The sequence below is a fragment of the Eurosta solidaginis genome, chromosome 1 (genome assembly GCF_040869045.1).
Source record: "Eurosta solidaginis isolate ZX-2024a chromosome 1, ASM4086904v1, whole genome shotgun sequence".
In the NCBI taxonomy this organism is placed as follows: Eukaryota; Metazoa; Arthropoda; class Insecta; order Diptera; family Tephritidae; genus Eurosta; species Eurosta solidaginis.
In genome coordinates this window covers 273,306,172-273,431,390 of record NC_090319.1, presented here as the reverse complement: position 1 = coordinate 273,431,390, position 125,219 = coordinate 273,306,172, and the positions used below count along the sequence as shown (strand labels likewise).

Sequence of the window (125,219 nt, the reverse complement as noted above, 5' to 3'; positions counted from 1 at the left end):
GAGCAAGCAAAACGCTATTCATTTGTTTTTACTCCGGGCATCTCTTTGCTTGGGTGGAGCACTATGGGGTTAACTGGGAAAAAATTTTCTCAAAATCAAATTTCCCTGTAATAACCCTAAAGCTTGTTTCTCTTTAAAATCAATCCCGTTATAAGTTTTAAGTTGCTGGAGTAGAATTTGTAAAAAAAAGTAAAGCTTACAAGAGAAACTTTCACTTCAAAGGTCGCCAAAGTACATGCTATTTCAGTGCATTTTTTACATATTCGTCATCTTAAAATCTATAAAATATTTGATTTTTCACAAAAAGATACGTTTAGACTTTCTCTTATAAGAAAAAAAGTTAGAAAAAGGCAAAATAAATTTGTATTAACGTTTTTCAATATCCGATTTTTTCACATCTGCAAAAGATTGGTCTTTCCAGCATATTTGATAAATCTAACCGTATCCGTTGCTGTAAAATTTGATTTGAGGCAACTTTTTCCAGTTTACCCCATAATGCGGCGGCAAATAATGACAAAGAGTTTTGAAGTTGATTGACAGCAATTATTTTATAATGTAAATGGATTTTAGTTCCATTGGCATTATTGCACATTACCTCAAACGTACAATAGTTTTTGGGTGAAAAAGTTTCAAAACCTGTCGATCTTATAAGCAAAAACTTAGTCCCATTTGAAATGAAAAAAAGTTTAATTTAACTTAAAAAAAGGTTTCATTTAACCTGAAAAAATTTCATTTAGTTAACCCTTCTATTACATTCCGGTCATTTCATGACCTTATTTTGTTGAATTTTATCATATCTGCTAATATTAACAACATTTCACAATTTCCTTTCATGACTTTGTGTACTGACATAAATCCAATAGAAAAAGCATAAAAAAAAAAGATTTTGATTTAATAAATAGGTGGTAACATCAAAACTTACGTGGGCGCACCTTCAGGTCATTCGGTGACCATCAGCTGTTTTACATATAAAGTGCATATTTCGCGCCTTTTTTGTGGTTAAGTTTTTGCGGCAAAAGCTTGTATTCGTTAAATTCTTATAAAATGGAAAGATTCCAAGCTTCTGTAAGTATTTTTATTATAATATTTAATTATTATTAATTATATTAATTATTATTGTTGTGTTTATTTATGAAAATTTGGTTTAGAGGCCAAATCGTCTGACTCAAAGCCAAATAGAATGCCTATGTATTATGGACAGAAATTAATCCTTCGTGGAATGCTGTAAAAACATATAGACATAGACATTTCCTCGAAAATCTTGGCCTAGACCTTGTTAGTGGGGAAATTGAACGCAGAAAAACGCTACCAAGAACTCAACCGTCAGCAGATATTGTACGCAATATGAGAGCGGACGCAGATCAAACTTCGGCAGGAACTGTTCCGAAAAAAAGAAAACCTAGTCAGCGAGCCACCTATGTAGTTTGCCCTAGCTCAATTCGTCGCAAAACGTACGAAAGCTGCACGGTTTGCAAAAAACCTGTGTGTCCACAACATCGTTCAACGGTTACGGTTTCAAAAACCTATTGTTTGGAGCATTCAAATTAAAAAAATGTATGTAATGTATTTACATATGTATATATAACAGCTTAATAGTCAATAAAAGTAATGAATTTTAAAAACTTCTATTAATATTATAAACTTGTATACTGATATCTAAGCAAAACACAGATAAGGTCATTTCGTGACCGGAATATCACATGTGTAAGTTTTTTTGAATATAACAGAAGGGTTAAAAAAAATTTTATTTGACTCTAAAAAATGCTCATTTGGTTAGAAAACATTTTAATTTGATTTGAAAAAAATTACATTTGATTTGAAAAGTGTTTTTTGATTTGGAAAATTATTAAGTTTTTTGAAAAAGTTCATTTGACCCGTATGTATGTATGTACTATATCTCAAAAATTGGCCTTAGAGCTTTGCTCCAGCGCACATTGTTTTGAGAAATTTGTGTAGAATTCGAATCTTATATGTATGTTGGCTCTTCGTACAACTTCAACCTCTTTAATGTAGATGCGTATCTATATGTGTTGTGAAAGTTAATTGAATATTTTCGGTGGAAGATGATTTGCACGCTAGTAATGAATTGTTAATCGTTTTTAAATAATCAAAATAAGCTAAATAATAATAAATTTTGTGTTACTTTTACAAGTAACTCACTAGATTTATAGACTGTCAAACCTCGAAATAATTTAGTTAGCTGTAATGAAACATCCTTATCGACTTGTGAGTGTAATATCATCTAGTTCGAAAACGTGCTATATCAGGGCCCGTATCGTGATATGCGATCACGTATCGAAAAGCAATTTCGCTCAAACAATAAATCAGAAACTGTCAAAAGATTCGTAAAAATGATAATAAGCTAGGGATCTAATGAGTACTAGTAGCCACCATTTCACATATTTCCCTAACACTATAATACATTTCAAAACAATTGCGAATTAAAAAACTGATTTCGATCACGGATCGTATAACGCGATACGAGCCCAGAATTTATTATAAAATGTATGATATATGTCTGCTTAAGATAAGTGAGTCCGCCAGCTATCTAGGGCTCACACTTGATAAGAAATTGAACTGGACGCAAAACACCACGGTACATGTCCGTAAGTTCACGGTTGCCTTCTACACATGTAAAGGGGCAATTGGACGGAAATGGTGTTTGTCCCCTATGATAATGCATTGGATATACATGACCAAGTTAGGCCAATATTGCCACACCCGCCCTGAATAAATCCTCGACGGTTCTTGTTCTTGAAAAAGATCTGCACTATTGTGCATAAGCGGAGCCATCCGCACAACGCCAACGGAAGCTTTGAATGTAATACTGAACCTACTACCCATAGATATAGTAGGCATAATACATGCAGCATTTGCAGCTTTTAGGCTGAGGAAACTGACCACATAATCTCACTACAACCATACTGGAACTCTCGACAGATCATGCATACCAGAATTTGGACAGATTTCTGCAAACCACATACCAACTTTAACAAGGGATACGAGATATTAATCGCTGAGAGCATTCAGATCTACACAGATGGATCTAAACTGGATAACAGGGTCGGAGCGATTAGATATACAAAGATCGTTTCGCCCTCCGGATCACTGTAGGTTATTTCAGGCCGAGCTTGTGACTATACAAGACGCTGTGGACTGCCTTAGGCAGAAGGTAATGAGATGGTAGATGAGCTTGCAAGAAAGGGTACCTCCCTTCTACTTCCGCCATCCTGGAAGAGGTTGGGCATGCCGCTTTCCACCTGCAAGCTCAAAATAAAGAGGCTCTACCGATAGAAGCGGGAGTTAGGTGGAAGCATCATGGTGAATGCCACACGGCAAAACTCACATGGCCCGAATGGGATGAGAAGGGATCGCGTGAGCTTCTCACCCTCCGTAAGAGGGATCTTTCCTTAGTTGTAGGTCTTCTCACTGGTCATGTTTGTATTTGACCGCATGCGGAAAGGATTGGCGCTCAATTTAATGATTATTGTAGGAGCTGCGGCAACGAAGAAGAGCCTGAAACTGATAGGCATCTACTCTGCGAATGTCCAGCGCTCGGCAGAAGAATTAAACATTTTATGGGCAAGATGTTTCTTGCAGATCTGACTGATATAGCTAAAGTCAATACACGATGCTTAGTTAGCTTCACAAATTCAACGAAGTGGTTTGATTAGGAGGGTGGGAACAAATCCGTGTGGTTTCACAATGGGCCTATAAAGGCCTAGGTGTGCCGCTCCGATGGTGGCAGCAGCCACTTGAACCTAACCTAACCTATACTCCTATCGTTCTTGAAAGATGTTGTGATAGGAGACGTTTTTCAAACGATTTTTAGGATAAGTGCTTTTTCAAAACGGCAACCATGATAAGGTGATCTTCGATGCAGTTGTTGGTATGTAAATGTAAGAATAGCTACAAACAACTGGAATATAAATTTGTTAAATCCCCTGAATTTTCGTTATATCGTGAGTATACTGCACATAAATTGCAAGATTAACACACAAAATTTATAACATCAATCAAATGACATGAACTCGCATTCTTCATAAAAATGTGATTGACGTGGTAACACAAATCTAAAAAAAAGAAGCAAGAAATTAACACTTCGAAATAAACAAATCCACTGGGTTATTAGTTTAAAGAAAATGTTGGGAAACTACGCCTACAAATAATAAGCAATAATGTAAAAAGATAACAGTATTTCAGATTTATAACTACTCATATCAAAATAAATTAGAAAGTCTATTTCAATAAATATAAATCAACGTATTTATGTAGATGCTTGAGTGATTTCAATTGATTGATGTGATTGCATAGTTAGTCGGTGGATTATGCGAATTATTTGCAAATAATGATAATACTTAAAATTATTAAGAGGAAATATGGAGTGTTAATTAGTAAAGGGGATTAATGTAATAATAACTTGAAGATACTTACTCAGTAACACAATTGTTGCATTGCTAGCGATGATCTCCCTTAATAGAAAGTATCACGCTGAAAGTAAAAAGCTGGTAAAATCAACCGAATGACAAGTACATTTAATCGAATTTCTGTCAATTGATATCCATCGCAAATAGCTTTTGAATCAACTTCGCACATATTGTTGGTTCTGAATTGACCGTTTCAACAGTCAAATCAACAAATAAAAATTTACCGAACGAAGCCATAGCCTGTTAACTTAACAATTATTACCAATGAAAACTTAAAATAACAGATTTCCGTCATCATTAGAATAACATTGAAGCCTGTTGATATGACAAGATTGCTGTTGCATCATGGTTATAAGAACAACAACTGAGCGCGGTGAGGGTAAGTTTCTCTTTAAAATGTGCACATGTAATAGCATAATATTTACAGTTGCTTACTGTTAAAATGACTAATGAAATCAGTTCTTTTAAAAGAAAAATTACTGGGATTGATTGATAATCTTTAACTTTCACCGAATATTGTTAGCATGACACCAATAGTTGCTCTTCTATTGATATAAAATAAATAATAAATGTAAGGCGCTTTTCTTGCAATTTGCGTCGTGCTTCTTTTAATTTTTCCTACAAATTTGCATATTTTATGCCAACTCTGAACAGCAGATGAGTTTTCACTTAGAAGCTTTTCAAGACGAAAATACACTCGTAGTGTTTACCAAACCACATCCGAGGGGCGACCCCGATTAGAAAACTTAGTTCATAATTGAAAAAGCTTGTTTCTAATTTTTTTATGCTACTTTGCTCGGAAGTGGAACCCAGGACCCTCAAATTTGTTCTCTTCACAGAAAAAATAAAAAAATAAATGTAAGGCACGATAACCTCCGAAGAGATCTAAGGCCGAGCGTCTCTTCCAATTTACGTCGTGCTCCTCTTGATTTTCCCTACAAATTGGCCGGACGGGACCTACATGATTTTATGCCGACTCCGAACGGCATCTGCAAGGCAGATGAGTTTTCACTTAGAGCTTTTCATGGCAGAAATACACCCGGAGCGCTTGCCAAACACTGCCGAGGGGCGACCCCGCTTAGAAAAATTTTCTTCTAATTGAAAAACCTTATTTCTAAAATTTTTGATGTTGCTTTGCCCGGGGTTTGAACCCAGGGCATCCGGTGTGGTAGGCGGAGCAATTAACCATGGCCGGTTCAATTAACCATCTTGTGGTAAATTTTGCCGAATGTCAGTTAATTCATGAATTTAACTAGCCTCATTTCTTTCCGTGTAGTTTCGTTAAAAGATGATGCATAAAGTAGAGATGATTTGAAGTTTCCGATTATGTACTATATTTAAAGCCGGAGTCATTGGTGCCGTATGTCGTATCGCTGTATCCGTAACCCTAACGTAATCAGCTGTTTATCGTTACGACGGTAAACTAAAACCCAATTGGTTGGCTACGATACGGTTACGACCTTAGCGGCACCAATAATCGATTGCATTGATTCTCATAAGATTGGTCGAATCAGATGTTATAAGGTTACCGATACGGTTACCGATAAAGCACCAATGTCTGCAGCTTAAAACTCACAGAATGTATTTCGAATCTGTTAAATATGTCTGTACCTTATCGATAACAAAGGTTAATGATGAGTTACCAATTACATCGTAAATCGGAGTGTTACCAATTTGATATCGTAGTGTTATCAACTTGGTATTGGTGTGTAATCAATTTGTAATCGATATGGTATCGACTTGTTATTAAAAAATTTTCTATTTGCTATCGAAAATTTGTGGATCTGTTGTCAATAAGTTATCGATTACTTATACGAAAATTATAGAAAATTTTTAACGACGACTCATCGGATTGTTATGAAACAGGTTCCGATAAAACTGCAATAGAGGTAAAAACTTCCTACAGTTATGCAGCTAAACCAAAGTTAGGGCAGAACAGCGTCTGCCGGATCTGCTAGAATATTATAATATTTTTTTTTAACGTAAAGATATAAACGAAAATGGCCCGAAAATATAATTTTCAGAAATATGTTGATGCCACTGTTCACTATTGGGTGGTCTTATCCCACAATGGTGTTAAATATACCTCGGCAATAAGGAAATCGTATGTAACACAATCCCATGAAAAAGACGTTGTTCATATCTCTCTAGGGTCAATATCAATATCCCCTAAAAAAAAGGATGATGTTGAAATACAACCGTGAATACCTTTCTTTTAGTATATATTTCTTGTATTAAGTGATACATCTAATCCATATTCTGGCCCATATCTCGTAAAAGGGTAGAGATATCTAAAAAATACTCACGTTTTTGATATAAAACTCATGAGCAGCTTTCATTTATATACATTTTGTGGGAACGCATTTGGAAGACACCCGATGTTTTGCGTCTCAGCACCTGCTGAAATACCTCAATACTATTCAGTGGTTTTTGAGTGATGCCAGTACAAGCATCAAGTCAGACAGACAAAAATTCTCAAAACTTTTGATTTGGTTTCGGGGGGTCTAATAGGGTCCCTTCCCATAAATTTACCTAAAATATCTTCAATGTAAAGACATGGACGCTGATGGATTGTCTGCGGAGCTTTTCGTATTCGGCGGCTTGGAGTTAGTAAGATGCATACATCAGCTTCTTTGTGTGTGTTCCTTCTTCAATCCACAAAAAAGGGGATCCTGCAAACTTCGCCAATTATCGCAGAATCAGCATTCTTAATATCGGTTATAAGGAATTGTAAAGTGTATCGTGCGAAAGATTGAAACCCATTGTGAATCCGCAGATTGAACCTTATCAGTGCAACTTCAGAACTGGTAAAACTAACCTCGAATAGATTTTCACAATGTCCAAAATCTTGGAAAAAACCCTCGAAAAAAGAATTTACACACCGTGAATTTTAAAGCCGCATTAGACAGCACGAAAAGGAGCTGCCTATATGCTGCTATGTCTGAATTTGGTTTCCCAGCAAAACTTATACGGCTGTGCAAAATAACGTTGAGTAACACCATCAGCTCGGTCGAAACTAAACCAGATTTCAAACAGGGTGACCCTCTATCGTGCGATTTCTTTTGATGCTGGAGAAGGTTATACTAGCCGCAGAACTTAACTTCTCTGGAACAATATTCTACAAAAGCATGCAATTACTGCCGTATGCTGATGACATTGATATCATCGGCCTGAAAAAGAAGTGGAAAAGATGGATTTTATGGTGAATGAGGACAAAACGGTAGGTACTTTGCTGTTGACAACTATAATTTCGAAATAGTAAAAGACTTCGTTTATTTGGGAACCAGCATTAACAACAACATCAGCTCTGAAACCCAATCACTCTTGCCAATAAATGCTACTTTGGACTAGGTAGGCAGGTACTGCTATATGGTGCACTGCTATATTGTGCATGGACCATGACAACATCAGCTCCGGGAGACATCAACATAATCAATTAAAACGCAGCGGCTAGGCCATGGTATGGGAATGAAAGATGATGCTCCGGCTTAGAAAGTATTTTTATCGGGAAGCAGAGGAGGAGAGCGGCCCCACTCCACTGGAAGGACGAGATGGAGAACGATTTGAATTCCCTTGGTGTGACCACCCGCCGCCAGTTAACTCAGCGAAGTAGAGACTGTCACATCTTGCTGGGCGGCCATAGTCGTTTAAGTGGTTAAGCGCCAGTTAAGTAATTAAGTAAGAGATGATTAAAACGCTTTTAAGTTAAAAAATATTTTTTTTAGTTTATTTACATATGTACAATAAAAGCTTAATTTTTCTAGAATCTGAGATACATATTTAGTAAAACAAAATTTTACTACACTCATATGTGTGGGTGTGTATGAGTTCTCCTTTTCCTTCAATACATACTTATGTGCATCAACCCAAAAACAATCTTGATGAAATTTTTGTTTAAAACTGTTGCCTTGCAAAATTTTAAGTTTCGAAAACGTTTTAGTTTAAAATTTTAATACAAATATGAGTTATAATAACCGTCAGTTTACTAAACATTTTAACACTAAATTCATAAATTAATTTTCCCAAACAGCTGTACATAGTACATTCTGTACTTTCCACCCAAATAAATGCTAATTAAGGAGGCGCACCAGTACATACTTAAAACAACCATATACAAATATATATGTCTGTACATGTAAGTTTGTATATATCGTCAACTATGGGGAAGAACACCTCATCCCGGCCTTAAGAAGCATTCGTAAATATAATTTTGAGTTTAAGGGTATTTGAAATAAAGTCCGAGCAGATAAATTAGGGGGTCTTCCACTGAGCCGACGATATGCATATTAGGGTGGAGTGATACCCTATGAATTTTTTATAATTTTTTTTTTGTAATGGCCTAGCAATGAACAGTTGTCGTTATAAGAGTTAACCAAACCACCAAATATTATTTTCGTAGGATGGCGCTTTGAGGTGGCCCCAGCCCCAAGAAATTGAGCAAAATAATCGCGATTTTACAAAGCTCATTATTTACATATTTATTTTATTTCTTTTTTAATATACATAATTTTAGTAAAATGACACATTATAACTAAAAACCAAATTTTAAATGGTGTTTTACAGTTTTTTGTTGATAATAGTATGTTTCTAATCAAGTGTATAAGTAAGAGGTTTATAGGCACATAGTAGGCCATGAAAATCAGTAAGCTTTGACATCAATGAGCACAATAACAACAAGCGAAAATAAATCAATGACAAAAAAAATTCTACCTACCGTCCTTTTCAAAGTTTAGTTGCGTTGGGCACCCGTAAACATACGATGAGTGAAACAAAAATTTTCAACCAAAAGCGATTTCGAAAAAAAATGAATTCACTCCACCCTAATGCATATACATAACCACTACCTCAACATTGGGTATGCACATTTTCTATACATATAAATTTAGTTCATAAACATATATATCAACTTCACTTCTTCACAACTGTACGCTCAGTTACTTCCGCTGTCTCTTGCTGACCGTCCGTATTACGTAGGCGTCGTCTTAAGCTATATTCACTACCAAAAGGTAACGATGTATGCAAACTGCTAAGAGTTGTTGATGATGATGTTGTTGTTGTTGGTATGTGATAACGAAGTTTGCGGCTTGTAATGATATTATCACCTACACCATTTAAACTATCCAAAAATGAACCACGCGAACTTTGTGCTCTTTGTCCTTTGCCCTGTGGTAGAGATTCACCAACATTTAAAGCAGTGAAAGGATTACGTAACGAAAAGTTAATCAAGCCAACATTTTCAAAATTATAGGGTTGTTGAGGTTTCACACCAGGATTCAAGCTATTGTATAGGTAATTGCCGAAACCAATAACATTTGCTTTATCCAAAGCATTTGTCTTGTACGGGTTGCTAAAGTAGGTGGAAGCTTTATTGATCGTTTGTAAATCGTAAGGTAAAACGACAGCGCCTTGCGATGGACCATGAATATTTTTCAATGGCAAACGTAACACACGATTATTAGGTTCATTACGATTGAGATTTTTCAAAAAGAATCGATGAAATTTAGATGAGATTGCATATACAACGCCTGGTTCATGTGGTGTTGTTGTCATGTCGGCAACAAATTGTAAACGATCACGATCGTAGGCAAGTACTTCTTGTTTATTACTATTCGGATTCCATGCAGCCAATGCAGTTTCAGTAAGTGGACTGAAGATGACGCTACCATCTATGGGCGAAACAGCGAGACCGATGCCTTGTGATGATTTCTTGCCCACTAATTTCACTTTGAGTATTTCATTTTGACCAAGCGGACCGGCGCGTAATACATCTTTGCTGACTGAGAATAGGCTATGAAATAGATTGAGTAGTGAATGATTCAGTTATTTTTGGTCTGAGATTATTAATTAATTTTATGTTTTATACCGATCAGTAGCCAATGGTTGGAAGTAAAGTATACCCAATGTGGAATCGAATGCCAAACCAACAATACCATCCATTAATATGAAGCTATCGTTGAGAATTTCTGATTGCGCAAAATCTGGATCTGGATACATAGCAGGATGTGAGACACGCCAGGTAACATCGCGGCCACTATCGTAAACGATAATGCCTGAAAAGAGAGAGAATTATTCATTTGAAAGGCTAACAGAAAAGCGCACAATTTAGATGATTTTTATACTCTGATGAGCAGAGCTCACAGAGTATATCAATTTTGTTCGCATAGCGGTACCCCGTAACGGCATAAACTACTCGAGATAGATATGGACTTCTATATATCAAAATGATCTTGGTGGATGATACCTCCCTCAAATTCTACTTCCAAAATATGGGTGGTATGTGACCAATTGGCGCCGGTTGGCGGAGCGAAGGACGGCCATAACCGTTTAGACGGTTAAGCGCCAATTTAAGTAAGTAAGTAAATGCGCACAAAATCTAAAGAAATTCTGTTAGTAACGTCCCGTTTGGACTATGATGTATTCGTCCTCGTTGAAACCTGGATAAATAGTGACTTTTTCGACGAAGAGTTTTTTGATCCTTGTCTTTTTCATACCTTTCGGAAAGACAGGGACTCTGTAAAGACTGGGCACCGGAAAGGAGGTGGAGTTCTTATCGCCATAAAAAGTAATCTACGCTACTCGGCTTATCAATTTTTACACAATGATTCGTTAATTGACCAACTCTGTGTTCGCATAATCGGCTCCGCTGGATCTACATTCATTTGTGTATCTTATATTCCACCAAATAGTGCGGAAAGCTTATATAACTCTCACATTGAAAAGATTGTTAATATTTGCGAAACTAACTGTGATGCTCATTTTTATATTCTCGGAAATTTTAGCCTCTCTGAAAGCATTTTTACCTTCTGGGAACCTGATAGGCATCTTGTCCCGCTCGTCATTACCCTTTTTAATATTGATTCCATTCCAATCTCTTCGGATTTAAATAACCATTCTTTTAATTTTCGGTCAACTGACTTTAGTGAACTAAATAATACTTTTTGTGATATACCCTGGGAAACTATTTTGCAGTCTAATGATGTTAGTGTCTGTTTCGAGATTTTCTTGGGGACGTTGGCTCAGGTTGTTTTTTTTGATAAGGTGCCTCGGCGAGTCCCCAAAATACATAAATTACCCTGGCTACTCTCAAAAAGTTGAAAAACAAACGCATTAAATATGGAAAATTGTACAAGGCTGATTCTTCGAATTCTGCTGTTAGAGATCAGTATTTAAACAGTGTGAAGGAGTTCAATGTCCTTGATAAATTTTTATATAATCGGTATATGAGTAAGGTAGAATCGGAGTTGAAAGAAAGTCCAAAAGCATTTTGGAATTTTATTCGGTCCAGGCGTGGTTCTTCCAATATTCCTATTTGCATGAAGTACAATGACAATTGCTCACAGTCTCTAAATGACACTGTTGAATTTTTTGCAGAATTTTTCAAATCTAATTTCGAAGATGAAGTTACTATTCAGGATACCCTCCACTCTAGCTCATACTTATTTGAACGTATAGATTTCGGTTCACTGTCATTATCTGTGCAGGATGTTAGTAAAGCTATGTGCATGTTAAAGCCTTCGCTAAAATATGATCCTGATGGACTTTACATTTGTTTTGAAGCATTGTAGCTCAACTTTATGCATTCCTTTTTGCTACATATTTAATTTGTCTCTATCTTCTGGCTTATTTATTGACAGGTGGAAGTCCGCATCAATCACGCCGATCTTTAAGTCTGGAAATAAGAATGATGTCTCTAATTACAGGCCCATTGCTAAGCTTCAGTTTGCTCTAAGCTTTTCGAAATAATTATTAAGGAACATTATAGATCCGCGCCAACATGGGTTTGTTTCTGGTCGCTCTACAGTCACTAATTTGGCATCTTTTTCGGACTTTTGCATATCAGCCTTTAAAGTCGGTTCGCAGGTGGATACCATATATACAGACTTTTCCAAGGCATTTGACAAGGTGTCTCATTAGCTACTACTGAAGAAATTGGAGTTCATTGGTTTCCACACAGTATTCTTGAGTTGGTTGAAGTCTTATCTGTCAAATAGATCCCTTTGTGTTGATATTGAGAATTGTAAGTCGCACACTTTTGTGGCAACTTCTGGGGTTCCTCAGGGTAGTATCCTGGGACCGCTCTTGTTCATTCTCTTTATCAATGACATCGGTGCTTGCTTTCAGTTTTCCAATTTTCTACTTTATGCTGATGACCTGAAGATCTTTCGTAGGATTGATAGTCCTTCAGAAGTTTTCCTTTTGCAGCGTGGCCTGGATAATCTAGTTGACTGGTGTAATACTAACATGCTCTACCTAAAAGTTAAAAAATGTTTTCACATGTCTATGAACTCCTGAGCTTAACACCGGCTTATAATAATTGAATTTCAATTATTATGTTTTCTAAGAGAAACTGAAAGGAAAGAAAGATTTACTGGCATATTGCGATGGACCCATTTCGAAAACCGCCAACGTAATCATCATCAGGCAATTTTGTAATGTTATCAAAGGTTTCACCGGGATTCGAACCGTGAATCACATGGTGAAACTGCAGTAGCCTTTAACCACTAGGCCATCCTGCTGGTATTTGTTTTCATGCTTAATTCAGTTTTTCTCATTTCTACACTAACAACACAATTGAGACATTTTGCCTCTATAAACGGAAGAACAAAGGTTCGCTGTGGCCGGAAAGTATTTTTGTTGAAATTTTTATTACGAATGTTATCGTATGGCTTCAAAACGCCCTTGCCTTGTATGGTATCCCTTAAAACATCAGCAGTATGTACGTGCCTTTACAAAGAGATTTGGAGGGTAGCGAAGCAACCCTCAGTAATTTTTTAAAGCCAGCCAAACCCAGCGAAGTCGGCTGGGCTAGGAACTTAGAGGAGTATGGATAGTTTTAAATGGGATTTGCAATGTGTTACTGATCGACGCCTTAATTAAGGCAGCGGCATCTCAAGTCGTCTTGGCATCGGGAATTGAGCCTCTGGAAAGAGTGTACATACTGGCAGTTTTATATCCGGCCTACAATTTATACTTATAGGCTTTTATAAGAAAGAATTAGAAAAGAGTGGAGCTCACTTGAGGATCAGTCAACTCAGTTTTTACTAACGGATGTAAAATGGCTTACGCAGTGGGTGGAAGAGTATTTGCAACATTACCGGTCACGCCCATAACTATCCGATTTTCGAACTAAGCGAGTTTTAATTCAAGATGTTAGGTATTCAGAAAACAAGAAAAGTATTCCTAGATACAAATAGTAGTGGTAAAACGGTAGCCATCTTCTCCGTGAGCCAGGCGACTTTCCGGCCTCCCGAGTCAGCCAAGATAACGAATGGACCATGATTTGGGAAAATCGACATGGTCTTTTCTGATTTGATGAGTTAGTACGACGGCTCTGGAGCGAAGAAGATCTTTGCACTCTTCAGCCTCATCAAAAGCCGCATCTCTCAGCACTGGCTTAGCGAATGTATAGAAGTTTGCACTTCAGAAGATTTTCTAGGAGCAAAAACGATCATCATCCATTATTGAGAAGAAAAAGAGGGATATTTTCAAATTAGTTGGAGACCCACAGCATAACGGTCGGACGATAATCACACCTTGGCTTTTAAGCATTCGTTTGGCCTCTTACAATATTTTTAATCGGTTTATTCACGAGTTGAGGTGTCAAAACGCTAACTGGAAGGAGACGGAAACCACCACACTAACCAACGAAGGGTACGCGAGTAAGCATCGGCCGCCCTTCAATGAAGATAGAAAGATTACCTGAGATATCACAATTATCTAGAATTATGATGTACCGTCTATTCGTTCTGTTAAGACATGTCCCAAACCAGCTTCTAGCAGAATTGGGTGCCATAGATAGTTGTGTGGGTTGAAGTCGCCGAGAATTGTAGTGTTAATTTTTAATAGTCTTAATTTCTCAAACAACAGGTGACGGGCGTTTACATATACCAGATATATATTTGCTAAGAGCAAAATATGTTCGAACGTCTGATGCCACCTCCAGTACCTACCTCACGGTCGTTTTCAGTTAAAACCGCCCCAAGTATGGAGAACCGACCTGGCACAAGGGTTTTTCTCTTGGATAGAAGTGTTGCGGATTTGTGCCCTATTCGTTGTCGGCTTTCTCTTTAAAGGGGAAGTCGACGTCATTTTGGGAGTCCGATACTGAGGCATATCCAGTGCAGCCTTGAAGTATGTAGTTAGCGTTGTTAGCTGATACCCCGGCGTAGATGAGTGAGTAAAGCTTACATGGACCGTTGCATAAGAGATGCTGTACTGTGTAAAAAGGGGGGGGGGGGGGGGGAGGAGGAAGATATTCAGGTCACAAAATGAAAAAAGGACTAGAAGTTCTTTAAACCATGAGGTCTAATCCGGATTTATGTAATATTTTTGTCCAAGGTTGGGTATCTAAGAGTAATCCAACGGTATAGTTGCTCCGAGGATAACAAGTTTGAAATTGGACGTGGTGACACATATCTGGAATTATAGATAACAGAATTTGGTCGCGGAAACCTCCCGTTTTTCCTGTGCGTAGAAATCCCTGTCGAGGTATTGACCAACATATTAAAGGTAGATAAGTTCCAAGTTTAACACAATCACATTTCTGCGATATCTATCCTCCCAGCGTTACCATCGAGTAGCATAAGACTGATTAGAGCTGGAAAATGTTCAAGACCACCTAATCTTGTCACTGCGACTGAAATACCGAATTAAATCACAACGACGAATTGGCGCAAATCGCCAAGGCTGTATGACTGCTACTAGTAGCAATGCAAATTTTATCGCTAGCAGATTCGCTGAATGGACGAACTCGCGCCTTCTGCTGCTATCTACTGCTAGATGTCGCAATAATCTGCTGGGCAGCGCATTTCATGTGACGAAAGCTGTAATTGAGCCTGCTTTTCTATCATAAATCATTCAGTCACGTATTAAAATTGGTACGACCGGAAAGACAGACACGCGGCAGCTGCCAATGCTCAGCCAAATACATGACACATTCACCGTTATCGCTATTTTTTATTTTCACACGAAAATATTCACAGTTTTTGTTCACCCTATTGCAGAGGGTGTTCGAGAAAGATTTCAACTTATCGACAACTCTTTGTTCGGGCGAAATGAATAGGGGGGGAAACCCAAATTTATTCACTTACTATTTTACAGGCGAACGAGAGAAAAACAAAATGTAAGTAATTTTTTGTTTTGAAATTTGATATTCTTATAATTATATGCAATTTTATTATTAGGAGTAAATCAATAAATAATGCACAATCGGAAATACTGCTTAACAAAATGATCGGAGAAAAGTGCCAGACTTCTGAAAGCAGCTTACTTTATGTTTAAATAGCCTTGGTCCACCTGTTAAAAGTGAAGCTGAGTGGAAAAAAGTAAAATTCCTTTATGCAATTACTGGCATATGCTGATGACATTGATATCATCGGCCTAAATACCCGCGCTGTTAGTTCTGCTTACTCCAAACTGGAAAAAGAAGCGGTAAAGATGGGTTTGGTGGTGAATGAGGATAAAACGAAGTACCTGCTGTCATCGAGCAAAGAGTCAGCGCATACACGCCTTGGCAGCCACGCTACTGTTGGCAGCCATAATTTCGAAATAGTAAAAGACTTCGTTTATTTGGGAACCAGCATCAACACTAGTAACAACATCAGCACTGAAATCCAGCGAAGAATCAATCCTGCCAATAAATGCTACTTTGGACTAGGTAGGCAATTGAAAAGTAAAGTCCTCTCTCGGCGAACGAAAATCCTACTCTACAAGTCACTTATCGTACCCGTCCTGCTATATGGGGCAGAAGCATGGACCATGACAACAGCAGATGAAGCGGCTTTGGGAGTGTTCGAGAGAAAAGTTCTTCGAAAGATTTATTGACCTCTACTCGTTGGCGATGGCGAGTACCGAAGAAGATTTAATAGTGAGCTGTACGAGCTATACGCAGACATCAACATAGTCCAGCGAATAAAAACGCAGCGGTTGCACTGGCTAGGCCATGTTATGCGAATGAATGATGATGCTCCGGCCAAGAAAGTGTTTCTATCGGAACCCGCCTATGGAAGCAGAGGTAGAGGGCGGCCCCCACTCCGTTGGAAGGACCAGGTGGAAAACGATTTAAACTCCCTTGGTGTGACCAATTGGCGCCGGTTGGCGGAGCGAAGGAGCGACTGGCGCGCCTTGTTGGACGGCCATAACCGTTTAGACGGTTAAGCGCCAATTAAGTAAGTTAGTATACGAAGGAGGACAGTGTTTGTTACTGCAAAGACATTGCGTCTATTCAAACAGTTTGGTGAACCATATGATCCAAAGAGTGGCAATTGTTCATAGACGGCAATAAATTAAGTTTAAAGGCCGTATTATTGCATATTGGCAACCAAAAGCCATCTATCCCGATCGGGCATGCAGTAAATACAAAGGAAACGTATGGGATAATGCAAAAAATTGATCAAATTAACCAAATACGAAGAACATGATTGGAAAATATGTGCCGATCTTAAAGTCGTTGGAATGCTATGTGGTCTACAAAGTGGATACACAAAATACTGTTGCTTTCTATGTAAATAGGATAGTGGAGCTCGTCAAGACCACTACATCATAAAGGATTGGCCAGAACGAATCGAGTTTCTAGTTGGGGTGGATAACATAAAATACTCCCCTGTTATAAAGGAAAAAGTAATTCTATCTCCGCTCCACATCAAACACGGCCTTATCAAAAACTTTGGAAAAAGAAGGCGAGGCTTTTCATCATTTGAAGACAATCTTTCCAGAGATTTCAGAAGCAAAAATAAAGGAAGGGATTTTTGTGGGACTGCAAATAAAGAAAATGATGACCAATAACCATTTCAAATAACTATTGTCACCAGTGGAGCGGCGTGGGATTCTTTTGAAAAGGTCGTTACTTCTTTTTTAGGCAAATACAAAAGTCCTAACTACGAGATAATAGTGAACAACTTAATCAAAAACTACGCGGAAATGGGTAAATAAAAAAACATATTTAAGACCGTTTTCTCAGTTAACTTTAAAACCTATCTGCTCAATAAACAAAAATTTGTATGAAAATTTTTAAATTTACATGAGAATATATATCCCTAAATCTAAATTTATTTATCCAGTTCCGAACAAACGAACGAGAAAAATGTAAACAAAACAAGTAAGGAAGGTTAAGTTCGGGTGTAACCGAACATTACATACTCAGTTGAGAGCTATGGTGACAACATAAGGGAAAATAAACATGTAGGAAAATGAACCTAGAGAAACCCTGGAATGTGTATCAAATGAAAGGCATTAAAGAGTATTTTATGAGGGAGTGGGCCATAGTTCTATAGGTGGACGCCATTTAGGGATATAGCCATAAAGGTGGATCAGGGTTGACTCTAGAATGCGTTTGTACGATATGGGTATCAAATGAAAGGTGTTAATGAGTATTTTAAAAGGGAGTAATCCTTAGTTCCATAGGTGGGCGCCGTTTCGAGATATCGCCCCAAAGGTGGACCAGGGGTGACCCTAGAATTTGTTTGTACAATATGGGCATCAAACGAATGGTGTTAATGAGTATTTTAAAAGGGAGTGGACCTTAGTTCTATAGGTGGATGCCGTTTCGAAATATCGCCATAAAGGTGGACCAGGGGTGACTTTAGAATGTGTTTGTACGATATGGGTATCAAATTAAAGGTATTAATGAGGGTTTTAAAAGGGAGTGGTGGTTGTTGTATAGGTGGTCGCCTTTTCGAGATATCGCCATAAAGGTGGACCAGGGGTGACTCTAGAATGCGTTTGTACTATATGGGTACCAAATGAAAGGTGTTAATGAGTATTTAAAAGGGAGTAATCCTTAGTTCCATAGGTGGACGCCGTTTCGAGATATCGCCATAAAGGTGGACCAGGGGTGACCCTAGAATTTGTTTGTACAATATGGGTATCAAAAGAAAGGTGTTAATGAGTATTTTAAAAGGGAGTAATCCTTAGTTCCATAGGTGGACGCCGTTTCGAGATATCGCCATAAAGGTGGACCAGGGGTGACCCTAGAATTTGTTTGTACAATATGGGTTTCAAAAGAAAGGTGTTAATGAGTATTTTAAAAGGGAGTAATCCTTAGTTCCATAGGTGGACGCCGTTTCGAGATATCGCCATAAAGGTGGAGCAGGGGTGACCCTAGAATTTGTTTGTACAATATGGGTATCAAAAGAAAGGTGTTAATGAGTATTTTAAAAGGGAGTAATCCTTAGTTCCATAGGTGGACGCCGTTTCGAGATATCGCCATAAAGGTGGGCCAGGGGTGACTCTAGAATTCGTTCGTGCAATATGGGTATCAAACGAAAGGAGTTAATGAGTATTTTAAAAGGGAGTGGTGTGAAGGCGTTTTCCAGATATCGACCAAAATGTGGGCCAGGGTGACCCAGAACATCATCTGTTGGATACCGCTAATTTATTTATATATGTAATACCTGCCAAGATTTTAAGGGTTTTTTATTTCGCCCTGCAGAATTTTTCATTTTCTTCTACTTAATATATGGTAGGTGTCACAACCATTTTATAAAGTTTTTTCTAAAGTTATATTTCGCGTCAATAAAACAATCCAGTTACCTTACCATGTTTCATCCCTTTTTTCGTATTTGGTATAGAATTATGGCATTTCTTCATTTTTCGCAATTTTCGATATCGAAAAAGTGGGCGTGGTCATAGTCGGATTTCGTTAATTTTTCATACCAAGATAAAGTGAGTTCAAGTAAGCACGTGAACTAAGTTCATTAAAGATATGTCGATTTTTGCTCAAGTTATCGTGTTAAAGGCCATGCGGAAGGATAGACGGACGACTGTGTATAAAAACTGAGCGTGGCATCAACCGATTTCGCCCATTTTCACAGAAAACAGTTAACGTCATAAAATCTATGCCCGTACCAAATTTCAAAAGGATTGGTTAATTTTTGTTCGACTTATGGCGTTAAAAGTATCCTAGACAAATTACATGAAAAAGGGCGGAGCCACGCCCATTTTGAAATTTTCTGTTATTTTTGTATTTTGTTGCACCATATCATTACTGGAGTTGAATGTTGACATAATTTACTTACATATATACTGTAAAGATATTAAATTTTTTGTTAAAATTTTACTTTAAAAATTTTTTTTTTTAAAAGTGGGCGTGGTCCTTCTCCGATTTTGCTAATTTTTATTAAGCGTACATATAGTAATAGGAGTAACGTTTTTGTCAAACTTCATCATGATATCTTCAACGACTGCCAAATTACAGCTTGCAAAAGTTTTAAATTACCTTCTTTTAAAAGTGGGCGATGCCATGCCCATTGTCCAAAATTTTACTAATTTTCTATTCTGCGTCATAAGTTCAACTCACCTACCAAGTTTCGTCGCTTTAGCTGTCTTTTGTAATGAATTATCGCACTTTTTCGGTTTTTCGAAATTTTCGATATCGAAAAAGTGGGCGTGGTTATAGTCCGATATCGTTCATTTTAAATAGCGATCTGAGATGAGTGCTCAGGAACCTACATACCAAATTTCATCAAGATACCTCAAACTTTACTCAAGTTATCGTGTTAACGGACGGACGGACGGACGGACAACGGACGGACATGGCTCAATCACATTTTTTTTCGATCCTGATTATTTTGATATATGGAAGTCTATATCTATCTCGATTCCTTTATATATGTACAACCAACCGTTATCCAATCAAACTTAATATACTCTGTGAGCTCTGCTCAACTGAGTATAAAAATTTGTTCTGAATTGAAACACAAATCAAGCCTAAGAAAATTATATACTAATGTGTCACTTATGTATTTATCTAATATACTTTTATATATATTTATCTAATATACTTCTTTCAGGAGTAAATATGTCTTTAAAAATTCATTTCTACACTCCCATTTAAATTTTTCCCGCAAAATCTTGGCGACGAAAGTGACGAGCATGGCGAAAGGTTTCACCAGTAAATGAAAATGATGGAAAGTCAATATCAAGGATTCTGGGATGTCGCTATGATGGGTGACTACTGTTGGTTTCTCATAAGGGAAACGATCCTAATCAAAATAAGCGCCAAACCACGACACATAACATTTTCAATTATAAAATAAGATCATAGAGTTAAGACAGAATCATGTGTACATATGCAATTATTTGTAGGGTACTTAAGTCTTACTATATGGATATATTTATTTGAATGCTTATAACTATTGTATTGGTTCATCGATTTTGTTGAGTGAAAGCTTATTTTTTTTTTTTTTTTTTTGTAATAAAACAGAGTCGATAATGCATTTTCATGCAATCTTGAAAATTACTTCAGATTGAAGTCGAAATATCGACGAAATAAATATATGAATATTAACATAGTGTTTTATTCAAAGCAAGGCTTCGAGCTCACAAAATCCTACATTTTTTATATAAACAAGGCCATCAAAAATTATAAAACAGGGCTTAGAGAGAGAAAAAAAAATTTGCAAAAAAATAAAAAGTTTTCGAAAACCTTCCTCGCAAAGTACAAATTTTTTTAAATCTTTACAAAAAAAATTGAAAAAAATCCGTAATTATTGTTCGTTATCTTTGAATCTGCAGGATCTAGCAAAAAGTGTTGTATGCACAGTTTATAGCAAATTGTATTACCTTTTAAAAGCTCAATTCGTCCTTGAGACATATATGATTAAGTGGATCCAATTTTTTTTTTTTTTTTTTTTTTTTTTTGGAAAAAACCGTTATTCGTAAATGTCTCAAAAACGTTACCATAGATTTAAAAATAATCAGGTGGTGATTTTACATAGGAATTTCATAGTGACGTCTCTGGTGCACTTTGGCTGTAAACCAGTGTAATTATATGTAATTTTATTATTAGAAGTAATAATGCACAATCGGAAATACTGCTTAACAATATGATCGGGGAAAAGTGCCGCACTTCTGGAAGCAGCTTACTTTATGTTTAAATAGCCTTGGTCCACCTGTTAAGAGCGAAGATGAGTGGAAAGAAGTAAAAATCCTTGATGGCTAAGTATTTAAATTCTATTTTTTATGACAACGTATATTTTCTTGTTATGGAATGACCAAAAAAGAAATGTATGAAAGGCGTCTAAAAATGCTATTTATGCGAAGGGGTAGGAGGCGGGCCTAACATCCTACAACTCCTAGTATTCCGTTGTATAAAAAGCGTGTGCAGTTTGACGTTGCTCTTTTAAAGTCGGCCAAGTTATCCATTGTGGACCAAGCAACGGTTCCAAAATATTCAGCACGTCTGAAAGTACCTCACTAATTCAAGATTGGCTAAGACCCACGTCATGGTCCTTTCCAACGCCTTCTTGAGTCCTCCCTCTGCGAAAAAACGAAGACATGCGCTCAACTATACAATTGTTGGCACTGGAAATCTTTGCTTCAATGGTGGCAAGGAGTTATTAAGAATATCTAACAAGTATTTAAATGCCGGCTTGTTTAGCATGTATTATTGCCGAAAACTCATTTCAAAAAAGTTAAATTTTTATTCAAAAGTGCTGAAAGTAACTTACAGTGGATCACTTAGCTGCAAAGGGTTAGAACAGTCCCTTAATTGCTGCCTCCGAATCGCTTTCACATTTATGTATATTCTCGCGCTCAATCAATACCAACCTAAGTGCAATACTAAACATTTTATACATTTTTAACTCTATTTTTGCTGTCATTTAAGGAAATATGTGCTTGTTTACAAAGTTTAAACAATTGCAAGTAAATTATTTGTTCACTGCTAATTCACAATAGAGCATCAGCTGTTTCGAAGCGAACTTTTGTTCGCCCGAAATTGCCGATATGCGGAAGAAGTTTACCCGAACAAAAAAGTGTAGGCGAACACTTTTCCGTGTGAACTTCGCGATAAGTGTGATTGTAAAGTGTACAGAAAGTCGCCAGCGAATCAAGTAGATGTAAATTGAGGGAAATAGTTTTTACATTAGGGCAGGATTTATTACTGTAACAACACATCTACCACTGCGGTGCAACAACAGCAACGGATGCATTGCTTAAACAGATATAAAGGAAGGATCAAGGAAAGTGCGCTGTTGCCGCTTATAAAGAAGTCTGGGGACATTGTTTACTGGTAACTCGATTCAAATAGGTCTTTACATCCACCAATTCTACCATTAACCTTATACGAGTGTTTTCCTACCACGTAAGTATACTAGGTATCTAATAGAGGCTTACAAGATCACTTATTCGGCGTCCGTACCATAATATACCTGTGGAAGCGTAAACCCAATAGATCGATAGCAAAATATAGGATAGTAAAATTTAATAAACCACTTACCGGGTTCCACCGTATCGGAAATATACGCAAAAACATCATCACAATTTCCCTGCTTCGCTGTAGTCTCATCGATAACCAAATTTGTGAACAAAGACTCGCCACGCAAAATTTCCCCAGGAAAATCAACACGACGTACCACTTGATCAGTATTCAAGTCAACAATTAAAATTTTAGGCGGACAAGTAACTTCGAAATCTTCAAGTGAGCGCGAAACGCCAGCATCCAAGAGCCATAAACGATTACACGAATCAATGCGCATGCGATAGACTGAAATCAAAACTAAATCGCTACAATTGAAATCTTTACGACCGGTTGTTGAGAATGACCAATCTGGATAGGCCTAAAAGATAAAACAAGCAAAGAAAATAAAACGAAGCATGGGTGTGTGTGATTTGTACGAAATAAATTGCGGTTTTTCCGCTTTACTAATTCATATTAAATATTCTAACCACGGGCACATACATATGTGGTGTGTGCTTACCTGCAACACGGGTGAATCACCAAATTCTGCCTTCGAAACGACATTCACGGTCGACGACACACCAGAGAATAATTTCGGTGTTGCTAAGAAAATGCGATCATAGGAAACTGCAATACCGGTTGCTAATATATTTGATGGATTATAGAAGTTCAAATCGTGTAACGGTGCATGAGGTAAAAAATTATAGGTGAACAGCTTCCATTGCTTGGCTGTTTGTAAGGTTGAGGACTCGGCCAACGCGTTTACGGTCCACCAGCTGGCAGCAGCGAAGATCAAGAACACTTGATTCGCTGTAAATCGCTTCATTGCGAATTAATTAATTAAGTGTTTACGACTTTTATGTCACGAAAATTACTGCAAAAATGAAAATAAATGCAAAATTGTTAAATATACATATATATGCAGATATTGTAAGTATGCGCATGCGCAAATGAGTTTTTATTGCATTTAACGTCAAATATTTTGATATTGTTTTGCTAAATGCAATTAGACAGCGATGCATGTGCGAGAATGTAGATAGTTTTATACCCAGCTGTACTTGTACACAGGGCATTATAACTTTGATTGGATAATGGTTGGTTGTACAGATATAAAGGAATCGAGATAGATAGTATCGACAAAAAATTTGATTGAGCCATGTCCGTCCGTCCGTCTGTCGTTAACACGATAACTTGAGTAAATATTGAGATATCGTCACCAAATTTGGTACACGAGCTTATCTGGACACAGAATATATTGGTATTGAAAATGAGTGAAATCGGATGATAGTCACGCCCACTTTTTATATATACATATATAACATTTTGGAAAACACAAAAACCTGATTATTTAGCAAATAATACACCTAGAATGTTGAAATTTGACGTGTGGGCTGATATTGAGACTCTTGATAAAAATTAAAAAAAAAATTTTTAATGGGCCTAGCACCACCCACTTGTGATAAAATCAATTTTACCAATATTACCTAATCTAATCTAATCTAATATCTAATCTAATATATATTATAAATGGCAAAGTTTGGATGTTTGGATGTTTTTCGAACATGGAAAGAGGGGTGGGGGTCCCACGACCCCTTCGAGCAATTTCTTTTTAGTAATTTTTACACATTATAACTTTACGTATACTGGCCTTCACCAATATCACAGACTCAAGGGGTCAAATAAGTCGAGGGCTTACAAAGTGAGCAGTGACACCCTCCCTCCCCCTTTATCACCCCCTCTGGTGTAAAATCAATAAATTGTTATAACTTAATATAAATTTTCTCATAAATCAGTAGTTTTTGGTATCTGGCACATACAGATCGAGATCTAGACAATTTTGGAAAACGATCAGTGATCCTCTCCTTCTCCTCCTTATATCCGCCCTCCACCAATTGCTTTTATTAGCACGCTTTTATTAGCTTTACCTATATGTTTCTATGTAACTCTTCATTCGCTCCAACGCGCCTGCTGCCTTATTAACACGGTTTTATAATTAGCTTCACCTTATTTGTAATCCCGCTAGGGTCATATCGAGACCCTTCCGGGGTAATTTCTGGATGGTTTTCGGGATCCGTCCACGATCCCGCCGGGGTCATTTCGGGACTTTTTCGGAACTATTCCGGGATTATTTTGGGACCCTTCCGGGATCATTTGTGTATAGTTTCCGGGATCCGTCCGGGATTCCGTCGGGATTACTTTGGGACATTTTCGGGACTATTCCGGGATCATTTCGGTACTATTTCGCGATCATTTGGGGACCCTTCCGGCATCATTTCTGGATGGTTTTCGGGATCCGTTCGGGATCCCTTCAGGGTCATTTTAGGACTTTTTCTCGACTAATACGGGTTCATTTGAGGTACCTTCCGGGATCCAATCAGGGTAATTTCGGGACTATTTCGGGATAATTTCGGGTACCTTCCGGCTTCATTTCTAGACGGTTTTCTGGATCCGTCCGGGATCCCGTCTGGGTAATTTCGGGACTTTTTCTCGACTAATACGGGATCATTTGGGGTAGCTTCCGGCATCATTGCTAGATGGTTTTCGGGATCCGTCCGGGATCCCGTCAGGGTCATTTCGGGACTATTTCGGGATCATTTGGGGTACCTTCCGGCTTCATTTCTAGATGGTTTCCTGGATCCGTCCGGGATCCCGTCGGAGTAATTTCGGGACTTTTTCTCGACTAATACGGGATCATTTGGGGTAGCTTCCGGCATCATTGCTAGATGGTTTTCGGGATCTGTTCGGGATCTCGTCAGGATCATTTCGGGACCATTTCGGGATCATTTGGGGTACCTTCCGGCTTCATTTCTAGATGGTTTTCGGGATCCGTCCGGGATCCCGTCAGGGTCATTTCGAGACTATTTCGGTATCATTTGGGGTACCTTCCGGCTTCATTTCTAGATGGTTTTCGGGATCCGTCCGGGATCCCGTCTTGGTCATTTCGGGACTTTTTCTCGACTTATACGGGATCATTTGGGGACCCTTTCGGCATCATATCTGGATGCTTTCCGGGATCCGTCCGGGATCCCGTCGGGGTCATTTCGGGAATTTTTCTCGACTAATACGGGATCATTTGGGGACGCTTTCGGCATAATTTCTGGATGGTTTTCGGGATCCGTCCGGTATCCCGTCGGGGTCATTTCGGGACTATTTCGGTATCATTTGGGGTACCTTCCGGCATCATTTCTGGATAGTTTCGGGATCCATCCGATATCCCGACGGGGTCAATTCAGGACTTTTTCTCAACTAATACGGGATGATTTGGGGACCCTTTCGGCATAATTTCTGGATGCTTTTCGGGATCCGTCAGGAATCCCGTCGGGGTCATTTCGGGACTTTTTCGGGACTAATGCGGGATAATTAGGGGAGCCTTTCGGCATCATTTCTGGATGGTTTTCGGGATCCGTACGGGATCCTGCCAGGGTCATTTCGGGACTATTTCAGGATCATTTGGGGTACCTTCCGGCATCATTTCTATAAGTTTTTGAGTATCCGTCCGGGATCCCGTCGGGGTTATTTCGGAACTTTTTATCGACTGGTATCGGATCATTTGGGGACCCTTTCGGCATAATTTCTGGATGGTTTTCGGGATCCGTCCGGGATCCCTTCGGGTTCATTTCTGAACTTTTCCGGGACTATTTCGGGATCATTTGGGGTATTTTCCGGCATCATTTCTGTATGGTATTCGGGATCATTTGGGGTCCCTTCCGGCATAATTTCTCGATGGTTTTCGGTCATTTCGGGACTATTAGGGGATCATTTGAGGACCTTCCGGCATCATTTCTGGATAGTTTTTGGAATCCGTGCGGGATCCCGTCGGGGTAATTTCTGGACTTTTCAGAGATTTCTGGATGGATGTCGAGATCTGTCCGGGATCCCGTCAGGGTCATTTAGGAGTCCGTTCGAGATCCCGTCAGGGTCATTTCGGGACTATTAGGGGATCATTTGAGGACCTTTCCGGCATCATTTCTGGATAGTTTTCGGGATACTTCGGGGTCCCGTCGGCGTCATTTCGGGACTTTTTCGGGACTAATACAGGATTATTTAGGGACTCTTAAAGCATCATTTCTGGATGGATTTCGATATCTGTACGGGAACCCATCAGGGTAATTTCGGGACTTTTTCGGGACTATTTCGGGATCAGTTTGGGACCCTTTAGGGGTAATTTTGTGACTTTTTCTGTATTATTTCGGGATCATTTGGGGACCCTTTCGGCATCAGTTCTTGATGGTTTGGCGGATCCGTCAGTGTCATTTCGGGAATATTTTGGGATCATTTGGGGACCCTTCCGAGATCATTTCTGGATCCGTCCGGGATGCCGTAGGAGTAATTTCGGAATTTTTTTGTTACCTTTTCGAAATCGTGCCGTTGCCATTTCTGGTTTTTTTTAGGACTATCCCGGGAACTTTTAGAGACCCTTCCGGAGCATTTCTGGATGGTTTTCGGGTACCGTCCGCGATAGCGTTGGGGTGATTTCGTGGCTTTTTCTGGATAACTTCGGGATCATTTGGGGATCCTATCAGGTTATCAGCTCATTTAGTTCTTTTTTTTTACTCAATTACAAAAGTAAAATGCGTTAGACAGAAAATTTTTTTAAACAGATAACTTGATAAGCAGGCTAACGTGAATAGCCCATATATTTCATTTTCTCCTTGCGGACTGGGCCGCGGGTAAAGGCTAGTCTAATATATATTATAAATGGGAAAGTTTGGATGTTAAGATGTTTGGATGTTTAGATGTTTGGATGTTTGGATGTTTGGATGTTTGGATGTTTGGATGTTTGTCCAGACGTTTGTCTTTGTGACTCAATAACGCAAGAACGGCTGGACCGATTTGGATGAAATTTTGCACACATATAGCCAATAGTCTAGAAGGATCTACTAGCTATATATTTTTCAAAAGGGGCGTGGTCCCCGCCCCCTAGGAACAGTTATAATTTAATTATTATATTTTTTCATCTTTGCGACTGAATCACGCCAGAATGGCTACACGGATTTTGATGAAATTTGGGACACTGACAGTAGTCTACTAGCGAAATTTTTTCGAACATGGAAAGAGGGGTTGGGGTCCCACGACCCTTCGAGAAATTATTTTTTATAATTTTTACACATTATAACTTTACGTATACTGGCCTTCACCAATATCACAGACTCAAGGGGTCAAATAAGTCGAGGGCTTACAAAGTAAGCAGTGACACCCTCCGCCCGCCCCCCTTTATCTCCCCCTCTGGTGTAAAATCCATAAATTGTTATAACTCAATCTAAATTTTCTCCTAAATCAATAGTTTTTGGTATCTGGTACATACAGAACGAGATCTAGACAATTTTGGAGGAACGATCAGTGGTCCTCTCCTCTACTCCCGCCATCCGCCCTCCATCAATTGTTTTTATTAGCACGCTTTTATTAGCTTTACCTGTATATTTCTATCTAACTTTTTATTCGCTCCAATGCGCCTGCTGCCTTATTAACATGGTTTTATAATTAGCTTCACCTTATTTGTAATCCCGTAAGGGTCATATCGAGACCCTTCCGAGATCATTTCTGGATGGTTTTCGGGATCGGTCCGGGATTACGCCGGGGTAATTTCGGGACTTTTTCGGGACTATTTCGGGATCATTTTGGGACCCTTCCGGGATCATTTCTGTATAGTTTACGGGATCCGTCCGGGATCCCGTCGGGGTTATTTTGGAACATTTTCAGGACTATTCCGGAATCATTTCGGGACTATTTCGCGATCATTTGGGGACCCTTCCGGCATCATTTCTGGATGGTTTTCGGGATCCGTACGGGATCTCGTCGGGGTCATATGGGGACTTTTTCTTGATCATTTGAGGGCTCTTCCGGCATCATTTCTGGATGGTTTTCGGGATCCGTCCGGGATATCGTCGGGGTCATTTGGGGACTTTTTCGGGATCATTTGGGGGCTCTTCCGGCATCATTTCTGGATGGTTTTCGGGATCCGTCCGGGATCTCGTCGGGGTCATTTGGGGACTTTTTCGGGATCATTTTGGGGCTCATCCGGCATCATTTCTGGATGGTTTTCGGTATCCGTCCGGGATCCCGTCGGGGTCATTTCGGGACTTTTTCGCGACTAATACGGGATCATTTGGGAACCCTTTCGGCATCATTTCTGGATGGTTTTCGGGATCCGTCCGGGATCCCGTCGGGGTCATTTCGGGACTTTTTCGCGACTAATACGGGATCATTTGGGAACCCTTTCGGCATCATTTCTGGATGGTTTTCGGGATCCGTCCGGGATCCCATTAGGGTAATTTCGGGACTATTAGGGGATCATTTGGGAACCTTTCCGGCATCATTTCTGGATAATTTTCGGGATCCGTCCGGGATGCCGACGAGGTCATTTCGGGACTATTTCGGGATCATTTGGGATACCTACCGGTATCATTTCTGGATGGTTTTTGGGATTCGTCCGGGATCCCGTCGTGGTCCTTTCGGGACTTTTTTCGACTAATACGGGATCATTTGCGGACCCTTTCGGTTGGTTTTCGGGATCCGTCCGGGATCTCGTCGGGGTCATTTGGGGACTTTTTCGGGATCATTTTGGGGCTCATCCGGCATCATTTCTGGATGGTTTTCGGGATCCGTCCGGGATCCCGTCGGGGTCATTTCGGGACTTTTTCGCGACTAATACGGGATCATTTGGGAACCCTTTCGGCATCATTTCTGGATGGTTTTCGGGATCCGTCCGGGATCCCGTCGGGGTCATTTCGGGACTTTTTCGCGACGAATACGGGATCATTTGGGAACCCTTTCGGCATCATTTCTGGATGGTTTTCGGGATCCGTCCGGGATCCCATTAGGGTAATTTCGGGACTATTAGGGGATCATTTGGGAACCTTTCCGGCATCATTTCTGGATAATTTTCGGGATCCGTCCGGGATGCCGACGAGGTCATTTCGGGACTATTTCGGGATCATTTGGGATACCTACCGGCATCATTTCTGGATGGTTTTTGGGATTCGTCCGGGATCCCGTCGTGGTCCTTTCGGGACTTTTTTCGACTAATACGGGATCATTTGCGGACCCTTTCGGTTGGTTTTCGGGATACGTCCGGGATCTCGTCGAGGTCATTTGGGGACTTTTTCGGGATCATTTTGGGGCTCATCCGGCATCATTTCTGGATGGTTTTCGGGATCCGTCCGGGATCCCGTCGGGGTCATTTCGGAACTTTTTCGCGACTAATACGGGATCATTTGGGAACCCTTTCGGCATCATTTCTGGATGGTTTTCGGGATCCGTCCGGGATCCCGTCGGGGTCATTTCGGGACTTTTTCGCGACTAATACGGGATCATTTGGGAACCCTTTCGGCATCATTTCTGGATGGTTTTCGGGATCCGTCCGGGATCCCATTAGGGTAATTTCGGGACTATTAGGGGATCATTTGGGAACCTTTCCGGCATCATTTCTGGATAATTTTCGGGATCCGTCCGGGATGCCGACGAGGTCATTTCGGGACTATTTCGGGATCATTTGGGATACCTACCGGCATCATTTCTGGATGGTTTTTGGGATTCGTCCGGGATCCCGTCGTGGTCCTTTCGGGACTTTTTTCACCTAATACGGGATCATTTGCGGACCCTTTCGGCATCATTTCTGGATAGTTGTCGGGATCCCGTCACGGTCATTTCGGGACTATTGGGGGATCATTTGAGGACCTTTCCGGCATCATTTCTGTATTGTTTTCGGAATCCTTTCGGGATCCCGTCAGGGTCATTTTGGGACTTTTTTGGGGCTAATACGGGATCATTTGGGGATCCTCTAGGGGTCGTTTCGTGACTTTTTCTGTTTTATTTCGGGATCATTTGGGGACCCTTCCGGCATAATTTCTTGATGGTTTGCCGGATCCATCAGGGTCATTTCGGGACCATTTTGGGATCATTTGGGGACCCTTCCGAGATCATTTCTGGATCCGTCCGGGATGCCGTAGGAGCCATTTCGGGATTTTTTGTTACTTTTCCGGGATAGCTTTTGGACCCTTCCGGGATCATTTCTGGATCTGTGCGGGATCCCATCTGGGTCATTTCCGGACTATTTCGGGATCATTTTGGGATCCTTCCGGAATCATTTCTGTATGGTTTTCGCGATCCGTCGTTGATTCCCTCGGAGCCATTTCGGAACCTTTTCTGGAGTATGTCGGGGTCATTTGGGGACTTTTTCGGGATCATTTGGGGCTCTTCCGGCATCATTTCTGGATGGTTTTCGGGATCCGTGCGGGATCTCGTCGGGGTCATTTGGGGACTTTTTCGGGATCATTTGGGGGCTCTTCCGGCATCATTTCTGGATGGTTTTCGGGATCCGTCCGGGATATCGTCGGAGTCATTTGGGGACTTTTTCGGGATCATTTGGGGGCTCTTCCGGCATCATTTCTGGATGGTTTTCGGGATCCGTCCGGGATCCCATCAGGGTAATTTCGGGACTATTAGGGGATCATTTGTGGACCTTTCCGGCATCATTTCTGGATAATTTTCGGTATCCGTCCGGGATGCCGACGAGGTCATTTCGGGATTATTTCGGGGATCATTTGGGATACCTACCGGCATCATTTCTGGATGGTTTTTGGGATTCGTCCGGGATCCCGTCGGGGTCATTTCGGGACTTTTTCTCGACTAATACGGGATCATTTGCGGACCCTTTCGGCATAATTTCTGGATAGTTGTCGGGATCCGTTTGGGATCCCGTCACGGTCATTTCGGAACTATTAGGGGATCATTTGAGGACCTTTCCGGCATCATTTCTGTATAGTTTTTGGAATCCTTTCGGGATCCCGTCAGGGTCATTTCGGGGCTTTTTCGGGATCATTTAAGGATGGCTTTCAGGATTTCGTCCGGGAACCCATCAGGGTAATTTCTGGACTTTTCCGAGACTATTTCGGGATCATTTTGGGACCTTCCCAAGATCATTTCTGGATGGATTTTCGGGATTTGTCCGGGATGCCCTCAGGGTCATTTTGGGACTATTAGGTGAGCATTTGAGGACCGTTCCGGCATCACTCTGGATGGTTTTCGGTATCCGTTCAGATTCCCGTCGGAATAATTGCGGGACTTTTTCGGGATCATTGGGGTCCCTTCCAAAATCATTTCTGGATGGTTTTTGGGATTCGTCCGGCATCCCGTCCGGGTCATTTCGGGACCTTTTTCTCGACTAATACGGATCATTTGCGGGCCCTTTCGGCATCATTTCTAGATAGTTGTCGGGATCCCGTCAGGGTCTTTTCGGAACTATTAGGTGATCATTTGAGGACATTTCCGGCATCATTTCTGGATAGTTTTCGGGATTCTTTCGGGGTCCAGTCAGGGTCATTTCGGGACTTTTTCGGGATCATTTAGAGATGGCTTTCAGGATTCGTCCGGGAACCCGTCAGGGTAATTTCTGAACTTTTCCGAGACTATTTCGGGATAATTTTGGGACCTTCCCAAGATCATTTCTGGATGGATTTCGGGATCTGTCCGGGATCCCGTCAGGGTCATTTAGGGGTGCGTTCGAGATCCCGTCAGGGTCATTTCGGGACTTCTTCGGGAATATATCGGGATCATTTCTGGATGGTTTATGGGATCCGTCCATGACCCCTTAAGGGTCATTTCGGGACTATTAGGTGATCATTTGAGGACCTTTCCGGCGTCACTTCTGGATGATTTTCGGTATCCGTTCGGGATCCCGTCGGAATCAATGCGGGACTTTTACGGAATCATTTGGGATTCCTTCCGGTATCATTTCTGGATGGTTTTCGGGATTTGTCCGGGATCCCGTCGGGGTTATTTCGGGACCTTTTCGGGGCTAATACGGGATCATTTGGGGATCCTCTAGGGGTCGTTTCGTGACTTTTTCTGTATTATTTCGGGATCATTTTGGGACCCTTTCGGCATAATTTCTTGATGGTTTGCCGGATCCATCAGGGTCATTTCGGGACCATTTTGGGATCATTTGGGGACCCTTCCGAGATCATTTCTGAATCCGTCCGGGATGCCGTAGGAGCCATTTCGGGATTTTTTGTTACTTTTCCGGGATAGTTTTTGCACCCTTCCGGGATCATTTCTGGATCTGTGCGGGATCCCATCTGGGTCAATTCCGGACTATTTCGGGATCATTTTGGAATCATTCCGGAATCATTTCTGTATGGTTTTCGCGATCCATCGTGGATCCCCTCGGAGCCATTTCGGAACTTTTTCTGGAGTTAGTCGGGATAATTTAGGGACCCTTCCTGGATATTTTCTGGATGGTTTCTGAGATCCGTCCGGGAGCCCGTCAGGGTAATTTCGGAACTTTTTCGGGACTATTTCGGGATCAGTTTGGTACCCTTCAGGCATCATTTCTGTGTGGTTATCTGGATAAGTCTAGAATCGTGTCGTTGTCATTTCGGGTTTTTTTGGGACTACTTCGGGAACTTTTGGAAACACTTCCGGGGCTTTTGTGGATGGTTTTCGGGATCCGTCCGCGATAGCGTCGGGGTCATTTCGTGGCTTTTTCTGGATAATTTCGTTATCATTTTGGGATCCTATCAGGTTATCAGCTCATAAAGTTCTTTTTTTTACTCAATTACAAAAATAAAATGCATTAGACAGAAAAAAATTTTAAACAGATAACTTTATAAGCAGGCTAACGTGAATAGCCCACATATTTCATTTTCTCCTTGCGCACGGGGCCGCGGGTAAAGGCTAGTATATTATAAATGGCAAAGTTTGGATGTTTGAATGTTTGGATGTTTGTCCAGACGTTTGTCTTTGTGACTCAATCACGCAAGAACGGCTGGAGCGATTTGGATGAAATTTTGCACACATATAGCCAATAGTCTAGAAGGATCTACTAGCTATATATTTTTCAAAAGGGGCGTGGTCCCCGCCCCCTAGGAACAGTTATAATTTAATTATGTTTTTTCGTCTTTGCGACTGAATCACGCCAGAATGGCTACACGGATTTTGATGAAATTTGGGACACAGACAATAGTCTACTAGCGAAATTTTTTTCGAACATGGAAAGAGGGGCGGGGGTCCCACGACCCCTTCGAGCAATTACTTTTTAATAATTTTTACACATTATAACTTTACGTATATTGGCCTTCACCAATATCACAGACTCAAGGGGTCAAATATGTCGAGGGCTTACAAAGTAAGCAGTGACACCTTCCGCCCCCCCCTCCCCTTTATCTCACCCTCTGGTGTAAAATCTATAAATTGTTATAACTCAATATAAATTTTCTCCTAAATCAATGGCTTTTGGTATCTGGCACATACAGATCGAGATCTAGACAATTTTAGAGGAACGATCAGTGGTCCTCTCCTTCTACTCCCGCCATCCAGGACGGATCCCGCGGGGTACTTTCGGGATCATTTGCGTACCTTCGAGAGATAAATTCTTTATGGTTTCCGGGATCATTACGGGACATTTTCGGGGTTATTTTGGGTCCCTTTAGGCATCATTTCTGGACGGTCTTCAGGATTCGTCCGGCATCCCGTCGGGGTCATTTCGGGACTTTTTCCCGACTAATACGGGATCATTTGGGGATCCTTTCGGCATCGTTTCTGGATGGTTTTCGGGATCCCTCCAGGATCCCATCAGGGTAATTTGGGGCCTTTTTCGGGATCATTTGGGGGCTCCTCCGGCATCATTTCTGGATGGTTTTCGGGATCCGTCCGGGATCTCGTCGGGGTCATTTGGGGACTTTTTCGGGATCATTTGGGGGCTCTTCCGGCATCATTTCTGGATGGTTTTCGGGATCCGTCCGGTATCCCGTCGGGGTCATTTCGGGACTTTTTCGCAACTAATACGGGATCATTTGGGAACCCTTTCGGCATCATTTCTGGATGGTTTCCGGGATCCGTCCGGGATCTCGTCGGGGTCATTTGGGGACTTTTTCGGGATCATTTGGGGACTCTTCCGACATCATTTCTGGATGGTTTTCGGGATCCGTCCGGGATCCCGTCGGGGTCATTTGGGAACTTTTTCGGGATCATTTGGGGGCTCTTCCGGCATCATTTCTGGTTGGTTTTCTGGATCCGCCTGGGATCCCTTCGGGGTCATTTCGGGACTTTTTCGCGGCTAATATGGGATCATTTGGGAACCATCTCGGCATCATTTCTGGATGGTGATCCGTCCGGGATCCCGTCGGGGTCATTTCGGGACTTTTTCGCGACTAATACGGGATCATTTGGGATCATTTCTGGATGTTTTTCGTGATCCGTCCGGGATCCCATGAGTGTAATTTCGGGACTATTAGGGGATCATTTGTGGACCTTTCCGGCATCATTTCTGTATAATTTTCAGGATCCGTCCGGGATGCCGACGAGGTCATTTCGGGACTATTTCGGGATCATTTGGGATAACTACCGGCATCATTTCTGGATGGTTTTTGGGATTCGTCCGGCATCCCGTCGGAGTCATTTAGGGACTTTTTGTCGACTAATAAGGGATCCCTTCGGGGCCCTTTCGGTATCATTTCTGGATAGTTTTCGGGGTCCCATCAGGGTCATTTCGGGACTTTTTCGGCATCATTTAAGATTGGTTTTCAGGATTCGTCCGGGATCCCGTCAGGGTAATTTCTGGACTTTTCCGAGACTATTTCGAGATCATCTTGGGACCTTCCCAAGATCATTTCTGGATGCATTTCGGGATCAATCCGGGATGCCGTCAGTGTCATTTTGGGACTATTAGGTGATCATTTGAGGACCTTTCCGGCATCACTTCTGGATGGTTTTCGGTATCCGTTCAGGATCCCGTCGGAAACATTACGAGACTTTTTCGGGATCATTTGGGATACCTACCGGCATCATTTCTGGATGGTTTTTGGGATTCGTCCGGCATCCCGTCGGGGTCATTTCGGGACTTTTTCTCGACTAATACGGGATCCCTTCGGGGCCCTTTCGGTATAATTTCTGGATAGTTGTCGGGATCCGTTCGGGATCCCGTCAGGGTCTTTTCGGAACTATTAGGAGATCATTTGAGGACCTTTCCGGTATCATTTCTGGATAGTTTTCGGGGTCCTTTCGGGGTACCATCAGGGTCATTTCGTGACTTTTTCGGCATCATTTAAGCATGGTTTTCAGGATTCGTCCGGGATCCCGTCAGGGTAATTTGTGGACTTTTCCGAAACTATTTCGGGATCATTTTGGGCCAAGATCATTCCTGGGTGGATTTGGGGATCTGTCCGGGATCCCGTCGGGTCAGTTAGGGATCCGTTTGAGATCGCGTCAGGGACATTTCGGGACTTCTTAGGGACTATTTCGGGATCCGTCCTGGATCCCGTCGGGGCCATTTCAGGACTTTTTCTCGACTAATACGGGATCATTTGGGGACCCTTTCGGCATCATTTCTGGATGGTTCTCGGGGTCCGTCCGGGATCCCGTCAGGGTCATGTCGGGGCTATTAGGGGATCATTTGAGGACCTTTCCGGCATCATTTCTGGATAGTTTTCGGGATCCGTCCGAAATCGCGACGGGGTCAATTCGGGATCATTTGGGGTACCTAGCGGCATCATTTCTGGATGGTTTTCGGTATCCGTCCGGGATCCAGTCGAGGTCATTTCGGTACTTTTTCGGAATCATTTGACGTCCCTTCCTCCATCATTTCTGGATGGCTTTCGTGATCCGTCCGGGATCCCGTCGGGGTCATTTCGGCACTTTTTCGGGATCATTTGGGTTCCCTTTCGGTATCGTTTCTGGATGGTTTTCGGGATTCGTCCGGGATCCCGTCGAGGTAATTTCGGAACTCTTTAGGTTTCATTTGGGGTGCCTTCCGCCTTCATTTATGTTTGGTTTTCGCGATTCCGTCGGGGTCATTTCGGGACTTTTTCGGGATTATTTGGGGTCCCTTCTGGCATCATTTCTGGATGATTTTCGGGATCCGTACGGGATCCCATCAGGGTCTTTTCAGGACTCTTTCGGATTATTTGGGTCCCTTCCGGCATCATTTCTGCATGGTTTTCGGGATCCGTAAGGGATCCCGTCGGTGTCATTTCGGGGACTATTTCGGTATCATTTGGTGTACCTTCCGACATCATTTCTAAATGGTTTCCGGGGTCCGTCCGGAATCCCTTTGGGTCATTATGGGACTTTTTCTCAGCTGATACGGAATCATTTGGGACCCCTTTCGGCATCATTTCTGGATGGTTTTCGGGATCCGTCCGAGATCCCGTCGGGGTCATTTCGGGACTTTTTCGGGATCATTTAAGCATGGTTTTCAGGATTCGTCCGGGATCCCGTCAGGGTAATTTGTGGATTTTTTCGAAACTATTTCGGGATCATTTTGGGCCAAGATCATTCCTGGATGGATTTCGTGATCTGCCCGTGATCCCGTCGGGGTAAGTTAGGAATCCGATTGAGATCGCGTCAGAGACATTTCGGGACATCTTCGGGACAATTTCGGGATGATTTCTGGATGGTTTTTCGGGATCCGTCCGGGTCATTTCGGGACTTTTTCGGGGCTAATACGGGATCATTTAGGGACCCTTCTGGCATCACTTCTGGATAGATTTTGGGATCTGTACGGGAACCCATCAGGGTAATTTGGGGACTTTTTCGGGACTATTTCTGGATCATTTGGGGACCGTTTAGGGGTCATTCCATGACTTTTTCTGTATTATCTCTGGATAAGTCTGGAATCGTTTCGTTGGCATTTCGGGCTTTTTGGGACTATTCCGGGAACTTTTGGAGACCCTTCGGGGCATTTCTGAACGGTTTTCGGTATCCGTCCGCGATAGCGTCTGGGTCACTACGTGGCTTTTTCTGTATAATTTCTGGATCATTTGAGGATCCTATCAGATTATCGGCTCATTTAGTTCTTTTTTTACTCAATTACAAAAATAAAATGCATTAGACAGAAAAAAATTTTTAACTTGATAATCAGGCTAACGTGAATAGGCCATATATTTCATTTTCTTCTTGCGAACGGGGCCGCGGGTAAAGGCTAGTCTAATATATATTATAAATGGGAAAGTTTGGATGTTTAGATGTTTGAATGTTTGGATGTTTGTCCAGACGTTTGTCTTTGTCACTCAATCACGCAAGAACGGCTGGTCCGATTTGGATGAAGTTTTGCACACATTATAGCCAATAGTCTAGAAGGATCTACTGGCTATATTTTTTTTGAAAAGGGTCCTATCCTTCTTCTCTCACCATCCGCCCTCCTTCAATTCCTTTTATTAGCACGCTTTTATTAGCTTTACCTGTATGTTTCTATGTAACTCTTCATTCGCTCCAACGCGCCTGCTGCCTTATTAACATGGTTAGGGTCATATCGAAACCCTTCCGGGATCATTTCTGGATGGTTTTCGGGATCCGTCCGGGATCCCGCCGGAGTCATTTCGGGACTATTTCGGGATCGTTTTGGGACCCTTCCGTGATCATTTCTGTATAGTTTTCGGGATCCGTCCGGGATCCCGTCGGGTTATTTTGGGACATTTTCGGGACGATTCCGGGATAATTACGGGACCAATTCGCGATCGTTTGGGGACCCTTCCGGCATCATTTCTGGATGGGTTTCGGGATCCGTCCGGCATCCCTTCGGGGTATTTTCGGGATCATTTGCGTACCTTTGAGAGATAAATTCTTGATGATTTCCGGGATCACTACGGGACCTTTCGGGGTCATTTTGGGTCCCTTCCGTAATCATTTCTGGATGGTTTTCGGGATCCGTCCGGGATCCCGTCGGGGTCATTTCGGGACTTTTTCTCGACTAATATGGGATCATTTGGGGACCCTTTCGGCATCATTTCTGGATGGTTCTCGGGGTTCGTCCGGGATCCCGTCAGGGTCATTTCGGGACTATTAGGGGATCATTTGAGGACCTTTCCGGCATCATTTCTGAATTGTTTTCGGCATCCGTCCGAGAACGCGACGTGGTCATTTCGGGATAATTTGGGGTACCTAGCGGCATCATTTCTAGATGGTTTTCGGTATCCGTCCGGGATCCCGTTGGGGTCATTTCGGGACTTTTTCGGGATCATTTGGGGTCCCTTTCGCCATCATTTCTGGACGGTTTTCGTGATCCGTCCGGGATCCCGTCGGGGTCATTTCGGGACTTTTTCGGGATCATGTGGGGTCCCTTTTTACATCATTTCTGGATGGTTTTCGGGATCCGTCCGGGATCCCGTAGGGGTCATTTCGGGACTTTTTCTCGACTAATATGGGATCATTTGGGGACCCTTTCGGCATCATTTCTGGATGGTTCTCGGGGTTCGTCCGGGATCCCGTCAGGGTCATTTCGGGACTATTAGGGATCATTGAGGACCTTTCCGGCATCATTTCTGAATTGTTTTCGGCATCCGTCCGAGAACGCGACGGGGTCATTTCGGGATCATTTGGGGTACCTTCCGGCATCATTTCTAGATGGTTTTCGGGATCCGTCCGGAATCCCGTCGAGGTTATTTCGGGACTTTTTCTCGACAAATACGGGATCATTTGGGGACCCTTTCGGCATCATTTCTGGATGGTTTTCGGGATCCGTCCGGGATCCCGTCAGGGTTATTTCGGGACTATTAGATGATCATTTGAGGACCTTTCCGGCATCATTTCTGGATGGTTGTCGGTATCCTTTCGGGATCCCGTCGGGGTTATTTCGGGACTTTTTCGGGATCATTTGAGATCCCTTCCGGCATCGTATCTGGTTGGTTTTCGGGATTCGTCCGGGATTCCGTCGGGGTCATTTCAGGACTTTTGCGGGATCATTTGGTGAACCTTCCGGCATCATTCTAGATGGTGTTCTGGATCCGTCCGGGATCCCGTCGGGGTCATTTCGAGACTTTTTCGCCACTAATACGGGATCTTTTGGGGACCCTGTCGCCATCATATCTGGATAGTTTTCGGGATCCGTCCGGGATCCCGTCAGGGTCATATCGGCACTATTTGGGGATCATTTGGGAACCTTTCCGGCATCGTTTCTGGATAGTTTCCGGGATCCGTCGGGGATCCCTTCAGGGCCATTTCGGGACTATTAAGGGATCATTTTAGGACCTTTCCGGCATCATTTCTGGATAATTTTCGGGATCAGTCCGGGATCCCGTCGGGGTCATATCGGAACTTTTTCGGGATCATTTGGGGTCCCTTCCGCCATCATTTCTGGATGGTTTTCGAGATTCCGTCGGGGTCATTTCGGGACTTTTTCGGGATCATTTGGGGTCCCTTCTGGCATCATTTCTGCATGGTTTTCGGGATCTGTAAAGGATCCCGTCGGTATAATTTCGGTACTATTTCGGGATCATTTGGTGTACCTTCCGGCATCGTTTCTATATGGTTTCCGGGATCCGTCCGGAATCCCGTTGGGGTCATTTCAGAGCTTTTTCGGAATCATTTTGGGTACCTTCCTTCATCATTTCGGGACTTTTTCGGGAGCATTTAAGCATGGTTTTCAGGATTCGTCCGGGATCCCGCCAGGGTAATTTGTGGACTTTTCCGAAACTATTTCGGGATCATTTTGGGCCAAGATCATTCCTGGATGAATTTCGTGATCTGTCCAGGATCCCGTCGGGGTCAGTTAGGGACCCATTTGAGATCCCGTCAGGGTATACGGGATCATTTGGGGACCCTTTCGGCATCATTTCTGGATGGTTCTCTGGTTCCGTCCGGGTTCATGTCGGGGCTATTAGGGAATCATTTGAAGGCCTTTGCGGCATCATTTCTGGATAGTTTTCGGGATCCGTCCGATATCGCGACGGGGTCATTTCGGGATCATTTGGGGTACCTAGCGGCATCATTTCTGGATGGTTTTCGGTATCCGTCCGGGATCCCGTCGGGGTCATTTCGGGACTGTTTCGGGATCATTTGGGGTCCCCTCCGCCATCATTTCTGGATTGTTTTCGTGATCCGTCCGGGATCCGTCGGGGTCATTTCGGGACTTTTTCGGGATCATACGGGGTCCCTTTTGGCATCATTTCTGGATGGTTTTCTGGATCCGTCCGAGATCCCGTCGGGGTCATTTCGGGACTTTTTCCCGACTAATATGGGATTATTTGGGGACCCTTCCGGCATAATTTCTGGATGGTTTTCGGGATCCGTCCGGATCCCGTCAGGGTTATTTCGGGACTATTAGGTGATCATTTGAGGACCTTTGCGGTATCATTTCTGGATGCTTTCGGTATCCGTTCGCTATCCCGTCGGGGTCATTTCGGGACTTTTTCGGGATCATTTGGGTTCCCTTTCGGCATCGTTTCTGGATGGTTTTCGGGATTCGTCCGGGATCCCGTCGGGGTCATTTCAGGACTTTTTCGGGATCATTTGGGGTACCATCCGGCATCATTTCTAGATAGTTTTCTGGATCCGTCCGGGATCCCGTCGGGATCATTTCGAGACTTTTTCGCCACTAAGACGGGATTTTATTGGGACCCTTTCGCCATCATTTCTGGATAGTTTTCGGGATCCGTCCGGGATCGCGTCAGGGTAATTTCGGCACTATTTGGGGATCATTTGGGAACCTTTCTGGCATTATTTCTGGATAGTTTCCGGGATCCGTCGGGATCCATTCAGGGTCATTTCGGCACTATTAAGCGATCATTTGAGGACCTTTCGGGACTTTTTCTCGACTAATACGGGATCATTTGGGGGCTCTTCCGGCATCATTTCTGGATGCTTTTCGGGATCCGTCCGGGATCCCATCAGGGTAATTTCGCCAATAATACGGGATCATTTGGGGGCCCTTCCCGGCATCATTTCTGAATAATTTTCGGGATCCGTCCGGGATGCCGATGAGGTCATTTCGGGACTATTTCGGGATCATTTGGGATACCTACCGGCATCATTTGTGGATGGTTTTTGGGATTCGTCCGGGATCCCGTCGGGGTCATTTCGAGACTTTTTCTCGACTAATACGGTATCATTTGCGGACCCTTTCGGCATCATTTCTGCATAGTTGTCGGGGTCCGTTCGGGATTCCGTCACGGTCATTTCGGGACTATTAGGGGATTATTTGGGGACCTTTCCGGCATCATTTCTGGATAGTTTTCGGAATCCTTTCGGGATCCCGTCTGGGTCACTTCTGGACTTTTTCGGGATCATTTAAGGATGGCTTTCAGGATTCGTCCGGGAACCCGTCAGGGTAATTTCGGGATCATTTTGGGACCTTCCCAAGATCATTTCTGGATGGATTTCGGGATCTGTCCGGGATGCCGTTAGGGTCATTTTGGGACTATTAGGTGATCATTTGAGGACCTTTCCGGCATCACTTCTGCATGGTTTTCGGTATCCGTTCAGGATCCCGTCGGAATAATTGCGGGACTTTTTCGGGATCATTTGGGGTCCCTTCCGGCATCATTTCTGGATGGTTTTTGGGATTCGTCCGGCATCCCGTCGTGGTCATTTCGGGACTTTTTCTCGACTAATACGGGATCATTTGCGGGCCCTTTCGGCATCATTTCTAGATAGTTGTCGGGATCCGTTCGGGATCCCGTCAGGGTCTTTTCGCAACTATTAGGAGATCTGTCCGGGATGCTGTTAGGGTCATTTTGGGACTATTAGGTGATCATTTGAGGACCTTTCCGGCATCACTTCTGCATGGTTTTCGGTATCTGTTCAGGATCCCGTCGGAATAATTGCGGGACTTTTTCGGGATCATTTGCGGGCCCTTTCCGGCATCATTTCTGGATAGTATTCGGGATCCTTTCGGGATCCCGTCAGGGTAATTTCTGGACTTTTCCGAGACTATTTCGGGATCATTTTGGGACCTTCCCAAGATCATTTCTGGATGGATTTCGGGATCAGTCAGGGATGCCGTCAGGGTCATTTTGGGACTATTAGGTGATCATTTGAGGACCTTTCCGGCATCACTTCTGGATGGTTTTCGGTATACGTTCGGGATCCCGTCGGGGTCATTTCGGTAGTTTTTCGGGATCATTTGGGTTCCCTTCCGGTATCATTTCTGGATGGTTTTCGGGATTCGTTAGGGATCCCGTCGGGGTCATTCCGGGACTTTTTCTCGACCAATACGGGATCATTTGAGGACCTTTCCGGCATCATTTCTAAATGGTTTTTGGGATCCGTCCGGGATCCCGTCGGGGTCATTTCGGGACTTTTTCTCGACTAATACGGGATGATTTGGGGATTTTTCGGCATCAATTCTGGATGGTTTTCGGGATCCGTCCGGGATCCCGTCAGAGCCATTTCGGGACTATTAGGTGATCATTTAGGACTTTTCCGGCCGCGAGTAAAGGCTAGTATATTATAAATGTCAAAGTTTGGATGTTTGGATGTTGGTCCAGACGTTCGTCAATCACGCAAGAACGGCTGGACAGATTTGGATGAAATTTGGCACACATATAGCCAATAGTCCAGAAGGATCTACTAGCTATATATTTTTCAAAAGGGGGAGGTCCCCGCCCCCAACCAACAGTAATAATTTAATTATTATATTTTTTAATCTTTGCGACTGAATCACGCCAGAACGGCTGCACGGATTTTGATGAAATTTGGGACACAGACAGTAGTCTACTAGCGACATTTTTTTCGAACATGGAAAGAGGGGTGGGGGTCCCACGACCCCTTCGAGCAATTACTTTTTAATAATTTTTACACATAATAACTTCACGTATACTGGCCTTCACCAATATCACAGACTCAATGGGTCAAATAAGTCGAGGGCTTACAAAGTGAACTGTGACACCCTCCGCCCCCCTCCCTTTCTACACTCTGGTGTAAAATCTATAAATTGTTATAACTCAATATAAATTTTCTCCTAAATCAATAGTTTTTGGTATCTGGCACACACAGATCGAGATCTAAACAATTTTGAAAAAACGAGCAGCGGTACTTCTCCTCCCGCCATCCGCCCTCCATCAATTGTTTTTATTAGCACGCTTTTATTAGCTTTACTTGTATGTTTCTATATAACTCTTCATTCGCTCCAACGTGCCTGCTGCCTTATTAACATGGTTTTATGATTAGCTTCACCTTATTTGTAATCCCGTTAGGGTCATATCGAGACCCTTCCGGGATCATTTTTGGATGGTTTTCGGGATGCTTCCGGGATCCCGCCGGGGTCATAACGGGACTTTTTCGGTACTATTTCGGGATAATTTTGGGACCCTTCCGGGATCATTTCTGTATAGTTTTCGGGATCCGTCCGGGATCCCGTCGGGGTTATTTTGGGATATTTTCGGGACTATTCCGGGATCACTTCGGGACTTTTTCGCGAACATTTAGGGACCTTTCCGGCAACATTTCTGGATGGGTTTCGGGATCCGTCCGGGATCATTTCGGGAATATTAGGGGATCATTTTCGGCATAGCTTCCGGGATTCGTCGGCGATCATTTCGGGACTATTAGGAGATCATTTGAAGACCTTTCCGGCATCATTTCTGCATAGTTTCCGGGATCCGCCGGGGATCTCGACGGGGTCATTTCGGGATCGTTTCTGCATAGTTTCCGGGGTTCGTCCGAGATACCGTCGGGGTCATTTCGGGACTTTTTCTCGACTAATACGGGATAATTTGGGACCCTTTCGGCATCATTTCTGGCTGGATTTCTGTATCCGTCCGGGATCCCGTCAGCGTAATTTCGGGACAATTAGGGGATCATTTGAAGGCCTTTCCACCATCATTTCTGCATAGTTTCCGGGATCCGTCATGGATCTCGACGGGGTCATTTCGGGACTATTTCGGGATCATTTCTGCATAGTTTCCGGAGTTCGTCCGAGATACCGTCGGGGTCATTTCGTGACTTTTTCTCTACTAATACCGGATCATTTGGGGTCCCTTCCAGCATCATTTCTGGATGGATTTCGGTATCCGTCCGGGATCCCGTCGGGGTCATTTCGGGACTTTTTCGGGATCATTTGGGGTCCCTTTCGCCATCATCTCTGGACGGTTTTCGTGATCCGTCCGGGATCCCGTCGGGGTCATTTCGGGACTTTTTCGGGATCATGTGGGGTCCCTTTTTACATCATTTCTGGATGGTTTTCGGGATCCGTCCGGGATCCCGTCGGGGTCATTTCGGAACTAATTCGGGATCATTTGGGGTACCTTCCGGCATCATTTCTAGATGGTTTTCGGGATCCGTCCGGAATCCCGTCGAGGTTATTTCGGGACTTTTTCTCGACAAATACGGGATCATTTGGGGACCCTTTCGGCATAATTTCTGAATGGTTTTCGGGATCCGTCCGGGATCCCGTCAGGGTTATTTCGGGACTATTAGATGATCATTTGAGGACCTTTCCGGCATCATTTCTGGATGGTTGTCGGTATCCTTTCGGGATCCCGTCGGGGTTATTTCGGGACTTTTTCGGGATCATTTGAGATCCCTTCCGGCATCGTATCTGGTTGGTTTTCGGGATTCGTCCGGGATTCCGTCGGGGTCATTTCAGGACTTTTGCGGGATCATTTGGTGAACCTTCCAGCATCATTATAGATGGTGTTCTGGATCCGTCCGGGATCCCGTCGGGGTCATTTCGAGACTTTTTCGCCACTAATACGGGATCTTTTGGGGACCCTGTCGCCATCATTTCTGAATAGTTTTCGGGATCCGTCCGGGATCCCGTCAGTGTCATATCGGCACTATTTGGGGATCATTTGGGAACCTTTCCGGCATCGTTTCTGGATAGTTTCCGGGATCCGTCGGGGATCCCTTCAGGGCCATTTCGGGACTATTAAGGGATCATTTTAGAACCTTTCCGGCATCATTTCTGGATAATTTTCGGGATCAGTCCGGGATCCCGTCGGGGTCATTTCGGAACTTTTTCGGGATCATTTGGGGTCCCTTCCGCCATCATTTCTGGATGGTTTTCGAGATTCCGTCGGGGTCATTTCGGGACTTTTTCGGGATCATTTGGGGTCCCTTCTGGCATCATTTCTGCATGGTTTTCGGGATCTGTAAAGGATCCCGTCGGTATAATTTCGGTACTATTTCGCGATCATTTGGTGTACCATCCGGCATCGTTTCTATATGGTTTCCGGGATCCGTCCGGAATCCCGTTGGGGTCATTTCGGGACTTTTTCTCAGCTGATACGGAATCATTTGGTGACCCTTTCCGCATCATTTCTGGATGGTTTTCGGGATCCGTCCGGAATCCCGTCGGGGTCATTTCAGAGCTTTTTCGGAATCATTTTGGGTACCTTCCTTCATCATTTCGGGACTTTTTCGGGATCATTTAAGCATGGTTTTCAGGATTCGTCCGAGATCCCGCCAGGGTAATTTGTGGACTTTTCCGAAACTATTTCGGGATCATTTTGGGCCAAGATCATTCCTGGATGAATTTCGTGATCTGTCCAGGATCCCGTCGGGGTCAGTTAGGGACCCGTTTGAGATCCCGTCAGGGTATACGGGATCATTTGGGGACCCTTTCGGCATCATTTCTGGATGGTTCTCTGGTTCCGTCCGGGATCCCGTCAGGGTCATGTCGGGGCTATTAGGGAATCATTTGAAGGCCTTTGCGGCATCATTTCTGGATAGTTTTCGGGATCCGTCCGATATCGCGACGGGGTCATTTCGGGATCATTTGGGGTACCTAGCGGCATCATTTCTGGATGGTTTACTGTATCCGTCCGGGATCCCGGTGGGGTCATTTCGGGACTGTTTCGGGATCATTTGGGGTCCCCTCCGCCATCATTTCTGGATTGTTTTCGTGATCCGTCCGGGATCCCGTCGGGGTCATTTCGGGACTTTTTCGGGCTCATACGGGGTCCCTTTTGGCATCATTTCTGGATGGTTTTCTGGATCCGTCCGAGATCCCGTCGGGGTCATTTCGGGACTTTTTCTCGACTAATATGGGATTATTTGAGGACCCTTCCGGCATCATTTCTGGATTGTTTTCGGGATCCGTCCGGATCCCGTCAAGGTTATTTCGGGACTATTAGGTGATCATTTGAGGACCTTTGCGGTATCATTTCTGGATGGCTTTCGGTATCCGTTCGGGATCCCGTCGGGGTCATTTCGGGACTTTTTCGGGATCATTTGGGTTCCCTTTCGGCATCGTTTCTGGATGGTTTTCGAGATTCGTCCGGGATCCCGTCGGGGTAATTTCGGGACTTTCTCGACTAATACGGTATCATTTGCGGACCCTTTCGGCATCATTTCTGCATAGTTGTCGGGATCCGTTCGGGATTCCGTCACGGTCATTTCGGGACTATTAGGGGATTATTTGGGGACCTTTCCGGCATCATTTCTGGATAGTTTTCGGAATCCTTTCGGGATCCCGTCTGGGTCACTTCGGGACTTTTTCGGGATCATTTAAGGATGGCTTTCAGGATTCGTCCGGGAACCCGTCAGGGTAATTTCGGGATCATTTTGGGACCTTCCCAAGATCATTTCTGGATGGATTTCGGGATCTGTCCGGGATGCCGTTAGGGTCATTTTGGGACTATTAGGTGATCATTTGAGGACCTTTCCGGCATCACTTCTGGATGGTTTTCGGTATATGTTCGGGATCCCGTCGGGGTCATTTCGGTAGTTTTTCGGGATCATTTGGGTTCCCTTCCGGTATCATTTCTGGATGGTTTTCGGGATCCGTCCGGGATCCCGTCAGAGTCATTTCGGGACTATTAGGTGATCATTTAGGACTTTCCGGCCGCGAGTAAAGGCTAGTATATTATAAATGGCAAAGTTTGGATGTTTGGATGTTGGTCCAGACGTTCGTCAATCACGCAAGAACGGCTGGACAGATTTGGATGAAATTTGGCACACATATAGCCAATAGTCCAGAAGGATCTACTAGCTATATATTTTTCAAAAGGGGGAGGTCCCCGCCCCCAACCAACAGTAATAATTTAATTATTATATTTTTTAATCTTTGCGACTGAATCACGCCAGAACGGCTGCACGGATTTTGATGAAATTTGGGACACAGACAGTAGTCTACTAGCGACATTTTTTTCGAACATGGAAAGAGGGGTGGGGGTCCCACGACCCCTTCGAGCAATTACTTTTTAATAATTTTTACACATAATAACTTCACGTATACTGGCCTTCACCAATATCACAGACTCAATGGGTCAAATAAGTCGAGGGCTTACAAAGTGAGCAGTGACACCCTCCGCCCCCTCCCTTTCTACCCTCTGGTGTAAAATCTATAAATTGTTATAACTCAATATAAATTTTCTCCTAAATCAATAGTTTTTGGTATCTGGCACACACAGATCGAGATCTAAACAATTTTGGAAAAACGAGCAGCGGTACTTCTCCTCCCGCCATCCGCCCTCCATCAATTGTTTTTATTAGCACGCTTTTATTAGCTTTACTTGTATGTTTCTATATAACTCTTCATTCGCTCCAACGTGCCTGCTGCCTTATTAACATGGTTTTATGATTAGCTTCACCTTATTTGTAATCCCGTTAGGGTCATATCGAGACCCTTCCGGGATCATTTTTGGATGGTTTTCGGGATGCTTCCGGGATCCCGCCGGGTTCATAACGGGAATTTTTCGGTACTATTTCGGGATAATTTTGGGACCCTTCCGGGATCATTTCTGTATAGTTTTCGGGATCCGTCCGGGATCCCGTCGGGGTTATTTTGGGATATTTTCGGGACTATTCCGGGATCACTTCGGGACTTTTTCGCGAACATTTAGGGACCTATCCGGCAACATTTCTGGATGGGTTTCGGGATCCGTCCGGGATCATTTCGGGAATATTAGGGGATCATTTTCTGCATAGCTTCCGGGATTCGTCGGGGATCATTTCGGGACTATTAGGAGATCATTTGAAGACCTTTCCGGCATCATTTCTGCATAGTTTCCGGGATCCGTCGGGGATCTCGACGGGGTCATTTCGGGATCGTTTCTGCATAGTTTCCGGGGTTCGTCCGCGATACCGTCGGGGTCATTTCGGGACTTTTTCTCGACTAATACGGGATAATTTGGGACCCTTTCGGCATCATTTCTGGCTGGATTTCGGTATCCGTCCGGGATCCCGTCAGCGTAATTTCGGGACAATTAGGGGATCATTTGAAGGCCTTTCCACCATCATTTCTGCATAGTTTCCGGGATCCGTCATGGATCTCGACGGGGTCATTTCGGGACTATTTCGGGATCATTTCTGCATAGTTTCCGGAGTTCGTCCGAGATACCGTCGGGGTCATTTCGTGACTTTTTCTCTACTAATACCGGATCATTTGGGGTCCCTTCCAGCATCATTTCTGGATGGATTTCGGTATCCGTCGGGGATCCTGCTCATTTCGGGACTTTTTCTCTAATAATACGGGATTATTTCGGGACCCTTTCGGCATCGTTACTGGATGGTTTTCGGGATCCGTCCGGGATCCGCGCGGGATCATTTCGGGACTTTTAGGGGATCATTTGAGGACCTCTTCGGCATCATTTCTGCATAGTTTCCTGGATCCGTCGGGCCTTCGACGGTGTAATTTCGGGACTATTTCCGGATCATTTGGGGTACCTACGGGGATTTACATCTGGATGGTTTTTGGTATCCGTCCGGGATCCCGTCGCAATCATTTTGGGACTTTTTCGGGATCATTTGGGGTACCTACCGGCATCATTTCCCGATGTTTTCGGTATCCGTCCGGGATCCCGCCGGGGTCATTTCGGGACTTTTTCGGAATCATTTGGGGTACCTACCGGCATCATTTCTGGATGGGTTTCGGTATCCGTCCGGGATCCCTTCGGGGTCATTTCGGGACTTTTTCGGGATCATTTGGGGTCCCTTCCGGTATCATTTCTGGATGATTTTGGGGATACCGTTGGGGTAATTTCATTTTGGGGTACTTACCGGCATCATTTCTAGATGGTTTTCGGTATCCGTCGAGGATCCCGTCGGGGTCATTACGGTTTTTTTCGGGATTTTTTGGGGTCTCTTCCGGCATCATTTCTGGATGGCTTTCGAAATTCGTCCGGGATCCCGTCGGAGTCATTTCTGGACTTTTTCTCGACTAATACGGGATCATTTGGGGACCCTTTCAGCATCATTTCTGAATTGTTTTAGGGATTCGTCCGGGATTCCGTGGGGTCATTTCGGGACTTTTTCTCGACTAATACGGAATAATTTGGGGACCCTTTCGGCATCATTTCTGGATGGTTTTCGGGATCCGTCCGGGATTCCGTCAGGGTGATTTCGAGACTATTAGGGGATCATATGAGGACCTTTCCGGCATCATTTCTGGATAGTTTTGGGGATCCATTCGGGATCCCGACGGGGCATTTTGGGACTATTTCGGGATCAGTTTGGGGTACCTATCGACATCATTTCTGGATGGTTTTCGGTATCCGTCCGGGATCCCGTCGGCGCGATTCGGGACTTTTTCGGGATTTTTTGGGGTCCCTTCCGGCGTCATTTCTGGGAGGTTTTGGGGATACCGTCGGGGTAATTTCAGGACTTATTCGAGATCATTTGGGGTCCCTTCCGACATCATTTCTGGATGGTTTTAGGGATCCCTCCGGGATCCCGTTAGGGTAATTTCGGGACTATTTCGGGATCATTTGGTGCACCTTCCGGCATCATTTATACATTGTTTTCGGGATCCGTCCGTTATCCCGTCGGGGTAATTTTGGGACTTTTTCTCGAATAATACGGGATAATTTATTTATTTATTTATTTATTTAAACCAATTAAAAAAGAATCTTATAGGCTAATTATAAAAGTGTATAAAAAGTAAAGGAACCATTTCGGCATCATTTCTGGATGATTTTCGGAATCCGTCAGGGATCCCGTGAGGGTCATTTCGGGACTATTAGGGGATCATTTGAGGACCTTTCCGGCATCCTATCTGGATGGTTTTCGGTATCCGTCCGGGATCCCGTCGGGTCATTTCGCGACTTTTTAGGGATCATTTGGGGTCCCTTCCGGCATCATTTCTGGATGGTTTTTGAGATTCGTCCGGGACCCGTCGGGGTCATTTTAGGACTTTTCCGGATCATTTGGGGTACCTTCCGGCATCATTTCTAGATGGTTTTCGGGATATCGTCGGGGTCATTTCGGGACTTTTTCGGGATCATTTGGGGTATTTTTCGGCATCATTTCTACATGGTTTTAGGGATGCGTCCGGGATCCCGTCGGGGTCATTTCGGGACTTTTTCTCGGCTAATTCGGGATCATTTGGAGACCCTTTCGGCATCATTTCTGGATGGTTTTCGGGATCCGTTCGGGATCCCAGCAGGGTAATTTCGGGACTATTATGGGATCATTTGGGGAACTTTCCGGCATCGTTTCTGGATAGTTTTCGCGATCCGTTCGGGATCCCGTAGGTGTCATTTCGGGACTATTTCGGGATAATTTTGGGGTACCTTCCGGCATCATCTCTAGATAGTTTTCTGGATCCCGTCGGGGTCACTTCGGGACTTTTTATCGACTGATACGGCATCATATCTGGATAGTCTGCGGGATCCGTCCGGGATCCCGTCAGGGTCATTTCGGGACTATTAGGGAATCATTTGAGGACCTTTCCGGCATCATTTCTGGATTGTTTTCAGGATCCGTCCGGGATCCCGTCGGGATCATTTCGGGACTTTTTCGGGACTATTTCGGGATCATTTGGGGTATTTTCCGACATCATTTCAGTATGGTTTTCGGGATCCATCCGGGATTCCGTCGGGGCCATTTAGGGATTATTTGGTGTTCCTTCCGGCATAATTTCTGGATGGTTTTCGGGATCCGTCAGGAATCCCGTCGGGGTATTTCGGGACTATTAGGGGATCATTTGGGGACCTTTCCGGCATCATTTCTGAATAGTTTTCGGGATCCGTCCGGGATCCCGACGGGGTGATTTCGGGACTATTTCCGGATCATTTGGGGTATTTTCCGGCATCATTTCTAGATGGTTTTCGGGATCCGTCCGGGTTCCCGTCAGGGTCATTTCGGGAATTTTTCTCAACTGATACGAGATCATTTGGCGACCTTTCCGGCATCATTTCTGAATAGTTTTCGGGAGTCGTCCGGGATCCCGTAGTGGTAATTTCAGGACTTTTTCGGGATCATTTTGGGGTACCTTCCGGCATCATTTCTGGATGGTTTTCGGGATTCGTCATTTCGGGACTTTTTCTCGACTGATATGGGATCATTTGGGGACCCTTTGAGCATCATTTCTGGATTGTTTTCGAGATCCGTCCGGGATCCCGTCAGGGTCATTTCGGGACATTTCGGGACATTTCGGGATCATTTTGGGACACTTCCGGAATCATTTCTGTATGGTTTTCGCGATCCGTCTTGGATTCCCTCGGGGTCATTTCGGAACTTTTTCTGGACTATGTCGGGATAATTTAGGATATTTTCTGGATGGTTTTTGAGATCCGTCCGGGAGCCCGTCAGGGTCATTTCGGAACTCTTCCGGGACTATTTCGAGATCATTTTGGTACCCTTAAGGGATCATTTCTGTGTGGTTCTCTGGATAAGTCTAGAATCGTGTCGTTATCATTTCGGGTTTTTTGGGACTATTTCGGGAACTTTTAACCTTCCGGGCCATTTCTGGATGGTTTTCGGGATCCGACCGCGATATCGTGGGGGTCATTTCGTGGATTTTTCTGGATAATTTCGGGATCATTTGGGGATCCTTTCAGGTTATCAGCTCATTTAAATCTTTTTTTTTACTCAATTACAAAAACTAAATGCATCAGACAGAAAAAAAATTTTAAACAGATAACTTGATTAGCCTGCTTATTTCATTTTCTCCTTGCGGACGGGGCCGCGGGTAAAGGCTAGGTATCCATAAATCAAAAATCGTTAAACCTATCGTAACAAGATTTGGCGGAGGAGTTGCCTTTACTATAAGGAATGCTTTAAAGAAAAATTAACGAAATCGGTTAAGGACCACGCCCACTTTTATATAAACGATTTTTAAAAAGGTCGTGGACGAATAAAATAAGCTATATCTTTGCAAAAAAGAACTTTATATCAATGGTATTTTATTTCCAAAGTAGACTTATAACAGTAAATAGGAAAAACTTCAAATTTAAAAAAAGGTCGTTGCACCGCCCCTTTTATGACCAAACAATTTTCTGTTTCGGGAGCTATAACTCGAAGAAAAATTTACATATCATAACAAAGTTTGGTACACATATTTTCCTTATAGCAGAAAATATTTCTAGTAAAAATGGACGGGATCGGTTAAAGACCACGGCAACTTAGATATAAAAACAAGTTTAAAAGGGTCGTAAACTAGAATAATAAGCTATAACTTAGCAAAAAATAGTTTTGAATCAATGATATTTCACTTAACAAGTTTTACCGTAAGAGAAAATGGGGAGACATTTTTCTTTTAAACGGGCGGTGCCACGTGTTATGTAGAAAAGTAATTTATCTGATATGAAATGTACAATTGAAGCTCACGCTGAGTATTTAATGTTCGGTTACACCCGAACTTAGACATCCTTACTTGTTTATATGTAGATTTGGTAAATTATTGTGTTGGATTTATATGCAATTATATCGCACAAAACACATGACTGACAAATGCTTATAATGGTTGGTTGTGCATTTACTTCTGTGCTTCTTACACCAATTGATTGATTTGCTCAAATAAGCCAAAAAACCATCACACCAAGGTGGCAGTTTGACGTACGCGTCAATCCTGTGTAATTGTGTTAAAAGCTTAATTCGCAAACAACAAGTGGAGTTACACTTTGAATATATGTACATATATATTTAACGGCGGGCGGGACTAACAAAAGTTCGCTTAGATAAGCTTAACATTTTAATCTTCTTTGTTTTAATTGTTTGTGTTCAATTTTTTGCTTCTAATCATATTTTTGAAAGATATGAATCAGGGAAGGCCATTATCGAAATCGTATTTAAATAATAATTTATGGAGTTCTGGAAAATAACAGTTTTGTTTTTTATTTCGGTCACAAAAGAAAAAAATTATAAATACAAGGTGCGATATAACTTCGAGATAATTTAGGTGTGGTCCTAATTTTTTATTTTCTTGACGATTGACGTAACTGAACCTACATGTTTTTTTTTTCGAAGTAGAACGGCATATGAAATCAGATGCATTTTCATGGCAGAAATCACTCGGAGTGTCTGCCGAACCACTGCCTAGGGCGCCATCGTATAGACAAATTTTTTCCAAATTATTTTTAATCTGCGTTTTTGTCAAGACTTTGATGTTTCTTTTCCCGGGGTTTTCAAACCTGTAACAAGTGTTTTTTCTTGTGCTCAGAAATGTATATTTGATTACGTAAATATTTTTGCTTGAAAATTCGAAAAAATTTCGAGCGTTTTAGTATACAGTTTTGTAGCCCAAGAAAGTATAAGTTATAGGGAGCTCAAAATAAAAATTTCGAAATGTTCTTGTACTTTTTTTGATTTTCAAACATTGTGGAGCTTTTTTTGCATAGTTCCAGTAACCAAGTTTAAAGAAGTTGTTTCTTAAAATATGAATACTAAGAACAGTAGAATTCTATTAACAAAACTGGATATATGAGTATATATACGCTGCAATTTTTTTCTCGGTGCTATAAGCCATGAGTATTGAAGGTGCCATTGCAAACTTGATAGGCTCGGGTTTTCGGTTCAAAAGCCAAGCTTAAAGCAAGTAAAGTCACAGCGCAACCCTGGCGGAAAAAGCTATTTAGTACTTCTCAAAAACAGTACTGCTCTAAATTTTGTTGCAGTTCTGTAGGCCAATCAATTTAGTAGCACGAACTACAAGTTATAGGTCTTTCAAAATTCGCATTGATTTTTGGCAACTCTTTCTCCAAACGGTTCTCAAGATATTCTTCTACTTAAAAAAAAAATTGAACACTTTGTAGGAAAATATAAAACACCCCTCGGAAAATAAATTGTCAAAAATCAATACGAATTTAAAGAGACCTAAATATGTATATATCGTATACTTTGTTATACTAAAAATTTTTGGACTGTAAAATTGCATAATGAAAAAATTCAGAGAACTCCAAACAAAAAGTGCGGCCATTTCGTAAAACTGTCGAAATTTTTTGAAAATGGTTTTGAGATTGGCTTGCATAGTTCGTCTTCCGGACTCAGCGAACTTTAATTGATACCCTCGAACGAATTGACCGGCATATTAACTATAAAATTTTATTTGTGTAAATGTATGTACATAATTGAATACCTTTGTGAAGAATTACAAACATTTTTTGTATGATTTCATAACAAGGCCGGCTTTTGGCGCCTATTTTTCATATATTTTTGTTGTTTGTTTATAATTACCATTGCAAAACCGGCGAATACTAACTCATTTCTCCACTCTACCAATTAACCAAGGCTTATATGGCATAGCGCCAATGTGCAAATTATATCCGATACACACTTAATTATAAGTGTTTACATACATATCTAGGGAACATTAGATCGGGTCAGTTCCCATATCAAAAAAAAAAAAATGTACTTAAAAAATAGCAAAAGATCACACCTAAATTTGAAACATTGGTTGAGATGATCTAGGAAAAACTTTTTTAAATGCCTCGTACTTTAGTTAGGCAGCCACTGTGATGTGGTGGTAGTGTGCTCCGCCTATCACACAAAATATCCTCCTATCAATTCCCGGGCAAAGCAACATCAAAAATTTAGAAAATAATTTTCTTAATCAGAAAAAAGTGTTTCCGAGTAAGGCCGTCCTTCGGCAGTGGTTTGGCAAACACTTTGAGTGTATTTCTCCCATGAAAAGGTTCTCAGTTAAAACTCATCTGTCTTGCAGATGACCTTCGGTGTCATCATATAACGTATAGTTCCGTTTCGCCAGTTTGCAAGGAAAATTAGAGGAGCGTGACGCAAATTGGAAGAGATATAAAATCTTTATTTTGGTTATCTGACAGCGATATGTAAATTTTTTTTGCACTGGAGAAACTCTATAATTGTTTCTTACATCCTCTACAATAATTTTTACATAGAAACAACAACTATGCAAATATATCCTCAGAGCTCAAAAAACAACAACAAAAATATCAAATAACTAAGCTGAAATAATAAACACTTTGGTTTATTAAAAAACAATCAATTAGACGCAAATCTATTCGGTCCACCTGAAAAGACGGGTACCGGTGCGTATACGTAACATTTTCTTTTATTATTTGGTACAGAAGCGGTTTACATACATAAACAAGAAAGTGGCATGTAAAAAATTGGTATAGAGACGCCCTCAAGATAAGCCTAAAAATTATAAATTTTTTGCGACCACGCCTAATGCACATTTTAGTACGTTTAAGCGTCAACGGCACTACTTTACAAATTTAAACTTTGTTAATACGTATGTACAGAAGTGAAGTTGATTAAAAGTTGTAAACCTTTTTATTTTTTCCGATTTTAACTTTTTTTTAATTTGAAGCTGGCTTAATATTAAGCCCTGACTTAAGCTAATCACATGGATCAGTATCATTGTTGGTAGTTCATTAAGCGTTGCGGTTGAATTATTTTGAAAGGCAAGTATTTAATTGTCTAAGAGTTCTATTTCGCATTTTGTTGGCAAAAACTTTTTTGTTTTCTTGTAAAACCTCAAACGAAAAGAAATTCGCACATGCTTAAAGCTCCAAATTAAGGTTAATCATATGGATATATACAATTTGTGGAAATAATTGGCTGGACTTAATCGTGCATGCCTAAATAAAAAGACAGTGGAACTTATTAGTATGTTGTGCAAAAATATAAATACCGGTTCCAAATTGTGTTGATTCTTGAGGAAAAGCATACCAACTTTTTTTCTCGGCAAGGAGCTTAGATTATGGCGAACTGGCTGGTCAATAGAGAACCTCACATTCACAGAATATGTTCAAAGTGACACCAAACGAAAATCCCACAACTTTTTTCTTAATTTTTGACGTTTCTTTTCCAGGGAATTGAACCCAGAATCTTCGGATGGGTAGGCGGAGCATGCTACCACCACATCACGGCGGCCGTCTTTTATAGACTAAAATTAATTGGGCTGAAAAACTACAACCTCAAAAAAATCGGAAATCTCCAAATAAAAATTTCGAAATTTTCGTAAGTTTTTTCGAATTTTTTCGAAAATTTTTTTTAAATTGATTTGCACAGTTGCACTCATGATGCAAGAAAACAAAGTAATTCCGCTTTGACGTATTTCAAATAAACTGTGATAGCTGCCAGAGTTACAATTTGTCAAATGCTAAAAAAGCATTGCCACCTGAACAAAATTATATTTTGGAAGTTTTTAATTTTGTATGGAATATTTTTATTTAACTTTAAATATTTAGCGATAACATGTACAGTAGGGTGGGTCGATTTGTATAGACGAAAGTTAACCGATATATTTACTTGAATGCTTATAACTTTTGCATTAGTCCATCGATTTTGTTGAATGAAAACTTATTTTTTTTTGTGTAATAAAACAGAGCTTAGAAAAAAAATCTACAAAAAAATAAAAAGTTTTCGAGATCCTTCCTCGCAAAGTACAAATTTTTTTATATTTTTACAAAAAAAATTGAAAAAATCCGTAATGATTGTTCGTTATCTTTGAATCTGCAGGGCCTAGCAGAGTGTTTTATGCACAGTTTATAGCAAATTTTATTACCTTTTAAAATCTGCAAACCGTTTTGGAATTGCTCAATTCGTTCTTGAGATATATATGATTAAGTGGACCCAGTTTTTTTTTTTTTGTTTTTTTTTTTTTGAAAAAAAAAACGGAGTTTCGTAAATATCTCAAAAACGTTACCATAGAATTAAAAATAACCTTAATTTTCGGAATCAGGGGGTGATTTTATATAGGAATTTCATAATGGCGTCTCTGGTGTAGAAAAAAAATTGGAATTTGTGATCCAGTGTTATTGAAGGGCGTACGAGTACTGCTGGTATTTACAATTTTCGGGGAGTTGACTCGAAAATTTGGAGCATCTCTTGGTTGCCAGCATCACTCAAAAAAATTTCATTCAATACCAAAACTTGATTGCAATAACAATTTGAAAAAGTTGGTACGCTTCCATTTTTACTTTGAAATATATTACGCATAGCGTAAACTATTAAAGTTATTGGTTTTGCAAATTGCCACAGACTAGATATATAGGTAGATCTGCATGTGAAAATAAATATTTATGCATATTTACATAATTCACTCATTTCGGTTGCGCATGCCGCCTGCACACAATCTAGATGTTAGTAACGAATACTTCAATTGACAGAGAGACAGAGAGGTGCTCATGGGCATAGATGAGTTTCGGTGAAACCACACATACATAACTCAGTAAAGTCTTCACAATACATACGTGCATATTTACATATGTAAAAACAGTAATTATACAATGGCATCGTATTTTTATACCTTTCATGAAAATGAAATGGTATATTAATTTCGTCACGAAGCCCAAAATTGTAAGTCCTTAAAGGAAAATAGATAGACCAACTATTAAGTATACCGAAATAATCAGGATGAAGACTGAGTTGATTTAGCCATGTCCGTTTGTCCGTCTGTCCGTCTGTCTGTTTGTATGCAAACTAGTCCCTCAATTTTTGAGATATCTTGATAAAATTTGGTGAGCGAGTGTATTTGGGTGTCCGATTAGACATTTGTCGGAACCGGCCGGATCGGACCACTATAGCATATATCCACCATACAACCGATTTTTCAGAAAAACAGGATTTTTGTCATATCTTCCTCAATTTAACAGATTGAAGCTTCAAACTTCACCATATACTTTCGTATATTGCACATATTGTTGTCTGAAAAAATGATGAGATCGGTCGTATATATAGTATATATCCCCCACAACCGATTGTTCAGATAAGAAACTTTTCGTAATTACTGCCCTATTTTAAGAGCTAGAGGCTTCAAATTTCAACAAATGCTTACGTATATAGCATATATTTTGTCTGAAAAAATCAGAGAGATCGGTAGTATATATATTATATACCCCATATAAACTGTCATTTTTGCCCCTTTTTACGGCTAGAAGCTTCACAATTCATCAAATTTCATCAAATAGTTACGTTACGTCATACCTACCTATTTTTATACTCAGTTGAGCAGAGCTCACAGGGTCAGAAACTTTTCGCAATTTCTACCCCATTTTAACAGCTATAAGCTTCAAATTGTACCGAATGCTTACATATATAGTATATATTGTTGTGTAAAAAAATCATAGAGATCGGTGATATATATAATATATATATGATGGTATACATATATAGTATATATATATATATATTTTTACAATTTCAGCCTCATTTTAACAGCTAGAAGCTTCAACTTTTTCCAAATGCTTACGTGTATAGCATATATTGTTGTCTGAAAAAATTATAGAAATCGGTGGTATATATATTATATACCCCATATAAACTGTCATTTTTGCCTCTTTTTTACGGCTAGAAGCTTCAAAATTCATCAAATTTCATCAAATAGTTACGTTTACGTCATATATTGTTGAAATACGTGATTCGTAGTCATAGTTTTTACACGCAGACCACAAAAAACCTGAAACTGTGCATCCTCACACAAAGTACCTACCTATTTTTTATTTTATATTTATCTTAAAAATCGTTTAGGTTTGTACATCTGTTCACTATATATTTCTTATCTTATACATCCGATTATTTGGAGATTACGAACGGGATAAGATTACTGTTCAGCCCCATTCATGAAAGGTATGAAGTCTTCGGCACAGCCGAAGACAGTCCCGTCCTTACTTGTTTCATTTTTCGTTTATTTCATTCAATAATCTTTGTGATTTGACTTGCCTATGGAATTTACTTGGAGGTGTAAAAATGCATTGCTTTAAAAGCAAATTGCGAAGTTCCCACGTTTGTAGATAATGCACAACATGAAATTACATCTAAATAGGAAAATGCATGATACACTAATATTTTCAAATGCATTTAATAATATCGTTTTAAATTTCTTTATATATTGTGACGAATATTATCATCACTAAGCTGGTAACCAAGCATGAAGTTCACGAAATTACTACTTGGGAGAAATGGGTGAACGAAGAAACCGAGAGTATAAAAGCAGCGCAAGCTGAAGCATGACTAAACAGTTTGATTGAAGCACGCTATTGGCTGTGAAGTATAATTGTTATTGTGAAGTTCTCTCAAAGTAGTCTAATAAAGATCATTTTGCATTATTGAATATTGGAGTCATTTATTCAACAGTTTAGCGATTCGAACGTTAGCAGAAGGTTTGGAATAAGCGGAAATACCCAAAATACGTTACAATATTAAAGCTAAGAGGCCAGCTCTGTAAAGCGTAAAACTCTAAACTGGATTTTGTATACTTAATATCTTCTTTGGCTTTGTTTTAAATCACTTTTATTAAAAACCATGTAGTCATAAGTATAGAAGTTTGAAGCGTTGCAAAAAGTGTAGATGTCATGTAGAAAAAAATTATCAATTGTTAAAAAAAGCTCATTAATGGTTGACTACTTTACGGGATTCTGGAAAGCAACTCACTTCTAGTTAACTTTAAGAAGTCAGCTAAAAACCGGTTGTGCATTTAATAATATCGTTTTAAATTTCTTTATATATTGTGACAAATATTATCATCACTAAGCTGGTAACCAAGCATGAAGTTCACGAAATTACTACTTGGGAGAAATGGGTGAACGAGGAAACCGAGAGTATAAAAGCAGCGCAAACTGAGGCATGACTAAACAGTTTGATTGAAGCACACTATTGGCTGTGAAGTATAATTGTTATTGTGAAGTTCTCTCAAAGTAGTCTAATAAAGATCATTTTGCATTATTGAATATTGGAGTCATTTATTCAACAGTTTAGCGATTCGAACGTTAGCAGAAGGTTTGGAATAAGCGGAAATACCTAAAATACGTTACAATATTAAAGCTAAGAGGACAGCTCTGTAAAGCGTAAAACTCTAAACTGGATTTTGTATACTTAATATCTTCTTTGGCTTTGTTTTAAATCACTTTTATTAAAAACCGTGTAGTCATAAGTATAGAAGTTTGAAGCGTTGCAAAAAGTGTAGATGTCATGTAGAAAAAAATTATCAATTGTTAAAAAAATGGTTGACTACTTTACGGGATTCTGGGAAGCAACTCACTTCTAGTTAACTTTAAGAAGTCAGCTAAAAACCGGTTGTAAAGTAATGCAGCGTTTGTCATAGCAACGACTGCGTCTGTAAATTAAAAAAAAAAATCAAACAGAAAAAAATGCAAGTCAAACCAAATTATTTGTAAAAAAAAATTGTTATATATGTGTTTCATCTACAGCAGCGAACAGAAAAATAGCAGTAGCGTTTTTCCTCAATAAAATTCTCCATTTTTCGATATTTTAAGAATAAACTTCTATGAATTTCGTAACTGCAAACCAATAACAAAACTTTTTGGAAAAAGCTCCAAAACTCGAGGAAATTTTATAAAAATTTCGAATTTGTTTTTGAATTCTGTATTGAATTTTTTTAAGTATACATATTTATAGCACGCATACATAGCTGATAGCGTGTTAAAATCAAACTGGTTAATTATTCCTCAGCTTGCGCTGCTTTTATCTCTGTGCCTCGTTCGCCTATTTCTCCTAGGGTCTAGACTTTTCACGAACAGCCTACTCCAAAAGTTCTTTATTGTTAGGCCTTGAGCTCGACTCAAACTCGCGATCTTACAAATCAGTAGGCCGATATAACAACAAAAAAAAATATAGTTCTTTATTTATTTATCATTTCTGTACTCATATTCACGTTTGTCCTCTTGTTATATGCGTGTATATGTTTGAGTAATATTCGCCTTTTATTGCTGAGTACATGTGTTACTGTTTTCTCTTTCTTCTTTGCTCTAAGCTTTGCTGTTAACATGTATGTGTAACTGCATGCTTACTTCTTTGTCATTGTGCATTTATTTACTAGCAGCATAGTGACTTACCGAAACCGCTTATATTCACCACAGTATTTTAGATTTTTCTCTATACAAAGTGTGAAAATTTTTTTATATGGACAAATATTTGAAACACCTATAGTTTATTCTTCGTAAGACAAAAATTGATTGAGCTACTAAAAAGCATACCCAAAAAAAACTCAGAAAACTCTAAATCAAAACTTCGAATGTTTCGTAAAAACTTCCAAAATTGTCGAATTTTCTTTTACGCTCTTTTGAGATTGCGTTACACAGTTTCAGTTTAAAAATTCATGGACTTAAATTATCGGTTATAAAAAAGAAAGAATTTATTTGATAAAATTTGCCACTGCTATTCCGTGTTCGCTGCTGTAACATGTGATATATTCGATATTCCCTGCTGGGGGTTTTAAAACTTCAAACCGTCGCTTAACTGCTTACGCATCTCGGCATATGCGCGTTAAAAATAATCAGTGAATATTGCACAGGTGCCATAAATAATTTTGCACGCAGATACGCGCATAACATATTGAAGTTAGCAAAAACTTGATTCTGCCAGACGTTAAAACTTTAGTGGGTCAACGGGATTTTACAGGTAACTGATGTTCGAAACAGTTGTGCTTTGAATGTGTTAGTGAGCTATGACAGTTAGGGAGATTTGTAGTACCAGGTTTTTAAAGAACCAACTCAACTGGGTCGCTTAAACCGACGAATCCTAAAGGAGTTCTGTTGTAAACACTTGCTATATTCTATCTTTATAAGAATAAATTGTAAGGGTATGTTGCAAAAAAAACAAAAATGTTTATCCATACCTTAAGAAATTATATGGGATTACTACAGGCATATATGAGTAGACTGCGGATGTTAACGCAAAAGAAAGGAAAACGGAAGTTTTTACCAAAAGACTTATTTCTGCCTACTGCATATTACCATATTCCATAATAAGACTGAAACACAAAATAAAAAGACTTGAGTACATACCAACAAGAGCTCGCGCAGGGGATGAAGTTAAACTATAACAAAGGAACAAAAAATTCCGCGCTTTTTAAAAGTATTTTCTTTGGCTTCTTATCGGTAAACCCCGATACCGACAATCCATTGTCTTGCAGATGCTTATTATCAAAAATTGCTCACACTTCGATAAGAAAACGATATTTTTTCCATCAATAACAAGTCGATAATACAAAGATAACAAACTGATATATTTTAGATATCAAATCAGTAACACGCCGATAACAAAAACGATAAATTCGATAATTTTTAGGTAACATGTCGATAAACAATCAACCATGGATTGAAAATGTTACATCACTATGGAGTTTTTTTGCTATTGCTCCAGCTAAGAGCATGAACAGAGCATGGAACAGAGCCGTAGCATAAAAAAGTGATAGCATTTCTTATGCTCTGCTACGAGCTACATCATGTTTTAAAGCATAGCATATATCAGAATAAAAACTCCAGATGAAATGCTATTTGTAGTGGAGAGGGAGCAAAAAAAAAATCCAATGCTATTTGCTTTGTTGGGCATTGTAATGCAAAACTTTGTCTTTTATAGCGCTTCTCTACAACAACTTGCAATGCAATGTGAAAACAAAAGTTATTTTCCCGATGCAACAACAATAACGACAAAAACAGAAAGTTACAACAACAACAAGCTTAAGAAATGCTACCACTTTTTTGTGCTACGGCTCTGCTCTATACTCTGTTCTTCTTAAAAACCGAAGCAGTAATAGTGCATATTTTTCGTTGCTACTGCTGCTCTGGAGTAGCTAATAGTTACTAACACTGTAATTAACAACCTTTTGATAATTAATCGATAACTTTTATATAAAAAAAACGATAATTTTTTGATAACAAATCGATAACATATTGATAATATTTTCGATAAACAATTACAACTCTTCGATAAGAAATCGCTTATAAAACAATAAATCGACGATACAAAATCGATATTCATACGTTAACTACACAAACTTGCGCTCATGGACATTAACGTCAGACTGCTAACTTTGATTAAGCAACTATTTAGCGGACCGATTAAAAATTGCATAACAGCCCTGGGTCTAAACTAAACGAACCATAGCTTACTAAGTTAATTGGCTCTTAAGCATTTAAACGATTATGGCCATCCTACAAGGCGCGCCAGTCGCTTCTTCGCTGTACCTAATGGCTCCAATTGGTAACACCAAAGAAATTTAAATCGTTTTTCACCTAGACCTTCAAACTTAGTGGGAACTGCTTACTATGCTTTCATAGGCGGATTCCGGTAAAAGTACTTTCTTAGCCGGAGCATAAACCTTTCAGTCGCATAACATGGCCCAGCCAGATTATGATAATGTCTGCATAAAGTCGTACAGCTCATCTTCAAATATGCTCGCCATCGCCGATGCGTGGAGGCCCTTAAATCTTTTGATTAACACCCTCAGAACCGCCTCATTTGATATTGTCATGATTCTTGCTTCTGAACCTTAGATTATCTTCCTTTGCCAAGAGGGGACTTCACTTTTCAATTGCCTACTCAGTCTACAGTAGCATTTTTTGGGAAGAGGGACTCTTCGATAGATTTATAGATTCACTTTGTTGCTTGTGTTAATGCTGGTTGCCAAATAAACGAGGCCCTTTATTATTTCAAATGCGGTTGCCAAGTCGCAAATGTGCTGACGTGACACTCCAATAACAAATCGATAACCCTTCGATAACAAATTAATACCTTTTTGATAACAAATGGATATTTTTCGATAGCAAATCGATACATTTTTGATAAAAAATAGGTAACATTCCGGTAATAACTCTATAACTTTTCGATGTTTACCAATTGTTCGATAGCATATCGATTTCAATAAAAAAAGCGATATTTTTTCGGAAGCATGCTATCGGTAACAAATTTATAACACTTCTATAGCAAATAGATAACTTGGCCATACCTCGTCGATAACAAACCGGTAGCTTATCTATAGAAGCCTTGCACACTTCGATAACAAACTGAGCCCACGCCGTCCGTTTTCGTGTTTGGCTTCCGTTTTGGCTAAGGTTTTGACGACTTCTTATCTTTCTCTTCCTCTCCCTTTATTTTCCTTTACATTCCTTTCCGTTTCTTCCCTTTCCATTTGTTTCCTTTTCTTCCCTTTCCATTAACAGATTTATTATCTGATATCCCTCATATTAACTTTGCCAAGTGCAGTGACTACACTTACTCATACATTCAGTACTCCCCTTTAATATTAGGGGAAGTCATCGAAATCGGCACAGTAAACCGAATTTGTACTCGACGAATCGATATTAAACCCTATACTTCTGCAGCTCTAGTATGTGCTATTAGTTTGTAAGGACGCAAATATAATATTATTATTTTTTTTTTGCATATTTTCGCTGCTATGACAGTTTTATAATATTATATTTTTCTTGAATTTTGTTTATTATTGCTGATTCCTTTTCGTCAGTATTTTGGATGATCCAATTTTGTGCAAAACTTTTTATATCGTAGACATTAATCATGTTATTGGTGCAATCGAAATGTCATTCAAGTTTCTTCTTCAAATGAAGTATATATCTGTAGACTTGTATATGCAATGGTTGCTATATTTATGTAATATTTTTATACGCCAGTGTGCTATCTAGATATGCATACAAAAGTAAGCAAGCTGTTATATTGCACTGACATTCGGCATTTCATTTCGCATGCAACATGAATGTACGTAGGTTTCGGTAAAATGCGTTAAGTTGTTGATGATGGGATTAATGTAAGAGCTGTTGCTGACAACTTAACAACGGATGTGAAATGCACTTGAAAATAGTTTACTTAATTTGGGAGTTGGAAGGTTTAATCATTATTTGAGAACACACATGTTAAATAATGATTACTAATTGTAATGATTACCCGTTTAATTGATTATTTACTTTAAATGCCATTTAATGATTACTTGCCATTATTTTCTATTTTCAATGATTACTTTCCAATTGATTTAAAAAAATTACGATTTTTTGTGATTATTAAAAAAAAATCAAAAATAAGCAAACGTGATCAACAAAGCCTTTGTTGATTACTTTTGATTATTTTTGATAATTTTTTTACTTTTTTGATTACTATTTAGCTTTGTTGAAAGAAACACTATGCACGGGATAATTTCCACATACAAATACATTTGAAGATGCAATAAAAAATCTTGAAATATGTAAAGCGCGATAAACTCCGCAGAGATTATAGGCCGAGCTTATCTTCCAATTTGCGTCGGGCTCCTTTTTAATTTTTCCTACAAATTTCCGGGACGGGACCTACTCGTTTTATACCGACTCCGAACAGCATCTGCAAGGCAGATGAGTTTTCACTGAGAGCTTTTCATGGCAGAAATACACTCGGAGTGCTTGCCAAACACCGAGGGGGCGACCCCGCTTAGAAAAATTTTCTTCTAATTGAGAAACCTTGTTTCTAAAACTTTGATGTTGCTTTGCCCGGGGCGTGAACCCAGGATCTTCGGTGTGGTAGGCGGAGCACGCTACCATCTGACCACGGCGGCCGCTTGTAAATACGACATAGGCATTTATTTCAACTTCTTGAACACACAGTTCGGCCGATTTGGATGAAATTTCCACCGATTTATAGTATTACCAGGACAGTGATACTTATAAGGTAGGTGCACAACATTGATATTGTATCGGTGTAGGAATTAGAAAAGGGAGCGCGGCACTCCCATATAGCATATACCCTGTACCGATTAATTCATATTACTGAAACATGGCAAAGCTGCCAATATTGATATTGTTAAAGTTTTAATGAAAACTGGGTAAGATTGAAAAAAGGGGTGTGGCACCTATCATACAAAGTCAATTTTCCACATGTGGGTATTCGTAACCACGAAATCTACATCACGGGTACTCGCTGGATATTGCTCATATGGGAAGTCTTGCAAAACAAAGTGTCCACTCACAGAGTTCTATTATCATATCGTCGGCTTTGCGTTTAAGTACAATTTTTTCCAAATATGACTTTTTGATGCATTTCACAGAACATCAACCAGGCAAAAGTTTTTTACTTACTTAATTGGTGCTTAACCGTTTTAAACGGTTATGGCCGTCCAACAAGGCGCGCCGGTCGCTTCTTTTTTCTGCCAACTGGCGTTAATTGGTCACACTAAGGGAGTTCGAATCATTTTCCACCTGGTGTTTCTAGCGGGGTGGGGGCCGCCCTCTTCCTCTGCTTCCATACGCGGGTTCCGATAGAACACGTTCTTAGCCGGAGCATCATTTTTCATACGCATAACATGGCCTACCCAGCGCACCCGCTGCATTTGAATTCGCTGGACTATATTGATGTCTGCGTAAAGCTCGTACAGCTCATCGTTAAATCTTCTTCGGTACTCGCCAACGCGTAGAGGTTCATAAATCTTTCGAAGAACTTTTCTCTCGAACACTCCCGCTTCATCTGATGTTGTCATAATAATAATAATAATAATAATAATAATAATACCCAACGGATTAATACCCTCCAAAGCCCGCCCGACCCGCGCGAGGGGCGCATCCGCATGACGCACGGATTTGTTACTGCCGAGTCGTTGATAGCCGGAGGTTTGTTAAGCGTCGAGATCTAAAACTGCTCAGCTACAGAATAAAAATCATCAGCTGAGTACTATACATAACAGTTAGAAATTATACATATTCATACTACATTGTTAAATAAGTGAACATTTTTAATTTATTTGATTTGTTTTTTTTTTTTTTTTTTTTTTTTTTTTGTTAAGAGTTAAGATAGGACAAGACAGTTTTCTTTATGGTAAAAAGTGAATCCGTTATATCAAATGAATTAGAATGTGTGTTAAAATTATGACACAAACACCGAAAAGGTTCATTTGATTCGAAATTAGTTCTACACTGCCTCAAAAGAAGAGGTTTGTAATGTCTTGACACCCGTGATGGGACGTTAAAATTTACTTCGTTCAAAAGAATTGGACTAGAAATCAGTCCATTCAGGAGTTTAGCCATAAATATAACGCCTAGCATTTCTCTACGACTTGCAAGAGTTGGAAGATTGATAAGCTTCAACCGACTAGTATAAGGTGGAAGATTATACGCAGATAATTGTGGATTCCAGACTATTGATGCGTATTCTAGTATCGGTCTAACTAAAGTGATGAAAAGAGCTTTAGTTACATAAGGGTCACTAAATTCTTTGGACCACCGTTTCACGAATGAAAGAACACCTCTAGCCTTATTGACAGTAGCATTAATATGAAAGTTGAAACTAAGTTTAGCATCTATCGTGACTCTCAAGTCCTCAAAATAGTTTACCGATAGCAGACAAAAATTATTAATTACGTAAGAGGCTGCTGGCAAAGATCTTCGAGATAGGCACATGAATTTGCATTTATTGAGGTTCAGGGGCATTGAATTTACGTTGAACCAAGTAACTAGGTAGTTTAGATCCGCTTGGAGCAAGGGACGTTCTTCGATAGACGCATAAGACCTAACAAGTTTTACATCAGCAGCATACATTAAGATTTTGGAATATTTTATAGTGGTACAGATATCATTAATAAATAGCAAGAACAGAATTGGACCAAGGTGGCTGCCTTGTGGGACGCCAGAGGGAACATCGATGACATTTGAAAAAGTATTTTTAAAAATAACTTTTTGCGTTCGACCGCAGAGATACGACGAGATCCACTGGGTGAGACCAGCCAAGCCGATCCAGCTTGTAGATAAGTAAGGAGTGGGATACTTTGTCAAATACTTTACTGAAATCAGTATAAATAACATCTGTGTGAAGATTTTCTCTAAATCCAAATTCAAGTAGATTAGTAATGGTAGATTTGCCTTTACAGAATCCGTGTTGTGGTTCTGCAATCAAAGTAGAAATGGAAAATGTTAGCTGATTGGTAACGATAGCTTCAAACAACTTTGAGATGGCCGACAACTTTGCTATTCCTCGATAGTTCTCTACACACGACCTACTACCACTTTTGTGAAGGGGTATGAGAAAAGATTCCTTCCAAGCAGAAGGAAAGACTCCACTTTTTAGGGACATATTGAATAAATCAGTTAGAGGCTGATAAATGTGTTCAGCGCATTTTTTAAGAAAACAAGTGGGAATTAAATCAGGACCGTACTTGTAAGATTCTTTCAAAGACGTTAAATATGAAAAAACTTCATCCGGATATATTTCTGGAATATTAATTGTGTTAAGTGAGTTAAGCTGAAATGGATAATCATTTGAAAAAGTAGTAAATTCAGTGGAATAGTTGGACTTAAAAAATTGTGCAAAGAAGTTAGCGATATCTTGATCGTCGCTAGACAAATCACCCTGGTATTTTAAAGCAGAGGGAAACCCTTTAACCCTACGTTTAGAGTTCACGAAGTCATAGAAAGCTTTCGGATTGCAAGTTATTTTCCTTTTCATCTTACAGATGTACGTATTATAGCACTTTTTGTTTAATTCAAAATATATATGACGCAAAATAGAGTAATGCAAGTAATCGGAGTGAGAGCCTGACCTTTTGTATAATTTGAAAAAGCGCGATTTTCTGTTTTTTAAGGACTTCAGCTCTTTAGTGAACCATATTTGGACTGATTCGGTAGACACACGTTTTCGCTTAGGTACGTGTTTTTCCAAAATACCGTAAATGGTGGTATAAAAGTCAGAAACATTTTTGTCAATATCTACACCATATTTGGGCCAAGCCACTGTAGATAAAGTTTGATTAAGTTTACTAAAATTAGCCTTCGCAAATTGAAATCTGAAACTAGAGTCGTATTTAGTAGCAATGCTACTGGGAGAATTTCTTTCGAATTAAGAGGTTCACCCCGGCTTAGAGTACATTTTGATGTATCGTCAACAAATACCAAATCAAGGGCCCTCCCGAACAGGTTAGGAATTATATTTATCTGTTTAAGGCAAAGTTCAGTTGTTTCGGCTAAAAATTCGTTGTTGGACAGGTTTGAAGAAATAGGTACAATATCCTGGTCAGATATGGTCCATAATACATGCGGGAGATTAAAGTCACCCAGGACTATCATCGAATCAATGGGCATCAACAATGAATTAACAATTTTGAGCAGGGAAATATGATCCATATACACCGAAGGATCAGAAGATGGTGGGATATAGCAGACGGCGATATAGACACAACCCATTCCGAGATTGATTCTAATGCATTTGAATTCTGTAGAATCAATAATGGGTAAATTAACCTCAGCTGAAGGTACAGAAGAGTATACCGCAAGCAAAACTCCACCTCCAATTCTGTTCAAGCGGTCATTTCTGTATATTTGGTAATCATGGCAAAGAATATCGGAGTTAAATATATGAGGTTTTAGCCAAGTTTCAGTTAAAGCGATAATGTTGTAATTGCAGTTAAACGATTTCAAATACAATTCAGTTAGTTTAGTGTTTAAACCCTAACATTTTGATAAAACAAATTTAGGACCGATTTAACATTCAGTTTTTTGATGCAATATTGTTAAGTGGAAGTGTAGCAAGATTTGAAATATTAGTATTACGCCTACGCTCTAATTCCCGCACAAAAGCACCGGGCGGCCAAAAAGAATTATTTAATATAGTATCAAAATGTTGCGCGGATACATCAGTCCTAAAAGACGAAATATCCCTAGCATAGTTAAAATTGAATTTTCGAACTGTCAAGTTTTCAAATTTAAGCTTAGCGATGATGTACGATTTTAGGTCCTCTTCTGTGGTATCTTTATCAAATCTTGACACAAAAACAGATTTTTTAATAGGGACAACAATAAGATTGTTAGACGGCGGTTCGGATTCCGTAGAAGGGTTTTGTGGATACTGATTATTTTTTGCAGAATATTTTTTAGGTTTTGTTAAAGAAACCTTGGATGAAGATGGCTGAGTTGGTAAGGGACTTGGGGATGCCAGATTTATTAATTCGATAGTTGGGGGTGATTTAACTACGGGTGGAGGAACTTCAGCAACGGCATTGAGTGTCGGAGCACTGGTCCATGCTTCTGCACCATATAGCAGGACTTCATATGCTTTGCATGAAAAATTCAAATAGGCTTTTTTCTGCCATGTAAAACTTGTTTATGTTGGTTAGCAGGTTTACACTCGAGTTTTTCAGTGCGAGTTTGAGCTAACAAAGAGCTTAAATGCGCAAAGTAGCAACGTAAAATTCAGCTCAACTTTAACTGCAGCTTAAATTCCGACTGATAAACCGACCCGAAGCATCTAAACACGCAAGGCTAAACCTTTCAAAGTTAAACTGTAATTTTGCAAAGATATTTCAGCTTTTTTTTTTGATTTAGCACATTCGCAAGGTTAACCCTATTTTAATAAGTTATTATAAGTTATTCCAATGCAATTGCATAAATTGAAAATTTTGTACAAAAACGCCCGGTTAGTGAAATTTGATTTGGAGCTACTTCACGTAAACACCGTGTTGTACAAAGGAGTAGAAATTATGCGAAAGGGACTGTGGCATATCTCAAAAAAGAGAAATAAATACATATGTCCCTTGTATAGAAATCTCCCTAAAACTTTAGTTTTGATATGCCTTATCTAAGAAATTGGATTGGTCAGATTTTGGAATTTCATTATATAAAATAATGTGGGATCGAAAACGGCGATTTGTAGTGAGCATGTACATTAGATTAGGATGAAATTTCGCCTTTCTGTAATTTCCATTGTTAATACTTATGGCAATATCCTAAGAAATCCCAAACAAAATTATTAACAAGGTATAATCGAAACAGCTGTCGCCTTGTCCGTCCTGATGCCTCCTTGTTTAAATTTTCCCCAAATCATTAAAAAAATTTAAAACGGTTTCAGATGGAAATATGTATGTTAATAAATTTATTTGGAATATAACAACCTTTGGTTAGATAACTGATAATGATTAAGGATGACATCTTAGAGGATCGTTTTAGTTTGAAGTCATATTATCAACCTAATACTGTTTTCACACAGACGGCTTATTGAATAATAAAGGCAGTTTTCTACATTAAGACGCTTATTGAGCTCAATCTTCCCTACAAAATTCGAATCTATTATTATTTCATTAGTAGCTAATCGAATGCCTAATGAAGTCAAAAGACCAATGCAACTCTGTTGGCAGCGTTCCGCTTCCGTTTCCGCTTCTTAGTTTTCAAAGCAAATGTCATTGTCTGCATGGCGGAACGATACAAGGTGGCCGCATCGAACAGCTGATTATAACCTTTTTTATTTGATTTGATACATCAACTACCGGCGCAGTACGATTTTGACATTTGTCCATCGAATTTACAAGTACATGGAATTTTTTTGTTTGTAGGTATGTCACCATGCTCCCACCTTGTATCGTTCCGCCATGATTGTTTGTCTCATCCTTGATACTAATCGAGCAGTTACTTCTGTGTGAAAGCAAAAAATTAACGATTTCATTAGCAGGTGAAATTAGATCATTAAGTTTCTGGGTGAAAACAGTTTAATACACTCATACATATTATTTGAACATATTGTTTTGTCGCATATCGATTTGTGTTCCCTCCGCAGCGTATTAGCCGGATACGGTAATAGCAACTATAATTTGTTGGTAGGTATATTTGTACCTATAGGGCTAGATAAGCGCTCACGATATGCTCTTACATCTGCCAATGTACTTGTTATTATAAATTTTCCCGTGAATGCTATGTACGGTAATGTTGCTTGCAACAAAGTGGTAAAAAAACGAAAGTATCAAAAAAAAACTTAAATAAATAATAAGAAAAACAAAAATAATCAAAAAAGGATTTTTTTATTACTTTTGATTATATATGATTTTTTTCTAATGGTAATCAATTAGATAGTAATTTCTGTTTTCGGAAAACAAGTGAAACAATCATTGGGAATTAAACTAGGCATCTAATTGATTGATTACTAATGCTAATTTAAATATAACAAGTTTGTTTGAGAAAAAAATGTTTATTAGGTTACATGTTCATTATAAAATATTTTAGTAGAAATATAGCATACGCATGCGCAACAATCCAGTAAGTTCATTGTCTGTTATATTGACTTCAGCTAATTGCACCACCGGCGGCGACGTGGTGAAAATTACAATCGAAAATGCAAGTATGAATATGGACTTATGTATGTACATATGTACATATGAGCTAGTTAAAAATAAAATAAGTATTCAAAACTGCAGGCCAAAAATTCGTTGCCTTTTATAGACCTGGACAAAAATATTCATTATTTGCGGTTTTAGTTGGTGCTTTTGCGGTTGCATAATGCTTCAAAAAAGTTTCATATCAATTTTATTTATTTTTCGGCATCCTTTATATGTAGCGTTGTCTACCAATAAAATAACACTATAAAGAATATATATATATTTAATTAATAGCAATAAGATGGTTATTGTGTAGAAGCATAAAAATGTATGTATGAATATTGTGAAGTAATGGCACCACAAAACGATTTAATAATCGCCAATCACTCACTTAATAACCATTTTCAGTCTTCAAATTGTCCAAATAGCTGATTCGCGACAAATTTTTTAAAATGTATTGGCAATTTTCATTGAATTTGATAGCTTTTACTAAATGGTAATTTAAGCATATTTCATGTTAAGTTATGTGGATATAAATATTTGTTGGATCATAGAGGCTAGACTTTAACCGTTGCTCCGTCTGCACAAAGAAAATCAAAGTAAAATTTTCTTTGTGTTAAAAAGTTTAAGTAATATTAGTTATAAGTTGTGCGTTGTTCAGTTTTCAGAGTAACTTTGACCTCGATGTATATATATGAAACATGCATACAATATATTAGCCGCGTTTTTTACATGTATATGGGGTATTCCATCCCCTTTCGACCAATTTTGAACCCGACCCCTTTAGAATTGGCTGAAAGTTTTTCTTCTTTTTCCAGGTTACGAAAGACATTTTTCAGAATTTTTTCAAATTTTTTCATCCAACTCAAAAAAAGTTATGAATTTAAAAAAAAAACACCGTTTTTGTTTTCAAAATGCTATAACTTTTTTAAAAACTGACCGTTTGGGATCTTTTTTTTTTAATTGGTTTTTAAATTTACTTTTCGGAAAAAATACAAAAAAATTTTTAAAGTTTTTTTTTTAATTTTTCAGTTTTTCGAGATTTTTCGAATTTCGCCATTGTTTTCTCATAAAAAACTTCAATCAACTCTGCAATCATCCCCACTAATCCCGGAGTCGGCAGATTTTTTTTTATATTTTTGTTTATTTAATTTCAAAAATAAATTTTTTTTATCAATTTTATTTATATAACTAAAAAATGTAAGAAAATGATTTTTAAGTATTCTTTTCTTTATATATTATGGTAATCTATGATTAAAATGACTCGCTTTCGCTGTCCAGCAACTGCATTACGCCGGTATACACATACATACATTCCATTATATTACCATAATATATAAAGAAAAGAATACTTAAAAATCATTTTCTTACATTTTTTAGTTATATAAATAAAATTGATAAAAAAATTTTATTTTTGAAATTTTTTTTTTCAATTAAATAAAAAAAAATATAAAAAAAAATCGTCCCACTCCGGGATTAGTGGGGATGATTGCAGAATTGATTGAAGTTTTTAAAAAAAAAAATGGCGAAATTCGAAAAATCTCGAAAAACTGAAAAATTAAAAAAAAAACTTTAAAATTTTTTTGTATTTTTTCCGAAAAGTACATTTAAAAACAAATTAAAAAAAAAAAGATCCCAAACGGTCAGTTTTTAAAAAAGTTATAGCATTTTGAAAACAAAAACGGTGTTTTTTTTTTAAATTCATAACTTTTTTTGAGTTGGATGAAAAAATTTTGAAAAACGTCTTTCGTAACCTGGAAAAAGAAGAACAACTTTCAGCCAATTCTAAAGGGGTCGGGTTCAAAATTGGTCGAAATGGGATGGAATACCCCATATACATCTACATTCATCACATCACTTAGATAACGCTTAAGATACCCATCTAGCGGTAGTTATTAAAGACTCGCGGCAGTGGATAAAAACTTGCTACAAAGCGCGTTGTGCTTAATAGCGAAGACACGTACCTATGTTGGTTATAGTGTATGAATGGTTTGCGATAGATCTGTGTGTCCATGATTTTTTTCGGTCTTAGAAGTGAAGAATGGTGTAGAGATAAAATGAAGATACACATTTTAGTTGCAATTGAGTATAATGTTTACTGAAATTTAGCAGTTCCAATTTTCTGCGCAACAATTTCATAAGTGTAGATAAAGTTAAGCACTTGGTATTCCATATAAAGTTTAAGTGCAGATGTGTATACATGTAAAAACACAACTATTCATAAGTGTAGATAAAGTTAAGCACTTGGTATTCCATATAAAGTTTAAGTGCAGATGTGTATACATGTAAAAACACAACTATTATTCGTCTAGCTGGAATGAAATTTGAACGAATAAAATAACTATTCCCATCGAGGACAGTAAAACGACCCAAAAACTATCCCGTAACGATACCGAAAAGCATCATGACTCTACAAACAATCCAGAAATGGTCCAAAGATATTCCGTAAATGATTCCGTTTTAGCACAGAATCGAAATCAAACCCAACAAGATGCCGAACTAGTCCGAAAACGAATTCGAAGCAATCCCAAAAAGGCTCCAAAAAAGGCACTGCGTGGTCTGAACATACAATTACACCGGTCGGCGGCTCAGTGGAAGTCTGGTGGTACAGCCCCCTTGTTCAAAGTTACTAGGACATCGAAACATACGTATGATCTATATATCCATTATATATATTGGTCGAATGGACTCAGAGACTTTAAAAAAACTGTTCTTCAGCCCAAACTTTCTGATGTCGTTGACTGCTAAAAAATATTAAAAATTGACAGTACAGCCCTTATGTCAAACAAATTTAACCAGTATCAGAACGTTCAAGGATCCTTCCTATTGAGCATTCAAATTTTTAATGTTAAAAAAGATTTAATTAGATAGGAAGTATTAAACGTTTATATCCCCTCCTTACAGCAGTTTCATTCAAATCTCCGAGATCGGACGGTGTATTTCGCTGTATGTTAAAAGCATTCATACCAAAACCAGAGAAGCTGAGCATTTTCCCTGGTAGCTTCGACTAATTGCGCCTTGATATATTTTCCTAAAAGGTTTCAATGAACACATTAGGGAAATCAACTTAAAGAATTTGCTCACCAACCAAAGAAAGCCTTTCAGATAAAACTCAAAAGGTTTTGAGATTTAAAAATAAAACCCTTTCGAGAAACCAACATAGCAAGCTATTAAACTATCTATGATTGGGAGGGACAAAATGAATATTGACCAATTTTCACCTACGCTTTTTTAGTCTTGTGATCAAAGTCCACGCAAACAACAGCATAATAGATGCGATGGGAGGGTTCCTGCTAATGCGTTTTATTCCTTAGTGGAACACCTTTTTTCCCTCTTCAGATGAAGAAGGATGCCACACTTGGTGCAATAAAAAGTCAAAATATCTCTGAGCTAATTATCGGAAACATCACATCATATTCATATGGAATATTAAAATTACTACTGAGGCTATATCCCACTATAATTTAGGTGGAAATGCATACAAATAGAATGCCACAAATAGGTTTATTCTCTAGGCGTATCTACATTATGCCCACGAGCCAGCCAGCTGTGTGCACTGCAGTCCTACATAAATAGTAAATGTAATAATGTAATAGTTAATGAAATAACAAAAGGTATCTACGATGTGGAAGACAAAATTAAGGATTTGCTTGGTTGAGTTCCCGTACAAAAGGGGCGTGAAAGTCATTAACAAAACCAAACAGTGTGCTACTTACTAATTTTATGGTTCACAAACTCTCTGAGGAAAGACCATTGTACACATAATGAAAACCTTGAGCAAAAGGGAATTTAAACAATTCTAAACAAAAAAATACAAGGTAATACCATAACCTCCGAAGAGATTTTAGGCCGAGCTTTTCTTCCAATTTGCGCCATACTTGTTCACACCCATTTAAATAGATTTTAAGGTGTCACAGGTGATTAGCCTCCCCTGTTGTTCTAAAAGAACAAATAAAATAAAATAATATACAGTCCACTAAAATAACAAATAATGGAAGGCGCGATAACCTCCGAAGAGATTTTAGTTCGAGCTTCTCTTCCAATTCGCGTCGTGCTCCTTTTAACGTATCCTATAAATTGGCAAGACAGGGCCTACATGTTTTACGCCGTCTCCGAACAGCATCTGCAATGCGAAGCTTTTCATGGCAGAAATACACTCGGAGTGTTTGCCAAATCACTGCCGAGGGGCGACCCCGCTTAGAAAAACTTTTTTCCTTTCAGTAAGCATAGCGAACTATTTGTACTTCCACACCAATAAAATTATACCCGTGGAAGTTTTTGAAATTTTTTAATCATCAAATCACTAGTATATGATAGAAAGCATTTAATAACATATAAGTTTAGATATTCAAAGACCGATATTCTACTACTGATAAGCGTTATTGAGAAAATGTATTGTAACAAATTTTGGGAAATTCCGTTTACTGTTGATTAAATCACTCCAATATTCAGAATTGCAAAATGGTATTTATTAGACAACTTTGGGATAGTGCAATCATACTTCACAATTATACTTCACTTCGCAACTGATAGTGTGTTTAAATCAAACTGATTACTAATTCCTCAGCTTGCGCTGCTTTTATGCTATCGGTTTCTCGTTCACCCATTTATCCTATGGTCTAGAAATTTCGCGAACAATTGTACCTCATGCTTGGTTACCAGCTATATAAGTACATGTATATTTGTAGTTCATAGCCATATGTGTGTATGTGTGAATAACTACTTCGGCTGATGACTACATCTGTGTGTGTGAGATAGCTCTTCGTCAACTTCTACATAAGTGTTGCTAGCTTTAATGTGTACATGCACATAAGAGCAGCCACTCTTATCATGTTCATGTTTTTGTTGTTGGTTGATTATTTACTAACTAAGATTTGCCACAGTATAATACCCCAGTGAGATAATATCATCGACTATGAAAATAAACGAACAGCAAATAGCTTCACATTTGATTGCTGGTGCGATTTTTTAATTGTTTATTTGTCGCTTAATGGACAGCTTTGAAAATTTAATAATATATGAAGTTTTTGAGACTGAACTATAATGAAATGCAGCCATATTTGGCTTCTTTAATGACTATGTTGATTTATGGTATAAACTTTAGTGTATTGAAAGAATTTTACTATCCATGTAGAAGATTTGAAATATTAATTAAAATGCAATAAGTTTTAGTAATTGAATGGCCGTTAATATTTACGCAGCATAAACAAATATGCAACAAAATGAATTAAGATACCAACTAACCACTGAGGGGGTCCTCATGGACCGGCCAGTTCAACCTACCTACCTACCAACATATAATAAATAAACCGTTGATTTAAGATTTTTGTGTTTGATTCATGCCGGCCATCTGTCTTTATAAAATTTTTTTTTCCCCAGCTATGCTTGGACACAGGGTATAATAACTTTGATTGGATAACAGTTGGTTGTACTGGTATAAAGGAATAGAGATAGATATCGACATTCATATGTCAAAATCATCAGTATCGAAAAAAATTTGATTAAGCCATGTCCGTCCGTCCGTTAACACGATAAATTGAGTAGATATTGAGATATCTTCTGAAATTCGGTATACGGGCTTACCAAGAATAGATTGGTATTGAAAATGAGCGAAATCCGGCGATAACCACGCCCACTTTCTCGAAATCGAAATTTTGGAAAAATGGAAAAAAATTTTAAATGTTCACAAGTAAGGAAGGCTAAGTTCGTGTGAAACCGAACATTACATACTCAGCTGAGAGCTTTGGAAACAAAATAAGAGGAATCACCATGTAGTAAAATGAACTTAGGGTAACCCTGGAATGTGTTTGTTTGACATGGGTATCAAATGGAAGGTATTAAAGAGTATTTTAAAAGGGAGTGGGCCATAGTTCTATAGGTGGACGCCATTTCGGGATATCGCCATAAAGGTGGACCAGGGGTGACTCTAGAATGTGTTTGTACGATATGGGTATCAAATGAAAGGTGTTAATGAGTATTTTAAAAGGGGGTGGGCGCTAGTTCTACAGGTGGACATCTTTTCGAGATATCGCCATAAATGTGGACCAAGGGTGACTCTTGAATGTGTTTGTACGATATGGGTATCAAATGAAAGGTGTTAATGAGTATTTTAAAAGGGAGTGGGCGCTAGTTCTACAGGTGGACATCTTTTCGAGATATCGCCATAAAGGTCGACCAGGGGTGACTCTAGAATGTGTTTGTATGATATGCGAATCAAATGAAAGGTTTTAATGAGTATTTTAAAAAGGGAGTGGGCCATAGTTCTATACGTGGACGCCTTTTCGAGATATCGCCATAAAGGTGGACCAGGGGTGACTCTAGAATTTGTTTGTACGATACGGGAATAAAATAAAAGATGTTAATGAGTATTTTTAAAGGGAGTGGACCAGGGGTGAATCTAGAACGTTTTTGTACGATATGTGTATCAAAAAAAATGTGTTAATGAGTATTTTAAAATGGAGTGGGCCTTAGTTCTATAGGTCGGCGCCTTTTCGCGATATCGCCATAAAGGTGGGCCAGGGGTGACTCTAGAATTTGTTTGTACGATACGGGATTCAAATGAAAGGTGTTAATGAGTATTTTAAAAGGGGGTGGGCGCTAGTTCTACAGGTGGACATCTTTTCGAGATATCGCCATAAATGTGGACCAAGGGTGACTCTTGAATGTGTTTGTACGATATGGGTATCAAATGAAAGGTGTTAATGAGTATTTTAAAAGGGAATGGGCCGTAGTTCTATAGGTCGACGCCTTTTCGCGATATCGCCATAAAGGTGGACCAGGGGTGAATCTAGAATATGTTTGTACGATATGGGTATCAAATAAAAGGTGTTAATGAGTATTTAAAAGGGAGTGGGCCTTAGTTCTATAGGTCGACGCCTTTTCGCGATATCGCCATAAAGCTGGACCAGGGGTGACTCTAGAATGTGTTTGTACGATATGGGTATCAAATGAAAGGTTTTAATGAGTATTTTAAAAGGGAGTGAGCCTTAGTTCTATAGGTCGACGCCTTTTCGAGATATCGCCATTAAGGTGGACCAGGGGTGACTCTAGAATTTTTTTGTACGATACGCGAATGAAATGAAAGGTGTTAATGAGTATTTTTAAAGGGAGTGGGCCTTAGTTCTATAGGTCGACGCCTTTTCGAGATATCGCCATTAAGTTGGACCAGGGGTGTCTCTAGAATTTGTTTGTACGATACGCGAATCAAATGAAAGGTGTTAATGAGTATTTTTAAAGGGAGTGGGCCTTAGTTCTATAGGTCGTATAGTATTTTTAAAGGGACTGGGCCTTAGTTCTATAGGTGGATGCCTTTTCGAGATATCGCCATAAAGGTGAACCAGTGGTGACTCTAGAATCTGTTTGTACGATATGGGTATCAAATGAAAGGTGTTAATGAGTATTTTAAAAGGGATTGGGCCTTAGTTCTATAGGTCGACGCCTTTTCGCGATATCGCCATAAAGGTGGACCAAGGGTGACTCTAGAATTTGTTTGTACGATACGGGAATCAAATAAAAGTTGTTAATGAGTATTTTAAAAGGGAGTGGACCAGGGGTGAATTTAGAATGTGTTTGTACGATATGGGTATCAAATAAAAGGTATTAATAAGTATTTTAAAAGGGATTGGACCTTAGTTCTATAGGTCGACGCCTTTTCGCGATATCGCCATAAAGGTGAACCAAGGGTTACTCTAGAATTTGTTTGTACGATACGGGAATCAAATAAAAGTTGTTAATGAGTTTTTTTAAAGGGAGTGGACCAGGTGTGAATCTAGAATGTGTTTGTACGATATGGGTATCAATAAAAGGTGTTAATGAGTATTTTAAAAGGGAGTGGGCCTTAGTTCTATAGGTCGACGCCTTTTCGATATATCGCCATAAAGGTGGACCAGGGGTGACTCTAGAATGTGTTTGTACGATATGGGTATCAAATGAAAGGTGTTAATGAGTATTTTAAAAGGGAGTAGGCCTTAGTTCTTTAGGTGGGCGCCTTTTCGAGATAACGCCATAAAGGTGAACCAGTGGTGAATCTAGAATTTATTTGTACTATATGGGTATTAAATAAAAGGTGTCAATGAGTACTTTAAAAGGGAGCGGGCCTTAGTTCTATAGGTCGACGCCTTTTCGCGATATCGCCATAAAGGTGGACCAAGGGTGACTCTAGAATTTGTTTGTACGATACGGGAATCAAATAAAAGTTGTTAATGAGTATTTTAAAAGGGAGTGGACCAGGGGTGAATTTAGAATGTGTTTGTACGATATGGGTATCAAATAAAAGGTATTAATGAGTATTTTAAAAGGGAGTGGGCCTTAGTTCTATAGGTCGACGCCTTTTCGCGATATCGCCATAAAGGTGGACCAAGGGTTACTCTAGAATTTGTTTGTACGATACGGGAATCAAATAAAAGTTGTTAATGAGTATTTTAAAAGGGAGTGGACCAGGGGTGAATCTAGAATGTGTTTGTACGATATGGGTATCAATAAAAGGTGTTAATGAGTATTTTAAAAGGGAGTGGGCCTTAGTTCTATAGGTCGACGCCTTTTCGATATATCGCCATAAAGGTGGACCAGGGGTGACCCTAGAATGTGTTTGTACGATATGGGTATCAAATGAAAGGTGTTAATGAGTATTTTAAAAGGGAGTAGGCCTTAGTTCTTTAGGTGGGCGCCTTTTCGAGATAACGCCATAAAGGTGAACCAGTGGTGAATCTAGAATTTATTTGTACTATATGGGTATTAAATGAAAGGTGTTAATGAGTATTTTAAAAGGGAGTGGGCCTTCGTTCTTTAGGTGGACGCCTTTTCGAGATATCGTTATAAAGTTAGAATGTGTTTGTACGATATGGGTATCAAATGAAAGGTGTTAATGAGTATTTTTAAAGGGAGTGGGCCTTAGTTCTATAGGTGGATGCCTTTTCGAGATATCGACCAAAATGTGGACCAGGGTGACCCAGGTCATCACCTGTCGGGTACCGCTAATTTATTTATATATGTAGTACCATGAACAGTATTCCTGCCAAGATTCCAAGGGCTTTTGATTTCACCCTGCAGAACTTTTTCATTTTATTCTACTTAATATGGAAGGTGTCACAGCCATTTTACAAAGTTTTTTCGAAAGTTATATTTTGCGTCAATAATCCAATCCAATTACAATTTTTCATCCCTTATTCATATTTGGCATAGAATTATGGCATTTATTTTTTATTTTTCGTAATTTTCGATATCGGAAAAGTGGGCGTGGTCATAGTCGGATTTCGGCCATTTTTTACACCAAGATAAAGTGCGTTCAGATAAGTATGTGAACTAAGTTCAGTAAAGATATGTCGATGTTTGCTCTAGTTATCGTGTTAACGGCCATGCGGAAGGACAGACAGTCGACTGTGTATAAAAACTGGGCGTGCCTTCAACCGATTTCGCCCATTTTCACACAAAACAGTTACCGTCATAGAATTTAGGCCCCTACCAAATTTCACAAGGATTGGTAAATTTTTGTTCGACTTATGGCATTAAAAGTATTTTAGACAAATTAAACGGAAAACGGCGGAGCCACGCCCATTTTGAAATTTTCTTTTAGTTTTGTATTTTGTTGCACCAAATAATTACTGGAGTTGAATGTTGACATAATTTACTAATATACTGTAAAGATATTCAATTTGTTGTACTAATTGTCTTAAAAAATTTTTTTTAAAAAGTGGGCGTGTTCGTCATCCGATTTTGCCAATTTTTATTTAGCACACATATAGGAATGGGAGTAATGCTCCTGCCAAATTTCGTCATGATATCTTCAACGACTGCCAAATTTCCGCTTGAAAAACTTTCAAATTACCTTCCTTCAAAGGTGGGCGGTGCCACGCCTATTGTCCAAAATTTTACTAATTTTCTATTTTACTTCATAAGGTCAACCCACCTCCCAAGTGTCATCGTATTATCCGACTTTGGTAATGAATTATCGCACTTTTTCGGTTTTTCGAAACTTTCGATATCGAAAAAGTAGCGTGGTTGTGGTTATAGTCCGATTTCGTCAATTTTAAATAGCGATCTGAGATGAGTGCCCAGGAATTTACATAGCATATTTCATCAAGATACCTCAAAATTTACTCAAGTTATCGTGTTTACGGACGGAAGGACATGGCTAAATGAATTTCTTTTTTCGCCCAGATCATTTTGATATATAGATTAGTTTATGCCATTATGGATTACCGTTATGCGAACAAAATTAATATACTCTGTGAGCTCTGCTCAGCTGAGTATAAAAATTTTTGGAATATGGGCATGGCACCACCCACATTTAGAAGAAGAATATTTGCAAATTTAACAAGCCGTTAAAGATATTACATTGAAATTTTGCGGAGACACTATCCTTGCTAAATTATATAGGCTGAGTGAAGATAATCAAAATCGGCTAAAGATCACGCCCACTTTTCCTAAAGGTCTGACCTCAACAAAGTTTGCAATAACTATGGTAATCTACCAACAACAGCGCATTCAAGTGCACAGCTGGGTGTGTAATGTTCGGTTCCACCCGAACTTAGACTTTCTTACGTGTTTTGGTTTTTTTTTTAATTCACGCGCACTTATTTTTCGATTTTTAATCGAAAAGTTATCTATATGTTAGCAAAACGTTCTCGAGTTGTCATTTAATAGTTACCAACTAATTATCAAAACGCTATCGATTATTTATAGAAGAGTTATCGATATAAAAGTGTTCGAATCTTTATCCAACAGGTATCGATTTACTGTCGAATTATTACCAATTTGTTTTCGATGTGTTATCGATTCGTTACCGAAAATTCATCGAAGTTTTGTCGAAAAGTTATCGATTTGTAATTGAATAGCCATACATTTATTATCAAAATAGTTTGCTATCGGAAACAACGATTTTTTATCGGCGTCTCTTTTATTCCTACCGATTTTTTGACGAGCCAATTGATCTGAAGTCAATATATTTATAACATTGGTGGAGACCAAAGCCTCTGATGCACAAAAAAAGTGGTGAAGGTAGTTTGCATTATATTACGTACTACGCGATTTTGCGAAAAATAGTTCACCGGGGATATATTGCACACTTTTGTCGGGGTATTTATGCGGTTTGGATATTTGGCGATAGAGTTTCATGAGTCTGCTGCGTATGAAAAAGTATTTTGGAAAACTTCATCACTGGTAGTTTTTGATTGGCTCACAAACTATATTTAAGCCAGATAACTGTATTCATATGCAGAAAAGATGTATCAATTAATTTTGATTACAAAAACGAGCTGTAAAATATTCTCTAAAAATAGTTTTTCTTTTGCGAGTTTTCGGCCAAAATAAAATGTTTTACATGCATAAACCGCTCCTTCCTACTATTTCATGCTTAGATCTAGATGTTTAAAACTTGTTCGAGTAATTCGTGGTCTATTAAAAAAGTGACTAACTGTAATTAAATATAAAATGTCCATTAGTTTGGTTTCAGCTTTTAAACACATTTTTGCTCTAATCGTTAATAGCATTTTTTATTCTAACATGAATGCAAATCAATACCAATGTTATTTATTTCTATGTAAAATATCACATTTCATGTATTACTGTAAAGGTAAAAATAATTGAGAAGTATTTACGCAAATTTCCATGTGTGGTTTTTACAAAAGATGTGGAACAATGGTGTGGCTGTTATTTCTCATGTTGTTTTCCGGAATCAACACGGTGTGAGTTTTGCATTAGATCTTTCAAGAAAGAATCGGTACATTCACCTTGCCAGTCATGTCTCTATTGAGGGATATATATTAGAGACTGTGAAGGCGTTTATCTATTTGGGAACCAGCATTAACAGAAAAAACAATGTCAGCCTAGAGATCAAACGGAGAATAACTCTTGCCAATAAGTGCTTCTCTGGACTGAGTAGGCGATTGAAGAGTATAGTCCTCTCTCGACGAACAAAAATAAGGATAGTCAGTCCACACTGCAGTTTGAAACCAAATAAACGGAGAGCTCCACTGAGTTGGCAGAAGCAGGTGGGGAAGACTTGACCTCCATTGGTGCTCCCAATTGGCGTTAGCTATCGCCAAACTTTCCCACACTGCTCTAAAAATAATCGCTAACTGTTCCAAAGATAGTAACGAGTTGATTCCGAAGTTATTCCGAAATAGTCCCGATCTCGTAGCTTACATCGACTTATATCGTCAATAAGCATAACATCATTGGTCACGGTCACTACACTTACAGTTATTATCATTAATTATAAGAAACAATAAATGTAGCAAGGGGCGTGGGCTCCTTCCTATGAAAATTGTTTACAAATTATTACCCAAATTCATCTAAATCATACAGCCACTGTAAATAGTTCAGTTATAAAATTTATAGAAGTATTTTTCTTTTAACTATCGAAAGTAAAAAAGAGGAATTTTATTGGCGAAATTGGGTAAAAATTGCCACTGCCATGATCGTTGCTTTACATGCCGTTGCCATCACAGGGAGAACCCTAATATTTTCAAAATTACCCTTCTTTCGAGCCATTAATTGGTTAGTTATCCCAAAGTGGCACTTATAGGCAAAAGTTACTCTCCGTTGCATTTCTGGGCTGCACTTTTTTCGCAATATACTGTATAAAAGATATATCTTGAGCTACTCTTCCTATATGTGCTGTGTTACTTTTAAATTTCTCCTAAACATTCATAGGTTTGACCCTGTTAAAATAATACGCTTATGATTCTGATCCATCAAAGTGTGCATTATACTAAATAGCATGAAGCCTAAGTCCGCAAAAGGTCATCCCATAAAATATACACTTGTCAAAGTCATATACATTTTGTATTTAATTTTGCTTTCAACAAGTTTTCATCTTTTGTTTTTGTTTATTTTTTACTTTACTTTGTTATTTAATTTCAATTCACTCATTTGTAAGACATAAATAATTTCAAGTTCGTTGCTTAAGTCTTTTGTTCGCCAACATATAAGAGAAGTACGCGTTTCAAAACGATTGGTCATTGACCATTATACATCATGAATTTAAATTAGGTTAACCCTTGAATTGCGTGAATTTTGTTGTAAAGCCTTTGTGACAAAGTATTTCAAGTATTTTGCTATCTAATGGTGTTTTCTTTTCTGAAAATATTGTGGCCCTGTTAATTCTTAAGAGCTCTCTTGTGAGTTCATTTAACAAATAATTTTCTACTGAGTAATATATGGGTCTCATTACTGACAAAAAAGAAACGTCTTGCATAGCTCCAGATGGCATAGTTCAAAAGTTAGAATCCGAGAGTGCAACATGAGGGCGACATTTTATTCAGAAAAGAAAACGCTATAAGTATCACTGACAAATATTATAAGTGTTAACTGAGCTAGCATGGAGCATGAATGAGCAATGCATTAGAGTGGGAGCTATTACAATTGGGTATATTTTCAAAAAATTTCAAATTAATTTACAATTTTCTTGAACCAACATACAAATTATTTTCTTAGTTCTGTAAATAACTTGACAATAACTCAGTTCATGTTTACGTAAAGAGATATAAAACATTTTTAAGTTGACGTTTCCTTTAATAAATCAAAACAAAAAAGGCAATGCCTCAGGCCTCTTTTTTGCACTACGAAAATACAAAACCATACCACAGATATCTAATAACTCCAAACATTTCTTGCTGCAAGTAATAATTTCAACATTTTTTACCACATAAACATGTATCAAACAAAAATTGTATGCATACAATACATAGTCAAGGTCGCAGTCTACAGTCAGCTATTTCGATTAAGTTAAATTACAACAAGTAAAGGTGTTTAAGTTCGGGTGTAACCGAACATTATATACTCAGCGTGAGCTTCAATTGTACATTTCATTTAAGATAAATTACTTTTCTACATAACACGTTTAAAAAACATGTGTCACCATTTCCTCTTACAATAAAACTTGATAAGTGAAATATGTATCATTGATTGCAAACTATTTTTGCTCAATTATAGCTTATTATTCTAGTCTACGACTCTTTTATACTTGTTATATATCTAAGTTGCCGTGCTCCTTAAGCGATCCCATCCATTTTTACTAGAAATATTTTCTACTATAGGGAAAATTTGTGCACCCAATTTTATTATGATCCGTTAATTTTTTTTCGAGTTATGGATCCCAAAACATAGATAATTGCTTAGAAATAAAAGAGGCCACACCCATTTTCAAAAATTTTATTGTTTTCCAATTTAATGTTATAATTCAATTTAAAAAGTAAAATTCTGTTGATACAAAGCTCTTTTTCGCTAAGATATAGCTTATTATTTCCATCTACGACCCTTTTAAAAATATTTTATATAAAAGTGGGCGTGTTCTTTAACCGATTTCGTTAATTTTTCTTCAAAGCATTCCTTGTAGTAAACGCAACCTCTCTGCCGAATTTTGTTACGATAGGTTTAACGATTTTTGATTTATGATTAATAATATCTGTAAAATTGATTTTATCACAAGTGGGCGGTGCCACGCCCATTTTAAAAATTGTTTTTCAAATTTTTATCAAAAATCTCAATATCAGTCCGCACGTCAAATTTCAACATTCTAGGCGTGTTATTTACTAAATAATCAGGCTTTTTAGGTTTTCCAAAATGTTATATATATAAAAAGTGGGGGTGGTTATCATCCGATTTCGCTCATTTTCAACACCAATTTATTCTGGGTCCAGAAAAGCTCGTGTATCAAATTTGGTGAAGATGTCTCAATATTTACCCAAGTTATCGTGTTAACGGGCAGACGGACGGACGGACATGGCTCAATCAAATTTTTGTTCGACGCTGATGATTTTGATATATGGAAATCTATATCTATCTCGGTTCCTTTATACCTGTACAACCAACCGTTATCCAATCGAAGTTAGTATAATCTGTGTGCAAAGCACGCTGACTAAAAAAATCATATAGAATCTATCGCAATAGGATTGGTCATTGACTACAGACACGCGAACTCTTTTGCGCAGGCGCGCGTTTATATGAAAATTTGTAATTTTAGAATGTGAACTTTTATGCCACCGGCTGCTGTGTTGGAGCACAAACAATTAAACATACAAACACTTCCATAAATACCAATTGCTGTTTAATAGCTTTTCCGTATAAACATATGTATGTGTTTGTGTTAGTTTATCGGAGGGACTAGCATGCAAATTTTATTGTTCACTTCATGGGTGTGAATGTGTTTACCAACATTATAAAGCTCTTTTAAATTAGTTACTAAACCTTTTTTTGATTGAGAAGATGATAACAAAAAAACAAAGTGAATACGATGTGTATAAACAATGTAGAGCAATATTTTAACAATGAATGATTTTATTTGTATACCTAGTTGTACTTAGGACTGAAGGTGTTATAACTATGATCGCTTATTGATGGTTTGCAGCAGTGGGGACGCTTAGAGTTTGATACAGGCCTGCGATAGAGCGGAAGAGTTAAAGGCGGTTTAACATAAACGCTTTGGTAGCGTTTTTTCGCTTTGACGCTTTGACAGCAGCATAATATAGCAATATAACGCCTTGCCGAGTGTTTGCTGTGAGCTTTAAAGCTACCTTAGTGTTTATGTAAATCCCGCTTAAGCCTCTTTGCCGTCCTTAAAGCATTATTTTTGCAGTAGTTAGAGTACTTGACGGTGCTTAGTAGGCACGTCCAAATATGGGAAAGGCGAAAAAGAATTCTTATACTAAAACAAAATTCCTTAATTTGTCAGATAGCTTGATGAAATTTTGGTCAGGTGGTATATTTAGGTGTCCGATTGTTGATTTGTCGGAACCAACCGGAGCGGAGAAAAAGAGGATTTTTGTCACTTATTCTTCATTTTAACAGTAAGAAGTTTCGCAGGATAACTTATATCACATACAACCGATTGTTTAGATAAAGGTTTAACGTAATTATACTCAGTTGAGCAGAGCTCACAGAGTATATTAAGTTTGATTGGAAAACGGTTGGTTGTACAGATATAAAGGAATCGAGATAGATATAGACTTCCATATATCAAAATCATCAGGATCGAAAAAAAATTTGATTGAGCCATGTCCGTCCGTCCGTCCTTCCGCTGTAAACACGATAACTTGAGTAAATTTTGAGGTATTTTGATGAAATTTGGTACGTAGGTTCCTGAGCACTCATCTCAGATCGATGTTTAAAATGAACGAAATCGGACTATAACCACGCCCACTTTTTCGATATCGAAAATTTCGAAAAACCGCAAAAGTGCGATAATTCATTACCAAAGACGGATAAAGCGATTAAACTTAGTAGGTGAGTTGAACTTTTGACGCAGAATAGAAAATAAGAAAAATTTTGGAAAATGGGCGTGGCACCGCCCACTTTTAAAAGAAGGTAATTTAAAAGTTTTGCAAGCTGTAATTGGGCAGTCGTTGAAGATATCATGATGAAATTTGGCAGGAACGTTACTCCTATTACTATATGCACGCTTAATAAACATTCAGCTCCAGTAATGATATGGTGCAATAAAATGCAAAAATAAAAGAAAATTTCAAAATGGGCGTGGCTCCGCCCTTTTCCGTTTAATTTGTCTAAAATACTTTTAATGCCATAAGTCGAACAAAAATTTACCAATCCTTTTGAAGTTTGGTAGAGGCATAGATTTTATGACGATAACCTATTCTGTGAAAATGGGAGAAATCGGTTGAAGCCACGCCCAGTTTTTATACACAGTCGTCCGTCTGTCCTTCCGCATGGCCGTTAACACGATAACTAGAGCAAAAATCGACATATCTTTACTGAACTTAGTTCACGAACTTATCTGAACGCACTTTATCTTGGTACAAAAAATGAGCGAAATCCGACTATGACCACGCCCACTTTTTCGATATCGAAAATTACGAAAAATTAAAAAAATGCCATAATTCTATAGCAAATACGAAAAAGGGATGAAATATGGTAATTGGATTGGTTTACTGACGCGAAATATAACTTTAGAAAAAACTTTGTAAAATGGGTGTGACACCTACCATTATTAAGTAGAAGAAAATGAAAAAGTTCTGCAGGGCGAAATCGAAAGCCTTTGGAATCATGGCAGGAATACTGTTCGTGGTATTACATATATAAATAAATTAGCGGTATCCAACAGATGATGTTCTGGGTCACCCTGGTCCACATTTTGGTCAATATCTGGAAAACGCCTTCACATATGCAACTACCACCACTCCGTTTTAAATTTATTCATTAATACCTTTAATTTGATAACCATATCGTACAAACACATTCTAGAGTCACCCCTGGTCCACCTTTATGGCGATATTTCGAAAAGGCGTTCACCTATAGAACTAAGGCCCACTCCCTTTTAAAATACTCATTAGCACCTTTTTTTTTTGATACCCATATTGTATATACAATTCTAGGGTCACCCCTGGTCCACCTTTATGGAGATATCTCGAAATGGCGTCCACCTATAGAGTAGTTCCAAACCAAAATGCAATAAGTGACTAATAACAAGTTCCTAGATACATGAGAAAAAGTGCTCAGTCTTAAATGAAGGCACATTTTCAAATGAGACTTATGATATTATAGCAGTCATGAAAGAACACACATATAAAAAATTACATTCATCTGACAACTAGATTCGAAGATACGGTGAGTACACGGATGGTTGTGTACTCAAGAAAGTGTGATTGAATTTGACAGTTCGCTTCTTACGAAAAGTACTATAATGTCAGTTTTAAAATAGCTTTAACTCATTTAAAAACAAACTCTCCAATTTTACAAACTTTTTAAAAAATTTAGGAAAGTTTTCTTTTTCTCTAATTTTTTAATTTTGAGATAGTGAGTATTGTGGGGGTCTCCTCTCGGTTTTAGGGTAAATTTAATGATGCATACTTCGAAGAAGAACCTAAGCTAACCAAACTTTAGGCTTTGTTATATTTATATCTTGGTTTAATTCAAATGTGGTAATATGTAAAGGTCCAGATCGAAACGAATCATATTTTTATGAAATTCACATATGATATGATGATATTTTTAGTACTGATAGCAGTAAACTGTTTAATACAGAACCGCCCTTGATCAAATACTCGTAAGAAGACATTTTTTGAAGCGCTATGATAATATTTAGCAGCAACACTCAGGCGTTTCATTACAAGAACGGATCTGCATCAAAAGAAGACCTTCGTCCTCATCCGTAAAGAATCAGTAACATCTTTTGTCAACTTACGCCCGAATAACGCACTTATCAGAGCCAAATATTCACATCAAATCTGAACAATCTTTTATAAGGGATATATGCTATATACATATATGGCCGATCTCAACGCAATAGTATATGCCGTATACGTAAGCATTCGGTAAAATTTGAAGCTTATATGTAGCTGTTGAACTTGGGCAATTGGAACAATCGGTGGTACGGGGTAAAATCTATATATATTACAAATCTCTAAAATTTTTTTGGACATTAATACGTGCTATATATTGGCCTTAATTTCCTATTTTTACTTCCTTTAAATTAGGTCGGTTGAATGTTTGTCCGCTTTTCATAAAAATATTGCAAACGATTTTTCAGTAACTTCTCATTGAGCTACAAACGTGAAACTTTCCACATAGGTTAGAACACCGTGATCGAAATAATTAGATAAGAATTTGAAAATTTTCAAACTAGACTTTAAGTCACTTCTCGATGAGCTACAGACTTGAAATTTCAAACTTAATTCAGAGGTCGATGATAGCCGATGACACGATACAAAAAGATTCGCTAGGGGGCGCACGGGAGAGGCCGAGAAAATTTAAGAAAAGGAGAAAAAAATTCCGTTAGGTGGCGCACGGATCGATATATTTAGATAAGAATTTGGAAATTTGGTATTTTGAGATCGATTTTAAAGTAACTTCTCATTGAGCTACAAACATGAAACCTCAGAGACAGGTTAACACACCGTGACAAAGGAACAAAAGTAGATAAAATTACGTTATGTGGCGCACGGATCGAAAAAATTAGATAATAAATTGGAAATTTGAAACCGGGTTCTAAGTAACTTCTCGATGAGCTAGACGCTAACAATTTAGAGATTAATTCAGAGGTCGATGACAGCCGATGACACAATAAACAACGTTTCGCCAGGGGGCGCACGGACTGAGATATTTAGAAAAATCAAACGGGACGGAGGGAATTTTGGGATTGATTTTTAAGTAAGTTCTCATTGAGCTACAAGCGTAAAACTTAACAGATACGTTAAGGCACCGAGAAAATGTAAAAAATATTTATGAGAAGTAAGAATATAAAGGTGGAGCGCAATTGATTGACTAATAATATCTCCTTTCCTACCAACCTTCCAATCAAAGTAATGTGCGCTCCACTTTTATATTTTTATTTCTCATAAATATTTTTGCAATTTCTATGTCAAAATTTCAAAATTAAAGTTTAGCAAGAATATTTCTTTGGCGGCCACCGTGGTGTGATGGTAGCGTACTCCGCCTATCACACCGTATGCCCTGGGTTCGCACCCCGGGCAAAGCAACATCAAAATTTTAGAAATAAGGTTTTTCAATTAGAAGAAAATTTTTCTAAGCGGGGTCGCCCCTCGGCAGTGTTTGGCAAGCGCTCCGGGTGTATTTCTGCAATGAAAAAAATTTGTAATCAAAAGGAGCACGACGCAAATTGGAAGAGAAGCTCGGCCTTAGATCTCTACGGAGGTTCTCGCACCTTACATTTATTTTTTTTATTTTATTTTATTTTAAGAATATGTCTTTATATAAGGAGATATTTTTTCGCAGATTTTTGTCCATTTGTATAAAGGAAGAGCTTAAATTTTTTTAATTTTATTTTTTTATTTACTTCTCATAAGAATTAGTACATACATAGGTGTTAGAAAGTGAAATTAAATCTTATCCATATCTCAAAAAAATCAAGAGTGCACTTATTGGATTTTGGCTTGGAGCTCCTCTTATAGATATGTATTATTTTATTGCTGTTGTACTTCCAATTTTTATGCTTCTCTTTTGCGCTATGAAAAATCGTCTTGAGGACGCCGTTCGGAGTCGGAATAAAACAAGCAGGTCCCGCCAATTTGTAGGAAAAATTAAAAGGAAATTGGAAGAGAAGCTCAGCATAAAATCTCTTCGGAGTTTATAGCGCCTCACATTTATTTTTATTTTTTATACTTATTGTACTAAACACTTAGCCATTTTCATTATCTTAGCAATTCTGTACCACTGAAAATCTGTCTAAAAATACGAGATTTTGTTTAAAAATCCCTAACACCAAAATCAAAGTGTAAATAATTGAATCTCCAAGGGAACCTATTATGTGCATACAAATGCTTTGTGTGTGTTACCATAAGGGCTTGCAACTGGGTATTAATGCTTTTTTCACACGAATTTCTCGCTTGTTAAAAATAGATATTAATTAGATTTGTTTTGTGAATTTTAAATTGTGGCCTAGATTTGTCCTCAGTTTAGACAATGTCCATGTTGACTACTAAATAGCAATTTAATTAATAATTTTTTGTTTTTATTTTATTTTTAACGATCGCACTCGTTTTGGCAAGGAAAAATTCACATATTCATTGAAAACAATTTCACATAAGAATTATCGTAAGATCAAGCTAAGCCAGTGTGCGTCTAAGCCGGCTAGCTATTAAAATATAGACCATCTGCTGTCTAATTTATTTTCACTTAAACAAACCGGAATAAATAAAATTAAATAAACCAAAGCTAGATTGATCATACGAAGATTAAATTAAAAAAACACAAAGTAAAGAAATTGAAAATGAACGGACGTGATTTGGCCCAAATAATTTGAACTCGCGTCGCATTTGCTTATGGAGCGCATCTATTTTCGCAAATTTTTAAATTTTTTAATTGATTTTTCTTCCACACTTCTTTTCGAACACTTTTTGCGCACCATTTTAAGCAAATACAAATTTTGTTAATTTTATTATTTTTTGAATACCATATTTTTTTCATAGTTATGGAATGAAAGAACTCTAACACTTTAAACTATTAAAAATTTTATCGAAAACACTAACCTGCGCGTAATTTTACTCAATAACTTTTTTTAAAAGATTTTATATTTTAAAATCCGTTTAAAACTTTTTTTATATAAAAATTCTTTACAACTATTGTTGTTTTTGCTTTAATTCAAAAACCGAAAACTGTTGGTTTGCCCGTTCAGTTAAGTGCACTTTGTTGTCCACCAATAAGCCAACACCTGTAAAACCGTCAGTTTGCTTAGATGGCTATAAAGTAACTGTTTGATTATAAATTACTACGCTCAGTTTAAAAGTAGCAGCAAATAGCCACGAACTTACAAAAGTAATACAAATCAAAACAAAACAAAAATATCAGCTAACAACTGTAAACAATAAGAGCAAACTAACAAACGCTCCTTGCTTAAGCTGAGTTGCTGTTGTTTTGATCGCCTTTTATGCCTCATTCAACACTCGTACCCACCTTGTTAAAGTGGTGAGTGCAACAAGATTAGCAAAATCAAACTCAGTTGTCTGTATGTACTCGTTAGGTAGTTCGCAAGTTAGCGCGCTCTAAACGTTTGACGATCTTGTTGCTGTTGTAGAGGCGCTTGGTACCAACACGAAGTTGTTGAAACGCTGTTGAAGATTATTAGCGCGAGATTTGCGGCACTCAACAGTTTTTTATAGTATTTGGTTTATAAATTGAACATTACGTTATTAAGTAATTGAGCTGCATTTGTTCTTCTTTCGTTTACTTTTAGTGTCCGGGTGGCCGAACTTAACTTATAGTGATTTTACTTAAACAGGTGGCAACCTTGTAAAATAATTATAAGTAGTAACTCTCAAGTAAAAGAGCTTAGAGTATAGCATGTTAACTGTGCACATATATGTATATACATGTATATACGAAATTAAACCCAAGTGGTTTAAGACGTTTTCGAGATATTAGCGCGTTTACAAAGAAATATATACAAGAAGATTGCGTGGCATCCCTACTTAGACCTAACTATTTTGGGATACCCGTTATGGCATAACTAATTTAATTTTTTATTTTTAATAATAGAGTTTCAAATGAAGCGAAGTTGTATATACAACATTTTCTCCAATTTGATCTAGCCGTTTTTGAGATAAAATCTTTGTTGAAATGCGACATAAAATACATTTCGTTTAAAACCCATATTTGCGTATACCATTTGATTTTTAAAAAACTTGAGTAGGTGGCATCCTTGAAAAGTGATTTTCGGGGACAAAATACCATTAAAACCCTTAGAATGTAGTACGCATTCTATTAACCAAATTGCATTTAAATCAGCTGAGCAGTGCTTGATATTTGGGGATACGAAAAGGAATATGTGTAAAAAGATTATTGGCAACCCGACTTAAAAATGTATTTGTTTAAATGCTTAAAAAATATCCTTCATTGGATATCAATGTCGACCGACTTAATTAACTTTCTAAATAGCTTTAAATAAATGGCAACCTTTCAAAGATATCCTAAGTGGTAACACAAAATTTCCAAATTTCATTAAAATCAGTTAAGCCGTTTCCGAGATAGTAGGGTATGCATAAGTGAGTATATATAAACAGCTTAAGTGGAAACCCTGCTTACACATTTTTTTGTTGCTGCACGCCCTAAAGCAGCTTTCGTTTGACCCCAATTTAGAAATATCATTTTTTTTATTTCAAATAAGTGACAACTTTTTGGAGACATCCTTAAACAGACTCCATATCGGACCAAGGTAAGAACTTGTGATTTAAATGCCCGATTACAAGCAAATTTGGTACCAATGTTTCGGCTACGAAATGTTGAGATAGGCAACATGCACTCAGATCCATGCTTGACACCGTGGGTTTGAACCTTCCATTGATCGGTACTCACTTTAAAGCATTTTGAATAATCCATTTTTGAGTAACTTCCCGCGAAGCTAGAGCCTTGAAACTTGGAACACACATCAGAGCACGACGACAATTCTACTTGACCTCCCGATAACCGAGAAATCTGTAACTTTAAGCATGGCTTTGGGCTTAATTTAGGATAAAAGACCTTTCTAGATGGAACATGGATCGATACATTTAGAGATATTTAGAAAGCTATTTACAACATGTGGAATCTTGCTACCGCTATTTGAGTAACTTCCCGTAAAACTGGATTATTGAAATTCAGAACATACTTCAGAACTCCATGACAGTGCGACATGAGGAAAAAATGTGTTACTAGGTGGTCCAGGGATTGTAAAAATTCAAAAAATCATTCGAGTTTGCAAATTTTTATTTCGAGTTTAAATAAAACTTTGAGGTTTACTAGGTTATAATTTTTAGAATAAAAGGCTTTTCTATATTAGACAGGCATCGAGATATCTAGAGATATTTAGAAAGTTCATTTATAACATGTGGAATCTTGCGACCGCTATTTAAGTAACTTTCCGTAAAGCTAGATTCTTGAAACTAAGCCTATCATAACGAAACATTAAGGATACAAATTTTCGCTAGGTGGCCAAGAATCGTGAAAGTTAAAAAAAAAATCGCCCGAACTTGAAAATTTTGTTTTCACGTTTTAAGGTACTCTCCAATAACCCAGCACGCTGAAACTTTTATTGAGACTTTGCACTTTATAAGGTTGTAATATTAAGGATAGAGTTTTCTAGATTGGATAGGGATCAAGATATTTAGAGGTATTAAAAAATTCCACTTAGAGTTCTGGAATTTTGCGATTGAATTTGTATGAGGAACAAAAATTTAAAGGTGGAGTGCAATAAATAGACTTTCAATATAATCTTTGCTTAGTTTTCCAATATATTTTCCCTCATAAACATAATTTTATTCTATTAAATAAAATAAATGTAAGGCGCGATAACCTCCGAGGAGATCTAAAGCCTAGCTTCTCTTCCAATTTCCGCCGTGCTCCTCTTGATTTCCCCTACAAATTGGCCGGACGGGACCTAGATGGTTTATGCCGACTCCGAACGGCATCTGCAAGGCAGATGAGTTTTCACTGAGAGCTTTCCATTGCAGAAATACACCCGGAGCGCTTGCCAAACACTGCCGAGGGGCGACACCGCTTAGAAAAATTTTCTTATAATTGAAAAACCTTATTTCTAAAATTTTGATGTTGCTTTGCCCGGGGTGTGAACCCAGGATATACGGTGTGGTAGGCGGAGCACGCCGCCTTTTTAGTTTCTCAACAGACATATAACATAATATGAGCCACTTGTTGTGACTACACTGTATTTGTTTGGTCTTTCGCAAGATAAACAACGCAAAAAATTTAAGCGCCAAAACGAATTTGCATACGAGTACTCATTCGTGCAACACATACAGATTTTAAAGAGCTTATCTCGAGTTTACTACGATGGAGAGCAATTCTTAATCTCGATCAACTACTCTCGGCAAAAAATATAATAATCTTGAAACTAAAGTAGCTTTGAGCTCTCTTACTTCATTATTAGGATTAAGTGCTGATAAGCTACAAATTACTTACAATTTATAACAGAACTTTCTTTGAAGACTTTTCCCATATTAGCATAGCTTTTACACGTCGTCTTATGTTATATTATAGTAAAACTAATTAAACCTATACGAGTAATAAAATAAAAATAGAATAAGTGATTAGCCTTTCCCAATGGCTAGCGCTACAAATTAATTTATTAAATTCGCAGGTGGGGGATAAAACATCTTCCGGGAAAGTTGATGAGAAAAATATTTTTATGCGTGAATTAACCCGTTGAATCTCCCGAGTTGTTTTATAGCGGTATATGGTTTTTAAATTTCATAAGACTTTTATATCCGCAAAATCACACAAAACTTTCCTCGCCCATGATAGCAGCCTATTAAGGCAATTGCTATGTTTAAGAGCCAAATATACTTCACTTTTATTATAAAAAAAATGTCTTATTTCTAAGTAAAAAAATATACACACAATTTCTTTTACATAATCATCCAAAAACGCATGGAGCCACCGTGGCGTAGCACTAAATCGCGAAATGCAAATAATAAAATAAAATTTTGCGCACAAATTCATAAAATACGCATGCGACATTTTTACTCTTTTTAGTTTTTAACATTTTCTCGTACAGTGAGTTTCCGACTAAATGAATACATATTCTCATTTGAGCGTATCACGAAATAAATGGTTAAAAATAGATCGATTTCAAGCCCATTTCTTCTGGACAAATTTAAATTGAGTGTTCGCTCGCTACTACGAGACACTACAAATCCTTCAGTTGAAGTAATGTAGAACGAATTTCGAACTAAATTAACCGTTTCGGTGTCCATGCCACTCAAACACTTTTGATGGCTCGGACTCCGTTTTTTGTATAAAAAAAGACTGGGCCCGCATTACGTTTTACGATTCGTGAACAAAACCCATTTTTTAAATCACATTAGCTCTGAAAAAAAAGTAATCAAGTATGGGATTAGACTGGTTTCTACGGGCCACTTGAGAGCAGTGCTCTGGAACAACATATGGAAAAATGTGTTCAATGGTTCCAAATTTTTACCCCCTGAAGATTTTATAACTTCCAAAAACATTTATGTTTATCGGAACAACACCTATCGTTTGAAGACAAGCCGTTTTCGGCGCTGTGTCGTACTCAGTGATATTTTTTAATAAGTACTAAAACTCCTTCGAACTATTTGTGAACCACCGAAACATACATTGGAGTGTCCACAGTCCTACCAGAATCTGTCTGACGACCAAACGGAAAACCCCAAATTAGGTACCGGAACTTGTGTTATAGAATAACTACTATGCCCTCTTGGCAAACACCAGAATTTTTCCTGGACCTAGCTTAATTGTTGCCGCGTTATCTGGCAACTCTGCCGCCTCTGGTAGCTGGAACCTTCTTCTGGCTAGCGCAGGACAAGAACACAAAATGTGCTCAACCGTTTCTTTCTACAGCTCGCACTTCCTACATCTGCTGTTACTTAGGAGGCCTAACTTATAAGCATGTGTCGCCAGTTAGTATATCCACTGTGAGCCTTAAATCTTCTCTCTTTAGAAATATGAGCAACTTAATAAATGTAATATCGTTGGGTTTGCATATGATCCTAGAATTTTGCAGTCTAACTTTATGGTCCACGCCTTTCCTGTTTGATGGATCATAGTAACTCTTGTTCACTTTTGATTTCTCGCAGGCGGATTGGGGCATCTACCACCGGTTCGTCGAGTGCTGTACCGTCCTTTGCCAACTGATCGGCCTTTCGTTACCTTATATCCCTTTATGACCGGGAACCCAATAATTAAGTACACTAATAAACAAAACACATCGGCAAATTTTTACTAAATTTTCCGGATAAATAATTTATGAAAGATATATTTCGTATTTAGAATTCTCTGGTGAGCTTCAGGTTTTATTCATATTTTTTCCAAAACTGACACCTTTATTAGAGCCGAATAAAAAAAAAAAAGAGAAATTATTAGAAAAACTCCATTTTCGCTATTCATAAAGCATTCCATTAATTTTCTCATTTTTGGAAACCTCAGGCATTCAAACCAACGTGATACGCTCTTATGTACTTACTTTTACACAAAATATGTCTGTAAGCATTAAGATATTTGAGTCGCCAAGGCTCGTGCCTGCAATTTTATCATTTTATTTTATTTTAACCCCAGACTGGGCTCATGATATTATTTCTCAACTTGATGGTCAATTAAGCGGTACAAGAATAACTGCGATATCAACAGAGAAAATAAAAGGAATTAATACCGCATTTACTTATCTTTTGTTAAAATAGGTAAAAATTTGCACAATAATGACTTTTAAAAGCAGTTAGTATACGGAATTTATTTTTTATTTTTGGCATTCCTTTGGGCTTTCCGCATTTTTTAGGTTTCGTTAAGCTGTGCTGCCACCTTTCTACTATTAAAACGGAATTTAAATGTCAACTATGTCGAGTCGTTAAAACTAAGTTAGTGAATAGTACAATCGATAAGGCAAGCGACAAAATGTCTCATAGCAACAAGGAAAAGTACGGAAATTCGAGCAGATATAAAATAACATCAGTAAAAAAAACCTCTCAATTGATTTGAAAAAAAAAAAAAAATTAAAAGCATACTGGAACAAAACAGATGCGCACAAACCCACGACGATCATGCTCGATGTTTGTTTGCTACTAAGCTGCTATTTACGGCTGGCCTCATCCTCGATTGCGAAACGAACATTCGCTGCTCCTCAGAAATGAATCGTACGTATTACCTTTGGCTACCGAAAAGATGATAGAGAAGAATACCATTGCTAAACGAAATCGACAAGAGACGATTGATTCCACTAAGCTATCGTTAGGTATTCTCGCGAGTCTCACCTTCTCGCGAGATTCTCGATTCTCGAATTACTCGTAAGGCTCGCGAGCTTCTCGACTTTCAATTCTGGCGAGATTCTCGAATCTCGAAATACTCGTAATACTCGCGAGCTCGATTTCATTGGCTGTTTTATATAGAGCTTACGATTTCTTCTGGAGCACAAGCGAAAATTTCCACAAATAAAAATAAATAAATGTAAGGCGCGATAACCTCCGAAGAGATCTAAGGCCGAGCTTCTCTTCCAATTTGCGTCGTGCTCCTCTTGATTTTTCCCTACAAATTGGCCGGACGGGACCTACATGTTTTATGCCGACTCCGAACGGCATCTGCAAGGCAGATGAGTTTTCACTGAGATCTTTTCATGGCAGAAATACAATCGGAGCGCTTGCCAGACACTGCCGAGGGGCGACCCCGCTTAGAAAATTTTCTTCTATTTAAAAAATCTTATTTCTAAAATTTTGATGTTGCTTTGCCCGGGAGTTGAACCCAGGGCATACGGTGTGATAGGCGGAGCACGCTACCATCACACCACGGTGGCCGCCAATTCCACAAATTTCCACAAAACCACAACTAAAAAACACCGAAATGTATAGAATATTGCCAATGCAGCGACTGAATTGAAAGTCGAGAAGCTCGCGAGAAGCCGTGTTCTCGATGTATTGTTAAAAAAATAAAATCTTGTGAACAAAATTATATGTATAATAAATATGTTTTGAGTTAAATGTTATTGAAAAGCGATATAATACAAAAAAAATCACAAGTAAAAAAAACCAAGTGTATAAATACTGTGCATACAGCAACTAACTTTATGTCGAGAAGCTCGCGAGATTTACGAGTACTTCGAGACACGAGAATCTCGCGAGAAGTCGAGTTCTCGATTTCTCGGGTCTCGAAAACCTCGCTTGTGTTCGAGAAGAAGTCGTAACCTCTAGTATGGGTGACACTTACATTCACGAAATAAGTGCTTCCTGTATGCTTTAAATTAACTGTCTTAGACCCCGTTCTGGAAACAGCCCCGAACTTATCACTAAATAGGGAGATATTAAAAAAAGCCACAAATGTTCCGCAAACAGTCCCCAAAGTAGTAGTCGAAAGTAGTTCTCACCCGGAAAAGGTTCGAAATACGACTTCGTTCATATACATATATGTAGCGTATATTGAAAATATTTTTTGGAGATTAAAAAAAGTTTGGTTTGTTCAGAAAATACTCATTTGTGTGAAATTAATTTCTTAAAGCTTTTTTAAGTGAATCCTTTTAAGGCACTTTATTTTATAAAAAAAACTCTTAACATATTTATTCAAACGAAATAACATAAAAGTACAGTGTATTGACAACAAGTATAGGCGCCACATATATATATATTAGGCCGGGTCGATTTGTGGGGAGGCAAAAAAATCGCCCATTGCTCTGTGAAAATCGTATTCTAGGGATCAAAATAAGAAACTTTGCCGAAGAAACCATACCTCTAAAACGAATTCTGATTTCCCCCCCTTTGGGCCGTATGGGCAAATTTTGAAAAATCCCACTTTGAAATGCCTATGTTTTTTCTTTTTGGAGTTTATTTTTCTCTTTAGAAATTTATTTTTTATATTTAGTCAGAACATATGTAAATGAAAAAATGAATTTAACTTAGTAATAGAAAATAAATTAAAAAAAATTATTAGAAATTAGCGTTTTTACAACCCCCTTTTAAAACCAAGGCATCACTGTGATGCATTTGCATGTCGTAAACATAGTTGTGCGGGTTTTTATTCAACCGTTTTAAAAAATGAAGGTATCACTGTGACATAATTGCAGATCGTAAAATTGCTTGTGTTGTTTTTTTTAAGCCACCACAAGACACAGCAGGTAGAATTGAAATTGCCCCTAACCCAAAAGTTCGACCCAGGGGGGGGGGGGGGGGGGGGCATCAGAATTCGTTTTGGAGGTATAGTTCTTTCGGCAAAGTTTCTTATTTTGGTATCTAGAATACGATTTTCACAGAGCAATGAGCGATTTTTAAATCGACCCGCCCTAATATATATATATATATATATATATATATATATATATATACGGCATCAGCCCAGAAATGACCAACATCAGATGAAACGGCTCTGGCAGTGTTCGAGAAGAAAGTTCTTAGAAAGATTTATGGACCTCTGCACGTTGTTGATGGCGAGTAACGAAGAAGATGTAACGATGAGCTGTACGAGCTATATGCAGACATCAACATAGTCCAGCCAATTAAAACGCAACGATTGCGCTGGATAGGCCATGTTATGCGAATGAAAGATGACGCTCCGGCCAAGAAAGTGTTGCCATCGGAACCCGCCTATGGAAGCAGCGCCCACTCCGTTGGAAGGACCAGGTAGAATACGATTTAAACTCCCTTGGTGCAACCAATTGGCGTCGTTTGGAAGAGAGAAGTAGCGACTGCCGCGCCTTGTTGGACGGCCATAACCGTTTAAACGGTTAAGCGCCAATTAAGTAAGTAAGCTCCCAAAATTAATACCCAAATGAACCTTTGATAATCAAGAAATGATCCCGGGATAGCCCGGATATAATCCGGATATGATCGTGAAATAGCTCCGATATAAGCCTGAAATGATTCCTGAAAACAATCTAGAAATTACCCCAAAATAGTACGGAAATAGTCCCGAACATTTCGAAGTGCTCCGGAAATATGTAGTTCCAAAATGATTGCAAAATGCTACGAAATGATAGCAAAATAAGTAATAAAGAAATATTAAAAAAATTGTACCGAAAATAATAATTACGAATCATAAGGGAATTATCCTCAAGACTGCCCCAAAAAATGCTATGTACCAAAAATATATAAAAATGATCCATGAAATAATAACTACACAATATTACCGAAACCATCCCTTAATTAGACCCGAAATTAGTCGTAAAGTAACATAGTGTTTACGAAAACAATACCGAATAGCTCCGTAAGTTATCTTCATATCACCCCGAAAGCATTCTGAAAGGACCTCTAAAAATTCCCGAAATTATCTCGAAATCTATTCTAAAATTAACTTAAATTAAAGTGCCCCGAAACAGTGTCAAAATACATAGTAACGAAATTATCTCGTGGACTTTCCCGAAGTACTAAGTGAGTTAACAAAGAAAATGTGAAAAGGAGGGTCCTCTGTTATCTTCACTTCTTTAATTTTGTAGTAAAATTCGAAAAAGTGAGTGATGATAATTTTAAATTGGCCAAATATGTTGCGTGTTGTCCGGCACGAAAAATAAAAGAAGCTTGAATTTATTGTCGCCACTGTCTTCGTAATGAGAATTGGTTAAACAAGTAATATCTACTATTTTTATACCTTTCATGAAAATGAAATGGTGTATTAATTTCGCCACAAAACCCAAAATTGTAAGTCCTTAAAGGAAAATAGATAGACCCACCATTAAGTATACCGAAATAATCAGGATGAAGAGCTGAGTTGATTTAGCCATGTCCGTCTGTCTGTTTGTATGCAAACTAGCCCTCAATTTTTGAGATATCTTGATAAAATTTGGTGAGCGGGTGTATTTGGGTGTCCGATTAGACATTTGTCGGATCGGACCACTATAGCATATATCCTCCATACAACCGATTTTTCAGAAAAAGAGGATTTTTGTCATATCTTTCTCAATTTAACAGATTGAAGCTTCAAACTTCACCATATACTTTCGTATATTGCACATATTGTTGCCTGAAAGAAATGATGAGATCGGTCGTATATATAGTATATATCCCCCCACCGATTGTTCAGATAAGAAACTTTTCGTAATTACTGCCCTATTTTAAGAGCTAGAGGCTTCAAATTTCAACGAATGCTTACGTGTATAGCATATATTGATGTCTGAAAAAATCATAAAAATCGGTTGTATATATAGTATATATATGGTGGTATATATAGTATATATATATAGTATATATATATTCTTTTTCAGTCCCATTTTAACAGCTAGAAGCTTCAAATTTCACCAAATGCTTTCTTATATAGCATATATTGTTGTCTGAAAAAATCATAGAGATCGGTGGTATATATATTATATACTTCATATAAACTGTCATATTGGACCCTTTTTTACGGCTAGAAGCTTCAAAATTCATCAAATTTCATCAAATAGTTACGTTTACGTCATATATTGTTGAAATACGTGACTCGTAGTCATAGTTTCTACACGCAGACCACAAAAAACCTGAAACTTTGCATCCTTACACAAAGTACCTACCTATTTTTTATTTTATATTTGTCTTAAAAATCGTTTAGGTATGTACATCTGTTCACTATATATTTCTTATCTTATACATCCGATTATTTGGAGATTACGAACGGGATAAGATTATTGTTCAGCCCCATTCATGAAAGGTATGAAGTCTTCGGCACAGCCGAAGACAGTCCCGTCCTTACTTGTTTTATTTATATAATCGTAAAAACAAAAACTTTTGTTTTTGATATTGTTAAGCTCGCTTTTTGTAGTTACTTAGGCATATGAGCATACCAATTCCTCTGTTAAGGCCAAGTTGGTGCCAAAGTTCATATAAAGAAAATAAATTTATTTGAACGATTGCGGAAAAATTGTCTCGCCAAATTAGTAACGCAGCCAATTATTGCAATCATATCATAAAAGTGATTGATGTGATGTTTGAGATTACTCTAAACCTTATAGAGTGTCACGAGTTATATTTTAGCTTAAGTTGACCATGTTCGGAAGACAGTGATTTAAATTAATCATGAGAAGTGGGAAGAATTTGAAGTCTGCATTAAATTAGAGTATATTTATAGATACAGAGCAATGATTCTATTAATAATCTACAAATGGTCCCAAAAGCGATCTCAAAACAATCCTGAACTGTTCCGGAAATGATAACGAAATAAGGCTTCACTGATCGTAAGATTATGCCGAAAGGGCCTCGAAATGGTTCGTAGATGGTCCGGAAATTATCTAGAAATAGTCTCTCGAAGTGATAACGAAGTAGTACCACAATAATCTTGGAAAAAATCTCAAACTTACCCGGAGATATTCCCAAAATTATCACTTGAATGATGCCGAAAACATCTGCATATAATTCTGAACTAACCCACAAGTAGTCCCAAAATAATACCGACTAATCCTAAACACATTTCTGAAGTGAGCTCGTGATAGCTCTCAAACAATCCCATGTTAGTCTCAAAATGATCCTAAAATAATAAAGAGGTGTAATCCCTAAATAAACTAGAAATATTCCTTGAATGTACTCAGAACTAATGCCAATTTTTCTGGAACTATCTTAAAATATCACAAAAGTTTGCCAAAATAGTCGCAATATGAACTCTAAGAAAGTTTTCAAGACAATCCCGAAATAGAGGCTAAGTGATACCAAAGTTAGTCACGGAAATCAAAACCAAACTTATCCGGGGATGGTACCAAAATGATCCTTAAAATAGTCACGTTTTGGTATTGAAACTATCTCCAAAGCAGCTGGTAATTATACCCTTGGTTAATCCTAAAAACATTTCTAAAGTTATCTGGAGTTAGTTCCGAAATGATCTGAAATCATCCCAAACCTGAAATATTCTAGAAACTAACCTAAAATAATACAAAGTTAGTCCATAATTCATCTCGATCACAATCCAAATATTATTATTTTTAAAAACTCTCTCAAAACTGCCCCGATACGGGTACGGAATAGTTCTAAGCTTATCCGGAGATAGTTTCGAAATGATATCAGAATAGTCCGATTATGATTCGTGAATAGTTCAGAATAATCGGTATCTCCGAAGTAGTCCCGAAGCGATTTCAAAATACCCAATAGGTATTCAAAAAGTGATTCGTAGATAGGCAGCTTCGAAATATGTCCGAAATGATCCCTAAAATCGTGCGGAGATGGTTATGTTATAATACCGGAAAGTTTACGAAATGTATCCTGAAATAATCCCGAAACCATCCCAACAAAATAATACTAATTTCTCCAATAGAATACGAAAATATACTACGTACAAAACAGTCCAGATATGAATTTTTAAAAAGGATTGCGAAATGGTCTCGAAATGAGCTCCAAGTATACCAATAAGAACCGGAAATAGCCCCAGAACAAAATTGAGGTGGCCTCTGCTGGTGAACAGTGCAAATTCTTGAGAAAAGCCTATCGAATTCGCAGCATTCTTTTGTAATGGTTCATGAACTAAAAGGCCCACCCACCTTCAGTCCTTCAGTTCACTACCTTGTCACAATGTACTTTGTACAACTCTGTTTTACCATGACTCAGCCAATAGCGGTTTTTACAGATATACTTACATATGAGTATACATTTTTGTGGTTGTGGTGCGAGGTCTTGGTAAATAAATATGTATGCACATATTGCGTAGACCTTTTGCACACTGGCGCCTTAGTTGCAAATTCGCTTGCCTTTACCGTTACAAGCTTTGGTAACCGGAAGCTTAAATATTTTCATATATATGTATTTTACACACACGCAAACATATTTACGATAAATCTATTTTGTCTATATGTTCATATGTCTGAATGCAGCGGTGCATGTGCACAAATATAATATGATCGTTGGTTTTGATTTTCGTAACGCTTTACCGGACATGGCAATTGCTGTAGAAAAAATTACTCTGTCATATACGTATATATATGTAAACATATGTAGAAATGTACAAGCGTGTAAACATATGTATGTATAATGAAGTATAGCTGTTATTATCAAACTCACAACTATTTGTACGCTTTACAAGAACCGCAACATTTAATTTGTTGAGATTGGATTTCAAGTGGGTGTTTTCTTTTACTTTCATTTTCATGTGACACTTGGCGAAGAAAATTATTTTGATGGAAAAAACAAAAAAAACTAAATTTAACTCGAAAATGGACGTAAGTGATTGTGTTGTAAGAGGGCACAAGATAATTGGCAATAATTTCGTCGAAAGTAATTTAACTGTCGCACTGTTGAACGCAATCTTCTCAAGGGCCAATTTAATATAAAATTACTTATAAAAGAGAAACGAAATAATGAGTTTTTAAAGGGACCCAGTACGAATCAGTAAATATATAGTGATATATGTATATCTAGCATTTAACAACAACATCTCTTATGTACCATTGGTTTATAATTTTTTGCAGCATACCTACTAAAAAGCCTTTTTTTCTCTCTTTACGCTCTCTTACTTTTTCCCCATGAAATTCCCTGCAATATTTGTTCAAGTTCTTCTTAGAGTTTTAAAAGAAAACCAGAAAAAAATTGAATTTGATGTAAAAGTGTTAAATTTTTCGACCAAGTAAGGACGGGGCTGTATTCGGCTGTGCTGAAAACCTCATACCTGAATGAAACTAAACAATAATCTGATGAAATTTGAAAAATTCTTAAAATCTGAACTATCATTTGTATGGGATATATATTTATATATTTGACCGACCTTGCCGATTTTTAAAATGAGAAAGAAATGATGAAACCCCTCTTACCTGAACAATCGATTGTATGAAATATATATAATATATATGACAGATCTTGACAATTTATGCTTTAAATGTAAGCACCTGGTGAAGTTTGAGGCTTCTTGTTGTTAAAATGAGGAAGAAATTACGAAAATCCTCTGGTCCCATCCTGTTCCGACAAATAATTAACCGGACACACAAAACCGCTCACCAAATTTTATCAATATGTCTCAAAAATTAGAGACTAGATTGCGTTCAAACAAACAGAGGAACAAACTGACGGAAATGGCTAAATCAACTCAGCTCTTCATACTGATTATTTCTATATGCTTATTAGTGAGTCTATATCTTCTCCTTCAAGACAATTTTGAAAATACCAGGAGAGTTAGACGCCGACAGGCTAAAATCGCTACAGACCACCAAACATTCATCACCCCAGCGGGTTAGGGGGCTTAGAATATATCGTCAACCTCACCTACCCGTGGCGAATCCTGTATCTTTAACAGTTGAACCTCTGGCGACCTCAAGTTCCTCATGGATCTAGGCGGTGGGAGGGGCGCCTAGTAGGTTTCATTTGGTCATACTAAATCGTTCCCGAGATGGTCGGGCTAGTACATTAATGGTGCTTGCTACCGGAACGTACCGGATCTGCATCCGGCGAAGGAAGGGGAAGCAGGACGCTTTTACAGGAAGAAAAAAAGCAGAGGCTGAAAGGCGTGAGTGCTAGGGGCTTGAGCTGCTAGCCACTAGGAATAACGCACGCAAATTTCAAGTTATTGTAGAGTACTTTGATTATGAAGGGAACGGATGTCTGTGCTGCTAAATGGAGACAGTGGTGTACCGCCCAGACCCTGTAAATCTATCATCGATCAGATTTTAACTATGCGCCAAATTTTGGGGAATTCTCGTTGAAAAAATAATTGGCACACATCACCTCTTCGTAAATTTTAAATCCGTCTTCGACAGTACGAAAACGAGTCGCATGTATGCTGCTATTTTTTAATTTGGTTTCCCCGCAGGGCTTATACGGATATGCAAAATGACGTTGAGTAACAACACTATCAGCTCAGTTAGAATTTGGAAGCGCCTCTTCGAGCCGTTCGCAACTGAACGGGGCTTCATACAGGGTGACCCACAAATCGTGCGATTTCTTTAATTTGATCTTCGATTTTTCGACAAAATAACAGATTTTTGAGAAATATTTTTTATTGTAGAATAGAAGGATGGTTATGGTGGTGTGAAAATATTTTGTTAAAATTTCTAAATTTGTTCATTTTATTAACAATTAAAATTAGACTACCCTTTTTTTGAAAAATTAATTTCTCTTAAACCCCAAAAGATACAGATCATAATTTTGTACACACATAAAAAATAAGGGTAAAACTATTCTGAAAAATTTTGCTTGCAATAAATTTTTTTTAAACAAATAAGCTTGTACAGAATTATTGGAAAATGTTCATCTTTAATAATCTGTAAACAGTATTTCGTACTTTTTCTCCGTTCCAGAGATATTTCATTTTTTATACCCAATGCGCCTGCCTTCCAATCGCGCTAAAACTAAATATTTTTACAAAATAAAATGAGGACGGGCAACAAGATGATTTTTTCCGTTTCGGTTATTGATGTTTTTGATTGATTTACATCGGTTGAGGCTACTGAGAAAGTCGGTTGAGGCAAGGGCACTCATTCCCTTGATCTTTTCCTATTTCATACCCACTTATTCTTCTTCTGCTCTACTCTCTCACTCATACCCATTTCCAATCCCACTCCTACCTCAATGCCAGGCCAACTTTTTACCAATTTTCAAATTAATAAAAATTATATGCATTTTGTTTGGGAGTTGCCACGCTCCCTTCATATAACGAAATTATTTAATCTCTACAACCGTCCCGGCAAAAGCTAATAGTGCGCAAAGTTCCATACAATTATGTGCAGTAGAAGAAACAGAACGCCAGTAACTTGTATATGTGTATACATTAGACTGGGTCGATTTATTAACCGATATCGCGCCATTGATTTCTCGATAGGATTTGGGCTCAGGAAAAAAAAGTTCCACTACGCATACCCAAAATAATAATTTTCGAGCCTGCAAAAAAAAAAATGACGAAAGGGTAAATTTTTCGACCAAAACACTCCCCAAAACCCAAAAAATATTTTTTCCAAAAAACTGTTATCGCCAACGTTTTTACAACAGTTTTTAGAAGAAGAAAAATTATTTTGGGGGTTTTGGGGAGTGTTTTGGTCGAAAAAATTACCCTTTCGTCATTTTTTTTTTGCAGGCTCGAAAATTATTTTTTTGGGTATGCGTAGTGGAACTTTTTTTCCTGAGCCCAAATGCTATCCAAAAATCGATGGCGCGATATCGGTTAACTTTCGTCCATACAAATCGACCCAGGTTAGTATACATACATATATAAGTATGTAAGTATATATGTATGGGCATGTAATCTAGGTCCTGAGTTGGCAGTTGTTCTTATCGACTATAGTACTCTGCAGTTACTACTTATGTGGGTATATCATACACCACCACAACCATAGTCATACTAACTAGAGGTTTACGCCGGTCACTTAATCGGCGGCGGCGGCGTAGACAATATTATATACCGGCGGCGGCGGCGTGTCCGGCGCGCCGACAAAGTGATCGGTGTAAACCTCTGAATTGAATAGCTGGACTTCAGAGTATCACATTGTCCACAACTAATGAATATGGAAACATACTGCTGACGTGAATGGTATGTTTGACGATCTGGAACAACATAATTAACTTGCGGATGAGTATCTGGGAGGCTTGTAAAGCGAAAATTAAAAAAAAAGATATTTGGATATATATATATGTATATATTACAGTGCACTCGCGATAATATTAACACCCTATTATATGAACACCCCAAAATATGAACATTTTTTCACGTCATTGAGTACTCTAAAATATGAACTTTTGGCAAAGGCTCTAAAACAGGCATGCTTAACCAACGAACCGATATCATTTCGTTACGATAATCAACGTTAATAAACGAAACGAAGTCATTTCGTTTCGTTTATTAACGTTAAGATCGTCAAATTAACGAAATGATTTCGTTTCGTTTTCTGCCATATCAAAACGAAATCAAATCGTTTATGTTGATTATTAATTTCAAACTATGCTGGCAAAGCTGATTGATGGCGGAGTCATTAAAGGTGAAAGCATTATCCAAGCTGATTGCAACTTTTCTCATGAATTTTGACAGTACGAACATTTCGCAGAGTATTTTTGACATTACCACCAACGAATTACACAAACAAATTACATAGAGTTTGTGTGTGTATGTGCGCTCGTTGTTGCCACCTTACGGCTTCACCATGGCTATAGCATTGCCAGCACAATTCAAACATAAAGTATCACGTTTTCGTTAACGTTTTTAACGTTAACGAAAGCTTTTCGTTTCGGTTAAAAACGAGATACAATTTATCTTGATAATTTCTTTATCGATAATATTTCGAAGTGTTTCAACGGAAACGGTGGAAATTTTTTGATAAACGATTAGCTTAACGTTAAGGTGCATCCCTGCTCTAAAATATGAACATTATTGATTTTCAAATTTCTATCGAATTTCAAGAGCCTCATAAATTGGGGGCTCCCCTAGTTATTTAAATTTAAAATGTACATAACCGTCGCTGAGAAATGTTCGCGTTCACTCGTATACACATGCTTACATGCTATGCTCTCTCTCTCTAACGTCAGTACAAATTTTCAAAGTCGTTAGTTGGTCATTTCATGCGCGCATGATTGGTACTTCATTTTCTTGCAAAAAATTCTAATATTGATCAGTTTAAAAAATGCACAAAAAAAAACACAAGTTTTTGACCTTAAGAGAAAAATCAGATATTCTGGAATATTTACGAAAGGGTGAAAGTGTTACTAATTTAGCTCGTAAATATGGAGTGACAAAGTCTACAATATGCGGAATTAATAAAAATAAAAATGCTTTCTCTAAATGTGTCAACAATACCTTTATCGGTCCTGGAAAGAGGAAAACTTTGCGTCATTCAAAGTACCCAAAGATGGAAAAATCTCTGTATCGATGGTTTTTGAATATGAGAGACAAAAAGCTCCCGGTTAGCGGGCTTATGTTAGAAGAAATTAAGGAAAATTGCTTTGAATTCAATGCCAGTGATGGATGGCTTCAAAATTTTCAAAAGAGATATGGCGTTCGTTTGCTCCAAGATTCTGGAGAAAAACTATCTTCACAGCCCCAGTTAGTTGACCCATTCAAAAAAGCGTTAAAGACGAAAACGGAGGAGCTTGGATTAAGTCGGTAGCAACTATACAACGCCGATGAGTCCGGTTTATACTGGAAACTTTTGCCAAAAGCCTTAGAAAAAACTGCTCCAGGTGCAAAGATGGAAAAGCAAAGAGTAACTTTCTTGTGCTGTTCAAATGCGTCAGGATCTCATCAACTCAAGCTTCTTGTAGTCGGAAAGGCTAAAAACCCCCGTTGTTTTAAAGGTTTCGACTGTCCAGTGTATTATCGACGTTCTAAATCCGCTTGGATGACTGCGGCTATTTTTAAAGATTGATTCCACCGTTCATACATACCTGAGGTAATCTTTCAAATGTGATTCTATCTCAGTAGCTTAAAGCTCATAAAATTTGTTTAGGTTACAAAGTTTTTGATGGAAAAGGGATTACCAGTAAAAGCTATCCTTCTAATTGATAATGTTCCATCGCATCCACCCGAGGATGAACTAAAAAGTGAAGAAGGCTGCATATTAGCAATGTTTATGCCACCAAATGTCACCCCTCTTATACAACCTATGGATCAAAACGCAATCAGGATTACGCAACTTTACTATAGAAACAGTATTTTGGCTTCTGTTGCTGCAAATGGGTTTAATTTGCTTGAGGCTCTAAGGCAAATTACACTTAAGGATGCGATTGTTACTTTAGAATCTGCATGGAGTAAGGTAGATGTTGTTGTGGTATCAAAATGTTGGAGCAATGTTTTAAGTATGGTAGAAAATCAAGAGGATGAAGATGACATTCCTTTAAGTGTTCTTCGAAGCAACTTAATTATGAATGTAAGAGATTTGGAGGAAGGTGCAGGTTGAATTCACTGCTTTCAACGGTAGAGAATGGAACGATGATGCTATTGAATGTAATGACAATGAAATAGAGGAAATTTCCGACGATGTTGGTGACTGTTCTGTGGAGGTAGAAAAGACGATTACATCAAAGGAAGCTATTGACATGTATAATAAAACTTTGGAATGGGCTGAAATTGAAATGGTTGATAAATCGGATTTAAATGTGTTGAAGAAGCTCAGGGAAAAGGCAGTTTTTAAGATGCTTGAACAAAAGAAACAACAAAAGAGGATTACTGATTTTTTTCGACATGAATTTTTCCAAAAATTTAACTGAATATGAATTTATGCATAACTAACTTTTTGACTGTAACTGATCTTTTATTTGTGTAATGTGAAAATATGAATAAGTAACGTTTCTTTTGCGGTTTTAAATAAAAAATATATGTCTTAAAACTAATTAAATATAATATTTTTCAATTTAGTTGCCTTTCGTAAATATGAACAATCTCGCAAAACTGAACAAGCCTGGTTTTAATTAGTTCATATTATCGCGAGTGCACTGTATGTATTTATGTAAATCGACATTTCGGAAAGATCCGCGGTTTTTTCCTCTCGTGGATCGTTCAGAAAATTTTCTTGCAGAGAGAGAGAGAAATACTTAAAATGGTAACAATTTTGTAGAGTAGTTTCACTGAAGGAGATCTTCTGGGCTAACTGTAATACCCGTCGTCGGCAAGATTTCTTTAAATCATTTGCGGCTCCTTGTTGGTTACACACGAAGGCGGCTTGCTATTGATGGTCTATTAAAAGTCATGACTCTCGTGGCGAAGTTTTATCGATTACCATCAATGCTGGCTTATTGTTGATCGCACCAAAGGGCGCCTTCAATTTTTTCGGCTGTTTCTAAGAGCTACAATTCCCGACGTGCGAATAGTAGCAATCCCGACCACCAGGCGCTACCACGCATCCTGGCCGTATACAATATGCCAGCACAGAAGCTATAGGACTGCGATTTCGAACTCATACCTTCGTCGACGTCACTTTCCCAGAAGCTCTAGGTGTAGCTCCGAAGACTTTCTGACGGATGTTTTTGTCTTGCTATGCTTCCGAGCTACACCAAAAAAACACCTTGAAACATTAGGAAGTAACTATTCTGCCAAGAATGCCGCCCTCGACATCACAAGCAGTGTAAGTGGATATCATTGCGTAATTTAAACTTGCAAGGACCGTCGATAAAAGTTTTAAAATGTAGACCAAAATTTGCATACGTTTGTGTTCGATAAATTTACTTCAATATTCTTCATTTCCGGCCTTATGATATAAGAGCTCATTATGGATGACCGCCTTCAGTTTTCAGACTAGCTCGACTATCCCCTACGTTAGGGTAGCAGAACACCAGGTCATCTGTTGGACTGTCCTGAGAAAGCTTTTGCTTCACCTCTTTGAGTGTTCTTGCGAAGGACAAAGCCTCACCTGGTAAATATATGTGCTTACGTAATCACATTTGTAACAGGAGCCGTATCGTGTAGGTGACATTTAAACACGGTTGATAGGCTATAATCAATGTGATTCACTCCAAGGTACTAGTTGGGGATAGGGCCACCAACTTTAGGTAATGTCAAACCGAGAGACTTGGGTGTGTGTCGAATGATGAAGTGTGAAAATCAAAATTAAGATTTCAGACGCTATTTTATATTTAAGCAAATAAAGTGATTTTTCCAACCCTTCTCATACATGTTGAAGATATGTATATGCAACTTAAGTATGAGCTGAAAATCATTTCAAAGGAGAATTTAAACCACTGGGGCATACTAAAGGATTTCGCATCACTGTTTTCCCTTATTATTCTACCACTCGGGGTATAAAATTGACTTGAGGACATTTTAAAAATGTGTTCTACATTTGGGACATTTTATTTAAATTCATTGTTCTTTATTAATTTTTTGAAAAAATTATGCGAAGTGAGCTTTTAAATTGATTATATATAACTTTTCTTTAAGTGTTTTGTTTTAATAACTTGGTGAATTCGGTAATGCGAAATCCGGCATGGAAAGCGCCTGTTTTTTCAAATAACTTTTGAACGGTTAGAAAGTATTAAATATTGCAATAGGATTTTATAACTGGCAGTGATGCCTTGATACCCCTTTCGACCATATTGGACCAATTTTCGAGACGAACAATAAATGGCCTAGCCAGTCTCAAAAGAGTAGAAAATATAGTAACATAATATAGTAACATTCGGCGGCGGCGTGCGACAAAACACGCTAATCGGCGGGGGGCGGTGTATATCTCTAATACTACCCTGCAAAAATCGTTGGACCATGTGGTCCACTGGAGTACTTACCATTATACTCCACTGTAATGCAGCAATGAACCAACTCATGTTTCTACACGAACATATTGTAAGCCGATCATTGTTCGTTTTTAACGATTGTAATCACTACACGATGTTTATTGGACTGTGGGTACTCCATGGATTACTCTGATCTAATGCGGAGCTGGAGTATATGGTCCAGTCCTAGGGCATCGCAATGTTAATTGGACCATATTTTTTGTATGAATTGTGGTTAATTTTGGAGCACTCGGTTGGTCCATAGCGAGTACTCTATACATGCATGCATGGAGTACTCGCGTTTTTTGCAGGGTAACAGCAACAACAAATTTATTGGCACATCAAAGCCTTTTGTTTCAAATAATTGAAGCAGTGATTATATCTTATAAGGACTACGTATGTGTGAATGAATGTTTGTATATAACATGATATATCAACAAAAGTTCGGCCTTCATTTATATATATAGACTAGGGCTCAAAAATAAGAGTTATACATAAAATGTTATGGCTATTTCGGCTGAGAAAACCTTAAGTTTCTAATAAGAAAAATGTTCACTGACACTTATTAAAAGTGTTATTTATTTATAGAAGAAATGAAGGTGATTTTTTCTTCTCTTCTCTTTAGCTTTGCTTCTCCTACAAACTCTATAATAGCCGTGTTTTTTTTACACGTAAACGTCTATACGCTTAAACTTTATATGGACTGCTAAGCGTCAAACTTTAAATCAGGCATGCTTAACCAACGAACCGATATCATTTCGTTACGATAATTAACGTTAATAAACGAAACAAAGTCATTTCGTTTCGTTTATTAACGTTAAGAACGTCAAATTAACGAAATGATTTTGTTTCGTTTTCTGCCCTATCATATCGAAATCAAATCGTTTATGTTGATTATTAATTTCAAACTATGCTGGCAAAGCTGATTGATGGCGGAGTCATTAAAGGTGAAAGCATTAGCCAAGCTGATTGCCACTTTTCTCATGAATTTTGACAGTACGAACATTTCTCAGAGTATTTTTGACATTACCACCAACGAATTACACAAACAAATTACATTCAAACATAAAGTATCACGTTTTTGTTAACGTTTTTAACGTTAACGAAAGCTTTACGTTTCGGTTAAAAACGAGATACAATTTATCTTGATAATTTCTTTATCGATAATATTTCGAAGTGTTTCAACAGAAACGGTGGAAAATTTTTGATAAACGATTAGCTTAACGTTAAGGTGCATCCCTGCTTTAAATACACCTCTGAAATTGCTGCGCATAAAATGTGTACTACTAAATTTCAATACGCATTATACTCAGATGTAACTGAAATATGTGTTTTTGTTTCACCCTCTGCACTAATTCTATGTATTCTGTGTCTGTCCCCAGTTCATCGCAACTGATTTAGCTATATGTTATACCCTATGGCCATCAGAGTGTTGTGTTTCCGCTTTTCGATATACCCTGTGGCTGCAGCTAGTTATTTAACCACTGCCGATAGATGGGTCTCCTAAGCATTTTCTAAGCGAGGATAGACGTTTTTTTTCACGCGCAAACGTAAACGTATACGCGTGTATAAAAAAAAAACACGGCTAATATTGCTATAGCGGTAACAGTTATTTGTTGCCCCAAATTTGTCCCTCCTTCAATAACTCTAATTATGAAGACTTATCAAACGATTGAGAGTTCTGCGGGAGCTCTGTTTTTAACCATTGTTGATCATTTCTTTGCATGGCTTTGTCTCAATTCAATTTAAAAATTTACAGTAAATTTTATTGTTTCTTTTAATTGTTTATATGCATTCATATGTATGTATGTATTCAAGTGCACCATTGCAATTCGGAAATAGTACATACATACATATCTACGTAGTACTATACTACCCCATTTTTGTCTGTGACAGGCAGGCTTGTCTGCCGTAACTAAGTGACGCCCGCTGTCATCTTGTGATCGGTGTGATCGTGGGTCTATGTCTTACCATATATTTGTTTGTGTTTTGTTGATGTTGGCATGATTTGCTATTTTACTCTGTGCGGATTATTTTATTTTATTATCCACTTTTATTGTTTCTAGTGGCAACTGGCATTTAAATATTGATCCCGAACTACGACAAATGCCAAGCTGAGGTTTGTACGAAAAGCTGTGTAAATGGTGAGCAAGTCGTGCCACAGATGTTGCTCGGTTGGTTTTGCTAAATTTTATAAAATGCTTACTTTTATGTGGTTAGAAGTGAATTATTATTATTTACTTTAATTTTACTGAGGTTTTTTGATGCAATGGGCAAAGGTGTGGCAATTGTGTTTGAACTACAAAGATGCTTTATATATCGATTTATAACAGGAAATATCATGCGCCAGCTGCCAAATTTTAAAGCTCTTCGATAAGCCGTTCGCACATATATACATATTCAGCCCAATTCTAAACGAAAATTCCGTGCGAGTTTTTTCCCTTCTCCCATTCCTCGTATTCTAAATAAAAATTCCTTGTGAGTTTTTTCACTTCTCCCTTTCCTCCTATTCTGAACAATGTTCGAAAAAGAGGAAACCGGTTATGGGAGAAAAGTAGGTATTATGAATGTGAGGGAGAGGGAGATTTCTTTGCCATTTCATAGGAGTTTTTTCACTAGTTAAATTAAAGGGAATGCATCAAAATAGTTAAAGGAAATTCGTTCTTTTAAGAAAGAACACTTATTTGTACAAATTTGTGCTAAAATATATATTTACATTCTACCACAATATTCTCACTGTTATTACAACAACAACAACCACCATATTCTTTATTTTATGTCGAAAAGTATATCACAAGCAACGGAAGAGCTCTTTGTATATTTGATGCAGCCATCCAGAAACTGCGAAAGGATTTTTTAAGAAAGCTTAATTAGATTTTGGCATATGGCGAACTCAACTCGACGTGGCCGCCAGAAAATTGCTTTGCAGAATGAAAGCAGGCAACTCCGGCGGATTTGTGTTATACCGCCATCTTCTTATTATGCTCCTCTGATGTTGCTGTGGCACCAATTCATTACTCATTTCAGTGAATACCACATGAAATACAATAATGTGCATTGTTTATACCTTATATCTTAATTTCAAACAAATTCGCAACAATAATTAAACTTTTCAATTTTTTAAACAAAATAAGAAATGCGCAACGAAATTTCAATTGACAAAACAGCTGACTTCGAAAATTCGAAATTCCTATTCCCCAATTTTTCTTCTCCCTAGGAGAAAAGAATTGGAGGATTTTTTCCGCGGGAATAAAAAATCCGCGAGAACAAAATTCCGCGAGAATATTTAGAATTGGTCTGATTTTAAAATACAGTTATTAAATACCGATCGGAATATTTCTTACTTGCTCTGAAATATTCGCTTTCGTTCCGCTTGAAAGAAAATAGTTGTTTACTTTTATATTAGGGGGACTCATGTAACCGTATAAATGCCTTATAAAGTGTGTAAACGTATAAATTTATCTAGTGCGTAAACGAACTGTCAAATTTTGTATGAAAAATCATTTACACAATTTGTTTAAATTACGTGTAAACGCGGTAAACTCAAAGGAATGCAACCTTGCAGACATTACAGCAGGCATTTTCATCAGAAATCTCCAACATCAGCAAGTCATTTACAAGAATATCTTAGTAAAGACGTTTTAGTTTTGATTTTTCACTTAATCATGGCATTTTTTAATTTGTATAACAATCAAACAATTTTTGTTTGGCAATAATACAGCTGATAAACAATCAAGTTTATCAAGAGTATTTCTAGGTGCGTTCATATAACAGCGTGTGTAAATTGATATAATTTTACAACTTATAAGTTTATATGCTTTCATGAGTCCCCCTATTATAAATGTATGCAAAAGCCACATTTAACCAAAAAAGCAGTTTGTGTGTGTATGTGTGTGTATGTGTGTTCGCTGTCAACCATTCGTTCAAACATGCGTTCAGCGTGAGAGTTGCACCATATCAGATGTTGAATTAGATAAAATGATGAAAATGTCTGATTTTTGCGTCACATACACGCATACGTCTATACAACGAACCAATTAAAGCCGCATACATCTTGTTTAGGCCACCAGACTAAATATTTTTAAAATAACTTTCGGGTCACCCTAATGCGACCCGTACACTTAACTATTACCGGTAACTGTCTATGCACCTTTGAGAACTAATTGTGTAGGGGAAAACTCGACGAAAGTTAGTAATCGGCGGGTGCCTAGGACTTTTTCCTTTCTTCTCACTGTCACTTCATTTCGGAACGTCCGCAAGTGAGCTCCAGCAACCAAACCGAAGGTAAGCATTCCCTTTTTTCTAGTGTATATTCCATAAAATTAAGCTAAAGTTTGATTCACTAAATACTTTAAATTTTAAATTCTCGAATAAAGAAATTTTTGTTATTAATTAGATTAGTGAAAGTGTTGTTTTCCGTAAGACACTAACTAGTTCTTCTTTACATTTCTTTTTGGTGTTACGTGCGAGCGAATCCCCATCGTTTTTAAACATATTCTTATGTTCAGACTCCTGTTAAGTCTCTTCGGGAACAGGACCAGAGGGCGTTCAATTCTAAAAAATCATATTTAGGAAGCCATTGCATGCCTTATTAGCTTCTTGTCTAGATTGTGGGCTACTGAGGACACTATTTTTCTCGGTAATGAACTTGTAATCCATCTATTCTAAAAGGTCTTATTTATGATACTGTAAAGAATTTGCTGCAAATCCTCTTATTTGCCCTTTTGCTAGGTTCGTATCGCTAAACTGTTGAATAAATAACTCCAATATTGAATAATGGAAAAATGACCTTTATTAAAATACTTCACAATAACACTCAAACTGTGCAACGAATAGCTTAATAATGAAACTGACTTTCAAAATAATACTGCTATTGCTCGCTAGATATCGTCTTAGTCGTAACTGCTTGACAACTCAAATCAAACTGAATTCCAGCGCCTCTATATCTGCGGCCTTCTATACTCTCTGGTTTCCTCGTTCGCATCTTCTAGAATCTACTAGCATTGTCCATGAGCTCTCAAACTTCTCAGCTATAACTAAAATTGCACGATTTTATAGCTTCTCTCATACCCCATGCTTGTATGTGTGAGCGACACTTCCACAATTATAATTGCCTACATTTAGGAGCATCTCAAATAAGATGTCTGCATATGGTTGTGCCTTCCCTGCAAAAATCGTTGGATCATGTGGTCCACTGTAGTACTTACCATTATACTCCACTGTAATGCAGAAATGGACCAACTCATGTTTCTACACGAACATATTGTAAGCCGATCATTGCTCGTTTTTAACGATTGTAATCACTACACGATGTTTATTGGACTGTGGGTACTTCATGGATTACTCTGATGTAATGCGGAGCTGGAGTATATGGTCCGGTCCTAGGACATCGCAATGTTAATTGGACCATATTTTTTGTATGAATTGTGGTTAATTTTGGAGCACTCGCTTGTTCCATAGCGAGTACTCCATACATGCATGCATGGAGTACTCGCGATTTTTGCAGGGTTGCTTCTCAGCTGCGTGTACCTACATATGTGGACATAATGATTGAATTATTAATGTGAATGTTTGTAGTTTACGGTCTCTCGCGCACACATAGGCGTATAAGTAAATGCATCTGTGTGTGACATCTCTCGGCTGCCTTATATATGTGCATACATGATTTGATTATTGATGTAAATATCGCTTAGCATGGCCTTAGCATCGCCTTAGTGATGGTATAGCTTAGTAATGCTAATATCCGTGACAATAAAATATTAGGTAATTCCCCTACTTTGATATTTTGGATACCTTTTTTAAGGAGGCGGATTGCTAGAAATTGGGATAGAGGAAACAACAGAAAGTAAAGGCGGTGGAAGGAGAGATAGACAGAGTTAGACGTAGATAGAGGCTGCGGGGGAGGGAGAAGGAGCTAGACAGAGAGAGTTAGATACAGAGAGGGAGAGAGAGAGAGGAAAGGAGATAAAGAGAAGCTGAGGGCGAGAGACGCATAGAAAAAGGGGGGAGCGATTAAAAGGAAAGAGGGGGAGTAAGAGATACACATTTTTTAGAGTCATGTAGATAAGCCGAAGTTATGTCGGATCAATGTCCGCCGGGTCTTTTAATCAAGCTATGACGATATCTACGGTCTCTTTGCTGATCCGACTTCACGATTCAAATTTTTGTGCTTTGGAAACTGTCCTGTCTTTGAGACAGGCTTGTATAATCATCCCTATTATGGTTGTCAACGTCAACTGTCGCTTCGTATCAATATCAACATCACGTCGTATCAATATCAACGTCGCGTCAATACAATTCTGGTATTTACTTCGTCAATGTATTGACGTTGACGTGTTATCGATAATTTCAAAGCAAAACTACGATCCTTATACTTTTGACAATTGTTTATTTACAATTTGTTGTGCATAAAAAGTGTTTAAGTTTTGTTTAAAGATTTAAAGATGTTTTTTTAAGAAAGTTCGAGCTCAAGCGATGAGGAGAGGAAGGAGATGTTGCTCCTCAGAAGAAGCGAAATGCGCCAAAGATCTCAAATATTCAATTTGCCAGATACGAAGTGAGTACCATAACTGCTCATTGCAATTTCTATTAGTGCACAAGCGAAAATTACACGCTAAATATAAAGAACTTCTTTCTAAACTTTTGTGAAGATATTAGTGGATGATTAAATTTCCCATTAGTACACCAAAAACGATTCTACATCCTAGAGCGGTGTGTACTAATGGAAAATATAATCGAATTGTTAGATGTCTGCTAAATTGATTCAACCACCTTTCATGTTTATGTTTAATTTATTTCAGATTTGTTGATTATTTTCGGCTAAGCAAAGAAGCTTTCAAATTCGTTCTGGAGAAAATCGTTCCATCAATGAAAGTAGCGAAGCGAACAACAATTATTTCTAATGAAATAAAGTTGGCAACTACGCTAAGGTTCTTGGCACAAGGCTCATACCAAGTTGGTGTTGGAAATGATTTAAACTTGGCCTTATCCCAACCGACCGTGTCCGCAATATTGGCTGAAACACTTGAAGCTCTGGAGAAGGTACTATGCCCCCTGCTTATAAAATTCAAAATGTCCGAGGAGGAGCAGACAGAAGCAAAAAGGCATTTCTTCCAAAAGGCAGGGTTCCCCGGCGTAATAGGTTGTGTAGATGGAACGCACATTAAAATTTCGGCGCCCACTAAGTTGGACCAAAATCTGTATTTTAACAGAAAAGGGTTTTTCAGCTTAAATACAATAATTGTAAGTAGAAATTTTGCCACCAATTGATTTAATTGGTTTTGATAAATTTTACTTATAGATTTGTGATCATAAAATGAAGATAAGGTACTTCGATGCGCGATATGCAGGCTCATCCCACGACTCCCTGATATGGAACATTAGTTCTGCAAAACAGGTGTTACGTGAGCGGTACGATTCTGGAGTGCGCAACGCTTGGCTATTAGGTAAAAAAAGCATGATATGTATGTTTATATTGAAGTTAACCAAAAGCAAACAAACATTTACAGGCGATGCAGGCTACCCTCTGGAACCGTATTTGATGACGCCCTATAGATCATCTTCAGAAGGAAGCGCTGAAGCCATTTTTAACACTAAGCACGCAAAAACTAGAAACATAATAGAGAGAACTATTGGAGTCCTAAAAAACCGTTTTCGCTGCTTACTAGGAGCGCGTCAGCTACATTATAAGCCGGAAAAAGCAACGCAAATAGCAAACGTTTGTGCTGCTTTACATAATCTTTGTATTGACTTTAATGTAGAGTCATCAAACTACGATTTATCAGTCGAAGCTGAAAATGTTCAAGATGGGTTTGAAATTGATGTATCTGACGACTTGCTAAACGTGGAAGCTTCGCAAATACGGCAACAAATTAAAGAAAGCTTTTTGTAATTCGTTTTTGATTGTTTTTATTAAAAAATATAAAATACTTCAGTATTTTGTGCATAAAAACATTTTTTGTTCCATTTTTTAAAAATTGATCGTTAAACATTGCTTTCATAGCATTGATTTTTGTAGTCCTCGGGACAATAGGTACAAAGTTTGTATAAAAAAAAAAACGTATAAACTATAAACTACACAAATTCAGTCTCTCTGAGGTCTTCATTGACCGACTAGTTCAAATAAAACAAGTAAGGAAGGCTAAGTTCGGGTGTAACCGAACATTACATACTCAGTTGAGAGCTATGGAGACAAAATAAGGAAAATCACCATGTAGGAAAATGAACCTAGGGTAACCCTGGAATGTGGTTGTATGACATGTGTATCAAATGGAAGGTATTAAAGAGTATTTTAAGAGAGAGTAGGCCATAGTTCTATGGATGGACGCCATTTAGGGATATCGCCATAAAGGTGGACCAGGGCTGACTCTAGAATGTGTTTGTACGATATGGGTATCAAATGAAAGGTAATAATGAGTATTTTAAAAGGGAATGGGCTTTAGTTCTATAGGTGAACGCCTTTTCGAGAAATCCCCATAAAGGTGGACCAGGGGTGACTCTAGAATATGTTTGTACGATATGGGTATCAAATGAAAGCTGTTAATGAGTATTTTGAAAAGGAGTGATCCTTAGTTCCCTAGGTGGACGCCGTTTCGAGATATCGCCATAAAGGTGGACCAGGGGTGTCTCTAGTTGTACGATATGGGAATCAAATGAAAGGTGTTACTGAGCGTTTTAAGAGGGAGTGGGCATTAGGTCTATAGGTGGACGCCTTTTCGAAATGTCGCCATTAGGGTGGGCCAGGGGTGACTTTAGAATGTTTTTACGATATGGGTATCAAACGAAAGGTGTTACTGAGCATTTTAAGAGGGAGTGGGCATTAGGTCTATAGGTGGACGCCTTTTCGAGATATCGCCATTAGGGTGGGCCAGGGTGACTCTAGAATGTGTTTGTACGATATGGGTATCAAATGAAAGGTGGTAATGAGTATTTTAAAAGGGAGTAATCCTCAGTTCTATAGGTGGACGCCTTTTCGAGATATCGCCATAAAGGTTGACCAAGGGTGACTCTAGAATGTTTGTACGATATGGGTATCAAACGAAAGGTGTTACTGAGCATTTTAAGAGGGAGTGGGCATTAGGTCTATAGGTGGACGCCTTTTCGAGATATCGCCATTAGGGTGGGCCAGGGGTGACTCTAGAATGTTTGTACGATATGGGTATCAAACGAAAGGTGTTACTGAGCATTTTAAGAGGGAGTGGGCATTAGGTCTATAGGTGGACGCCTTTTCGAGATATCGCCATTAGGGTGGGCCAGGGGTGACTCTAGAATGTTTGTACGATATGGGTATCAAAGGAAAGGTGTTACTGAGCATTTTAAGAGGGAGTGGACATTAGGTCTATAGGTGGACGCCTTTTCGAGATATCGCCATTAGGGTGGGCCAGGGGTGACTCTAGAATGTTTTTACGATATGGGTATCAAACGAAAGGTGTTACTGAGCATTTTAAGAGGGAGTGGGAATTAGGTCTATAGGTGCACGCCTTTTCGAGATATCGCCATTAGGGTGGACCAGGGTTGACTCTAGAATGTGTTTGTACGATATGGATATCAAATTAAAGGTATTGATGAGGGTTTTAAAAGCGAGTGGCCCTTAGATGTATATGTGAAGGCGTTCTCGCGATATCGACCAAATGTGGATCAGGTGATCCAGAAAATCATCTGTCGGGTACTGCTAATTTATTTATATATTCAATAACACTAACAGTATTCCTGCCAAGATTCCAAGGGCTGTTGATTTCGCCTTGTAGAACTTTTTCATTTTCTTCTACTTAATATGGTAGGTGTCACACCCATTTTACAAAGTTTTTTCCAAAGTTATATTTTGCGTCAATAAACCAATCCAGTTACCATGTTTCATCCCTTTTTTCGTATTTGGTATAGAATTATGGCATTTTTTTAATTTTTCGTAATTTTCGATATCGATAAAGTGGGCGTGGTTATGGTCGGATTTCGGCCATTTTTTATACCAAGATAAAGTGAGTTCAGATAAGTACGTGGGCTAAGTTTAGTAAAGATATATCGGTTTTTGCCCAAGTTATTGTGTTAATGGCCGAGCGGAAGGACAGACGGTGGACTGTGTATAAAAACTGGGCGTGGCTTCCACCGATTTCGCCCATTTTCACAGAGAACAGTTAACGTCATAGAATCTATGCTCCTACCAAATTTCAAAAGGATTGGTAAATTTTTGTTCGACTTATGGCATTAAAAGTATTCTAGACACACTAAATGAAAATGGGCGGAGCCACGCCCATTTTGAAATTTTCTTTTATTTTTGTATTTTGTTGCATCATATCATTACTGGAGTTGAATTTTGACTTAATTTACTTATATACAGTAAAGATATTAAATTTTTTGTTAAAATTTGAATTTAAAAAAAATTTTTTTTAAAAAGTGGGCGTGTTCTTCATCCAATTTTGCTAATTTTTATTTAGCACATATATAGTAATAGTAGTAACGTTCCTGCCAAATTTCATCATTATATCTTCAACGGCTGCCAAATTACAGCTTGCAAAACTTTTAAATTACCTTCTTGTAAAAGTGGGCGGTGCCACGCTCATTGTCCAAAATCTTACTAATTTTCTATTCTGCGTCATAACGTCAACCCATCTACCAAGTTTCATCACTTTAACCGCCTTTGGCAATGAATTATCATTTTTTCGGTTTTTCGAAATTTTCGATATCGAAAAAGTGGGCGTGGTTATAGTCCGATATCGTTCATTTTAAATAGCGATCTGAGATGAGTGCTCAGGAACCTACATACCAAATTTCATCAAGATACCTCAAAATTTACTCAAGTTATCGTGTTAACGGACGGACGGACGGACGGACGGACGGACGGACATGGCTCAATCAAATTTTTTCTGGATCCTGATTATTTTGATATATGGAAGTCTATATCTATCTCGATTCCTTTATATATGTACAACCAACCGTTATCCGATCAAACTTAATATACTCTGTGAGCTCTGCTCAACTGAGTATAAAAAATTAATTGAACATAA

The 125,219-nt window shown here is 38.5% G+C and overlaps 2 protein-coding genes and 1 pseudogene across 4 annotated transcripts; 2 read left to right on the top strand and 1 right to left on the bottom strand.

Annotated features, from left to right (window-relative positions):
* Positions 1-8,125: 8,125 nt before the first annotated feature.
* On the bottom strand, positions 8,126-93,487 carry yellow-e (L-dopachrome tautomerase yellow-e). Of its 3 annotated transcripts, none has more exons than XM_067760796.1 (5): positions 93,466-93,487; positions 23,126-23,479; positions 22,645-22,984; positions 10,291-10,477; positions 8,126-10,215 (listed from the first exon to the last, which is right to left on the bottom strand). In XM_067760796.1, exons 2-5 carry the CDS (start codon positions 23,429-23,431, stop codon positions 9,336-9,338), a joined length of 1,713 nt encoding a protein of 570 aa, XP_067616897.1. In that variant the 5' UTR covers positions 23,432-23,479; positions 93,466-93,487; the 3' UTR covers positions 8,126-9,335. The 3 variants fall into 3 exon arrangements, with proteins under 3 accessions (XP_067616897.1, XP_067616895.1, XP_067616896.1); XM_067760794.1 differs by lacking the exon at positions 93,466-93,487 and adding an exon at positions 93,184-93,406; XM_067760795.1 differs by lacking the exon at positions 93,466-93,487 and adding an exon at positions 89,182-89,467.
* A 17,651-nt stretch (positions 93,488-111,138) lies between these two features.
* On the top strand, positions 111,139-111,911 carry LOC137250189 (jerky protein homolog-like; annotated as a pseudogene).
* Positions 111,912-120,655: 8,744 nt separating this feature from the next.
* On the top strand, positions 120,656-122,110 carry LOC137250144 (putative nuclease HARBI1). The gene is made up of 4 exons (XM_067782521.1): positions 120,656-120,775; positions 121,020-121,461; positions 121,520-121,664; positions 121,728-122,110. The coding sequence occupies exons 1-4, from the start codon at positions 120,711-120,713 to the stop codon at positions 122,108-122,110; spliced, it is 1,035 nt and encodes a 344-aa protein (XP_067638622.1). The 5' UTR covers positions 120,656-120,710.
* The last annotated feature ends 3,109 nt before the right edge of the window (positions 122,111-125,219 follow it).

What these genes read in the sequence shown, in the direction of transcription:
- LOC137250144 (XM_067782521.1), top strand. Translation starts at nt 120,711, where the DNA reads ATGTTGCTCCTCAGAAGAAGCGAAATGCGCCAAAGATCTCAAATATTC. An exon ending in TTCAATTTGCCAGATACGAA is followed by an intron (nt 120,776 to 121,019) that starts GTGAGTACCATA and finishes AATTTATTTCAG; the next exon opens with ATTTGTTGATTATTTTCGGC. An exon ending in TCAGCTTAAATACAATAATT is followed by an intron (nt 121,462 to 121,519) that starts GTAAGTAGAAAT and finishes TTTTACTTATAG; the next exon opens with ATTTGTGATCATAAAATGAA.
- yellow-e (XM_067760796.1), bottom strand. Translation starts at nt 23,431, where the DNA reads ATGAAGCGATTTACAGCGAATCAAGTGTTCTTGATCTTCGCTGCTGCC. An exon ending in TTCCGATACGGTGGAACCCG is followed by an intron (nt 10,478 to 22,644) that starts GTAAGTGGTTTA and finishes CTCTCTTTTCAG; the next exon opens with GCATTATCGTTTACGATAGT. An exon ending in CAACCATTGGCTACTGATCG is followed by an intron (nt 10,216 to 10,290) that starts GTATAAAACATA and finishes TCTATTTCATAG; the next exon opens with CCTATTCTCAGTCAGCAAAG.